Source organism: Podarcis gaigeae (assembly GCF_964106915.1).
Source record: "Podarcis gaigeae genome assembly, chromosome: 7".
In the NCBI taxonomy this organism is placed as follows: Eukaryota; Metazoa; Chordata; class Lepidosauria; order Squamata; family Lacertidae; genus Podarcis; species Podarcis gaigeae.
This window is the reverse complement of record NC_139683.1, coordinates 33,358,116-33,502,294: the sequence shown is the minus strand read 5'-3', so window position 1 is coordinate 33,502,294 and position 144,179 is coordinate 33,358,116. Positions and strand designations below refer to the sequence as shown.

Here is a 144,179-nt window from a genome sequence, read left to right as displayed (position 1 = left end):
CTCACTGATTATTTGTTTGCAACAAGGAAAACCTGCAACTCTGAAAATTCTGCATTTTATTCAACAGTTACCTAGAAAGTCTTTCCCTTTTTCTTTTCACAACAGCTGTAATGGTTTTGCTATCTTGGCTAACCGCAGAATCTGTATTCCGTAGCAGGCGAACGCTGCACAAAATTGCATGTGGCTGTGAGCAGCTCAGGAGCTTGCCAATCTGATGCCATCCCCATTTTTATTCTCCAATGGAAATTCCCTCCTCGCTGACTCCGTGCCAGAGTTTGGTTCCCCCTTTTTTCGAAAGAGCTCATATTTCTCCAGCTTCAGTTTCTAATTGGCACTCTTTGGTTTATCACAGGCCATCTGTGGAAGTAGCAGTTCATGCTGCAGAGTGGGGCAGGATAGGTTTTGGCATGCATCAAAGTTATCAGCAAGCCATAACAGAGAAACTGAAAGGAGGAAGGGAGGCAGCACAGTTTCTGGAAAAGGTAGCAGCAGCAGCCTGACTAAGTCAAAAGCTATTAGTTTAAACTTTTGCATCACAGCTGAGCTAAAATAATAAATGCTCCTCATTTGGATCTACTTTTTCCTAGCTGGGAGAAGCAGCTGAAAAGTGAAAGTGCCTAAAGTCAAACAGTGACACCCAGCAGAGTTAGTCTGCAGCACCCGATAGCACCTGTTTTACAGGGCCAAATTAAGATATTCAGGGGCCCTGAGCACAGAAAATACTATAGTGCCCCCCTATATATATATATATATATATATATATATATATATATATATAAAAACCCAAACCATAAAATAAAATTGTGTTTTTCAAAATGACACAAAACTTACATGTTTGCTTAGATGTACCGTATTTTTCGCCCTATAGGATGCACTTTTCCCCCTCCAAAAATGAAGGGGAAATGTGTGTGCATCCTATGGGGCGAATGCAGGCTTTCGCTGAAGCCTGGAGAGCGAGAGGCGTCGGTGCGCACCGACCCCTCTCGCTCTCCAGGCTTCAGGAAGCTATCCGCAAGCCTTGCAAGCCTGGCAGGAGTTCCCGCGGGCTCACAAGGCTTGCGGGCAGCAGCCTGCAGCCCAAAGCACGGGGCACCATCCGGAGGACGCCCAGTGCTTCGCGCAGGTGTCCGCAAGCCTTGCGCTCCTGGGGGGAGTTGCCGCTGGGCTCGCAAGGCTTGCGGATAGCAGCCTGTTCTGGGGGCTGGGGTGAAGAAATAATTTTTTTATTCATTCCCCCCCCCCAAAAAAAAAACAAGGTGCGCCCTATGGGCCAGTGCGCCCTATAGGGCGAAAAATACGGTACTTGCAGGTATGACAGGGCCTGATTTCCTTGCATTATTTTGATCTTCGTTAGTAGGACACCCCCTCATTTAGTGGGAATAATTAGTAAAAAGAGAGCAGGAAGAAATGGGGGAAGAGTGTGTAGTGCAAAAAGTCCTGATTTCCCCCATGATTACTACTAGGATGCTTTTTTTTGAAATATCGAATGTCATTTGCCTTCCAAAAAAATTTTTTTTCTGGTGCTGCTGCTTCGCTGCCCCTAAGTAAGTGCTTGACTCTCTTATGAATATGGTTATTGTAATATTGATTGATTGAATTTAATATGTGCATTGTGTTGCAATGTTTATGGAATTTTTATCATACATGCTGTACTTTAATGCATCTTGGCTCATTTTGTATATGATTTGCATTTTGACACATCTACATTTCTGAAATGAATCTTCCTTGGAGATATTACACTTTCACCCTACACTTCTTTCCAGTGCCTCAGAGTCACTTACTTGGGTTCCCTCCCTTCAGGGCAATGACCTGGCTGAGATCTGCCTAACTTTAACAGTGTATTAACACTATGTGCCATAAGCTCACTGTCTTAACCCGAGTCTGCCCATGTTGCAACAAGTCAAAGATAAGAGCACCGGCAGTTAGCTATTGTTATGATTTTGCATGTTGTCCTGCTTAAGATATTACCTCATGAAAGCAGTTTGCCATTGTGGTTTGGCTCCCTGGAGGCCACTAATTCACTTCACAACAAAGCATGTATTTCAGCAAGGCATGTCCTGAATTCCTACCATCTAGAGTTGCAGGTCCTCTTTACTCATGTCTGTTACAGAGCCCTTAACCACACTCAACTCTGTATGAATTATGAATCCATCAATTAGTCCCAAACCACTTAGTCACATTCTTGAGGTCCAGCTTTAAAGCTCATCTTTTTAGTGTGCCTGATCTTGGAATTCCTCTTATCTTTCTTCACCAGCAGCTTAATTCCTGTTGCAGCTGGCCTAGGCCTAGAATTCAATATGTATTTCATAGGCCTCATTAACAAGCTGGTGCAGACCTATGCCATCCTTGTGACTAACCCAGCAAATAACAAGAGAGAAACCCAGTGTGATGTAAGAACATCAACTAACAGGACTTTTTGGCAAGAGGTGGAGAGGGTGATAGGGTCAAAGCTCTCTCTTTTTTGTCCCATCTTAAGGCCCATCAAAGCCTCCACGTTCCTGCAAAGCATATCTCTGACATTGCTTGTTGACAAGTGGTCCATATTTGTCCTACTCTCTTCCTACTTCACGTAGGATACTGTGTTACCTAGGATGGTAAACCTCTGCTTGTGCCACAATGGTTAGGGTTTATGGTCGGATCAGGCTGCATATTGAACAAGAAAAGTCATGCAACTTCCATGCACTCAGAATGCTGTGATATATTTTTGGCAAGACCTCAGGTTGCTGTCAAGATCCCACGTTCAATCTCTGACATGCCAAAATATGGCTGGGAATTATTCCTCTCTAAAATCCCAAGAGCTGTTGCCAGTCAGTGCAGGCAATACTGAGGTATATAGTCTGGCTCTCTGTAAGGCACTTTCCTACTTTCCTAGGTTAGAGAGTGTTCTTTGGGCCAAAGCACATCAATCTCAGGATGCAGGGATGGGAAAGAACCTTAACCCCGAAAAGGATGAGCAGTACCAGGCTAGAAAGGCCACCATATATTTTCATGCTTCATTTTTTCCCTTAAGACAATTGTTATAATGTGTTTAACACATTATAACACATTAGAACAATGTGGTGTTCACTAGTAAAACATGCATAGGATTGCAGGGTTGAAATACCTCCATGTATTTAAGCCTTGGCTGTATTTCTCAGCATTGAAAGCACTAAAGCAGACATGGATTTACATGACTGCATCTGTGTAAATTGTGGCTCTGGATCTCATATGATCTTCCACCCACTGGAGAGGGAAACACAATCCATTCCGTTAGGCTCGTTAAAGGTGGCTGGATGCAGCAATTCAACAGTACTTGCTTGTGTAATGGTTACACGCAGGAAAAACGAGGTGTTAAGCTGGGAAAGCTAATGTGCCTTAGCCTTACCATCTGGAAATGGGTTGGAATGGACACTGTTTTTGATTCAAAGGGAAGGAAATGGTAGCCTATCGGAATGACGTTGCTCCACAATATCATTATCCCACCTACTCCCACCTCAGCTCAGGAGATGTCACAAATAAAATGCTGTAACCATCTTACACATGTACAGGCCGAATCCAAAAACCAGCACAAATGCAGCTTGAAAGTACATAGCTTCCAACCACTTCAAAAGGAGAAGTGGTGAAGGGAGGGTGGAGGTGGAGAAGGGGGGTGGTGGTCCAAGTTAGGGAATTGTTTGAGTTGCTTGATTTAATAGCTCTCAGTGATTGAGCTATAACAAAACCACTTTATCCCTGAGACAACTGAAATCATGAAGTAAACTCTGGAAACAAACCAAGGATTTTTGTGGGGAACTCATGTGGTCCCACAGAGCTCAAGGACTTGTAGGAAATGTCTTTGAAATCAAAGTTTATGAATCACTAGTGCCTATAAAAATTGCCTGCAGATGTTCTAAAGTGCCCCTCTGGTTATGGTTGCCAAAAAGGTAAACCAAGGGTGGAATACAGTAGATGTAAAATGAAGACCTGTAAGAGTGATCAGTTTCGTGAATGCAGTGCAGAAAAATGGCTTCATTACTTTCCCCTTTTGGGTTCTTGTTTTATATAATGAATATACAACAGTATATGCTCTGTTCAAATTACTGTGTGCTCTTCGGTGCAATAGGCAATGTAAGGGCCATGGTCTGGTCTAATCTACCAGAGGCTGTTCCACAGAAACTCCTCTGTTTATTCTTCTTCTTAATTTATTTATACCCTGCCCTTCTTCTTGACAGGGACTCTTGGCAGCTATTACTCTTTATCCCATAACTGGTGGCAGCACTTGGGAGACTAGAAGCTGTGATGGCTTCCCTTGCCAAGCCAGATCTTCAGTAATGTTGACCTCCAGATTTGAACTCCAGAACTCATGATCTTATTGTGCATAAGTTCAAATAATCATTTTGACGGCTGTTGATTCCCAGCTAGTGGAGTTTGTTTCAACAACTGTGAAACTGACTGCAATATCACTGTGACTGAATTGTCCTGCTTCTAACAATGCGAGTTGGAGTCATCAATTTACCTCTATTAATTTACACCTCAGGACTCACTATCCCTAGGTGCTCTGGAAACTCTCCCACAGCACCCACAAAACTCTGTGCTCCCTTTTATTCAATGCTGCTGTTTTGAGAAGTACAAAACAGACCACCTGTTTGTATCAAATCTTGGTATATTTACTTGCGGAAAGCCCTCCCTAGGATTTCTTGCAATTCCATGGGTATCAGTCAATGAAAAAATAGGACAGGAGGGAATAATGCAGGGTTAGCTACCCTGAACCACAAAGATGGGGCAAGCTATAAGTTGAAACTCCACACATTTTATTTATTTATTATACTAAAACTTCTTGCCTGCCTTATTTTTCGAAGAAACTCAAAGCGCCTAACTAATTAAATAACAATACATTTTTATCCTGCTCTTCAACTTCAAGGGTTCACAGAATGCCCCCCAAATCCTAAGGTTAAATAAATAATAAATCCATCAACATACTAAATAATTATAACATGCTAGATGCCTACAATACACAGAATAATCACAAAGCAGCAGAACAGTGAAGACAACTATTAAGACCAGAGACAGGTAAGGTTTAAAACCATTTGTTATATAGTATCTAAAAATGGAGGGCATTTTTAGACGTTTTAGTCTTCACCTGATACTGAAAGGACAGCTTTTTCAGCACCAGCCAAGGTGCCCTAGGATCCTTTGCAAGGAAAGATGGGAAAGAAATTTAATAAATGAATAGATAAATTCCAAAGGCAGGCCACCATCACTAAAAAAGCCCTGTATTGGCAGGGGAACCCATAGAATCAAACTCTCCAATATTTCTCCAATGAAAATAGGGACGTCCCATTCCATAATGATAATTTTACTATTTATACCCCACACATCATACTACTGGGTTGCCCCAGCCACTCTGGGCAGCTTCCAACACATATAAAAACATAATAAAACATTAAACATTTAAAAAAATCTCCCAAACAGGATTGCCTTATGACAGCTCAGGGGTCAGGTAACGCCATACCCTCCAACATTTCTCCAATGAAAATAGGGACATCCTAAGGAAAGGCGGGACATTCTGGGATCAAATCAGAAACCAAGATGGCTTCTCTAAATAAAGGATGACCCTGGAAAATAGGGACACGTTGAGGGTATGTAGAAGGATCTGTGAGAAAGATCTAAACACTCAAGTAGTTTCATGCAGGATCAAGCAACACTTGAAGTAAATGATCTTTGCCCACTAATAGCTTTAAATGTGAAAATCTGGGGAAATCTGAACTATGCTTGGAAGCAGATATACATATATACACAATGATATAGAAGGGGTTAAAATTAGAATGATCTAGTAGCTTTAAAGAGAAAGAAGAAGGAGCCTCTTGAGGAACCACTGTAAATGAAAATAATTTTGTTCACAGACGCCACATTTGAATGACAAGCTCTTTCACATTGGTATCACATCAGGAGTTCAGAGGACTTCACTGAATTTACTTGGGAAATAATTAACATAACAAAGAGGGTCTTAATTGTTTTCAGCGTATGGCAAGAAAAATACAGATGAGAGGCAAACTTGTCCTTTGTACTAACATTGGACAAATGGCTGCATACATCTGAAAGTAAGATCTGGCTGGGAAATAATTTACTGCGTTTAAGTGAGTGATGAAACAGCATGATGTAAAGTCTTAACCAAATTGATTAGGCATGTGCACATGACGCTCAAGATATGCAGTGAGGTGCTTAGGAATCTGGATCAGTTGGTGTATTAAAAAAACATGGTGCAAGTTACTAACCACTCCCTTGAGCATCCATATCAAAGGCAAGGCTTTAACTGTCATTTTCATGTAGGCAACTGGATGTTGTGCAGCCAAGCAAGACCAGGGTGGGGAAAAGAGCAGGGGAAGAGCAAATGCAATATATTCCGGGTTCCATTATTTTTAGGAGGTGCATGCGTGGCAATCATTTGTTATTTGTAAGAAGCGTTTTTATTTGAGGCAGTTGCAGTGTTGGGCAAACGCCATGCTTTGCGTGCACAAGTTCCCAGGTCCAAACCCCAGCACCTGCAGGTTGCATTGGGAATGTTCCTCATCCCTGGAGACCTTGGAGAGCTGCTGCCACCATTGTAGACAGTACTGAGTTAGATGGACCAATGGACTGGACACAGTGTAAGGCAGCTTCCTGTGTTCCTTGGAATGGGAGGCAGGGATAACACAGCTAATCTTGCACTGCTTTGTTTTCTGGTACAACGGTCCCATTTGACAAAACCTTTCCCATGGTTGCAGCCTATATTGCCCAACTACTGACTCTACCATCAGTCTGCAACTCTGCAACTATTGTATTTTTCGCTCTATAAGACACCAAGCCATAAGACACACCTAGTTTTTGGAGGAGGAAAACAAGAAAAAAATATTCTGAATCCCAGAAGCCAGAACAGCAAGAGGGATCACTGCACAGCGAAAGCAGTGATCCCTCTTGCTGTTCTGGCTTCTGGGATAGCTGCACAGCCTGCATTCGCTCCATAAGACGCACACACATTTCCCCTTACTTTTTAGGAGGGAAAAAGTGAGTCTTATAGAGTAAAAAATATGGTATCCCATTGACAATCATTTCATTCTTAGCTTAAACTTTAGAGGCTTCCCAAACTATCCTGGGAATTGTAATGTGGGCGAGGGGACTAAGAATTATCCGCAAAGATATTAATAACTCTTCTCAAGAACTGCAATCCCCAGGCGTGAGCAAATGGCTGCTAACAGGTATGATTCTGTAGTGAAGATACATCATGTAAATTGGTTCAGACTATATTTTTTAAACTGGGCGGCGGGGGGGTGAGGGGTAGGGAGAAGTGCCTAAATTCAATGGCAAAATCAGTTGTGAACAGCATATGCATTCTGTGTAGGTTTTCCTGCAATCAACATGGAGCTGGTAGTCAGGAAAGTGGTGTGCCCTGTTTCCTTCTCTGCTGCGATAGAACCCAACCATTTAAATGTGCCATTCACTATTGAAGGTCTTGCTTACAACTAATCCAGAATGCCACAGCTAGACTGGTGACTGGGAGTGGCCACCAAGACCATATAACACCAGTCCTGAAAGACCTTCATTGGCTCCCAGTACGTTTCCGAGCACAATTCAAAGTGTTGGTGCTGACCTTTAAAGCCCTAAATGGCCTCAGCCCTGTATACCTGAAGGAGTGTCTCCATCCCCATTGTTTTGCCTGGACACTGAGGTCCAGCTCTGAGGGCCTTCTGGCAGTTCCCTCATTGTGAGAAATGAGGTTACAGGGAACCAGGCAGAGGGCCTTCTTGGTGGTGGTGCCCGCCCTGTGGAACGCCCTCCCATCAGATGTCAAGGAAATAAACAACTACCTGACTTTTAGAAAACATCTGAAGGCAGCTCTGTTTAGGGAAGTTTTAAATGTTTTATGTATTTATCATGTTTTTAATATTCTGTTGGGAGCTGCCCAGAGTGACTGGGGAAACCCAGCCAGATGGGCGGGTTAATAATAATAATAATAATAATAATAATAATAATAATAATAATGTCATTTAAACAGGAGCACATTGGGTGCTTGACTTTAAAAAAGTAAAGTGTGAGTTCTTCAGCTGTGATAAGCAAATATCAGAAGAGCTCATGAGATGCCACTCTGTAGTTTGGGCCATTGTATTGCCAGAACCACCAGAGCTATTTCTTTGTAGGTGCTTCAGTGGTTCAAAGTCAGAACTTTTAAAAAGTCTCCTGGAAGTGCTTCTTCTAGAATTTGTTGCTAGATGGAGATATCAGACCTGTTTATGTTGTGATAAAGTTCTGTTGTGTTTCAGAGGCCTACCTTGTTGCTGTGTGCTCTCCTGTATCCTAGCATAACACATGCGTTATGGACTCACAATCTCTTACGACACAAACAGCTGCAACTTTGTGTTTTGATTTCAGGATCAGCAGGAGCTGGAAAAGTGGGAGGGGATGTGCACACAATGCTTTTCTAGCTTTTTACAAATGTAGGGGTGTATATTCTTCTGTGACCCAATCCATCAGACTAACCTTCATGTCATGTGCAGAATAGCATGAGGAAGGAAGTTGGATTCTTTCAGTTTAATGACTGCATTTAAGTACCCTCAACTATAATTCACATGGTGGGTGGATTCAGGGTTGTCAGTTTCCATGTTTGCAGCAGCTTGAAAAAGGTCACAGGATGCAGTGTGGACTGTTCCTCTTCCTTACATGAAAAATAGTATTGAATTGCATGAACAACTAAAAGGCTGGCTGTAGCGCAGTCATTTGTCTACTGATCTTTTCCAAGGTCCACTGAGTCTACATAGAGTGATTTCCCCAGAATAACTGGTCCCATGGGTGTGGGTGGCTGGCTGTGTACACACTCCACCCCCACCACAGCAATGTTTAATTTTATGCTCTATTTGGTGTGGGATACCACATGAAGCTCTAAGAATTCTAACAGGATAAACTGCATGAGTGTCTTTGCAGAATCAAGGACAAAATTGTTGGTGGCAGGAAAAATATATATATATGGAAAGGAGAATTCCCTGGATGCCAAGATCCAAGTTGGGGGTAAGTTGGTGAGAGACCCCTGACAAGAGATTTACGCAGCTAAGTAATGTGTGGAAATGCAGGCTGTTATACCTTTAAAATATACCGTTGTGATTTCCAAAATGGTCCCCTCTTCCCCCATCATAGAAAAAGACCACGTTTGCTAAGTTAAAAATGATTTACTTACAAAAATTTCCATGGTCTGGTTGATGTGCTTTTCCATTCATCAGTCAGAAAAGTCAGGCAGTAAAACTTGGCTTAGTTACAGTGATGAAAGTTTATAAATCATTAGTATAGAAACTCAAGGAAGGCTTGTTGGAGCCATGCGGTCTGAGCTTGGAGCAACCAGCTCAGACCTCACATGTTGAGCTTCTTGGGTACACTGAAGGAGAACAATAGGCTTAATTACCCTCCTTACCAAGGTGAGGTGGTGTGACCTAGCTAAGCAGTTCCCAAACACGTATACAAATCTTCTTCTTCCAAAGTGGTTCAAATGGTGTAGTTAGGAAAGGGCCATAGCTCAGTGATACAGTACATAAATTCCATGCAAAATATCCCAAGCTCAATCATGGTCATCTCTTGGGAGGGCTGAGAATAGTTTCAATCAAAAGCCTTTAAGAGCTGTTGCCAGTCAGTGTAGACTAGGCAATCCCATGCTAGATAGACCTGGCGCCTGACTCAGTATTAGGCAACTTTCTATGACTGTAACCGAATTCTCAGTACAGGGAATTCTTCTTTTGTGCGGGAGTTATGTTATGGACCCCTGCATGCATCAGCGGAGCCTGCTTAAAGTGTTCCGCACGGCTCCTGCCCTGCCCCCATTCTACCCTTCTATTGACATTTTTGGATCACTTCTGGGTTTGGTGCTGTGCGCACATGCACAATCACACATCATTTGGACATGTGTCAATCAGTTATTGCCTGTATGGAATAAAAGGCTCAATATCTCTTTAACATTTCGGCCTAATAATGAGGCTTTCCTGTCAATGTTATATGGTGTCTCCCTCCAAAGTAGACCCCAAAGCTTTGCTTGTGGGTGCTGCTGAGATCCATAACTGTGGGGCCACCCAGTGCCCAAGCTCATATCAAAGACATGCCTGTGTGACTCAGTGCAGCTGGCAGCAGACAGACGCAAACATTTCCCTTCTCTTAATTCCCCCATCGACTCCTGGGCGTCCATTTTGAAAGGTTTTTAATTTGAACACTCTCGATGGGTTTTCATTATAAACCCATGCACATAATACAGAGCCAACCTTAACCTGCCACCCCAAATCTATGTCAAATGTTTCACTTAATTTAAGTGCCACTCAGTCAGCATTTGTATGATAGGAACTCAAAAGAAATGGCTACAGACTAATTGATGAGTAATCCTCATTCTGGAGTGCATACAGAGCCTAGGAAATGAGGGCGGAAATAGCTTTTGCTCCTTCTAATCCACTCCTTGTCTTTTCTTAAGACAGCCTATGTTCTGTGCCTCAAAGTATTTTCTTGTTTGCACCTTTTCTTGTTTGCACCTTTTGTCAGATGAGTCCCATTTCCTAATTACCTTTTCATTTAAAAAATAAAAATAAATCTACTAATATCCCACCTTAACCTTTGACTCCTCATTTCCCCCTCATTCACTTCCCATTTCCCATCGGAATCAGATCTGAACCATAAGATTTGAATCTTATAGGTCAGAAGATTGATCTACAGAATGTGTTTTAATTTACTATGCCAAGATGGGCCACCTGGAAGGTAAACCTTGTGATATATTGGAAATGGGACCCCTCTGATAAAAGATGAAACTGCAAACAAGAAGATGGTTCAAGTCAGCGAGTAGAGATCTGGTTGGCAATTTAATTCATTGAAATGGTAAATGCTTGTCTGCACTCCTATGTGTTTAAATTAAAGTGGTTGGTGACTGAATTCTAGAGCATTCTCTAATAGTTCTCATGTGATTGGCTAACGTTGGTCACATGGGAGGTATCTAGTGAAAGAGACACTTTATTTTATGTGAGGCAAGATGACTGTGTTATGGAATCCACTGTGAGTACTGCTAAGTCCAATAGAGTGTTGGAGTGCTTCTTCTCTGCTTGAAAGAAAGAAAGCAAAACTTTTGGAGAAGGTAAAAGTAGAAATCTCTCATAGGAGCTGCAAGGCATGGCCTAACTGAGCTCCAGAAGGCTGAGTGCTGAGCTTGTGAAAGAGAGAAAAATACAGTTGTTTGGAAGTTAGAGGAAGAGGCTGTAGGCCCATGCTTGGAGAAGCATGTGACTGTAAATCACACCTCAACGTTCTTAAGATATTTACTTTGATGCATGGCCAAAAGTTTTGAAATGTAGAGGTGTAGTACACTTGACAAACATCAGTTAGTCTGCAAGGCCACTGGCCATGAGTCCTAGTGCCAGGTATCTTCTTGTTCAGATGCTAGCATACAGGACCCCCATGACATTTCTGGATAGCTGTTGGATGATTTTTGGATGGCAGCCAACATAATGTAGTGGTTTTGTATGACAACCAGTGCCAGATTTACGTATAAGCTAAACAAGCTATAGCTTAGGGCCCCACTCTCTTGAGGCCCCTCAAAAATTTTAAGGAAAAAAACCTTTGATAATATACATATTTTGTTATGTGCAAATGGCTTTAGATACCTATTAGGCCCATAAATTACCATATAGCATATATTCAACACAAAAAATAGTGATAATTTGTTGTTGACAAAGGACAGCTGGACATATAAAGGGCCCCATTACCTTCAGTAGCTTAGGGCTTCATCAAACCTAAATCCGGCCCTGATGACAACTCCATCGGTCCCGGCCAATGGTCAGGGATGATGGGAATTGAGGACCAACAACCTCTGGACAGCATCCCATTGGTTACCCCTAGTCTACTGTATCTTGGACCTTTTCAGAGCATTCAGTAAGGTGGGGATGGAGAGGTTAGAACTCTTATTGTTACAGCCTTCCAGAAACAGAAGAATATAGCCTCGGAATACAAAGTGTCCTTGTAAGTGACAAAGCACAGCTGCAGGCAACAGAGATGGCTGCTCAGTTTTAACCTAGCATGAGCACCACAGGAAGCAAGTTACCGCCTATTATGGATTATCGTATGAGCCAAACAAAAATCAATGTGACTATTTCTGTTGAGAATTACATACAGATTTTTATGCATTTTCAAAAATCGATACCTTATGGGTGTTTTTTACTTTCACTAGATGTATATTATCCGAAGACATTGACATAAAGTTTCTGCAGGCTTTCATTTTGAACCTTTCTATTATAGTCTCTTCTTAACAAAACGTCTCTTCATTAAGTGATTCCCAGAAGTACCCAAGCTGTGTGTAATGATCTGAAAAGCCTGCATTATACATTGACTTGGAGCTTCCATTATTAATAGGCCCTTCTCATGCCCTTCTTAGCTGATTGACATCTATTTGAGACAATTAGATGCCTATAAACTGCCTTAACTTGGCATTGTTATCTGAAGGTCTAGGAACATAATTATGGGGCTGCAAGTAACAACCCACTGGAGCATGTGAACGGAAGCCAGGGGAGCCCCATTAATGTCAATGGAACTGGGGCTGCAACCCTAGGCTCCATCTGCACCATACATTTAAATCACTGATACCACTTTAAACAGTCATGCTCCCTTCCACAAGAATCCTGGTTTTGGTAGTTTGCTAAGTATGATGAATTGTTAGGGGACTCCTTATTGGCCCCATACAAAACAGCTTGCACCTGAGCTTAGACTGCAAACCTATGCATAAATACTTGAGGGTTAAGTCTCAGTGAACTCATTGGGGCTTACTATTGAGTAGACATCTATAGGATTGTGCTGTTGATGCATTGGTCAGTCTAGCTCTGTTCTTCTACATAAAGACGCATGTGAAAGCTGCACATAAATATTTTATATTTGTAATGCTTGATGCAAAAAAGAAAAGGAAAACAGTGGATTGTAGTCCACAATATGTCACAAGTGAGCTGTGCTTGCATGTTATGTAATAATATTTTTTTTTAAGGGTGAGGAAGTTGAAGAGAAAGTTGCATTATTATCACAATTTTCTAACACTTATTCCTGAGAGCGCCTTGTTTTTGAAAGAGAAACGGCATTATTTGTAGAGAATCTCATTTCAAGGGACAAAAGGTTTGCTCTGCAATATTCTCACCTCTATTCTATGATATGGAACCAGGCTCCAACACACACACCTGTACAACTTTGTCACTACCGAAGTTGCCTTCACAATATATAGTATGTCAGTCAACACAGCTGAAATCTGAGATTGGATGGGAGAATGCATCTGTCCAAGATTGCGGTGACAAAAGCTCTCTGTTGAAGTCTTCCTTGCATTTCACTGTTTTCTATTCAAGGTGCTGCTTTGACCTTCCTGTTAAACCAGAGACAAGAGCCCTTAGTCCAGAGGTTCATGAGAGCAGCAGCACTTGTGGATAATCTCCCTCCCTTTTCCACCAATGAACATAAGATCAACGGGAGAAAGGGAAGGGAGCTTTCACCTCCCTTACCATGGTGGGATCTCCACAAGTGGAGCCTTTCATCACTGTATGAACAGAAATAGGTGGGATGCCGGCTGCATACAGCAGCTTCTTGCACTAGCAAAGGGAGCCATCCACATGCACACCTATGCTGAGTTAGGCTTTGTGTGTGAATTAATGGTGCTCATTTACTTTATAACTCAAAGTGGATGGGGACAGACCTTTCTTCAATGGGCCTTGCCTTTTGCACTCATTATGTGTTGTTGATGATGATGAAAGTAGGGATGGGAAAGAAATTAAGTTCAGTTTACATTTCAAGTCGAATGTGCTTAATTCACACTTTGCAAAACAATAGGTGAACTTAACTGCCACTATCTTTCCAAATTTGCACACCTCTGAATTTTGCATTGCATTTCGCCGGCCAGGTAATGTGTACAAAAAATGCCCATACTGGGGTAAAGTGTGCATAAAAATGCAAATGTGATTTGGGAAAAACATGCAAAAATTACATTATGTTAGGGGAAAGGACCTTTAAAACTCCCCACATCCCTAATATTCTTAAGAGGGTCTCATCTCCAGTCTGCAGAGAGTGGCTGGAAGTGGGGACGAAAAGGTCCTATATGACAAAATTGAATTTTAAAATGTGCATATTAGGAGAAATTTGCACTAAAATGCTGATGGATTTTGATATGAAACATGGAGAACTGTACTTAAGACTAGAAAACTGAGGAAGCAAGAGAAACTGAAACTGATAGATTTATCCATCTCAAGTCTGAAAATACTTCAGTGTTAGCACAACTGCTCTAATGAAAGTGATTCTGAATGGGGGCTTGCTAAAATGCTGGCAAGAGCACACGTTTCCCAATCATATAGCCATTTGAACTATTTGCACCCTCGGATTCAAGGTCAGTTGTTACAAGGCTTGGTTGGGCGGCTCAGTAGACACTGCTGTGTGTTTCACTTTCTGCTACACCTTCTGAGCCAAGAGAGATGACAAGAAAGGGCATTGCCTCTCTATAGCAAATGCTGCAGGGAACCTCAGTTTTAGTTCCAGCTAATTGTGAAAATGTAATAACTATAGGAGTGTTAAATAGTTCTAGACATCTATGCTAGGAAACAGTGCATATTATTTGCAGCATAAGCCTAAACCCCACTCTGGATATAGGAACAGCTATGATTCAGTATAATACTATACTGTGAAACTTATAGTACAGTCGTACCTTGGATCCTGAACGCCCTGGAACTCGGACATTTTGGCTCCTGAACTCCACAATCACAGAAGTGATTGTTCCGGTTTGTGAACATTCTTTTAGAACCCAAACATCCAACGGGGCTTCTGCAGCTTCTGATTGGCTGCAGGAGCTTCCTGCAGCCAGTCAGAAGCCACGATTTGGTTTTTGAACGTTTTGGAAGTCGAACGGACTTCCGGAACGGATTCTGTTCAACTTCCAAAGTACGTCTGTATTGTCTTGTAGTATCACCTAAATGCACAGGTCTTCCTTGCAGAGATTCTGCTTGGGTAACCCCCTCTCTCTGATGGAAAGAAGAGCACACATGGAAGCCAGTTGTTTGGTATACCTATATTGGACCACGACTCTCATCAGCCCAGGTGTGTAGCAGATAACTATTTCCAAATGCAGAATGCTGTTGCTGAGTCGGGGCACTTATGATGAATTAAGCTCCAGTGATATAGATAGGGAATGGCTACAATGAAATGGGATGTGGCTCATCATGCCAAAGAAGCAAATATTGTTGATAGTTGGTGAAGTGTGCTAATTTGTATTGAAAATGTTTTCACTATTCCCAATGCAATGGCTTGCAGAAATAATGTTATGCTTTGACAAAACAGCATTGAACCATAAATTTTAGCCATTCTAGCGAACACAGGTTTTTCATATGAGGCATGTCGGCTTATGTCCTAGTTTGTATGCAGACTGTAATGATTTGCATAGGAAAATATATATGGTGGCTCTGAAGTTAACCAATTACTTCAGCTCACCTCCCAAAGGGCACTGTAGAGTTGAAAAGGGTTCAGGAAAGGACAACCAAAGAGCAACTTTTTTAATGAGAAAAGGTTGCAGCATTTGGGATTTCCTCAACCTGGTGGTCCTTCACATCTTCTGGGCTACAGTTCATTAGCTCCAGCCATCTGAGCTGTAGTCCGAAACATACGGAGGGCCTCAGATTGGGAGGGGCCATCCCTCAGGCTCACCATCCAAAAAGACATGACACCCAAGGCAAAAGGAGTGGGAGGGAGGAGGGAAAGCAAGCTCAAGCACAAATTCTGAAAAGTTGTAGTTCTCAAAGGTAACAGGAGATTGTCAGTGGCAGTTCTGCCTGCCTTGCCCTTGATAACTCTGGATGCAGATCCGGGAAGCGAGCTGGCAATGACATACAGGCTAGGAGGACAAGGCAACCCTGCTCCACAGTTCTTCCCTTAGACAGCATAGCATGCATATTGAGACCATTTAAAACCAGAGGAACACACTGGTTTGAGAGTCTCTCTCACACATACGGCCACCAAGCACACACCACAAACTCTTATACTGGCTACAATAGAGAGCTGCTTTCAAGCCTAGTTTTAGCAGGGGGAGGAGGGACAGGAACCCACGGGCACCAGAAAAAGCCTTTGCGGGCACCACATTGGTAACTCCTGCCCTAAAGCAATATTAAAAAGAATAAAAATGTAACAAGTATACAAAATGGTGTGTTCATAGAAGGAGAAGGACTTGTCACTAGTGACCATGCCCAGAGCCTAGGACCTGCCGATCAGAAGGTCGGCGGTTTGAATCCCTGCAACAGAAAGCATGTCAAAGTGAAAGTAGATAAATAGGTACCGCTCTGGCGGGAAGGTAAATGGCATTTCTGTGCGCTGCTCTGGTTTGCCAGAAGCAGCTTAGTCATGCTGGCCACATGACCCGGAAGCTGTACGCCGGCTCCCTTGGCCAGTAAAGCGAGATGAGTACCGCAACCCCAGAGTCGTTTGTGACTGGACCTAACGCATTTGACTCCCAGTCAGGGCATATGTGCTAGCTGGCATTAGTGGGCAGCAGGGTAGACACACAGAAAATGGAATGGAAGTATAACTCTTTGAAACACAGCCCCTCCCTCTTGCCACCACAAAACTTGGCCTGTTGAATTTTTGCCTGCCTTGCAGCTATTAAAAGCACACCACCCCTGTTTTTTTATTTTAAGCAACCCTTTTGGAGGCTATAAAATAAAGGGAAATGAATGAACTAAAATAGGTGTGAGGTCAACCTCTTGGCTCCACGGCATAGCCTTGTAATGTGGGTTTTGTGCCAGGGATTGCTAGAGGGATGGGGGGGGGATGGAACGGAATCCTCCCCCTTCATTCTCAGCTATTTTGCAGCTGCCGCTGCTTCCTCAGAGCTGTCACAGCCCTGCTGCTCCTGCATATGTGCTCTGCAAGCCAGAACAACAGGTGAAGCCACATAGCTGAAGGATCGCCCGGCCCGTCGCACGCCACTGACAAAAATGGCCACACAGGCTGGGCTGCCTGATGGCAGCCTATCCCAACTACAGCTCCTCCTTGCACAGTGCACAGAATGGCTGGCACCAGAGTCCACCAACTGGTTCCTCTGTGGCCTAAACTGCCACGAAAACCTAAAGCAGGAGGGAAGCCTCGGTGAGAAGCAGCAGAGATTGGTCCAAGGGCAAACTATTTGCCTCAGAGCTACCATTCTCAGCCTGCAGGGCTTTTGGCTGAAGCCTTCCCCTCCTTGGACAGCTATACAAATAACCCTTCTATATACTACCCTAGCTCATTTTCCGCTTCCAGCTGGCCTACCCATCACCCCGCCTCCCCAACCAGCTGGCAAGCCATCTATTAATCCAGCTGCCAGGCCGCAGCCAGCAAGTCTCCTATAGAGCTCTCCATTCCGTGTTCTGAGGAAGGGGTTCTTCACCTGAGTGAGACATTGCATACCCTCCAACATTACTTTGACAAAAATCAGGACACACGTCTTTACTTGCGGCACTCTAGTGGGAGCCAGGAGAGGAGGAAGGGGGTGTGATGGAGGCAGGTTGCCCTGGGTGTCACCACTGAGGGGAGTGACAAAATGCCAGGTGGCACTCACCACAGGGCCTGCAGCGTGCCCGAGCTATGCGTCTCTCCTGGGAGTGACGTGGTGGCTTGGGAGCCCGCAGGCTCCCCACTGCCTCAAACGGTCTGCCCGCTGCCTCTCCCTCAGCTGTAGGGCAGCTGAGTGGGAGGAGGTAGGCAGACTCCTCAGAGGCCCCATGGAGCGTCCTGCCCTGGCTCACCCTGCCCCGCAGGTAGCTGGCCCCGCCCCCGGGCGCAGGGCACGTGCGCCGCCTCAGGTGCCCAATCGGCTTGCTCTACCACTGGTGGGAGCCAGCTGACTCACACGTCTTTTGGTGCTGCTGATTCATGGGACATCACGAATTTGATGATGGTGCTAGAGACGGGAAACGGGATCAAATCAGAAGCCGGGATAGCTTCTGTAATTCCAGGATGTCCCAGGAAAATCAGGACACTTGAAGGGTTTGGCATTATGGGCATAGTGGCCAATCGGAGTGACTGCATTCTTGCCACATAGACAGTTACTTCCATTGCCTCCCACTAGCCTGGATTGCCCAGGCTTGCATGCTCAGTTGTGACATAAAAGGGCTTAATGCAGGCCTAGCTGGTGTTGCCTCAGCAGCCCTAATGATGTGTCGTCCCCAAAGACCAGACTTTTCGTGATGAGGAAAGAGATGGGGAAATGCACTGGGAAGGGGTGGGGGTGGGGGGATAATGCTTGCTTTGATGCAACATCACTTGAACTCCCAGGAAACAATGCATTAAATAGCCAATGTTGTCTAATCTCTCTGTGAATAAATCAGGGTGAATGTTCAATAAACAGGTCATATGGAAGTACTCAGGGAGAAAGAGAAAGAGAAAGAGAAAGAGAAAGAGAAAGAGAAAGAGAAAGAGAAAGAGAAAGAGAAAGAGAGATTCTTCTTGACATTTGTCTGCTGTCTTCACAGAGCATATTTTAAGCTCCCTATTTCAGAGGTTGCTGATCCAAACTAGTTATTTATCAGAATTGGAGTTTTGCCCATTATTCCTCTTATTCTTTATTTTCTACAGCAGAGTTTCACAATCTAAAAAAAATCAGACTCGGTGTTATTGAATCCTGGCATGAAATTAGGCAAAATGAATTCATGCAGTTCAGTGAAAAGTGATATGCTGCAGTAGTGTATAAAATTACTAGTGATAATCATTTTCATATTATCTGTACTTTAGCTTTGCTGTGATACATTTGCTGTCTGTTCTGGCACGGATACAACAATGTTCTGTGGGCAAGCACATGCCTGACATTCCAGCATTTGTAATTATGGTTACATGCACATTCCATAGCGGGTAAGTGCCTGGATACATGGGACAAGTGCTGGTGCATTTCTATCATCTCTAGGTCCTGAGTACTCAAAACGGTTTGGATATTAATGAAACACTTGCAAGGCAGATAAAGAAAGGAAAACTCAGAACCAGCATTAAAAAATGATGTAGCAAACACATATCACTATATGCACAGTTTCTCATTCATGTGGGTCGGTGTGCATTATTTTATTTTTTTTTTTGCATTTCCTTCTTTACTCCCTGCCCTGTTTCTAAAAACATTTCTAACAAACAATCCCCAAGTCAAATGTTATGCTTGTAAATCCATTCTAAACAATTTACATCAGTTAGGTGTCCTCTACTCTCTGTCTTAACAGATTGTTCCTCCCTAACAGGAGTTCTTATGAGCAACTTCTTCAGCTTACATCTGAAAAGCATTTAAATCAATGGAAATGAAGTGTAGGTGAACATGTGTCCATTAGTAAAACAATTCACACTTTCTGGGTTGGATTCAACGAAACAGTTGTGCTAGTGGAAGGTGGTGTGATAAGTCTTGCTAGTGCAATGGGACTCTCTCCCTCTCTTCCCCTGAACCCCCCAATCAGCTTGGGGGTGTCAGGAGAACTCCCAGAACTGCCCCACTGGGTGCAGTGGGAGCAAGAGGGGAGATCATGCCATCAGGCAAGCAGGAAATGCTTACACTGATAGAGGACTCTGCAGAGCATCACTTTGGATTCCACCCTCCGATATCATGCTCTCATAGATAAAACTTTGCATGTTCTACATTCATAAACACACACATAAATTTAGTACACTTACCATTGGTTGATGAATGTTGAACATATAACAGAGACTGACATCACTCCATGCAGCTGGCTGAGGCTGTTCTAAATTACATATTGCTCCTTTTGTCCCTATAGGGTCTACCCTGGCAGAGGGCAGCAGTAGCATTTTTGCTAGCTGTGGATCCTACACATAGAAATGGTGCATGAGTGTGTTCCTACACACAGCGGTCTTTGTGGTTTTTCGCTGTTTGCGGCTTCAGCTTTTCATCCCTCCTGGCCATTTGACTGAAACAAAGCAGCTGTTTCATTTGCAAAACTTCACTTTCCTTCACCATTATACTGTTGTAAGAACTCCTACGGTAACCACCTGACATGCATAACTCCAGGAAGAACTTGCTCCTCTAGCTCTGGAATAATCAGGGGGCCATTCAGATTTCAATATGTATGAGATGGACAAAGGGATTTTGGGGGGTAGGAGAGGACGAGATTTAACAAGATAATATATTAAATATTTTCATAGGAGCATAAGCTGCTACCTTATCATGAATCACTTGGTATTGCCCACACTGTCTGGCAATGGAGTCTTTCCTAGCCCTATGTCAGGAGCAGGTGTCAGGAACAGGTCAACAATAACTCTCACGGCATCAATGAAGTTAACTCTTCATTCAAAGGAACTGAAACAGTGGAGGCCTAGTGAGCACAGCATCTCTTCCTGGTAGATCTTGCCCCAGTAAGGCAGTTGTGAGGAGTGAATGTCCCCACCTTCCCTAAGTCTCCTCTTTCCCTGAGTCCTTCCCAAGCAATCTGAGACTTCGTTGCCTTGTCTCTATTTTCTCCAACCACTTCATACCTCTTTTGGTTTTGGGAGACATGCTGGGGGGTGGGGGTGGAGACACAACTGTTCTCAGCAGCCTGCCCCATCTCTGCCTCCTGCCTCCCACACTTCAGCCTCCGCTTCTCCCTCTGATGTCTGCCCTAGACTCTTCCTGATCAGGAAAGCCTGTTATCTCTTCTGCTTCCATCACCTCCTTCTCCCAGTTTCTCCCTCTTCTCCCTCTAACCATTCATCATCGTCCCACCACCAATCACCTGGCTCTGGGCCTTCTTCCCCTGGGGGTCCCCAGCTGGTGTGTCCCACCATTCCTCTAGCTGGAGACACCAGGGAATGATTCTGGGATCTTCTGCAAGCAAGGCAGATGTTCTACTAACACCTTCTCTCAAGCTTAAATTATGAAGAGTGGATTTTGAGAAAGTTTGTTGTTGTTGTTGTTTGTTGTTGTTTTAGCTTTTTATGCCTCATAATAACTAGCACAGGACAAACAAGCAGTGGTAGGTTCCTTCACCCCTTTTTAAGAAAATGTATTTATATCCTGTATCACATACCATTCTGGCTCGGCTATGATTTATAGCAAATGCCATTAAGCACGTAAAACCTGTGAGCTGCTAACTTAAGTAGGCTTTTCCTGTAACGACTATTATTTGATTTTTTACATTTATATCTTACCTTTCTTCTACCATGGAACACATGGCAGCATTATGTGTGGTCCTCAGAGGGTCTTCCATCCAGACACTGACAAGATCCAGACTCACTTGGTTTCAGCAAGGTGGTTTGCCATCAACCTATTCCTTGGGAATAAATTATTAAATCTGAAACAAGGAGGTTTACAACTACTCAGGTTAAATAGAATGCATTTTTAACAGCAACAGCAACTAAAAGTAAAAAAAAATCAAAGCACAGAAAACAAAACAAAACTACAGGAAAACAAAGTATGTCTGGTCAAATATGCCCTATCGTTTAAAGAGCTGTTCTTAACTTGGTGCCTAAAAGTCAAAGCATTGGATTTTAGGAAGCCTCCAAAGGGAGGATATGAACTGGCACCACAACTGAATAGGCCCTGTTGTTTGTGTATACCCACCAAGCTTCATTAAATAGGAGCACATGGAGCAAAGTTTCAGTTGAACAGCGCACAAAAGGAGAACCTTGAATAAGTTTTGGAAACTTCAGTTGTTCTAAAATGCAACAGCCAAGTAACTAGCTAGGGTTCCATTTCCAACTCTCATAACCTCTGTTTTAAAACAGCTGCACTGATTGCCATTTTGTTTCTGGGTTCAATTCAAGGCGCTCACATGAGTGTTTATAGTCCGAAATGGCATAGGTTCCAAGTAAATGAAAGATGCCCTTCATCCCTATAGACCCTTGTGGGTGTTTTAATCTGGGTAGTTCCACCACCCTCAGAAGTTAATGGGATCACAGCCATTAGGTGTAATTCCCTCCCTATAGAGATCTGTTTGGCACCTTCATTGTGTAGCTTTCATCATATGCTGCAGACACACTTCTTTGACACCTGAAACATAGAATTTTAGGGCCCACTCTACTTTCCTGATTGCAAATTGTTTTCAAAGATTTTAATATTGAATTTTTACGTTGTTGTAGTCTGCCTGTATGGTGACCAGGGCTGGATTTAGGTTTGATGAGGCCCTAAGCTACTGAAGGTAATGGGGCCCTTTGTATGTCCAGCTGTCCTTTGTCAACAACAAATTGTCACTGTTTTTTGTGTAGAATATATGCTATATGGTAATTTATGGACCTAATAGGTATCTAAAGCCATTTGCACATGCAGAATGTAGGCACCCTATATATAGAAATGAGCAAGCCAGTGATATTTTAGGGAGCAGGCTAGCAGGCAGGGCCCATTACTTACATCACAGGAGCCTACACAACACGAAACACTGTTGCTGTATGTAGGTTTTAGTTTATTTGTTTTTTATCTTATATTTTGGAAATGTACATCCAGATTTTTTTCCTTTAATTTTTTTGGGGGCCCCCAAGAGAGTGGGGCCCTAAGCTATAGCTCGTTTAGCTTATACGTAAATCCACCACTGATGGTGACATATGGGCAAGAAATAAAAATAATAATGATGATGGTGATGACATGTATGTGTCTCTCTCTCTGTGTTCCTTTGGGACAATTAATATGGTCTGAAATATTAGGGGAAGGAGAAAGCTTCCCTGCCTTTCCTAAATGGCATATATTCATATTTATGTGAAAGGTTGCAAGGCTCAGTGTTAATACAATAATCTAAGATAGTATTTATTTAGCACTTTCTCGAAGTCCTTCACTTACATTATCTCTTAAACTGGAATACTCATTCTAAGCCAGCTTGGTCCCATGAATGATGTGGGCACACAGATCCTCCACTTATCTCAACTTTGCATTTGGGCTTGCTTTGCTTTCCCTTTTTTTCCTTCAGTCATCTGTAATCATTAGACCATAGGCACATTCATGTAATGCACCTGTTCTGCTATCTATTTTTGACACAGTGCCGTCTCTTGTATAGACTGAGCTGTGGATTAGCGGACAGTGAGGCAGTCATATGATTTTGAGGCTGAACTGAACAGCGATCTAGTGGGAGAAAGAATCAGGTGGCTCTTCAGAGAGTGTCACGAGGTGACAACAGAGGCCGGGGAGCTGCTAATTCAACGTTTGGGACTTTTTAGTTTGGAGGAAAGGCAAGTAAGAGTTGGCTTCATAGAAGTTTATAAAATTACTCATGGCATAGAGAAAGTGGCCAGAGAAAGGTCTTTCTTCCTCTCTTGAACTCGTGGACACCCAAGGAAGCTGAATGTTGTAAGTTTCAGGGCAGATAAAAGAAAGCACCAATTCACAAAGCACATGGAACTCATTCCCACACTCCCAACTTGGGTGGCTTTAAAAAGAGGGCGGGACAAATTCCTAGAGGATAAGGTTATCCGTATCTACTAGCTATGAAGGCTATGCTCTGTCTCCGCAGTCAGAAGGAATATCCTTCTGAATACCAGTTGCTGGAAACCACAGAAATGGAGAGTGCTGTTGTGCTCAGGTCCTCCTCATGAGTTTCCCATGGGTTTATGGGTAGTGTGGGAATGTTAAGGATAGTAGGAGAGGATATATTGATTAAATATTATCCTTCCTCACTCACGCTAGTGGCGCGTGGGTGGCACTGTGGGTTAAACCCAGAGCCTAGGACTTGCCGATCAGAGGGTTGGCGGTTCGAATCCCCGCGACAGAGTGAGCTCCCGTTGCTTGGTCCCTGCTCCTGCCAACCTAGCAGTTTGAAAGCATGTCAGAGTGCAAGTAGATAAATAAGTACCGCTCCGGCGGGAAGGTAAATGGCATTTCCGTGCGCTGTTCTGGTTCGCCAGAAGCGGCTTAGTCATGCTGGTCACATGACCCGGAAGCTGTATGCCAGCTCCCTCGGCCAATAAAGCGACATGAGCGCCGCAACCCCAGAGTCGGCCACGACTGGACCTAATGGTGAGGGGTCCCTTTACCTTTACCTATATATAGCAGAGCTAATTCCCCTTTACACAGCAAGAAGCTAGTTGCAGATTCAGTTGAATCTCTTTAGTTAAGTAATCCAATCTGGCATGCCCAGATTTAAGTATATTCCTGGTAAGACCCCTTCGATTCCCTCTTAAAAGAATTAAGACACAAGAGTCTTCCTTATAAAAAATGAAAAGTTTACTCACATTCAGTTCACAGTAACATCCCTGAAGGCAGGCTTTAGCTTATAGTTATAGATACAGTGTGGCTTACATCCTTGTAAGGATGGGTCCATGTGCTGCTGGCAGCCAGCCAGCATTGCAGTCCAAGAGAAGAAAAGGTATCAAAAGAGGAAGGTGGCTGCGTGACTGGACCTTTTGTGGGGTCTGCAAGGGTCACACCCACCTACCTGGTCACATGCAGGGGGAGGATGCTCCAGACCAGGTGCAACAGGAAGTTCAACTAGCTGGATCAACATCCCCCTGTCTGTGTCCACTCTAGGCAAACAGGAAGTGCTGTACTTGACTGTGAGAACAGGCCACTGAGAGAACAGGATGCTGGACTAGATAGACCATTGGCCTGATTCAGCAGGCTCTTTTTACATTATGTTCTTACTACCTTGGCACACAGCTGCTATATAACCAGCAGCACCCAGTACGGGGGAGGGGCAACAGTTTGCATATTTTAAAAAACTCAGTCAAGTTTGGTTCACATTTGCTTCACTTATGACTACTGGTGCAGAGAAATACTCAATGGCTGGGAAGTGGGAACACACTTGAGCTTAGAAAGAAGGAATTGTTAGGCTTCAAAACAAAAGGCATGATTGGTGGACTGAGGACTAAGGAGGCTTAAATCAATACTGCCTGTCTGTGGGGACAGAGCTAGAGCAGTGCTGTGGAGAATCTGGTTTCAGATAACCTGATATGGTCAAACCAAACAGCCGTTTAGCTTACCGTAGTGCATATTTTAGTGCACCAAAATTTGAAGTTGGGACTTCCATATTAAACCGAAGGCCTGCAGCCAAAGATTGAGCTCAAGTCAATATGTAAACTTCTTTTCCACCTCTGCTTCTTCTACCCCTCATAAGAGCATAAGAAGATCGCCTGTTGAAACAGGCAAAAAGCTTGTCTCCTGCAGCATTCTGGTCTCACAGTGGCCAACCAGAGGTCTTTTGGGAAGCCAGCAAGCAGGACCTAAGCAGAAGAGCACTCTCTCCACTTGCAATTCACATCATTGGGTATTCAGCCATTGTGACTAGTAGCCACTGGTAGCCTTATCCTTCATCAATTTATCTAATCCTCTTTTAAAGTCATCCAAGTTGGTGACCATGAACATCTCCTGTGGGAGAAAAATCCATAGTTTATTTATGCACTGTGGCTTTTCTCCATCCTGAGTTTTCTAACATTCAGCATTCATTGAATGGCCTCGGATTCTAGTGTTATGATAAAAAGAGAACACTTCTCTCTATCTGCTTTCTTCACACCATGCACACCTCTGCCATGTTCCCTCACCTTTTCTCTAAGCAAAAAATCTTCAACTGTTGTGAACTTTCCTCCTAGAGGAGATGCACCAACCTCTTGGTCATGGCGATTGCACTTTCCTACACTTTCCCCAGGCTCTTGCAGGAGAAACTTTCCCACAGACCACAGTGACTTACTGGGTATATAAGGTACCCCAATTCTGGTATAAAGTGACTATAATGGCATTATTCCACCACAAAAATGTAATGTCCTGTAAAGGATTTGGACTTCTCCGGTACTTGGAAAACACAGAAAGTCTGGGTTTTCTTTTGAAAAGACCAGTTTAGAAAAATATTCTCTCTCTAAAATCTCCCATAGTCTAAACAAATGATATTCACCAAAAAGTACCAACTCTGACAATGAGCGTATCTGATAGTATAAACAAAATGCAAACATCTGCCAGTCATTTGTAAAAATGGTTTTGATTTGACTATATCAAAATAAGAAGGCTTTATTTATGTTTTTATTTTCCAGCCCAACTCATGTGGTTTTTACATATGTAGCTTTAGAAATCAAGCACCATTAGTAAAATGCAAAAGGCATGTTGACAAGGTTGCTATAATGGAAGAATAGCAACAGAGCATGTGGATTTTTTAAAAAAGAAAACCAAATGCATTGTGTTATCATGATTCACGGTGAGAGCAAAATCTGGGCTCTTTGAAAGCCAATGGGGATTTTGCTCAGTAATATGGAATGAGGCATGGCACTAACTCTGAATGCATCTACTACTAGTCAACAATGCTTTTCCTATATGAGAAATAAATGTAATCCTAAAATGTTATGGCAACAATGAAACTCAATTTCATAGTGCGGTCATGCTTGGATTAGAGGAAACTCAGAGAGAAACTCGCCACAGAGACACAATTCCCAGCACCCTTAACAAACTACACTTCCCAGGGTTCTTTGGGGGAAGTCCTGTGCTTTAAATGTTTGTTGCACTTTAAATGTATTGTGTTGATCTGCTGTGTAATCCGCTATGTTGCAATTTCCCCCCATTAGTTCAAGCAACAGAAAGCAAGTCTGCTTCATTCTCTGCCGGACAGCCCTTCATGTATATTGTGAATGAGTCTGAGGTAGTTCTAATATTTATGGGGCAACCTTTTTAATGAAATTGTCAACAAACAAAACCCACTCTTGCTTCAGGCACCTCAGGGACTAGTTAATCCACAGTTGTGTTTGCCTGTAGTAAATCTTCACCTGCTTCAACACCTCAAAATGATTTGCTGTCTCTAGGTGTACTAACAACATTCTTTATGTGAGAACTTTATCGCTTAGGAGCTGAAAAGGGGCAGCTGGCTCAGCAGAGTGATCAATCGGTACTCCAAACTCTTGGTCAGAATTTAAATATGCAGAAAAACCAACTGCACTTCTCTTTTTGTCATTTGATATAAAGTAGATGGTTCTCTCCATGTTCCCTGATTACTTAGGAGATTTGTCTTATACCATCAGTTGCTTTGCAAATCCCCTTTTAATAATACAGCATGCTGAATTGGGACCATGTTGAGCACAGTGGAATGTTGAGAATGTTTTGTTTTGATTTAATCCAGCTATAAATCTGAAGGATGTGACTCTGCCCTGCATCCTGCTTTTGAAAGTGCCAACACCAAAGAAAATTAAAACGTGCTGAGCCAACTGAGATGTTAGCATTGGCAACTCGAGGTTCCAGGCCACCAGGCATGGCAAGATGCAAGTCCTGTGCAGATATTCAAATCATGTGCAGTGATCATCTACATATAGTTGTTTGGGCCACATGCCTCCCACATTCAGCCTTTGCTTTATCACAATCAATTCATGTACTGTATAACAAAACATCAGTTCAATTTCTCATGCCATGACTGTGAAAATGAATTAGAACCTGTTTGCAAATTGTATCTCAAAATGCAGTTACCCCAAGGTAGATTATTTTACAAAGTAGAAGCATAGAATCATTAAGTTGGAAGGGACCATGAGGATAATTTAGTCCACCCCCTGGAATCTTTCACCCAAAGTAGATTATGTTACTTCAGCTTTTTTTGACACTTTCCTTCACATATCTGTCATTCATTCTTCTGCTCACCTTACTTCTTCCCCATTCTTCTTCCTCTTATTGTTGAATATTCCAGGAGGTATAGTCCCACTAGTTACATTCCCACTACTTATGGATAGACAGGCTAGTTAATAGTAATAATAATAATAATAATAATAATAATAATAATAATAATAATAAATTTATTTATTTATACCCTGCCCATCTGGCTGGGTTTCCCCAGCCACTCTGGGTGGCTCCCAACAGAACACCAATAACATTAATAAAAAAGTATCAACATCAAACATTAAAAACTTCCCTAAACAGGGCTGCCTTCAGACGTCTTCTGAAAGTCAGATAGTTGTTTATTTCCTTGACATCTGACAATTCTCATCATACTGTGTGGATGAAGTGTTAGGCTGGCTTATTCAAACTTGAGGGAAAGCTGGGCTTACTCCATCCTAGAAATGTTTGATAGCATTTGCATAATATCATATATACTGTTGAATAAAACTGCTAAATAAGAAAACTGTCCATTAACTGCCCTACTAATATGTGTTAATTGCCCCACTTATGTGAGCAAACATATGATACCTAATCTATTGTCAATGACCACTTTAATGCTCCGTTAAATAACAAAATGTGCTTAAGGCATAAAAATGACAATCAGCATTGCAGAGTATCTGGGACTTGGCCCTTTCGCTTGACGAAACACAAGTTTTGCTACTAGAAAATTTGACTAAACGAGTCTATCAGTGGTGATGCAAAACACAGTCCCTTCTCCTGATACGTTGTTTGTTTTGAACAGCACCCATAAAATTGCTGTTCACAGGGTGGTGTGATGCCTTCTCTGTGATTTACTGTTCTTGAAACCAAGAGACTACCTTGTGATTTACACAAAGAATGGGGCATCTGACATTAGAGGGACTAATTGCTTTCATTTATCATGGTTCCCAGAACTCTTTCAGGAACATTGCCTCAAGTCGTGTACCTTCACAAACCAACAAAGCCCAGGCTAAAAGGATCAGCATGTGTTTGTGTGTGCTTTCGCACAGCACAGTAAACTTATAGTCTAACCAGAAGAGGAAAAAGCTCAAATGCAGGCCTAGGAGGTGCAAATCAGACCTGCAACAAATGCTGTTATGTAACATATTTGCCTATAACAGGAATGCTCCTGTTCACGGTTCCAGGCAGCCACCAACACCTATCATCTTCTAGTAAAAAGCCATTCAGTAAGCAAATCAGCTAGCTCTGGAAAGAGAAGATGAACATCATTTCACATTAGCAAGCAATCAGGTTATAAGTTTATTTTTTTGATACACAAATGTCCATTAAAATATTGTTGAAAGTAAGGGAAAGAGTGGAAGAGCTTGGAAAGAAGAAGAAGAGGAGTTTGGACTTGATATCCCACCATTCATTCCCCTTAAGGAGTCTCAAAGTGGCCAACAATCTCCTTTCCCTTCCTCCCCCACAACAAACACTCTGTGAGGTGAGGCTGAGAGACTTCAGAGAAGTGTGACTAGTCCAAAGTCACCCAGCAGCTGCATGTGGAGGAGCGGAGACGCGAACCCGGTTCCCCAGATTACGAGACTACCGCTCTTAACCACTACACCACACTGCCTCTCAAGGAGAGGAAGAGGAGGAAAGGGTCTTTGCCTACTGTGATGCTGATCATCCTCAGTGCTTTTCCCAAAGAATCATGGGAATTGTAGTTTGTGCTGGAAATTGTAGCTCTGTGAGGGGGTAAACTTCAGTTCCTAGTATTCTTTGGGGAAAGCCACATGCTTTAAATGTATGGTGTGGATGCGAACTTTATCTACACGGCATGAAAAGCTTCACCAATGCAATTTCCACCAGTCATGCTGATTTTTATTTTAGTTAATACTGTGGAGGGAGGAAAACAGCAATCACACACTCTGCAGTGCTTGATTTTCAGAGCAAAAGAATTTAAGATTGTCTGGAAGTTATACAATCTGACCTGACAGGCTTTGCTGTAACCCCAGATGGGATTTAATTACACATGTAAGAGGAAAGACGCCCTGGCGCATGCTCAGAGAGCCTCTCTGCTTTGCAGATTTCAGAGCTGAGCATTTGCGTGGAATGTGGGTTGACAGGAGTAAGCTCTGGTGGATCCTGGCTCCAATCAAGATCCACTATTCCACGCAGATGTGGGTGGTGACAAGAGGCCAAGCCTGTGCTGGGAAAAAACTGATTTAAATTATTAGGTTGCTTAATCCTTAAACAAATTTTGGCAATGAAGCAACAGAAGATTACCCCCTCCACCTCTGTACAAAGCCACTTAATCATGCTGGAAATTAAAAAGGAATAATGAGTCAGACTATTGGGCTGAGGTCAAGTTTCAAAAGAGCATTATGTGCTAGTAACAATTAATGTGCCACCTCCATTCACAAGAAACACAAAGCCCTGCTGGATCAGACCAAAGGCCCATCTAGCACAACCTCCTGTTCCCGCAGTGGCCTACCAGATGCCTGTGGGAAACCCACAAACCGGTTATATAATGCACTCCCCCCATTTGTGACTCCCAGGAACAGCTATTCAGAGACAGCCCTATCCTCAGTAAATCTGTCTAATCCTAAAGCTGTCACCACTAGAATAACTAGGGCCATTTTGTTTGCCTATTTATGCACATGGGGTTTGGAGATTTTCACAAAAGGGTAGAGATGAACAAGTCCCTTCACTGCAGGGATGGGGAACCCAGGAGGCCTCCAGAAGGTGTTGGATTCCACCTCCATTAGCCCCAGCCAGGACAGCCAATGCTCAGGGGTGACAGGAACTGTAGGCTGACAACATCTACAAGGTTCCAGGTTCCCCAACCCGGGTATGATCGCTTCCAGGCATAGTTATGAAAAAAACAGCCAGAACTATGGAAGAGATTCATCTCAAATTACCAGCTTAGGCTGTGCCACCTTCTTCCCATGCATGGTGTCACAACAAGTTAAATTCATTTCATCTGGTGTGGTAATGTCTTCGTTCATTCGATTCTGTGGTTTTATGTCAATAATGTTTTGTACACCAGTGGGTTACAATAGCGCAAGATACGCCCTGATCCTGTGTTCTCTGTCCAATATGCAGGGAAAGATGGAGCTCAAGTCCCTGAAATGTCATCTCCCTCCCCTTCTCTAGTTCTTTGTCTGCATCATTTATAAACAACTCACTGTTATTTAACTTTTGGCACAGATCTGTGTCACATAGCTCCTCCTATGTGTGAGTTCTGTTGCTTCTGGCACAAAAGAAGATAGTTGTACGCTTGCAGAAATACAGCCCCACCTAAAAACTGCTTTTCAGCTTGTCTTTTGAGGGAAAACTGTTAGCCAAGGAAAATGCAGGAGATATTTGCAGGTACCGAAGAAGGTACCTAGTCATTAGTTAATGATGTTCTCATTTGGGTTAAATAATAGAGGGACATAACTGGGACAGGGTCAGAGCGTCAGGTCTAAAAGTGAATGTGCACAAAGTAATTTCAAGGGGTGGGTGTTGGGAAGAGATGTACAGCTATATAAACTGAAGTATTTATTTAATTAATAGGACATGGCAGAGGTTTCCAGCCTGTGCAGACAAGCCTTTTGTAGTATTGGCATACAAATGGATAAACTTCTGTTGTACCATGAACCCTTTGGGCTCAGAAGATTATGAAGAACGATTCTATGTTTAAATCTGTTTAAACTTTTATTGGATATATTAAAAATTCATCTCCTGGACACTTACTAAACCTGTTGCTTCGGGCATTCAGCTGAAACTCGGCTATTATAGTACAGGCCTGGGGAGCGTCTTGTAAAAGTTTTAATTATCACATTAAATAAAACATCAGCTGTCTCTTTATGGGGTACATCAGTTCATGCAGCCTTTCTCTTGGGTTTTAATAGCTTCATAAAAGTAGCCATTAATAGAGCGCTAGATTCTTTGTATGATTGTTTAGAGTGGGTTGGAGATGCGCTGCTGCCTTTACTAAGTAGGGGGAAAAACTATGCTTGGTAGGGAGTATCTGAGCATCACCAGTTATTTAACTGTTCCTGCCTGAGTAGACAGAACTCACAGGGTGATGTTGCTGGTACAGGGTTTCTTTTTTTTTTTTCTCCAAAATTTTTATTAGGTTTTTTTTTTAATAAAAGAGATACAAAATTAAAAAACAGCATTGTTTGTGTCTTTACAAAATTTCATAACATCTTTGGACTTCCTCGCGTCCTCCGCTCGCACTTACATTGTTCATAAAATTTTTCAAGCAAATTACCATCTTATTTGTAATCTTATAACCAATCATTACAATATAGTCTAATAATGCTCATCTAATTTAGTGATGGCCAATTGTTTATAATCAAGCATCCTTCTTAGCATTCCATCAAATTACAATAGTTTTGTAAATAAATCTTAAATTTCTTCCAGTCTTCTTCAATCCTTTCTTCTCCCAGGTCTCGAATTCTGCCAGTCATTTCCGCCAGCTGCATATAGTCCATCAGCTGCATCTGCCATTCTTCCAGCGTGGGTAGATCTTGAGTTTTCCAGTTCTTTGTGATGAGTATCCTTGCTGCCGTTGTTGCATACATAAAGAAAGTTCTGTCCTTCTTTGACACCTTCTGGCCGACAATACCCAGAAGGAAGGCCTCTGGTTTCTTAGTGAAAGTATACTTAAATACCTTTTTCAGTTCATTATATATCATTTCCCAGAAGGCCTTCACTTTAGGGCAAGTCCACCAGAGGTGAAAGAATGTTCCTTCATTTTCTTTACATTTCCAACATTTATTGTCAGACGAGTGGTATATTTTGGCAAGCTTAACTGGGGTCATGTACCATCTGTATATCATTTTCATTATATTTTCTTTCAAAGCATTACATGCAGTAAAGTTTAGCCCAGTGGTCCACAACCTTTCCCATTCCTCAAACATAATGTTATGCCCAATGTCCTGTGCCCACTTTATCATAGCCGATTTAACCATTTCGTCTTGTGTGTTCCATTTCAACAGCAAGTTATACATTCTTGAAAGTACCTTAGTCTTAGGTTCTAACAGTTCAGTTTCCAGCTTCGATTTCTCCACCTGGAACCCTAGCTTTTTGTCATTTTTAAAAACTTCTTTAATCTGAGCGTAATGTAACCAGTCTCGCACTTTATCCTTCATTTTTTCCATACTCTGCAATTTCCAGTTATTTCCATCTTTTTCTAATATTTCCCAATATTTTGGCCAATTGGCTTCCATATTGGGTCTTTTTCGGGCCTTAGCTTCCAGAGGTGAAAGCCACCTTGGGGTTTTATTTTCCAATAAGTCTTTATATTTTGTCCAGACATTAAACACTGCTTTTCTGACAATATGGTTCTTAAAGGCCTTATTGATCTTAACTTTATCATACCATAAGTATGCATGCCAACCAAAATTATTATTAAACCCTTCCAGATCCAACACATCAGTGTCTTCGAGAAGTAGCCAGTCTTTTAGCCAGCAGAAAGCTGCGGCTTCATAATACAACCTTAAGTCTGGCAGGGCAAAGCCCCCTCTTTCCTTTGCGTCAGTCAATATCTTAAACTTAATTCTGGGCTTTTTGCCCTGCCAGACAAATTTAGAAATATCTCTCTGCCACTTCCGGAAGCATTCCGTCTTGTCTATAATCTGTAGTGTTTGAAACAAAAACAACATTTTTGGCAATACATTCATCTTAATAGCAGCAATTCGGCCTAACAAAGAAAGCTTCAATTTTGTCCAACTGTCCAAGTCTCTCTTAATTTCAGACCAGCATTTTTCATAATTTTCCTTAAATAGACTCAGATTTTTTGCTGTTATGTTCACCCCTAGGTACTTTACCTTTTTCACCAATGATAATTCTGTTTCTCTCTGAAACTGTTCTGATTCAATATCTGTCAAATTTTTCCCCAACACCTTAGTTTTCTGTTTGTTTAACTTAAATCCCGCCACCCGACCAAAATTGTCAATCAATTGTAAAACTCTTTTCGTACTAGATTCCGGCTCCTGCAGTGTCAAAACTAGGTCATCTGCAAAAGCTTTAAGTTTATATTGTTTCGCTCCGACCTGGATCCCTTGCACCAACCGGTCCCCTCTGATCAAGTTTAAGAGCACCTCCAGGACTGAGATAAATAACAAAGGGGAAATCGGGCAGCCTTGTCGTGTTCCTTTTTCAATTTTGAACTCTTCTGTTACCACATTATTAACAATCAATTTTGCTTTTTGTTCTGAATATATTGCGTCAATCCCATTTTCAAAACCCCTCCCCACTCCCATTTCTTTTAAATTTCCCTTCATAAATTTCCAAGAGATGTTGTCGAAGGCCTTCTCCGCATCTATAAAAATTAGCACTGCTTTAGTGTTTATGTCAGTTTGCAAAAGTTCCAAGACATCAATAATGTTCCTTGTGTTAGCAAACATATGTCTGCCTGGGAGAAAGCCTGCTTGGTCTTTATGAATTACTTGACTTAAAACTCTTTTAAGTCTGTTTGCCAAAACATCAGCAAATATTTTGTAATCCACATTTAAAAGGGAGATGGGGCGGTAGTTCTTGAGCTGTGTCTTTTCAGTTTCTGATTTTGGTATCAATGTGATGAACGCTTCTTTCCACGATTCTGGCGCCTTCTTTCCCTCCATAATTTCATTGCTGACCTCCAGCAGTGGTTGGATCAAATAATCACTTAATGTCTTATAGTACTTGGAGGTCAAGCCATCTGGCCCTGGAGATTTGCCCAATTTCAAGTTCTGAATGGCATGTTCAATCTCTTGTCGTGTTATTTTGCTGTTCAGGAGTAATCTATTTTCTTGTGACAATTTTTTCAATCCGTTTTTCCTCAAAAATTGTTCAATCTCAACTTCATTCTGCGGCCCTTGAGTATATAATTTTTTAAAATATTTTTGAAAACACTTTCTAATCTCCACGGGGTTCTGTATACTTCTTCCTTCAATTTCCAAATTTGTTACTATGTTCAATTTTTGTCTCTTCTTCAACTGCCAGGCCAGCAGTTTCCCACATTTATTTGCCGATTCAAACGTTTTTTGTTTCATTGATTTAATCTTCCATTCTATTTCCTGGTTTATCAGTTTTGAATATTGTGCCTGATGAAGTTTAATTTCTCTCAAAATCGGCTGTGACTTCGGATTGGCTCTTAGCTTCTTCTCTAGTTCTTTAATTTTCTCCAGAATCTTGTCTTTCTTTTCATTTTGTGTCCTTTTCCTTATGGCATTCTGTTGTATCAAGAACCCTCTCATCACAGCTTTGCTTGCGTCCCAAATTGTTCTTTTTTCCACCGCGGTGTTCAAGTTTATTTCAAAATAGTCCTTTATAACTTTTTGGGCCTTCTTAATGATCTCCTGATTTCTAAACAAATTGTCATTCATCTTCCATCTAAAGGAGCCGGTTGGTAATAATGTCATGTCCATTTTCAAGGCATTATGGTCGGAGCAGGTTTTTGGGCAGATTTCCACTTTCCTGACCTTAGGTGCCAGACCTCTAGTAATCCAAATTTGGTCGATTCTTGTCCAAGTCAGTTGAGCCTCAGAGAAAAATGTTCCTTCTTTTCCTAGGGGGTTCTTGATTCTCCATATGTCAATCCAGCCCATATTTTCTGTCATTTCAAAAAAGGTCTTTGGTAGTCTGCCATCTTTGGTAACTTTTTGACTTTGCGACTTATCCATGTTAGTTGATACAATCCCATTCATATCTCCCATCATTATGATGTTGTCATAGTCCAGATATTCCAGCATGCTTTCATGCAACTTCTTATAAAATTCCGATTTCCCATCATTTGGTGCATAGATTCCTAATATCAAAATTTTTTCTCCTTGATATTGTATTTCAATTGCCAAAATTCTGCCATATTCATCTTTAAATAAGAATTTAGGTGAAAGGCTCTCTTTTGCATATATCACCACTCCTCTCTTCTTCACTATGTCTGAAGATATAAATTCTTGGCCAAGTCTCTTATTTATCAGCACTTTTCTGTGGAGCCTAGTCACGTGGGTTTCTTGCAGGCAAATAATGTCCAATTGTTCCTTTTTTAATATGTGAAAAATTTTCCTCCTTTTCTCCGGAATGTTGCAGCCATTTATATTCCAACTCAGAAGTTGCAGAGACATCCTGGATAGATCTGGTTATTTTTCTGGGGGTGGTACCTTTTTCGCTGAATCTTCAGAATCCAAGGGTGCAGGTACCTCTGGTGTTTCGAGCTCCGATGGTAATCCAAGTTTTTTATGAAGGTCCTCTCCGTATTGGTTCAGAAATTTGTCTCTGTCTTCCAATGTTCTAATTTTGATCTTCCTCCCTCTGAAAGTAAAAGATAGTCCTTGTGGAAAATCCCACCTAAAGATGATGGCGTTGCTCCTCAAAAGTCTTGCTAATTCCAAATATTCCGATCTCAAATCCAAAAGCTGTTTGGGAACGTCCTTGTATAACTCAATCCTCTTATCTAAAATGTCCAGTGATTTTCCGTAGTGTAGGCCCAAAATCTTGTCCCTCTCCTCCTTTGATCTCAGTGATATCAAACAGTCTCTGGGCTTGTCTTTTTTTGTCAGTCTTCCAAGTCTGAAAGCTGATGTAATCTTAAAGCCCGTCTCTTCTAGGTTCCAGTGCTTGGAAAATATTTTGGTCAGAAACTCAGCCAGGTTGTCCTCTTCCACTTCGGGTATCGATCTAATCCTTAAGTTGGTCTCCCTACTTCTCAGTTCGATCATCGAGAGATAGGTCTGATGTTCACCAACTTGTTTGTTGAGTGGCCTCACCTCTTTTTCTAACTTTCCCAGCCTTTGGCTGGTGTCTTCAACCAATTTTCTGTTCTCCCCTGTAGCTCCCTTCAATTCTGCAATTGTTTCCACGTTCTGTGCCACTTGTCCAGCTAATTTATTTAAACATTCGGTGTTTTGGTCTATTTTAAAAGTTTGCTCATCAGCTTTTTTATCCAAGGATTCCACTTTCTTATCCAAAGATTCCAATTTTTCATATATTTTTTCTAAAATGGAGGCAGCTGTTCCTGAGGCCATATCTTCCAATTGTAGTTCCTCTGTTTCTCCTTCCCCTGCACGTGGCAGAGAAGCTGCTGCTTCCTCAGAGAGCACAGTGGGTACCGAAGATCTGCGTTGCTGCAAGGCTGAGGCTAAAGTTGTTTGTCTAGTTCGCGGTCTTTGTTCTTTTTCCTTTTCTTTTGGCTCCTTTTTCTTTGCGCCACTCATTCCAAATTTATCTAAGGCTCAAGGTCAAGCTGAGTTGTTCCCATGAGAAAAAGACAGCCCAGATGGTAACATTCAACCAGGAGACCGGGAAACAGAAAGTATGAGGATGTCACTGCTGTAAAGTCCAAAACCTCTAGGGGGAGCTTAAAAAGTCTTTCAGAAGGGAATCAATAAATACAGTTCACAGAGAAAACAAAACCCATGTCCAAAAGCCTTCAAATGCTAAATCTTCAGCAGAGTTGGTTTTACAAAAACACAATGTTTCAAGCCGTGCTTGCTGGTACCTCATAAGATGTCAAAGTAGCAAAGTCCAAGCCCCTCAGATTTTTTTCCAAATTTTGTTTCAAAGTATTTATGTCTGCAGGCTGACTGCTACTGTTGCCAGGCAGTCCCAGCACCTGGGTTTCCTTTTTTAAAATGTAGATTCCTCAGAGAAAGATCCTACAGTCCAAATCTTAGCATAAATCCAATGCTTAAAATCCTTTTCTGCATTAAAGTGATGCACTGAATGCTCAAATCCAAATTGTAAAAGAGTTCATTCACTGCCTCCACTCCTCCTGCTCTTTGCTTTGAAGTTTAGTGTGAGCGGAAGACGGACTTCCTTTTTTTACGTCCTCCGCTTTCAGCCAAATTCAAGGAGCTTTGATCTTTAAGCTTAATTAAAAGTCCTTATTACTCACGGGTTGCTGCTTTCCAAGGTGCCAATTCAAGGAAGAAAGGTCAGCGCTCACCGGCAACGGCTTTGCGGCTTCACTCCGCCGATTGCGGAACGACCCTCAGCGCCGCAGCCTCCTCCACGATCCAGAGCCCCTTACGGGGTTCCTTCTGCGTCTTGGGGGCTGCTTCTGGCGCCCGCCGGGTCCCAAGACCGCAGGCTTCTGCCGCCTGCGGTTTTCCGATGTGGGTCTCCGCTTCGCCGTAGCGGACGACCCGTTTTCGCGCGGAGCTCCCTTCCCGGTTAGGAAAGGGCAGCCATTACCCTTCGCGCCGCCTCCGGAAGTCCTATGTTGCTGGTACAGGGTTTCAGTGGCAAATTCCACCCCAACCTACACCTGTATGTCTACACTTTGTATACATATGAGTTTGTCAGTGTGGTAGAGAATGCTGTTTTCAGCTAATAGATAACATCAGGGGTGGGGAACCTGTGGCCCTGCAGTTGTTGCCAGACTACAATTCCCATCATCCCTGGCCATAAGCATTGTTAGTTGGGACTGATGAGAATCATAGTCCACTCTTAAGCTCAAACTGGAATGGGCCTGAGTCTATGAAACTCTGGAACAAAGGTCATCCTGTTTTCTTCTTAGGCAGGACACAGTTTCCCTACCAAAGTTACCAAACACTGTAATACAGATCACATTTATTTTACTTGAGATATGAAGACCCTAGAAAACTTGGTGCCCAGTGCGAGTGAGTTTATGGTTTCTGGGGAAGACATCTTTAAAGCAACAAAACATGCTAATATGTCACTACTCAGGTGTCATGTTCTTCACTTCCTTAGCTACAATACATTTGCAGAATCCCACTCATCCCTTCCAAGTTCATGTGTATAACATAATGCATGTATATGGCACTCAAAAGAAAGCAGTACTCCCTTTTTCTAACAGGTTTTTTTCTTAATTAGGCTATAACAGATAACAATTGCAGTAAGAGGAAAAAAGACCCATTGAAGCCAATGGTATTCGTTCTGAGTAAACCTCCATAGGATTTTGCTCATTAGAATGTTAATTACAACTAGGATGGAGGGAAATTGGTGGTTTGTTTTGCATTTTACTGCGAACCTGCCTAATTTGTACTTTAAAAAAATATGCATCTATCCTTTGAATTTTTCACTTCTCTGAATTTTGTAATGCAGGTTTCCAACCAAAATGTGTGTACAAAATGCTTATATTAGGGGAAAGTAGGGTTTAAATGCACACAATAGTGAAAAATTACCAACAATATCATGGAAATTTGCTTGCAAATATGTGTATATTGGGAGAAATATGCAATGAAATACTGACATATTTGTGAATTTCTGCAAATTGATGAAGAAATGTGGGAAATTGAACTTTAGATTGGAAAATGAGGCAGCAGCTACATTTCATCATGCTTCCAGACTGGAACACCTGAAGCAGCATTAGGTACTGAACATTAATTGTATTATATTTTAATTGCTGTGAGATGCTTTGGGTGGATGGATTCAGAGGTGAACAGAAAAGGGGGTACTCAGCTTCCCCTTGCCATTGAAGCTCTCTTTCATTTGGCAAACGCTCTGCTGGATCCAAGTCTCTTCCACTGTGCACACTGGGATCCAATCCTCAGTAACTCAATAACAGAAATATATATAAACCAGCTTATATAACAATGCCGAACCAGATAGCATATTTTCCGTATACCGTCATGTAAAATGCAAAACATCAACTAACACCAATATTTTCTGCTGCCCATGTCATAGAAGAGAGCTTTCCATTTATGCTCTCAATATGAGATTTCTCAACTTGCTGCAAAAACAAGAAGGGTCAGTGCTGAAGGAAAGAATTTGTTGAGGTGAGTGTGTGTACCTGCATTGCAAAAAGCTGGGGATGCTTTTTGCATCTTGGAGGGCCTCAAAAGAAGGTATATGTCAGTAATGTGGCACACAGAAACATGGTATTTGAGTGCAACCCTCCATAAATAAGCAATATATCTAGATATCAACCAATCTATATGATAGTATCAAATTATATATGTGTGTGGTGTGTGTTTACATATGTATATGCATACACACCTTTATTCTTGCCAACAAAGAGTAGAAACAAAGACTGTGATCTGGTTGTTGTATCAGAGCATGGTGTCCTTGTGTTAAAACATACCTTTACCTCTGCTACTGGCTTAGAAATGCCTAAGAAATATACATGTTTTTAAAGGGCACTGTGCCCTAGGGATTACCGCTAGTTTAGGTAACACATGAAAAGTATTTATGAGTCTTTTTTATGAGGTGGTCAAAGCAAAGACCATCTAGTATGTAACATAAGACTGGCTAAAGAAGAAAGGTTTTTCAAAACCACATTGGAGAGTTAAGCATGAATGGAATTTTATTTCAATCTCTATTTAAATTAATGATGTTTTCAGATGGGGACTTGAATGATAACACAGATCAAGGTAATCATTCCAAAGGCACAATGCACAGGTCTACTATTGAAACAGGAGTCCCTAAAACAGGAGAGAAATACATAATGTTTTTAAGTGCGCAAGGTAGTTTTTCAAAAGCGAGGGAGTAAAGTTTTTTAGCTACTCTATGTGTTCGAGCTTGACACAGAGACTTCAAGCTTTCCAACAAAGCTATAATTTTTCCAAGTAATTTATATACAGAAAAATTAAAAGTTTTATTGTTTGCTGTCTCAGCACCTCTCTAAAGTAGGGTGCCATTATTCCCATTTTACAGATGGTGACTGAATGATCGCAGTGGGTTGTCTCCAACATTAGTCAGAGTAGACCAATTGAAATTAAGGGATATGACTAACATAGGACCATTAATTTTAATGGGCCTCCTTTATTAGTTTGGATGCAACCCAGAAAGTCACCCAGGGCTACACAATAAGTCTGCAGAGAGATGAATTCATATAAATCAATCTGCTCTCTTCCAAATTACTCTTGCTTGAAAGGAATCAAGTATATAGTTAATGCTACTAAAACCTGGTTCCTGGGGAACATAAGGGTAGGGTGAAGCAACGGCAGAGGGAAAGAAAGAGGAAGGCAGTTATACACAGCAGTGACAGCTCTCCTAGAGCCTTTGATGGAAGAGCACAGTTTTTATCGGCACTTTTGGCAGGTGTGGCTACTTATCCTGTAGTTACTTCCTCTGGTCAGAGTCAGGTTGTGATGCCTAACCAAATGCTTCTCTGACATTCCTCACCAGTTCAAGATCCACTACAGGCACATGTACCAGGATGATAGTTGTTCAATATCCTTACTCAGTTGAGGGTCTTTGTACACTTTGCCTCACTGAAGAACTGTGTGTCGTATCTACAGGAGTCCTGGAGAAAGCAGGCTGTCATATAATGAGCATGTTTAACATAAAGGTCCATGTTTAAGCCTGAGTTCAAATATTTTCATTAGATGCTACAACATAATTAGACTAAACCATCAAATCAATTGTTGCTTTATTCGGTTTCAGATGTTTTGCAAACTGTTTTACTGGAGAATTGTGCTTCATTTTGTCTTCTCTCCTGTGCAACAGCACAAGTGCTTACCCGAACAAGAGGAATCTTGACTGTAAAATGTTTTCACACTGTAAAATTCACCTTTGGTGTTTCAAACACATACCTTCCTACATTTCTCAGATGAAAATAGGGACGTCCCATTCCATAATGAGAATTTTACTATTTATACCCCACATATCTCACTGTGTTGCCCCAGCCACTCTGGGCAGCTTCCAACATATATAAAAACATAATAAAACATTAAACATTAAACATTAAACAAAACTTCCCTATAGACACCTTGGGGATCAGATAACTCCATACCCACCAACATTTCTCTAATGAAAATAGGGACATGCTAAGAAAAAGCTGGACATTCTGGGATCAAATCAGAAACCAGGACAGCTTCTCTAAATCAGGGATGTCCCTGGAAAATAGGAATGCTTGGAGGGTCTGCAAACATAGCCTCTCATTTTAACCTCTTAAGTTCAAATGTTCCAGTGTCACAGTACTGGTATTTGATACAATAGGAATTTAATACTACAATCACACAATAATATATTTTGTTCCATTCTAGATGCAGTTGAGTGAAGTACCTGAAACGTATAGGAAAATATTTAACTCTGGATATTTTCCAAAGCTGCTTAAACACTCTTTCATCTGTCTCCGTATGGAGTCTAAGCTTTAAAACTTGTGTATCTGGCATGATTTTGAGCTCTAAAATTGTCTCTGGTCAGGCTTTTCTTTAACTATACGAGTAATGCTCAAAACATGCTGGCAAAAAAAGAGGCTATTCAACATGACACACAGCCTTAATTTTTAGACTGTGGCTTTCCTTTGCATGCTTGTGGTATTCTTTCTAAAGAGTACAAGGACATGGAATTTGTAAGCCTCCAGCTTCCTGGTGATAATCCTCCTGAGCACATGGTTTTTAAATCCAGATGACAAACTGATTAGTGATACCTTTATAGAAATGTAAGTTTTATTTGAAATAATGCCTTAACATTGTGTTAACAAGACTTCTTTTTTAAAAGCTTATAGTGTAGCCTAGTAGTCTACTGTGAATGACTGTGCTAGGATGAGACCCAAAAGCCAGGGCTTTTTCGGCTGTGGCTCCGATCTGGTGGAACACTCTGTCACAAGAGACTAGGGCCCTGCGGGACTTGACATCTTTCCGCAGGGCCTGCAAGACAGAGTTGTTCCACCAGGCCTTTGGCCAGGGCACAGCCTGACCCCCTCCTTCGGCAATCTTCGCGGAGCTCTGGCCCAATGGTAGCCATTGGTTTGATTTGAATTAATTTTATAATGAATGATTTTAGAGTGTTGTGTTGTGTTGTACTGTTGTACTGTTTTATTGTTGTTAGCCTGAGCCCGGCTTTGGCTGGGGAGGGCGGGATATAAATAAAATTATTATTATTATTATTATTATTATTATTATTATTATTATTATTATTATCAAAGCAGTGACACAAATATAGCACCATGAGTGGACCCAAAGCACTCTAGCCGTCCAATGCTGTGAGTCAGTGCTGCTTTGTAGCTATTGAAAACACACGAAAACATAATAGGCCATATATGTTGCCTTAGTCAGTGGTCCCATCTTATATAATACTCAGACTTACTGGTTCACCACGACTGAGAATTCATTACAAATAAGCTTCATGTAAAGTAAAGGTAAAGGGACCCCTGACCATTAGGTCCAGTTGTGACCGACTCTGGGGTTGCAGCGCTCATCTCACTTTATTGGTCGAGGGAGCCGGCATACAGCTTCCGGGTCATGTGGCCAGCATGACTAAGCCACTTCTGGCAAACCAGAGCAGCGCACAGAAATGCCGTTTACCTTCCTGCTGAAGCGGTGACTATTTATCTACTTGCACTTTGACGTGGTTTCAAACTGCTAGGTTGGCAGGAGCAGGGACCGAGCAACGGGAGCTCAGCCCGTCGCTGGGATTCGAACCGCCGACCTTCTGATCGGCAAGTCCTAGGCTCTGTGGTTTAACCCACAGCGCCACCCGTGTCCCTAAGCTTCATATAGCTGTTACATATAGTACTGGTATGTACATTCTTTATATCCTTGTATGTTACATTGGAATTTATGTAGCTATCATACAACAAAGTGTCTATGTTTATATGATTTAGAACTATGCACAGCTGATGAAACCCCTTTGGGCAAAGCAAGGGAATATCCCGGAATCCTTGTCTTGTCTGCCTGTGCCAGTATCCATCAGTGCCAGTTTCTTTTGTCTGCCAACCCAATCATCTTTATTGGACACTTAGAAGATTATTTCATGCCACTCTTCTAAGGAATAGGTCAGACAGAAAAATACAAGAGAGATGAAGAAATTAGAAAAGAATGTACTATGGCACTGACTATACAGTGGTATCCCGGGTTAAGAACTTAATTCGTTCTGGAGGTCTGTTCTTAACCTGAAACTATTCTTAACCTGAAGCACTGCTTTAGCTAATGGGGCCTCCTGCTGCTGCTGTGCCGCTGCTACATGATTTCTGTTCTCATCCTGAAGCAAAGTTCTTAACCCAAGGTAATATTTCTGGGTTAGCGGAGTCTGTAACCTGAAGCGTATGTAACCTGAAGCATATGTAACCCGAGGTACCACTGTGTAGGTATTTTGTACATACTGGACTTAGTGGTCAACCGAAAAGTTATATTTTTATTATATTATGTCACAAAGTTGCTTGTGACATTATGAGAAGTGGTATCTAATTTTTTAGAAGTAGTTCTAGTAAATAACTTTGTAATTGTTACTATACGGCCTATTACGTTTACGTGTGTTTTCGATTGGATTTGCGTAATATAGGCATTCTGGTGGGTTATGGCTTTGTAGCTATTGCCAACTGCAGCATAGCACCATGGTGCAATACTAAGTGAAAGGAAAACAGATATTGGGGACCTTAAGTGCTCCAGAGTGGAGGTGGCACATCTTGGCATTCATTGTAAAGGCATTTTGGTCAACATGGAAATAAAAACTATTATTATTATTAATATTATCACTTCTTTATCCCCCTTCCTCTAACCTTTGTTGAGTTGCATTCACTACTGGGTTTGCACCACATGTGCCTCTAACCTGTTTCATAGTTTGAACTCCTCAATGTACCAAGAACTTGCACCAGATTGGAGAGCGGGGGTAGATGAGCCCTCCTCATCTTGACATAACACAACAAGACTAAGGCATCAACAGGTGTGCCAGCCAAATCATTGGAAGCTCCCCAAGAGCAGTCAGGAATACCTCCTGAGCTGGACCATATTAATAGGTCCCCCATCCCACTGGCAGGGGGGAGAGAGGGATCAGCCACAGCCAATCCAAGCCTCACCAGGGAATTGTCCACGGCAATGGTATGATAACCATCTTCCCCAAAACTGGATGCTTCCCAACCCAATACGTTGTGAAGACCAGATCAATGACAGTGAAGTTCGTCCTCAATTCCAGGAGGTTGGTACCAGTGCGGGTTGATCCACTGCGGTTAATGGGGCACAGGCCTCATGCTGAAAACTTCAAGCAATTTAGTAATAATAGTAATAATAATTTTATTATTTATACCCCTCCCATCTGGTTGGGCTGTCAGATTTAAAAAATCCCCTCCTCAAAAAATTCCCTCCTCAAAATCTCAAAGCCACACACTCTTTCCTGTCCCCTACATATTTTATATTGGACCTCATGGAGGTATTTCTTCCATTTTCCTGTTCTCTACATCACTCAGCAACAAGGCCTCTCCCATGAGTTGCTAAGGAGAAAAACCATATGACTTATTGGACTGGTTGAAATTCAGCCCTACTAGAAAGGCTCCCTCTCCATCTGTTGTTAGGAGGCCTATCCCGTAGAGCCACTGTAGCATATATGGGAGGACTAATTGAAGAAGGTAGCCTTAGACTATGAGAATCCTATATGGCAATTTATTACCCTTTACTATTTTGGTCACAACCATTACCTATTACGCCTAAAGCAGAAGAGATGGAGTATATAAGCATATCTGTCTCCTGTTCAATTTCCAAAAACTGTCATAATTGACCAATCCCTGGTTGTATGCATAAACCATTAATCTGATGTATGCATGCTTCTTATGAGAATGTTTTATTTGCTTCTTTGAATTTCATGGTGCTGTGTACTGGGCTAAAATAAAATATTTATCTCATTTTGAGACACCTGAGCCAAATCACATCACATTTAATTTCCTGTTCTATACACACATACCTCTATCCTGGTCAAACTGCCCTGACATGAGCAAAGTATTTGCTCTGAATCAGTGTGACATTTATACTTAACGCTTGCAGCTAACAAAAATATACAGATGGATGGAATATGCAGATCATGCCTGGACTGGATGCTAAAAAGTTGGGACCAGAGCTATGCAGAGCTGGCAGGATTTGGAAGGTAACAAAGAAGTAGTAATGTGTATACAAGGGAAGGGTCAAGAAAACAATGAGGGGATATTCAAGCTCGATGGTGAGGGGCATTAGAAAAATAGGTTAAAGATCACGCCTTTGGATCTTAAGGGAACTTCTTACACCTAGGCACTTTGTGTAAGCACAGATACGCTTTGTGTGGGTATATCTCACAGTATAGGCATCAGCTAAAAAAAACCCCCTGCAAACGTCCTGTGAGGTCACTAGTCAATTTTTGCAAGGACAGGGAATGGAAAATTCTAGCATAAGAGGAGGAGGGTGATAAAAAGGGGTGTGTGTGAGAAGGTAAGCGAATGTGAACACCTGACACAATTAGGTCCAGTTGTGTCAACTGAAGCTGCAGCTTCAAAGAAGAACTCGCTGGACAACAGAAGCAGGATGATCTGCCTGTTCCACTGATGAAGTCTTGCCTTGGGCTGATGTCATGCTATCTCCTGTTGTGGTTGAAACCTTGTGGGCATTTGTTTTGAATTGGTGTATGTAGTCTTGTAGGCATTTGCATTGCTTTCTGATTTGTGGTCTGGGGTTCCGTTTCTGATTACTTGGTACGTATAACATCGGCTAAACTCTCAAACCAACCTGTCAGTGCTTACATTGTCATTTTGTTTCGTATATTCCCAATATGGATCCAGCAATGATCTTTATTCTTTTTAAACAAACAGAAGTGAAACTAGCTTTTTAAAATGAGCAAAAAACCGTGTGTGTGTGTGTGTGTGTGTGTGTGTGTGTGGCCTTTCAAAATGAACTACCACCAACCCTCCTCCCCACAATTTGGGTTATATACTCTGCTATCAGTACAGAAAGTTACTACCTGCTTTGAGCATCTACACTGACTGTTTCCAGCCTCAGTTCAAATGCCATCTTTTTCATTTAAAGTCCTAAATGACTTGGGTCCTGATTATCTCAGGGAACACCTTCTCTCATGAGTCCTGCCGCCCACCACTTAAGTTCTTTTGCTGAGGCCCTGATCAAATCTCCTACTTTAAGGAGACTAGTTTAGCCCTCAACAGGCCCTTTTCTATATGAATATTGTGCAACTCTGCCAAGATTGGGTTGGCCTTTGTAACTCCAAGGGAAGTTGAAATAAAACAATTTTGAAGCACACAATTCTTTTGGGGACTGAATTATGAGAACATATTTTTTCTTTGTTAATATTGTAACCTAAATTTCAGCCAGGGAACTCATGAGCAGCATATTTTTCCTTACAAGAAAAGCTTATGCCGATAGGGTGTAGCTTAACTTAAAAAATAAGTGGATGTTTGAACTTGAATTTTCTTTCCTACATCCAGGTGCAAATCTCTGGCAACTGTAAACAGTAGTCTGAGCAAATATGTATTAAGGGATGGGAGAAATCAAATACATCCAAGATAAAACTCTTTAATATGTCACAAATCAATTTTATTAATTTAAACACAAAATGAAGGAAGGAAAATTTCTGTACACAGTTGTGGACACAACACACTTTTTGTACAATAAGGCCCAGACAAACTTTTTTTTAGTCAGCATGTTGACTACAAAAAATTGAAACAAAGGGGGGAAAGTTCATCTCTATTTTGCTTAAAGCAAAAAAAGGGGGGAAACTAATTACAGCCCCTGTCATTAAAAGATTTGTGTATATGTGCTAAACTTTACAGACTGTGAGTAGTCCCTGAATTGGATTGCTCTTGGTACATAAAGTTATTGAAGGCTGGGGAGGCATATTTAAAATCAAACAATTTGAAACAATCCATAACACAATTATAAAGTGTAGCAGCAGTATGCATCTTCCACAAAAATAGGGTGTTTACCTCACAGTTACTATGTTTGCTTGTAGCTGGCTTAAAAGCTGGTTTATGTTGCAAAAAACAACAAGAACTTTAAGGAAGGACTAAAATAACTGCTGCTGAAGTCTAACAAAGACACCAATGAAAAAAAGTACCAAGGTTTAGACAAAAGAAAAGAAAAGAAAAGAAAAGAAAAGAAAAGAAAAGGGGGGAGCCATTTAACCACATGCAGCTGTATCAAAGGCTTTCCCTTAACCACATTTACAAGATTAGGTGCAGGTTGCAGGATCGGGTACTCCCTCTCCCAACCCTCTGATCTGCAAATCTCACATTGCCATCTTAATATAATCCTGTGCATGTACTCAGAAAAAAATCCCACTGGGTTGAATTGGGCTTACTCCCTGGTAAGGGTGTAGGATTGCAGCCCAGTAAACCCAAATGAGGAAACTGGTTACCCCTAACCATAATGACATTGATGCTAATGTATTCCTTTACCCCAGTTACCAGCAGGAGGGAGGAATTCTCTCTGGGGAGGGAAGAGGATGTTAACCATGGTTAAGAGAATCACACTGATAATATTTAAAGAAAGTGACTAGATTGTTCATGATCTTCATATGTTACAGAAGATGGGAACAGTTCAAATGTAATAGAAGCTAGTTACAAACAGTCTTAACAAAATTGGCAATGACTATTTTTACTATGCCCATTGCCGGCAATGGACCAATAGAAAAATCTGGTTCCTGGTTAAAATTAAGGATGCACCAGACATTTGCCAGTTTCTAATTTCATATTGTGGGCCTAAAGGTAAAAGAATTGTGTGCCAAAATTCTCACACTCAAAGTTTGAAGGTTTTACAAAATCAGTGTTTGCTTATTTTTGAGCTGCATAATAATTTCAATACTTACTGTAAGCCACATTTTTTTTGGGGGGGGGGAGGTACTCTCACAATAAAGGTAGGAGAGGCTGGGGGTATGAACTGTTTCAACAGCTAATGCAAACCAACACTCACAGCCATGCTTTGCCCCATCCACCTGATATTTTACTAGGTTATCACAGTGTTACATCAGTTTGCTTGACAGCTGCTCATTGCGAAACTAGAACTGTCATTACATTCTGCCCATTTTTCAACAGATCTGTGTGAGGTTTAAAGCATTTTAAATATTCAAGCAAAAAATTATTTTTTGAGAAGAAAGGGACTGAGACGGCAATAAGTTTCTTATGAGCCATAGTTAATTTAGTATGTACTCACTAGATCTCAGAAAGACCTCTCCCTTTGCACTTGAAAATAAAGTGGTTGCATTCAGTTTTAGTTTTTCAGTGCATGAACACTTTGTTCCGATTTTTCTATAAGTCAAGATATGTTACATGACATACTTTAAAAAAATCCAGTCCTCTACCTTTTTGGGGGGTGGGGAATCAACAGATAAATTATTTACTTCTCCCACATTCAGTGTTTAGCAGTAAAGCCAATTAAACGAAATAGATCACTGCAAGACTATACCATTTGTACTCAGGTATAATACCTGAGCGAAAAATGACATCAGTTGAAAGTACACATGTGTATTTAAATTGCTGCTTCTTTTGGCAAAACACACTGAAACAGAGCCAGATCAAGCCTTCATAAAACATAGGTATTTTGTCAAGAAAACTGGCAATTTAAACACGTAAACCATTCTAACCTGATGTGAGGCCCATATATTTTGCACTTATAGGCAAGTACAAAATGTAAACAAGAAGCCCATGATGGGCATGGTGCAAGTAGGGGAGGTATGTTTAGATATTATAGATTTGCCAATGAAAAAACCAGAAGAAAGAACAGAAAGAATAAAAAGTGATTCCTTATTGACACTTGACATCCATGCTTTTGGTCTTGACAAATTGATCTAAAAAAAAATATCAATTATCTACATATTTATACACAATACTTTCATAAGGCACAGCACAATAGTTTGTGCATACACTGCCTCATATTTCACCAAAAAGCCATTACTACCTTTCAATAGTATTTGCCTAAACAATATGTAAAACGTCATCCATTCATTACAAATTTACACCAAAACATTCTTCCTGTACACGATTGTCTCAGTGATGTACCTATTTGCTTAAATTAGACATACTTTAAACTACTTTGCAATGTGCTAAAATTCAAAATCAATTTGTTATCAGAAGGCAAACACTCATTACAGCCTTTCATTTATCATACATTTCCACATTTAGGTGATGGTGCCAAAACAGAGTCTGTTCATAAATAAGTAAAGATTTACAGAGTACCCTGGGTCTGAGAAACTAAAAGAGGGAGAGAGAAAGAGAGGGGTGGGGGTGGGGGAAAGTAAACCTTTTCAAGAAATGTATGCATGGGATTCTTAAAAAGAAAAGAAAAAGCTCAGTCTTTTGTTGTGCAATCAAGTTTGTTGTATTTAAGAAGGTGTATGTGCGCCACAATGAAGAATCTAGAAACCACAAAGCACTTCCCAGTCTCTTCACAGGTATGAACGTTTCAATGTGGTGCATGTGATAAGGACACACTGTTAAACATTCTCATCATGGCTTGTTTTCATTAGATTCACAGTACTAGAATCAACAGCTGTTTCTGAAGACGAGAGACATGCTCCTCCATTTACTGCTAGGGCAAAGGTTGAGACCAGTTGCAGCTGTACATCAACATGATGAAATCACAAATTTCTGTAGCCCAGCAATGACACAAGTTGCAGGCACACTGTCCATGGGCGCAAGGGAAGTTCTGGGGTTACAAAGTGCTACTATAAGTACTCCAGTTCCAAGGCATGATGAAGGGCCATAAGGTCAGAGTGACTTGTGATCCTCCAGAATGGCATGGCATGCTGTGAAAAATAAAAACACAATGTAAGGACGCAAAGCTATATGTTATTTTGCGAGTATAGCTGTGCTTGGCCCATTTTGTATTGGAAAGCAGGCAGATGAAAATGCGAGAATGGCTGCAAAAATGTATTGATTCAACATTAAAAATACTTCATAAGATTCAGAAGCAAAACATTAGGATGTTTATAGAGGCAGGACATATTGAAACAGACCATATAAAGCGAATGCAAAAAACCACAGTACTTAGCTGCCCTTTCTTTTTTTCTACACAGTGTTTACTACAAATGCAGACCCAAATTCTCTATTAAGAATTCTAGCTGTTGAGCTACAAGTGTACAGCTGGAGCCAGGTGCCCCCTGTGGCCCAAAGGTAAAAGCTGTAGTACAAGACAAGACATAGGGCCAAAGTCGGCAGCATCAGCACCTCCACACAGGTAGCCTCTTTCTGCCAATACCCAAGGAAAGAATGGGATGACTTAACAGTGTGGTGAGAAATGTACTTATGAGATCATATTGGGAAGAAGTGTGATAAAATATTCCTCGGTTTCAAAGACATACTAAGCTGCATTATAAAAAAAATTCCTTCCAGTAGCACCTTAAAGACCAACTAAGTCAGTTCTTGGTATGAGCTTTCGTGTGCATGCACACTTCTTCAGATACTTCAGTGTATCTGAAGAAGTGTGCATGCACACGAAAGCTCATACCAAGAACTGACTTAGTTGGTCTTTAAGGTGCTACTGGAAGGAATTTTTTTTGTTTTGACTATGGCAGACCAACACGGCTACCTATCTGTAACTAAGCTGCATTATGTATTCTTGCTCCATACTAATGTTCTCTGAGACTAATTTGATAGCTGGCAGTGGCTTTGTGGTCAGACATCCTAGTTTTTTCTCTGAAAGAATGCAACAAACATTGGGTAGATTAAATCAGGGCTGTTGATGGTTACTTGGCAAAGGAAACTAAGTTTACTGGGTTGTATCCAATGGTGTCCCTCCACGAATGGAAGATTTTTTAATTCAGTAGAATGAGGAGGAAGCTATTTTCACTGATTCACCCTCTCACTGCAGTCATTTGCATCACCTGCCAAATTGTCCATAAGGTCCTCCAAGGGAACCGATGGGGACCATGATGGGGCTACATGGGAGGAGGGAATGAATATGCAAAAGTCACCTTCCTTCCTTCCCTCCCTGTTCCACTCAGAAATTCTACACTGGATTAAAGAGGTTTTTGTCAACAGAGACACACAATCTAGTTTGTTTTGGTGCACCTACATATGATATGGTGTTTAAAGACCTACAGAAGGGGAGCTTCACAAAGCACAACATATTAATAGCCAACATAGCGCCGTCCAGAAGTTTTCAGACTCCAACTCCCATCATCCCTGACCATTGGCTTTGCTGGCTGGAGATGTTGGGATTTGGACCCCAGCAACTTCTGGTGGCTTCCATGTTGGCTACCCAACATAAAAAAGTAATAGCAGGAATCCAAACAGCACTGCAAAAGCATGAAGTGCTGCGACTCATGGGTGTGGTGCATTAGTAGCACAATGCCAGTTTTCATTTCAAATTGCACTCCTTTGCATCATGCTGGAATTCCATTTCAGAGGGTTCTCCTAACCACCAAGAACAGATTTTCAGAGGTTAAGATAGGTATGCAGTAGAAAGGTGGACTGGAAAGACCCCACTGTTCATATGGAAATCCATAAGCTGTCCTTGAAACCCAGGTTAAAGGCTGCATTCCTAACCATGTCTACTTGGAAGTAAGTCCTATGAAATTCAATAGTGCTTATCCCTGTTAAGTGTGGTTATGACTTCAGAGGTTTCCTAAGTATATAATTCTTCCTATTTCATAATTGATATTTCTTCAGCACAGCAATCCTTTAAAATCTGTACTAAAATACATAGCTGAACAGCCTCATTAAAGAAGCAAATCTGAACTGCTTTTTCTTAGAAGGAAAGAAAGAAAGCTAGTTTCTTAAACTGGAAACCTACGGAGATAGAGAAAATCTTTTCTTTGTCCACAAGACACATATTCCAAAATGATGCAGCATTTGGTGGCAACACATTTAATAGTGTATTGTTTGCTGCCAAAACATGCTTGTTTAAAACTTTCTGGCAGGTGAATTAAACAGGTTATTAAAGCAAAGAATCAAAATGTATCACTGTGTTGCCCAAATCATTTTCTGGCTAACCTTCTCCCAGTGATTCGTATTATACTAGCATTGTTCATGTTGACATTGTAACAAATTTCCCAAATGAAATATCTTAAAGATGAATGTTTACGTTTCATTCTACTAGTTAAATAAAAGGAAAATTTTGAATCTGGACTTACAAGTGCAAGACACCTGAATAAACCAAAGATATGAACAACTGGGGTGGGGTGGGGGAATTTGTGATACACAAATATAATTCACAAGGGGTGAAAATGTGATTGGGAAACCATACTACTCTAAAGCTATAAAAGCAGGACTTTTGATGTCAGTGAAATATTTTATACAAATAATAAGAAAAGATAGCCATAACCTTTCAGAGAGAAAATATTCAAGCTATCCCATGGGAAAATATTTGACATTTAAAATGTAAAGGAAGTGAAGTATGTTTTGGATTCTATTATTTTAGATGTGCACAGTTCATTTTAGAGTATGCAACAAATAGCTGAATCCTTTTTTTAAATCTTAAGCTGCTATGAGAGCCTGGCTTGCATGCCACATTGCAGCAAACCATGACTTAAGTGCAAATGCGTGTGCTCCTGGAGAGAAAGCTGTGGCAACTTTGCTTCTCCGTGGTCATTTTGCTGCTGTGTTGCACCAAGCAAAACCCTGGCTTGGCTTAGGGTGTCATTCACACCTAAGTTTATGGGTTAGCTTTCTCCAGACTAGCCACAATCTATAAACCAAGAATGAATCTTTATTACAGCATGTAGTTAGAGTTAAATCGCAAGCCTGTGTTTGGATGACACACTAAGCAAGGTTATGGGCATGGCTGAGCAGGGTTTAGCAGCAAAGCAATTGGGGAGGGGTGAAGCAGGCTTAATCTTATTGCATGTTCATGCTAAGGCATGGTTTGGCTTGTGAGCAAGACCAGAGAAAGAGGCAATCTATATGGCATAAATGGGGCAAACCCTGATTTTATCTACTAGCCATTCCTGCAGCTCTTGTATTAATAGTAGGAAGTCGGAATCTGTCTAAGAGAAATATGGAGATTTCTGGCAAAGAAAGGAATGGACTGGTTAGGGCTGTGTTTTTCTCCTCCCAACGCCTTTTTGCTGTCCTTTGGCTCACCCAGGGCTTGGGCTCAAGCTACTCCACTTAGGAACCTAGGTTGTGGTCAGAAAGGGAAAGATGAAGCAGCCCAGCATAAGCCCTGAGTGACAGCAGAAGGGGGGAAATTGCCCAAGTTAATCCACTTCATTCTCCAGCCATATTTGTCAGTACTCCAAGGCTGGCTCCTGTTTAAGAGTCTAAGGACAAAACAAGGCTTTGCTGGGTACATCTAGTCAACAACTGCAGCTAGCCAGATGCCTCTGGGAAGTTTGAAATCAGGGCATGAAGGTAACAGCTGTTGTAGTATCTTCTGTCCCACCTACCTGGCATTGAGAGACACAGCATGCTTGGACAGCATCCATTTAGCTATCATGTCAATCCACAGCTATGATTTTTGTCAAGCTGATTTAGAAGCTGCCTTATGGTCTAGCTACACATTGCACAGAAACACATGTAACAAAACTGTGATATCAAGAAGGGGTGATTTTTCAGCAGAGAAGCAGCAGTGGGGTGCATTTGAGTTTGGGTGCTTTACCCCTGTCTCTCATCTGCCACTTTGTTAATGCAACCTCTCTTGTAGAAAGCACAGTCTGTGCTGATTTCAAACCAGCGCATGTCAGTACCTTGTGTAGGAACATTAGCTGAATTCATTACAGTGTTGCTTTCAGAAAACAAATGTAAAATCAACATATTCTAGTGTGGAAAAAGCACAAAAGTGGTCTCAGCTGTGCCCCAACACATCTCTGTTTCAAGTCCTAAGCAAAAACTCGGAGCAAACCAACAGACAACAATGTAACAACAGCCACAGAACGTGGCATAAATTTACTGATTCACTGATTGTTAGTAGTTTACACCTCTTTTCTTACTGTTCTACGTAGAACAAAGCTCAATACTTTTTGCACACTTTGCAATTTGAAAAGTAAACATGCTCCAAGTTGTCCCATATCCCCCCTGTGGCAATTACTAATTTTATATTACTGCAAACTCATTAAAAGAACCTGAGCCAAATGTATTTGAATCTGTTTGCAAATGAAGAAGCTGAAGACTGCAGTTTGGGAATGGGTTAGGTTAATGACCAAATATTCCAGTAAACATCTATTGCTAGGTTCTATATGTAATTTTAATAGCATTTATGTGTAGGGATTTCCTAGCACAACAATCTCTCTCCTAGGAGGCAAATACAAAGACAGTGAACTCTATGCATCGTATCCCGAACTCCTCATAATCCCACCTGCATCAGCTGTTCTATGAACTAGTCCAGATACGTTTTCCCCATTTTATATTACTGCTTAGTCTGAATATTTTAATTGTCTTATAAAATGAGTCTGCAGGAAATAACAGCTTATGGAAAGGTGACAATGCCATGACTTATTCACTACAAGTGAAATATAAGAGTGTGTTGCATCCTGAGTGAAACATATTTCTTTTAATCAATCAAAAGGGATGCCTTAAAAATGGTGCATTTGAACGGATGCACATTCTCTTTTTCTGACAGGTTTGGTTTAAGATTGCAAAAAAAGGGCTCTCTGTTATGTACATCTAGTTTTTTCAACACACTACAACATGTATAATAATTTTTGTTATACATGGTAATATATGAAAAAAAATCAGTTCCTCAAAGAACTAATTTTATAGTTTTGCCCACCTAAAAGTTGCTTGGTCCAGCCCATATTTTACCAGCTTCCTTGCAAAAATACTTTGTCAAAAGCCTTACTGAAATCAAGACACACTACACTCACAGCATTCCCCCGATAGATGTACACATCCTTTACATATAATGCTCCTCCTCCACCCTTCCCATTTGTTCTATTCCTATGAACAGGTTATACCTCTCAATTTCTACATTCCAGTCATGAGCCTTATCCCACCCTGTTTCAGTAACAGATATTAGTAATGCCTATTATTTACCACCCTGCATTACCTCAAATTTGTATTGCTTGTTTCCCATGCTCTGTGCATTAGTACAGAGACAACTGAAACCACAAGTCATTCCCTCTAGCAGCTTCCTTCTTGTAGTTTTCTGCCTTTTAGCTTGTTTCTGTAGAACCACATCAGTTTCCAGTCAATCAATGCTGCTATTATCCCTAGTGCCAATTGTTCCCCTGTTGTCTGTAATATCTGTAAGTTTTTAGATGGTAAACTGTTTTCTGACACCATCATAATAAACTGCACAGACTGTCATCAGAAACAGATCTGGAATAGAATATTTGATTAGTTGGCCAGGCAGCAACTCACACAGGGAAAATGTGTTTTCTGGTGTTACACATTAAACTCTCTAAATAAATTTTTTTAAAAAAATGTACATACAATGGCATTTGTCAGTCTTATATACTGACAATTTTGAATGCTTGAGAATAACTGTGTGTCATACCATCACCACTTTTCCAGTTCACTTACTCCCTCACGAAGGAATACCTAAAGGTGCACTGAGTGTTTTCAGCATCAAATCTGAGCTGGCATTAGGCAATGGATGATGAGACATAGCCAGCGAAGGAATAGACATAGCCAGTGGAGGAGGAGCTGGCTTTTGGGAGATAGCTGCTTCGTTTACTTGACTGACAGGTGGTGGTTGGGATGGGAAACTGGTTTGACCACTTGAACCAAGTAACAACTGGGACTGTGTGAAATTAGTTTGCATAGTATGGAAAAGCAGCTCACTTCAAAAGTCAATTTCTCTTTTTTATTTTAGTTTCGGCTATTTAGCTATTCAGACTGAAAGCTCAGTCTACGTTAGAAAGGAAGCATGAAGTTCTTTGGTTATATAACTGCAGTAGTGTGCCATAGATGTGTTAAAAAGGGTGCAGCACTGGCTCCAGCTCGCCTCTCCCTGCAACTCTGTGCCAGCTTAGGTCAACAAAACAGAGAAAGTGCATTTGCTGTGGTGGGCAGAGAGCCAGCACAGTTTGTTCTCTCCCCAAAAGAACAGGAAAAATTGGAGGAAAATCTCCCTGCTGGCAGATATGGGACTAACAGAACCACAGGGTGTCCTTTATTATTCTGGGCTTGGGGCAAAGCCACAATTGAGACCTTTAAGTTAAAGGCATATAAATATAGCCACGGGGAGCTTGAAAAGTAGTATTTTTGAGGTGAGATAAGAATCTGAATGGATGTAGACACAGGAAGATGTTTTTATAGTTACTAAAATTCCTTGTTAATATAATCCCATTGAATTCACTGTTGCTTTGCCAGGAGAAAATCTAGATGCTTCCTTCTGTCCTAAACTGGAAATTCCTTCCGGCAACAAAGAACACATGAAAGGAATGCCTCCGGAGGATGTTTTGTACTATCTGTCCATTCCACAAATGTAAAAGTTTTGTGAAGGAAACTTACAGAAACTGCTTATTTAGATTAGGCACTGATATAAGTGCACAGATATTTTGGCAAAGGACTTTTTAATCACCAGCACATGGAATTCAGTACTATTCATAAAAAATAAGGGTGGGGGACCTCTGGATGCTACTGAACTACAACTTCCATTGTCCCTAACAATTGGCCGTGCTGGCTTGCACTGGAGTGAGTCAGAGTCTACCAACATTTGGAAAACCAAAGCTTCCCCACCCCTGATACAGGATATAAAAATGAATCAAAATGTAGATATTTCTCTTACTTTTAGATATTAGTTTAAAAATGTAATTCATTTAGGCAAGAAGGCTTAATAAATGTAAGTCATTTATATGGCCCAAATGCACATGGTGTTCAGATAACACTCCCCTCCTTTCCCTGAAATTTTCTTATCTGTTAATCTTCAGGATTTATTTGATCTTTCACACAATGTAAAAGGCACTACTGGAAATCCAGAGGAATCTAAGCACTCATTTCCATGTTAATTGCTTCCAGGAAAAAAACAGATTGCAATCCTGCTAACCCAGAAAATCATGAGAGTTTTGTACAGTAATTTCCCCATGATTTTCATGGATCACAGCACCACTGCTCATGTGATGAAATTTAGGGCGGTATTCCAGAATACAGTTCTTACCCAGTTTCCATGGGTGAACTGAAGCTCACATGCTAAAAAAGGGTGGCAAAATGTCTATAACATCAGCTGTTGCGTCACATCATGCCCATTGGTATGAATGAAATTTGGGGTGACATGGGGGCATATCAACCTAAAAACCACAGTTCTGTATAACACAGGAAAACTAATAAAATCCATGAGCATGAAATCCAGAGCTACAGCCACCCCAACAGATGACTGCCCAGTCTCTGCGTGATTACCTCCAGCAGCAAAGACTGTGTATTAATGAGATGCTTAGAACCTGCAATTCAAAGGAACATTGCTGTAAACCTTGACTTATTACCTTCTTTGATCCTTGTTCTTCTTCCACACCATCTCCTATAACAACATATACTACTTTTCTTCCAAATCTTTGAATTATGCGCTCAAAACAGCTTTCTTTTCCTAAAAACAAAAAAAGCATAAACCACCAGAGGTGGTGTAACCAAAACCATGTTGCATTTTACTTTAAGAAACCAATTAGTGAAGCTAAAAACATTTTATATTATACCAATAACCCTATCCTGGCATTAGCTTATTTTTTTGCATGAATGGTCACTGAAAATATCACAAGGCTCTGATGTAGCCTACACTTCAACTTATTTCCCTTCCCTGGCTTTTTACATTTCTGATATTTTAAGCCAATGCTGGTCAAATCCACCAATTCACCATGGATATTCACTAAGGTCCCTATTTCTCACGTTGCCAATTTCTTCCAGGGAAGGGACTCAGTGGCATGGCACTGTCAAAGTTACTGGTGTGCACCCATGTAAATATTCGGAATTATTGAATTAAAAAAACCCAGAGCTCATGGTTTTGAGCTTTTGTGTATGTATGTGAATATGAAATGGCTAGTATAGGTGCACCCAGGGGCAAAATGAAGCGAAATGAAACAGCAGAGCATGAGAATCTTATTCTGAGGGTCATGGGTTCGAGTCCCCCTTTGGGCAAAAAGATCCTTACATTGCAGGGTGTTGAACTAGATGACTCTCATGGTCCCTTCCAACTCTTCAATTCTATGACTCTATGAATGGAATAAGGAAGGGTAATTGCACACATAGCTTTGAAGATAATTAGTTGGACCCAGAGTGCTCCTTCATCAAACAGAAAGGCTCCTTCTATTCACAGAAAGGACTGAGATCTAGTGAAGGCTATCTCTGAAGGAAGGGATGTGAAGGCAGTTTTTGCCAATTCCCACTGGACCCTCTGTGCCACCTCTCATGCTGATCTAGAGGAACTCCCAACCTTACAAAACAGTTTTTCAGGAGACACATGACACTACAGGGGAAGGAGAACTTGGTGATAAATCACCTCACCCCCTTCCTTCAGCAGGAGCATCCTGTGAGCAGAACTCATTCATAGGAACTCTGGATCCAAGCTTATGTTTCTAGGTAGAGACTGAGCAGTGACTGGATATAAGTGCATCTCTATCAACCTAACTTTCTTCACAGGATTGTTGTAGAGAAAGTTCAGTGGCAGAACATCTGCTTTGCATGCAGAAGGTTCCAGGTTCAATCCCTGCCACCTCCAAGAAGGGCTCATAATGTCCCCTGTCTGAAACCCCTGCCAGTGCCTGCCAGTCAGTGTAGACAATACTGAGCTCTTAGAGAGACTAATAGACTCAGCATAAGGTGGCTTCCTGCGTTCCTAAAATCAGAACGGTGAAGAACTTTGTACACACAAAAAAAACACTATAAAAATGAATACTATTTTAAGGACATCGCCCAGAATGATGATATCTCTGTCTATACACAATGATTAGTATCGAAAGAACTACATGATATTTCAGAATTATGTTCCTTTAATAGTAGCTCCCAAAGCCACAGGGGAAAGTTCTATTTTTTAAAGGAGGATTCACAGGGCAGTTTCTGGTATGGCAAATCAGCTTTCAAAGGGGGGGGGGGGAATCAACAATCTCAGTGGGTGTAAACAAGTTCTTGGGCACTCCTAAGGTAGCTCTTTGGATACTGGCCTATATATAAAAATAGCTCATGAGAAGCAGTTCCGGAGTCTCCTTTTGACTTAGTATTTTAATGGAATAATGTACTGTACAGTTAAATAAACAAGTAGAATGTGGAATTGTTTATAAGGTTCTCCTTAAGCATTGAACTATGAGCAGAGATAGATTAGAAGCACACATCACAAAATGAGTGGCAGATGGATTAATAGGGCAGACTAAATGAGATTAACTTAATCAATGTTTCTTGTTATTAAGACTTAGTTTAATAATCAGAGCCCCAGGAAATTCTGAAAGATGCACAAGTCTGTTGCATGTGTAAACAAAGCACTTCTATCTCAATCATTGTGCCACCTCATTTGAAATTATAGCTTCAAGCAAATAGGCTTTGTTTGTTGTAAAAATAACTCACCTATTTTAGTTGCACTGTAAATATTTTCTATTGGAAATACTACACCTAAGCCATATAGCAAGACTTTTGCAAGAGCTGGAATAAGCTGAGTAGTCGTCACTAGAATATTCACACAATTTGTCCTAGAAGAAAGGGAAAGTATCTTTCATAAACCAAACAAAGACTGCCATTTTACAAGCATATTACTATCCTCGTTTAAAACCGGGAAAGGGAAAGGGAAAGGTAGGAGAGACAGACTGAACCATAGTTAGAAAACGTCCACAGGCAGAGGAACAGCATTTATATAGTACACCTGTTGTTGTTGAAGCTGTTGCTCTTCTGATGAAGCATGTCAGCGCTGGGACGCTGCACTGGCAGAGCAGCATAGACAGGTGCTGCTATATTAACAAGACTAAGGGCACTATCCTAGACTGAAAATCTGCTGGCTAAAGGATTCAGTGGAAGCCGTTCTATGCCAGCAGAAATCCAGACCCTCCTCCACCATATGTACCGCCTCTACCTGCAGGGCATTTCCACTGGCAAAGATATGCCAAGGAATGGTTTGTGAAATCACACTTATATAGAGTCAGAGGTGCAATTTGTTGTCTTCTTGCCTGGGGCAAGCAGTAATTGTTCCCAAGTTAGCAGCCAAATTACAAACTGCCCCTTTCAGCCCTATCTGCCTGCCTGCTCTCTCCCTTGCTGCAGACACTCCTGCTATGCCACGAGTGGGGAAACTTTGGCCTAAATGTTGCTGAACTATGTCTTTCATCAGCTTCAACCTACACGGCCAATAGGAGGGGTCAGCAACCTTTCTCAGCCGTGGGTCAGTCCACCATCCCTCAGAACATGTGGGGGGCCGGACTATATTTTGAAAAAAAATATGAATGAATTCCTATGCCCCACAAATAACCCAGAGATGCATTTTAAATAAAAGCACATATTCTATTCATGTAAAAACACCAGGCAGGCCCCACAAATAACCTAGAGATGAATCTTAAATAAAAGGGCACATTCTACTCATGTAAAAATACGCCGATTCCTGGACCGTCCGCATTGGGCCGCATCTGGCCCACGGGTCTTAGGTTGTCTACCCCTGGCCAATAGTCAAGAGTGATGGGAGTTGTAGTCCAAACACTTCCAGAAAGCCAAAGGTTCCCCATCCCTCTGCTGCACTACAATCACATCCCTATTTCAGAACAAATACTATGTTGTTGAAAGGCAAAAGTGAAACTCTTAATATGCACTTTTAGGGCAACATCACTATACAAATATAGAAACCCACCAGATCATTCCAATTTAATTTTCATATTCCAGGGAGCTACAATTGGGATTAAAAGATCAGCTTCCTGCTAATTACAAGCACAAGCTTTATAGGGGGGGGTGTATATTAGTGGTAAAGATACATGGTGTCATTAGCGGAAATGCCCTAATTTATATTTCATGTTACTATGTGTTGCTGCCCCAGCTTGAACCCACTTACCTAGAGTGAATTAGTGTGAGTGCTTTTAGTGCAAGTGTTAACCAAGAATCTGTAAGAGCTTCAATTTCTGCTCTAAGCTGCAACCATGCTTCTCTCTTTGCTGGACCCAGAAGACCTGCAGGGAGGAAAGGAGCAAGCACTGTAGTGTTTGCATTTCAGCTAAGATCACTTACCACATCTTACAGATCTATAAAGTGTGCAGCTCTAAGTAGCTGAGTAAACACAGCCATGTTGAAAAAGATTCAGAAAGCAATGAGACTATTAAGCAGCATGCAGTATGACGGGCACTTGCCTCCAACATTATTTTTGTAGGTGTTGTAGATTTCTTTTACTCGTCTGTATCGAAAGGCCAGTTTTCTCATCCAGTCCACTCCTCCACGCACACCCGTTGCTAAGCATAAATTAGCGCTGGTAGCTGCTGCAGGGAAGCCATCTGTTCCGAAGTTATAGGTGCTGATTTAGTTGCAAGAAATTAAAAAAAATAACAATAATCAGACTATTCCAGACCAAGAACAACTGAACATTAAATGGGCAATTTAGTTGAGTTGCAAAAAGATCCAAAGGAACAACTGTACAAAAATTATTATTATTTATTTCAGTATTTCATTTTTAGTCGCCTTCTTATATAAATCAGTATGGATTTACCTTAAGTCCTGGCCATTGTCATCTGATGAAACATCATCGATATGGACTTGGTCACATTCCTACAATGAAAGAAGGTTGCCACTATGTTTACTTTCATTTGACAATTACAATACAAAAAAATATTTGTGCCAGAGGATTTTTTAAAAAAACAACAAACCTGCAAAACCAACAAATTAATTTACTTTTTATGTTGCTGTATTGTAACAAGCATGCTCTATTTTTAGATGTTATTCTTCAGTGGAATTGGTGGAAAATATTTGCATATTTAAAAAGGAGTGTAGTTGAAACAATTACCATGTTTAGTTCTGTACATGTTCTTATAGCCTTTCAGGTACCTTCAGACTTCAATCTACTCAAAGCTGTTTTAGGCAATGTATGTGCATAACTAAAACCAGACATTTTGGTAAATGTAACATATTAGAAAAATTAAACCTGATGCTAACCACCAATGAAATTATGACCTCTGATTGCTGTTGAGCCACACACCAACACAGCCTGAGGCCAATGTTTCAGAATACTGCAGACCAAAAAAAAATCTGTTACTTGTTTTCCATTCACTTGAGAATTGTGAGCTTCTTTCTCCTGGCTACCCAATCTCTTCTTAAAACATGGAATTAGCAAATCCAGAGTGCTGCAGGAACACTTTTAAAATCTACAAAGTAACTCTTTCCTTCCTTGAAACCTCTGCACACAAATTAAGCCCCACACCTTTATATGTAGGTTTATCTGCCTGAAAATTGCCACATGAGTGCATTCCATTTGCTTCAACATTGGGCAGGAAAACATCAGTTGCTACGTAACATTTGGCACTTGATGAGTAAATAAAACACCTTCCAAAATAGCACTTTCATTTGAACCTAAGCTCTGTTTCTCTGATATTTAAACAATTGTCTGTGACCTCTCTTAAAGAAGTGAAGGCCAATAGCAAAGATGGTCCTTTTTAAAAAAGAACTAATACATTGGAGCCACGTATTTTTGTGTTGCTGGTTCCCTCTGAACAAATTTCTCTCTCTCTCTCTCTCTCTCTGGACTTGGGAGGGAGGGAGGGGAGATAGAAGTGGAAAGAAATTCAAAACAGCTGTTCCCTAACAGAATTAAAATCATGACCCTTAACCCCTGTTCTAAAACATCTATTTTCCAGCCAACCCTCTCCCAGCAAGCAGTGAGCTCCAAGGAGGAAAAGACTTTGACCTCATAACCTTCTTCTCCTCTCCTGAGGTCAACAACCTCAGATAAGAAAAAAAGGGGGGAAAGTCTATGTGGCCTCACATGATGGCTATGAGTCTGAGTCTTTTGAACACAGATTGCCTTTTGAGAATATAGCACAGAACAGTGGAACACAGCACTGACACCAATGTGTGTGTGTGTTAGGGGGAGCATGCAGAGAAGCTGGAAGCATTAAATATTACTGTTCAATACAAGTTTGCTGGAAGTTTAAAATGCATACTGCCAGCAGCACAGAGTTAGGTTTACACTGCAGTAAAATAAGGGTTGAAAAAAGATTAATTGAATGGCAAACATTTTTCATATATAAGTTGTTTTTACAACTCTCTGAATTTATCCTTACAGTAGTACCTCGGTTACATACGCTTCAGGTTACATACACTTTAGGTTACAGACTCTGCTAACCCAGAAATAGTGCTTCAGGTTAAGAACTTTGCTTCAGGATAAGAACAGAAATCGGACTCCGGCGGCATGGCAGCAGCAGGAGGCCCCATTAGCTAAAGTGGTGCTTCAGGTTAAGAACAGTTTCAGGTTAAGAACGGACCTCCGGAACGAATTAAGTACTTAACCCAAGGTACCACTGTATTAACATTAAAACTGTCTTACCAAATTTATTCTAAATATGAAAATCAGGAGCAATGCATAAAGGGAAGCACAGAAAATCCATTGCTAATGGCAAATTATAGAGATATATGCCATCAACACTGTGCTGAACCAAGATTTTATTTGAGGCATGCATTTGCAGCAGCAATAAAATTAATGTGCACCAGTCTGAGGAGAACCAATTAACATATCTTGAATAACTTTACCTGTGTGCACACCTACATATATATGCATGCACACACATACATGTATGGAGTTTGGTTACTCATTATTTTTACATACATGTTTGCAAGCAGAATAGTTCTTCACGGCATCAAAGCAAAATAACGGCAGGGAAACAGAAAGGACAATAATGCAATATGATTTATAAAAACTCTGGCTAAGCTGAAGGAAAGGCAAGAGTTAACAAGAGCAGAGCTGCTCCCATCTGTTTCACAGTTTTTAGCTGCCTGGTGAAAAGGAATAATGGTATACCTACAAAGGGGTTAAGAGAATCTGGAACATAAGCAAAATATCGGGTTAGAGCCAAAGCTGCTCCCCTTCACTTGGAACCCGCAGCTCTTCCAAGACCCAAAACTGGATGGAGCAGATTTTGGGGTGTGATGGGGTCTCCAGGGGGAGTCAGGATCTGAGTGTGACATGTTCTGTTAGTTGCCATTCTCTTCTCTACTCCACTAACCAACTGTCACATCTAGCTAAGAGGATTAAAAAATATATGACTACCTAGGGATAATAGGATTATTATTATTTCAATTTTACCTTAGAAGTCGAACGGAATGTGTTCTGGAAGTCTGTTACTTCCAAAATGTTCAAAAACCAAAGCACGACTTTGGAAGCTGTGGAAGCCCTGTCGGATGTTCGGGTTTCAAAGAACATTCGCAAATTGAAACACTGACTTCCGGGTACGTGGTGTTTGGGAGCCAAAAGGTCCAAGTACCAAGGCATTCAGAATCCAATTATTCACTATTACTATTACTATTATTCAAACTCTGAAGTGCAATCAGAATCCTTAAATTATATAGGCTTGCAATCTGAAACAAGGTAGTCATAATGATTCCCTTTTCAATCACTGGAATGAATTACTATTGGCTTGCTTATGACAGCCTATGAATTATTATTTTTTTTGCTGGGACTGATCTTCTAGGTCCTCTTGCAACACTATAGCCTCTGAATAATCGCATAAAGATAAAATGCATTTTCTAAAGTGTGGCAATAATCCACACAACTAGGCAGTAACATCTCCCAACATTTGCCACTTTGGGAAAGTGACACTTTTAAAAATTAAAAAATATATATTTGATACTTTTTCAGGCGTTGAGTAGGAAAAAGACAAGTGGGACAGATTAGAAGTGGAGTGTTCTGGATAGGAGAGAGAGAAGAATATTGAGGAACTGTAGGAAAAGCAATTCAGAACAAAAACAGTCAGAAAAGATGGAGAGAGGTAACACCAAGAAAGGAATGAAAGAGAAGTGGGGAAAATGAAAAGAGGCACCATGACCAGCTCAGTGGATGAAGGGGGAGAAAGGTAAACAAAAGATAAAAGGCTGACGGGTTCTATTTTAAATGGCCTGCAAAGATATAAAATCTAGAGGTAAATCCCAGGTTTTTGAAAGAGAAAAATTCTTTAACTGCTGGGAGAGATGGGGAAAAAAATTAAACAGCAAATTCAGCTGATAGAATCCAATTACCCTCTAATTCTTAATGAATCTATTGTGTCTATTCTCTAAACATCCTGTGTTTGTTTTTGCCTTTTGGGGATTTTTGATCTAAGAAGGAAGCATTCAAAGCATTGTTCAGTGTAGGTTAGGTATAATTAAGTGTCAACAGGTTTACAAGACTTAACTTCTGAAAGCTTTAATTTGCTGAATTGGGACAATTGGGATTTGAGTCAAATGAACTTCAGTGGAATGACTGACAGCCTGTCAATCTCTTCTCTTCATTGCTACACTTCTGAAAATTCTGATGTACTAACAACTTCAAAGGCTCACAGAAAATAAACAAGGAAGAACTGCAATGAGGTTTTAAGATATGTATCCTGCATAGATATATACAAATAATATATGTGCTTTATTTATAATTGTAACAGGTCATTGTAACAGGTTATTACATTGTAATAATGTAAAAAAAGCATTTAGTTTTAAATACAAACATTTAAATCTCTATGAAATTTCCACAAGAAATACAATTGTCTCTGATTTGTATGTACACCTTACATGTCTTCCAATCCATGCATTTTTTTGAAGATTCTTTATCTATGAACTGATTTTAAGTAGAATAGTTGAACAATGCTTACAGTAGTTTTTAATTTCTTATTAAGTATGCTGTTTTAAATGTACAGTTTATATTGAGTTCCCTTAGTAATGTTCTCTTTTGAAATGTTGAAGATTTTTTTGTTAACTTTGCTGCGTTAAACGTGCATTCTGTTGTTGACCCCCTTTGCAATGTTATATTTTGAAATTTTTAAGGTAATTAACAGGAAGCTAAAATAATATGTTGCTTTGAATGTATACTTTATATCTTACTTCCTTCTGTGGTATTTTATTCTGAATTGTTTTATTTGATGTTTTAATGTAAGTTGTAAATTACTTTGAGATTTTTTTTCTTAAAAATATAAAGTGGTATCGAAATAAAATCAATAGTAACAACAACAACAACAATATATACCACAAATGATTTAGCTTTTTAACTAAAACAAGAAACTAAGACAACAGAAATTGTATTTTAAATCCATCAATTGTATCTATTTATGGATGTTGCCTTGAAAACGTTTTAGTTGAAATGGTAAATTATGTTTTACACACATCTATCTATCTATCTATCTATCTATCTATCTATCTATCTATGGACTCAGACCAGGATCTTAGGATGTAATAATGAAAAGAACAGTTCCCTCCGGTAATATGCAAAATATCTTTCCTCCATCACAGACTAAGCACAAGCCCTACCACATTAATAAACCACTTTTTCACATGCTCACATGATTCACACAACTCATTGAATAACTTTTCATTGGACAGATCAGACAATTAAATTTCCCAACTCTTGCTTTCAACCAATTGAAATAAACACTTTCAGGCAGGTGGCAAGTTGGTAGCTGGACATGAGTCTGTACGCAAACATTAAACTGAGGCTATTTTTGCCTATAATTACATTATTTTGGTTCTTTTTGTCATTTTTCAAGGTGCACAAGTGACATGATAACATAAAATACATTTTATTATTCAGTATACTGCAGTAAAATCAAAGGGAAGAAACCTGTAACAATGGCTCTTAACTTTGCCAAAAGCATGTCAGCTGTAATGATGTAATGGCTCCACTTTTATACTTCAAAAATTAAAAAAGTAAAATCAAGTCATTCGTAGCCTCAATGAGCAGTGTGTGTAAAGGCTTTGGACAAGTTTGCACATAATGAAAAGGGACAATATGAATAACTTTATAAATATATCCTCTGAGAATGTGAAAGCATTACAGGCCAGAGTTCCAAACCTGCTGATTACAGCTAAAATACACTTCCATGTTTGCTTAATCTTCCTAATTTACCGTGAGAAAACTAACACCATGCTGTCAACTAATTGTTTCAGTGATTTGCTTTACAAAGTAAAATGAGCTGAGAGAAAAAAACAAAACAAAACTCCTTCAGAGCTAGCTCTTTTCCTTTTGCCTTTACATCAGGGTGTCCTTTGAGACTGGCTGGATGTTGGCCAACTCACAGGAAATGATCAGTGGATTCTCTGTTCCCCTTGTATCTGTCATTATGCAATTATCCCCACTGCTTCACTTTTTTCCCTACTGAACGAACAGTAGAGAAAATTGGTCCAAATATGTGTGAGAACAAGCCGTTGAAGGTTCAAACCTATATTTGTATGTGCGTGCATTTATTTTGTTGAAAAGAAAAATACAGCATGTTTGTTCCAAAAACATTCTTCCCTTTACTTGCCTCTTCATATGCTGCAATTCATTATACCAAAGAAAGCACAAACTTTAAGAAACTTGTGCACCTTGACATTCCTAACTGAAACAACACTTAAGCATGTGCTTAAACATTTATCCCTTCTCCTCCTCTTCCTCTCCGGCCCTCTCTGTTTTTTATTTCACTACTGTCAACCTTTAGATGGTGAACCCCTCAGGACTGGTATACAAATAAATAATCATAATCACAAAACGCAAACAACTTTATTTTGGAACTGTTTGAACTGTCTACATGTTTCAGTGTAGCATTTGTCTTTGATGAAGCACTTAATTTTAAAACCCATTCATGGAATATCCAAGTATCAAAGCCCTGCACCTGCAGGGAATTCCTACACAAAACTATGAAGGAAAGGATCCCATCTGCACTTGGAGAATTTCAAAGCATGTGAAGAATATTCCCTGCTTGCCTAAGGAAAACAAGGGACTTATTGCACATGTTTCAGAGCCCTATCAGAGTGGGGCTTTCACTATGATCCATGAATGAATGTGCACTTATTACCTGTGTAGTGCACCCAATCCTGATACCTTCATTGTGTTTGTGCTTCCAAGCATGGAGATGTGAGGGGGTTGTTCCTCCTCCATTTCTTGTATCTGGCAATATAATATCTTTTCCTTAGGGCATCCATTGCCATTTTGTTCAGTGCCTACTTATCATTGGCTCACAATCTCCTTCTCTTCTTCCTCCTCTCATGTAATGAGTGAAACCACCACCTCCATGCCCAAGGTAATTTGTTAATATATAGGTATTAATTTAGGGGACGCGGGTGGCGCTGTGGGTAAAAGCCTCAGCGCCTAGGGCTTGCCGATCGAAAGGTCGGCGGTTCGAATCCCCGCGGCGGGGTGCGCTCCCGTTGCTTGGTCCCAGCGCCTGCCAACCTAGCAGTTCGAAAGCACCCTAGGGTGCAAGTAGATAAATAGGGACCGCTTTCTAGCGGGAAGGTAAACGGCGTTTCCGTGTGCAGCTCTGGCTCACCAGAGCAGCAATGTCACGCTGGCCACGTGACCCGGAAGTGTCTTCGGACAGCGCTGGCCCCTGGCCTCTTGAGTGAGATGGGCGCACAACCCCAGAGTCTGGCAAGACTGGCCCGTACGGGCAGGGGTACCTTTACCTTTACCTTTAGATACTAATTTACATAAAGAAATGAATATCCTTGGAGGATGTGCCAATGAAGAGCCTTAAGGGTATTGCCTCCTTTCCCCATTCTGTCTGCCATAAAAAGTAACTGTTTGGAAAACCTGCTGGTTAATTTCCCTTCTGGTTCTGCACTTCCCTCCCCAGAGAAGCCAGTGCTGGAATGTTTATGACAACATTTTTAAATGCTGTAGACAGCAACATGGTTAGGACCTTGGAGAAACTCCCCATCAGTGCTCACTTGCCATCTGGCATGTGGGATAGGGCATTACATATAAAATGCAGTTGTTTTATGAGAGGGAACTATATTGAACTAATTACTAACCTGTCATGTGTCCATTAATTTCAGTTGGTCTACTTTGAGTACGAGTTAGTTGGAAATTGTAGAGTGCATTTAGTGGTGTTGGATGTAGTGCCGTAACAAAAGATGTTATTTATTAGGAAGGATGGAAGTAGTGAACCAACTGAGGACTTATTTATCAGGCAGTCGCTGCATTTTGTAAATGGTTATTTGATGGTGTATGTGTGATCACACCTGTTTTGTTATTGATAACTGGAATGTATAATTTTATTGAGTTTCACAGGTACTGTACTCCTCCTCAGGATTATTTTAATTTATAACCAGATAGCAAATTTCATTAATAAGCAAACCTTTTTTGACATCTGTTTAGCAAAACCAATTAGAAAAAAGTAAAATAAGGTAGCTAAAATTGACTTATTTTGCATTTAAATCTCTAGTTCTTATTAGTGCTTATGCAGCATCTATTTGCAGAAATGGGCCTTTTTATGTGCAAAAGCCATTCCAAAATAACTGGAAAATTATTTTTAATTGTACCTCCTTCGTCTCTATTCGGGACCACTGCTGACTTCCTGTTAGTTACTGACAATAGAAGCTTAAGTGCTTCTGCCTAACCCATCATCACAAAAATCCTGTTAACATACAACATAAATCCATGTGAAAAAGGAGAGACTACAGTTCGCAGGTTCTCAATACTAGCCCTCAATTGGCAGAACCTGTCATCCCTGTCTGGTCTGCACTTTGTGACCTGGACATTTCCTCAACTTTCCCACAATAATTATTCTGTGCAAAGGGTAGGAAGAAAGGTGCAGATTACCTGTGGGACAGGCACAAGATATAGAGAACAAAGAGAGCTCTTGAAATCCATTTCATTCCGTCTGACAATTTGTGGATTAACAGTCAAGGAATTAAAACTGACCTTGAAGAGTTTCAAAATACTTCCAGTTAAATTCAGTGTAATGAACCTACACAATTTACATTCATACTACAATGCCTGTTAATGAAAGGCTAAGACAAAAATTAAATTACATGGAAAGGCCTGACTTTTTATGTAGTAAAAGGCAGGATTTTCCTTTGCAAACTGAATATATGCAGAATTTAATTTAAATTTAGGTGAAGATGGGAGAGAGTGAACGAATAAAATTTAACATAAGCAACTGTAGAAAGCAGCTATTCTCCCTGTTTTTCTCTCACTCCTTCCACGAGAGGAAGCACTCCTTGCATAATAATGACCAAAAGATCTGCTACTTTTCATTGTCTGAACTAACAGTATTCTTCATTGGACAACAAACACCATATCAATGTTCCTTTTTCTGAACAAACTGGTATGGCCATGGGCATTTTCCTGACAGATTTACAGATTACACTGTACAAAAAAAATTCTTGTGCACTCTTTCACAGCAGAAAGAGCAATCAATAATTTCCCATTGGAAGAATTCAGCAGATTTATCAGTCAAAAAAAAGAGAAGATTATAGAGAATTGTTTTTCTCCCTCTTTCACGATACTAGAATCTGGGGATATCCAATGAAGCTGTATGTTAGAAGAATCAGGACAGCACCTAGATAAACTACAAAATTAGTCAAGGCCACCAACTTGGATGGCTTTAATAGAGGATCAGACAAATTTGTGCAGGTTATCAGTGACACAGTGGCTATGTTATACTGCTGGAGGCAGATTGCCTTTGAATGCCAGTTTCTGGGAACAGCATATGGGGAGAGCCTTGTTGTGCTCAGGTTATGCTTGTGGAGTCTTCTGGGCATCTGGTTAGCCATAAAGAACCAGGGACCAACTGGTTGTTCTTATCAAGGCTTGTTTTCAGGACAATTTATTAATGGACAAGCTCATCTACCTACCCCTCTAAAAACTGTCACATAAAAGTTGTTAGGGGTCCTGCAAAACTTGAAATATTATATTCAGTATGGAACCCATTTTATAGTATCATTTTGCTGAACTAGTAAGAGAAAGTAATTACAGCTTAAAGAATATATTTGAATATGCTTACATTGCGTAATGTTATGTTATATATGTGAAAAACTTCTGAGTTATACTGTAACCAATTAACCCAGAAGCCTGTCTCTGCTACTTTAATTTGGGCATAAGACAGTTGTGGATACCTTAGTAACAGTTGCAAAGGTAAAGGATATTTCAAGGTAACAGTCTGAAAACAGCTAGTGTGAGAAGCCACTTGTTCATAGATGGACCAGGTGGATGATAAAAAGCAACTGTATTGGCTGAAGGGGTCAGTAACTTTGATTGGTGCAAAAAGGTCTGTAAAGAATCAGTGATTGGTCACTAAAAGACCAATAGGTGAGAGCCCTGTCGAGGCAAGAATGTGATTGCTCAGAGGAGGTTCTGATGGGACGGGAGGGGGACCAGGAGAACAAAAGGCAATACACAGGCAGTTGTTGACTGGGAGAATATAGAACTTGGATTTGAGAAAAACCTAAGGCTGGCAATCTGAGACCAGAGCTGGTGGCTGGAGAGAGCAAGAACCTGTGGTGTGAAGTTGTGGTGAAGCTTCAGGTAGGCACCAGAGTCCATCACCAGATGGCTTCAAGCAGAGGTCTGACCAAAGGGTGAATTCAGCAAGCAGTCCATGAAGCATCTGGACTATCGTAGAAGTCAAAAGCAGCAGGAAGAACTATTGTACAGCATCTGTTCCTAGTTGTAAGCAGTTGACTAGAGTGAAAGTCAGAGAAATCTGGCCAGAGGGATAGGCTACTGAGAGCTTATTTGGCTTGAGAAGACTTTTAAATACCAGGCACTGTAACTAAATGTATTGAACCCTGATTAATTCAGAACTGTACACTTAAGCAATCTTATTCTGCCATCTGAAAAGCAACACATTATTTCTTTATGTAAATAATTCCTTTAACATACCTGTGTGTGTGTGTGTGTGTGTGTGTGTGTGTAAAAACTTGTCTTTAGGAACCAAACCACTGGGTTTCTCTTACAGGAGGGGTTGTTTAGTGGCAAAAGTTAAAGGTTTTATAGACGATGCAAAAACAACAAAGAGTCTTGCGACATCTTAAAGACTAACAAATGTATTATGGCATAAACTTTTGTGGAAGCTTATGCCATATTGAATGTCTTACTCTTTAAGGTGCTGCAAGACTGCTGTTTTTCTTTTTTTTTGGGGGGGGGGAAACACTGCTACTTCTCTGGAAATAGTTAATGCAGCATTCCTTAACAGTGACATCTATCTGAGATCTCCATTATACACTATGGTAAGAAGTTCCATAGATTCAGGTCTCAAAGGCATTTCAAAGGGAAAATAGGAAATCTATGATTTTCATCACATTTTGTGATTGTGCACTCTACATAATCTAATTAAATTGGCTGTATTTGTTTGTTTTATTAATTTTTTCCAGGCTATGTTTAGAAGTATTCACTTTACTGAAAAAATCCATATAAAAATAAGACAAAGGAAAGTATGATAAACCAAATATTTTAGGATTTCAATAAGTTTCTAACTCATTTTACATCTCACCTACTGATTATATTTATTAATTAAAAAATCTTAATACCACTTTTACGTTTAAAAATGCTCTAGGTAATTGACAATATAATAAAACAACTACAATAACAAGATTGTCTGATTTAAAAAAGAGAAAGGAAAACAGAAGTGATTAGATCAAGTCAAATGCCTGCCAAAAAAAGGGGAGAGGAACCAGTTTGCACAGAAGTGGAAGATGATCAAAGAGTGGGTGATATGGGTATTCCTTGGTAGGAAATGCCAGAATTTAGGACAAGTCACAGAAAGGCCCTCTTCAACATTCCAACGAAACACAGTTCAGATGCTGGTTGGAGGTGAAAGAAAACCTCTGCAGAAGGTCTTAATCTGAATGGGCAAGCAGTCTTGTATAGGGGAGGATGATCCTTCAGTTATCTCAGTTCCAAAGCTGTTGAAAGGTCACGCTCAGCCTTGTGGATTGGGCTTAAAAATGAATTAAAACCAAGTAAAGCTGTTGTAAAAAGGAAGTCGCATGTTCTTGATAACCAGTTCCAATCAGCAGGCTGGGTGCAGCACTGCATACCTAAAGAGGTTTCTAGACACCTTTCAAATGCAGTTCCATGTACAACACTTTGTGGTAGTCTAATTGTGATGTGAAGAAGTCGTCTGACACCATACCAGATTTGTTTCCTCTAGTGTGCATACTAACCTAAGCTCAACAAAGGTCATCTAGGTTCAGAGTTGGATCCAGAGGCACTACCAGACAGCAAGCATGTGCATTGAGAAGAAGTGTACTCATATCACTAGATCAGCTGTTCAATTAACCACCTTTGTCTTGTCTGCATTAAGCTTTAATTTATTTGCTCCCATCCCATCTATTATCAGCATCCAACACCAGTTCAGCACCTCTACATCTTCCCTGAAATGACAATAGAAAGGATAGCGTGGGATGCCACATTACAAATTCTTGGATTATTTCCTCCAGCAGTTTCATGTATATGTTAATCATCATAGAGAAACAAGATAAAACTCTCTGGGTGTCAATAGGTGACAACATGCTTATCTCACCTCATGACCTTCTGAAATTATCCTTCCAGGAATTATCAGAACCAGCACTAAAATATGTATGTATTAGAACAACAGATTTTGGTTAGTAACCCTTTTCTTAATTAAAAAAAACCCCAAGCGGTATTCAGCTAGCACATTCTGTCAAGGCCATACATAGCGTATGTCTTAATTGGTTTTAAATTCTTTTAGCCCATACTTATAGACTACAGCAAGTAAGCCTGATTGATAAGACATGGGATGAATTCTCTTTCTTGTCATTCTCTTTCTAGGTTTTCTGACTGAACAAAATAATCACTGAACTAAATGAAACTCACATAGAGGTTTTATTGTAGTACTCCTGAAACAGAAGAAGACTCTGGGGGCCCTGGATCTAAAGCTCATTCTGGAAGCCTGAATTATACCACTCCTCTTTATTGTTTTCAGACAACTTTGCAAATAACTCTCTCCCACTTAAATACCTAATAGCCCAACATTTCCCATTCTTTCATAACATATATAGAAATGGAAGGTTGCCCAGAGAGTCCAATATGGTCATATTAAATTTCAAAGAGTACACTTGTCAAAAATGAGAGGTAAAGTTAAAAAGGAGAGTGAGGGGAGACACATTTATTTAACAAACTTGGGGCATTATGTCAAACTGAATCTGAACTAAGAAATGGTATAAACCTTTATTTTTTCCTGCAGACTGAACCAGCTAGTTCCTCCAGGCCTGCCAGTTACTGAATCACAACTAAACCAGAATAGTGTTATTTACAGATGAAACTAGAATTGAACAACAACAACACAAAGTAATGATCCGACTCCCTGTTTAAAATTCAGCTAGAATGTATACCCCAGTTTAGAAAAGTGCAAATAAGTTTAAGATGATTTGTTTAACAAGCAAGGTTACAAGATAGAAACAGGATAATGTAGCAGGTAGACCTTTTGGCCCAATCCAGAACAGTTTTCAGTCTAAGCATGGAATGTTGCAGTAGATAGCCACACTCCAGGGTTTACTACTCTACTTCTCTAGTAGTAGGTCCCAACTACTCTGTAATGCAGAACACTTCAGCCTCCAGAACTTCTTCCTCTTACAGTCACTGCAAAACACACGTAATGACTGTTCCACCCCCTCACTTGCTTCCTTCCCACAAACACACACCTATCTCATGTTTGCTTTTAATCCTCTTGAATTCTTGCTGCTCCTCATTTAGCTTCCAATTCCAAGTATGAAGATTATAAAATTCAGCAGCTGTAGCTGCTGAACAGTTCATCTGCTTGAACTGTGCACTTTTCACTCTGTTTTTGTTTTAATAACAGCTCTTCCCTTTTGTTGGATTCTGGACACAGTTTTGTTTTCTCTCCACCCCCTGCTCAATGCACTTCAGGTAGTGATACTTGCAGTGCAATCCCAATCTCTTATCTGAGCTGCTACAAAGGACTAGGATTAAGGTAGGAGCAACCCTCTTTCAGGCTCCATTAGCCTCTGCCACTGCAAAAGTCCCCACTGCATCCATGGGATAAGGAAGCTACTGCCAATGGTTCTCCCACCAGTGACAGCCTGTGGAAAATCCACAAAACAGGACCTTTCAGAGCAGGATGATGGTACAGCAAAAGAGACAAAACTATCTCCTCCTTTCTTGGAATTTAGCGATTGCTCCACGGCTCTATGGCCAGGGTTTAATTTTTTTCTGTGGGCAAGAATGGGGAATAAAGTTTCCATGCTTCTTTCTGCAACCACAATGACTGAAAATACACTATCAAATGAACTCTGGTATTTTAGTCATTTAAGCTAATACAGTGGTACCTCGGGTTACATACGCTTCAGGTTACATACACTTAAGGTTACAGACTCCGCTAACCCAGAAATAGTACCTCGGGTTAAGAACTTTGCTTCAGGATGAGAACAGAAATAGTGCTCTGGCGGTGGGGCAGCAGCAGGAGGCCCCATTAGCTAAAGCGGTGCTTCAGGTTAAGAACAGTTTCAGATTATGAACAGACCTCCGGAACGAATTAAGTACTTAACCCGAGGTATCACTGTAAATCTCTTCATTGCTAGTACCATTTGGCAACTTGGGCTGCCTGTTTGCAGCAAAAAATAAAATAAAAACAAATCTCAAAAACAAGTTGTCAGGGGTTCAGAAGGAGAGACACAGGAGGGGGAGCAAATGGAGAGTGAGGAGGAGGAGTACGAGGGGGGCGCAGGCAGTGACAGTGGCCAGAGTTATTCCACAAGCCTCTCTAGCGAATCGGAGGACTCACAGAAGGGAGCGCCGGTGGCCAGAGCGAGGGGGGCTCCAGGGGGGAAGCCCCAGGAAGAAGGGGCCAGCGGGGAGTCCCTGAGCAGCAGTTGGAGATCAGGACCAGCATCTCCACCAGAGCGCAGTGGGGAGGGGGAGTCCCAGGAGTCGGGACCAGTGTACTCACCACCAGAGGGAGGAGAGGAGTCAGGTTTGGCAACGCCCACATCAGGAAGCGGGGAAACGGTCAGAAGGAAAGTCACCGGCTGGGCGCGCGCGCCAAGTTCAAATGTACAGGAGCGCGGCACAGCGGGGAGCCCGGGAAGGGAGCCAGGTCCTAAAGCCCGCCGGAGGGAGGGGCAAGACTCAGGAGGCTCAGCATCAGAGGAGTCCAGGAAGGAGGGAACCCCAGAGGGCAGAAGGACCCAGCGAAGGAAAGAACAGCGCAAGAGGTGGAGCCGGGCTAGAATCTTAAACTGGTGTGGGTGGAGCAGTGAGTCAGAGGGGACTTAGCCGGTCTAGCGTCGAGATGTGGGTCTGCGCGCCCAGAGCTTGGAAATGGAAACTAAACTTTAATAAAGACTTTTGTATATAACATCCACTGGGCGTTGGTCCTCTGTGAGCTGGGACCTAGCGGCAGTCCTGACAGTAAGTCCCCTCTCATTTTCCATCAATTTTACCACCTCGTGGAGTGTGGGAAAGCAGCGAGGGGTGAAGATTGGTGCTTTGCGAGCTCACGAAAACCAGGGAAATGACTACCGAAGAGAAGATAGCGAGTCTGCAAAACGCAGTGACGCAGCTGACTGCAGAAATTGCGGCGTCCAGAAAGAAGGAGCAGGAAGCAGCTGTTACCTGCCAGGATCTGCGAACCAGGTTAGAAGTGCTAACTACACAGAGGCTACCGGCCACCAGACCAGAAGGGATTGGGCTGGGGAACAGAGGAGGGAGCCTTGTGTCTCACTTCAATGGGGACCTGCAGGAGTATCCTAACTTCAGAGCAGATGTACTATATGCACTGCAGCTGCTTGACAAGGACTTTAAAAATGAGGAAGAAAGAGTGGGATTTATTGTTTTGCATTTACGGGGAGAGGCGAAAACGTGGCTGCGCAATCTCTGGAGAGATAAGGATCCAGCCCTCCAAAATGCGGGTGCCTTCCTTAAAGTGATGGATGCGTGATTTTTGTCTGAGATTGATGTGGATATCGCTAGGAAACAGATTCACGGACTAAGACAAGGTAGAGCCACTGTAAGGCAATATCACTCACGCTTTTTTGCATTGGTGAACGCACTGGGGTGAGAGAGAGATTCGCCTGCCGTCAGAGATCTGTTCTGGGAGGGGCTGAACGGAGCTGTGAAAGACGAAATTGCAAGGGGGGAGAGACCCCAAACCACCAAGGACATAGTGGAGAGGGCACTCACCATTGGGGTTAGGCTGGAAGGACGTTCTTGGGACAAAGAGGAAGGGCATTGGGGCCACACGCCAACGAAAGCACCACCCCCCTTTCCCAAGGAAGCGGCGCGCGCTCGATCCATGCCTCCGCTGGGAGGAGGAGAGGAGCCGATGGAGATAGGTGGTGCTAAGGCTCAGTCCACAGCCGGAGCCCTAACGCCGGGAGCAGTCAAAATGAAGCCTCCTAGAGGGACCAGGAAGTGCTACATCTGCGACAGTGCTCAGCACATGGCGAAAGAGTGTCCCCAGCGGTTTCACAAGCACACTGCAGCCGCAGCGACAGTAACAGAAGCAGTTCAGCAGAGTGAATCACAGCAGGAAAACTCCACTGTCTGGCTGGAAATGGAGTCACTGGGGGCCAGCCAGACAAGTCAGTGAAGCAATCCCCAGTAATGTTACAGCCCACAGACCCCCTCCCACCCAAACCAGTAGTGCAGCTCACCGCATCCCTTCAACTTCCCAATGGGCTCACTGTGGAGATCCCCATTACGATTGACTCTGGGAGCAATGCAGATTTTATAGGCATGGACTTCATCCAGCAACATGGCATAGCCCTTCTGCCAGCGACGGTACCTCTGAACGTCGTCACGGTGGACGGCAGGGAGCTACTGGGAGGGCAAGTGCTGCAGCAGACGCCGCCAATGGTGATGCGCATTGGTAATCACCACGAAGTCATCAGCTTCAACGTCACCCGCCTGTCAGACACGCCCATTGTGTTGGGCATGAGTTGGCTGGACAGGCACAGCCCGGCATTGGCATGGTACCAGCGTCAACTGACCTTCTGCTCCTCCTACTGCGCAGAACACTGCATCCTCGCTAACCAAGAAGATGAGGGGCACGAAGACGGACCACAGCTGCACTTAGGCATGTTGCAAGCGGTACCCAACAAGTACAAAGAGTTTTTGGAGGTCTTCTGCGAGAAGGAAGCGGACAAGCTGCCTCCCCACAGACCCTACGACTGCAAGATTGACCTCCTGCCGGGGGCGACGCTGCCGACTGGGAAACTGTATTCCATGTCTGAGGATGAACTGCAGGAATTCAGGGAGTTCATAGATCACAACTTGAAGCGGGGGTTTATCCGAGAATCCAAAGCAGTGGGGGGCAGTCCCGTGTTTTTTGTGAAGAAGCGGGACACGCCCCAAAAGAGGCTTGTAGTTGATTTTAGAATTTTGAATTCAAAAACCAAGCCCACAGCCTTCCCCATGCCCAAGATCGATGACCTGCTGGCGACGGTGCGGAAGGGGCGCATCTTTACCAAGTTGGATCTACGCGGAGCGTACAATCTCATACGCGTGAGGGAGGGTGACGAGTGGAAGACGGCCATGTTTACGCCGCTGGGCACCTATGAATATAGAGTTATGCCTTTTGGATTACAAAATGGCTCCCACTGTTTTCAAGCATTCATGCATCATGTCTTGGCAGGTCTTCTCTACAAGAAGTGCGTCTGCTTCCTGGACGACATCCTCATCTTCTCGGAGTCGCCGGAGGCTCACGAGAGAGATGTCAGGGAAGTACTGCAGCGGCTGCGGGAGCACCGGCTTTACGCCAAGCTGGAGAAGTGCCAGTTCGACAAGACGGAGGTGGACTTCCTGGGCTACAAACTGTCCGACAAGGGACTCGTCATGGACAGTACCAAGGTACGGGCAGTGCTGGACTGGAAGAGCCCACGCAATCGAAAGGAAGTCCAGAGGTTTGTCAGCTTTGCCAACTTTTATCGCAAGTTCATCAAAGGTTTCGCCATGCAGACAGCGGCCATCACTGACACCCTCAGTTCCAAGAAGAAGAAGTTCATCTGGACGGAGCAGGCAGAGCAGTCCTTTCAGAAGCTCAAGCACCTCTTTGCGTCCGAGGAACACCTGCTACACGTGAACCCCAGCAGGCCCATGAGAGTGGAGACGGACGCCTCAGACAGGGCCGTGGGGGCCATCCTGTTGCAGCAAGACCACCAGGGGGACTGGAGGCCGTGCGCTTTCTACTCCAGGAAACTCAGCAAGTCGGAGCAGAACTACACCATCTGGGACAGGGAGTTACTGGCCATACATGCAGCCTTCAAGGCGTGGCGGCATTTCCTCGTCGGAGCCAAACACACGGTGCAGGTCTGTACAGACCATAAGAACTTGGAGTACTGGCGCACGGCGAGGTTCCTGAACCAGAGACACATCCGCTGGGCGGAGTTCTTTGCAGATTTCGACTTCAGAATAGAATACATCCCTGGAAACAACAACATCATGGCGGACGCGCTGTCCAGGAAACCGCAGTATCTCGAAGAAGAGGCGCCGCCGGCGGCCAAGCATATTTTCGCACCAAAGGCGTGGGCATGCGCATCAGCCACAGTGGACCTGGACGCGGTGCGTCGCGTGCTGCAGACGGACTCCTTCGCGCGAGCCAAGATGGAGGAGGTGCATAGCGGCACGGCGAGGGACAGCGACTTCCAAATACGCGACGGCCTGCTCATCCGCAAAGGAGCCCTCTACGTGCCGGGAGACAACCTGTGCGCGAGGGTCCTGCAACAGCTGCACGACGCGCCCAGCGCGGGACACTTCGGCAAGGAGAAGACGGTGGACCTAGTGGCCAGAGACTTTTGGTGGCCCAAGATGAGGGGGGATGTCGCGGAATACGTCAGGAGGTGCGACACCTGCCAAAGGGCCAAACCAGTACACCAGCCGCCGGCGGGCCTCTTGGAACCGCTACAGACACCGTTCGAACCGTGGGAGAGGGTGGCCCTGGACTTTGTCACGGATCTGCCCAGCTCGAGAGGCAAGACGGCAGTACTCGTGGTAGTAGACTTGTTCACCAAGATGGCCCACTTCATTCCTTGCGCGAAGGTGGCCACAGCCGAGCAGACCGCCAAGCTGTTTATAGACCACGTGTTCAAGGTGCACGGCCTACCACGGTCCATCCTGTCCGACAGGGGGCGCCAGTTCATATCCAACTTCTGGCAAAAGCTGATGGGTTTCCTGAACGTCAAGGTCAGCCTGGCGTCGGCGCGACACCCGCAGACTAACGGACAGGCGGAGAGAGTCAACGCCATCATGCAGCAGTACCTGAGATGCTACGCGAACCAGCAGCCCTCGACCTGGGTGGACTACCTACCGCTAGCCGAGTTTGCCTACAACAACACGAAACACGTGTCCACGGGGGTGACACCGTTTTTCGCCAACAATGGGCGGCATCCCAGAACCTTCCCGGGTTTAGAGAAAGTGAGGGAGGGGGAGCCGCAGGGAGCAGAGGCCGTGGCAGCGGAGTTGCAGGAGATCCACGAGCAGCTCAGGAGGCAGTTAGAGATGGCGAAACAGGCTTACAAAGTGCAGGCAGACCGACACAGGAGGGTTGGGGAAGACATCCGGGTAGGAGACTGGGTCTGGTTAGCAGCCCAGGCAGTTCCGGCCAGATCGTTGGCCAAGAAGAAGCTCGGGCACAAGCAGCTAGGGCCTTACCAAGTAGAGGCGCAGATCAACCCAGTGGCCTTCCGGTTAACACTCCCGGAGGGGTCCAGAATGCACCCGGTCTTTCATAGATCAGTGCTCACACCCTACAAAGAGCCCCACAGGTTTCAGGCACCAGGGACAGCGCCAGACCCGCTCAGGGAAGCGCCCAAACAGGGGGGGGTCGCCGAGAAGGGGGCCACTCAACGAAGCCACAGAGATTTTAGACTCAAGGTGGGGGGAGGACGGGATTGAATATCTTCTCGCCACAGAGGACACCCCGGCCAGCGCCAACAGGTGGGTGCCGGATTACGCATTGGAGGAGCAGTTGCTCAAAGAAGAATTCCATACACTTTCCCCGCACAAGCCTATGTCGGCGGGCTTTTTCGATGATTGTCTGTTCACACCCACACTCTCGGCCAGCACTTTCCGGGGTTTCTCGTCAGCGGAGGATTCGGCTCCGGGAGGCAGCTCCCCAGAGGGCTCGCTCTCAGGTTTTGGCACGGGGGGATCTTATTGGTGGGAGGACCAACCCGAAGTGGGATGGCGCAGAGACGTGCCGGAGGGACCCTGCGAAGTGGCGTCACCTCAGGCGACAGGGGGAGAAGGGGTTGTGAGTGATTTGGGGGCGGCCTCAGATTTCGAACACACCGCCCAGGAGATGGAAGCGGAGGGAATCGCAGTCGACGAGCCCATGGAGGACTTTCCGGACTTATCACGATGGCTGCACGCCTCGGGGGACGAACTGTATCCTGAACTCACCCCGACAACTCTAGAGCACCCGGAACCCGCACCTGAAGAGGGGGAGGGGGGAAGGGGGGCTTCGAGGGGGGGATGGATGTCAGGGGTTCAGAAGGAGAGACACAGGAGGGGGAGCAAATGGAGAGTGAGGAGGAGGAGTACGAGGGGGGCGCAGGCAGTGACAGTGGCCAGAGTTATTCCACAAGCCTCTCTAGCGAATCGGAGGACTCACAGAAGGGAGCGCCGGTGGCCAGAGCGAGGGGGGCTCCAGGGGGGAAGCCCCAGGAGGAAGGGGCCAGCGGGGAGTCCCTGAGCAGCAGTTGGAGATCAGGACCAGCATCTCCACCAGAGCGCAGTGGGGAGGGGGAGTCCCAGGAGTCGGGACCAGTGTACTCACCACCAGAGGGAGGAGAGGAGTCAGGTTTGGCAACGCCCACATCAGGAAGCGGGGAAACGGTCAGAAGGAAAGTCACCGGCTGGGCGCGCGCGCCAAGTTCAAATGTACAGGAGCGCGGCACAGCGGGGAGCCCGGGAAGGGAGCCAGGTCCTAAAGCCCGCCGGAGGGAGGGGCAAGACTCAGGAGGCTCAGCGTCAGAGGAGTCCAGGAAGGAGGGAACCCCAGAGGGCAGAAGGACCCAGCGAAGGAAAGAACAGCGCAAGAGGTGGAGCCGGGCTAGAATCTTAAACTGGTGTGGGTGGAGCAGTGAGTCAGAGGGGACTTAGCCGGTCTAGCGTCGAGACGTGGGTCTGCGCGCCCAGAGCTTGGAAATGGAAACTAAACTTTAATAAAGACTTTTGTATATAACATCCACTGGGCGTTGGTCCCTGAACTGGGACCTAGCGGCAGTCCTGACACAAGTCATGCCAGATGAATCTCATTTTTTATTTTTTATTTTTTGATAGAGCTAGAAACTTGGTGGATGAGGGGAATGCTGTGGACATAGTGTATCTTGATTTCAGTAAGACCTTTGACAAAGTACTCTATGATATTCTTGCAGAGAAACTAGTAAAATGTGGGCTGGACGAGGTAATTGTTAGATGGATTTGTTGCTGGTTGACTGGTTGAACCCAAAGAGTGCTCACAATTGGTTCCTTATCATCCTAGAAAAAAGTGGCAAGTGGGGTGCCACAGGGTTCTGTTCTGGGCCTGCTGTTGTTCAATGTCTTTCTAAATGACTTGGATGAAAGAATTGAGGGGATGTTTGTGCAGTTTGCAGATGCCACAGGAGACAGAATTGGGATTAAAGATGACCCGAATACCTGGCTTGCCAGTAGTACACATGAAAAGGAGAAAGAAAGAAGCTAATGCTAGTCTAGGCTGCATCAACGGAAGTACAGCATACTGATCAAATGAAGTAAGAGTTATGCTCTGTTCTGCCTTGGCCAGACTATAGCTGGAGATTCCAACTAACAACCAGTAAGAACTTTCTATTGGTAAGAGTTGTTCGACTGTGGAACAGACTTCTTTAAAAGATGATGAACTCTCTTTCCCTGGAGATTTTTAAAACAGAGGTTGGATGGTCATTTGTCATGGATGCATTAGCAGGGATTTCTGCATTGCAGGTGTTTGGACTAGATGACTCTCGTTGTCCTTTCCAACTCTACAATTCTTTGATACATAGAAAAACAACAAGCACAGTCTCCATTGATTCTAGAATAAAATGTCATGTGTAGGAAGCCTTGAAATTTGTACTTTTTTTGTTCCTTTCAGTGTCTGTTTTCACATATTTTTAAAAAGTAACTGAGGTACAGAGCTAAAAAAAAATATTTATTTTCAAATTAAATGATCAAAGCATATCTGTAAATAAAAAGCCTAAATTTCTAGCATTTGTTATGTGGACATCATGTGGAACTCCAAGCAACTATTTTACACAGACCGACAAACTACCGGTACTTTGAAAATATTTTGTTAAAAAGCAGTATATCAATAACATAAAAAATAAATATCTAGTATGTATCCTACAGACTGAGCCTAGCTAAGTTGTTTCACAAGTTGTAATGATTTAAATAGGATTTACTTCCAATAAGTTTTGCTTGGAATAAGAAACTTATAGTGTCATATGCATGTTTTCTCTAAAGCAAGCTTGACTTTGTCTAATGGGGCTTACTTTCTAATAAGTGAATTTAGGATTGCAGCTTTTTTTCTTTTCTTTTTTGCTTTGTATATCTCTGCCACATCTAAATCACCTAGCTCAATTACCCCATCAAAAATGTGCACAGTATAGGTATGTTAGCAGGCATGAGTAAGTATAAATTCAGTGTGGATGTAGGTGTTTATGTGTGTAGAAATGAACAAAATACAGTTATATTGGTATGTCTATATCATTTATTTATTTATTTGATTAATTTCATAAAATTTGCAAAATGAAATAGTAAATTTTATTCCTTTATAGAAAAAAAACAAACTCCTCAAACTTATCTACTGGTTATAGCATTACCAAGAAAAAAATGTTTACAAAGTAGCAGTGTAAACCACTACTGAGCAATCAGATTTGTCAAATGGCTGAAGACCGCTGTTCTCTGAAAACTTAAATGTAAAGGTAAAGGGAACCCTGACCACTAGGTCCAGTCGTGGCTGACTCTGGGGTTGCGGCGCTCATCTCGCTTTATTGGCCAAGGGAGCCTGTGTACAGCTTCCGGGTCATGTAGCCAGCATGGCAAACTAGAGCAGCACATGGAAACGCCATTTACCTTCCCGCTGGAGCAGTACCTATTTATCTACTTGCACTTTGTGCTTTCGAACTGCTAGGTTGGCAGGAGCAGGGACAATGGAGCAATGGGAGCTCACCCAGTTGCAGGGATTCGAACCGCCGACCTTCTGATCGGCAAGTCCTAGGCTCTGTGGTTTAACCCACAGCGCCACTTGGAAGCAAATCCCACTGAAAACAATGGGACTTACTTTCAAGTACACTTGGTGTTAAATGACACCTTATCTGGTTAATTAGAAACTCAGCTAAACAGGAACATGGAATGGCACTGGTGTTTACAACCGAATGCCCAGCGTGTTGGGAAATGAGTATCATGGAAAATGTATAATATGGGTAGTAAGTTGTTTTGAGAGGTAGAGTCATATTATGCAAAAGGAAAACTATACACATGAGAAAGTATTTGAATTTGGTGGACGTGATCTGTGCTTCTCAGCAGCTGCATTAGAAAATGCCTCGCTGCTGCCAAGAGATTGTACAGATCTGTCTGCTCCATCATACTCCAAAATGCAAAGCTCAGTACTCAGTGTTATTTTTTCTGATGGCGGAAAGTCTAAGATATAACAAACACACCATATAGATGAAAAGAGTGAAAATTGTATTCTTATTAATGCACCATGACCACACTGTTTAGGATATTATTCCAGAAGTGTAGACATTCCGAGAGAGAAATTTAAGAAATTAAGAAAACATCTATTCATATAAATTCATTGTCACTAACTGAGAGTGTTGGTGTTTATGCCCAAGAGGTTTGCTTTTATCCTAAATGCTATCTCCACAAACCCCCAGGCCACATAACAAGCCATCTGTGAAGCTCCCTCAAGTTAAAAAGAGAGTTTACAACATACCAGGTGAGAGGGAAGGCAGGCAGGAAGGGTGGGTTGGGGAAAAACGAAAACATTGCAGGGTGGGAAGAATTAGTTGCAAGGAAGCATTTCAGGTCATGCCAGACCAGTGAGAAATGACCAGTGCAGGCAACAAATTTTCCTAGCTGAAGCCAACTTGTATGTATATGGATGCTGCTCTTACACAATACAGTTGACAAACCAAAAGGTCAGATATATTGTATTGCTAGCCCATACATAATTCAGTGCTTTCAGGCAGCCTAATAAGCTGATGCTGAAAACACCCCAGCAGCCAGGGTGTTTATTCATTGTTGCTCAGTGTCTACTTTGATCTATAAAGAAAGAAACTTATATGACCTTACAACTGGTCTGTCTCCAGAGTAGAACAGTGGGTGGCAGGGGGCAGGGAGGACACACAGTTAAATCCATCACTAAACTGAACTAAAGGAAGGTTCATCCAGTGGTGATTAAATCAAAAGTGACGCAAAGCTTTCCCTAGAACTCAATGCAGAGTGGAAACAAACCTGTTTAAGGGGTTTGAAAGGCTCAGATAACTTCCCTGCCATTGTTTTTCATTTTTTTTTCATGCCTCTACACTTCCTGGTTCTGCCCGAGACCAGATGTGCCAAAATACTCTAATAAAGAGTGTTGTCATAACCCAGCAAGAAGCCGGAAACACAGGTAATCTTGTAAGCAGAAAAAATGTTTTCATGTTCAAAACATCTGCACATACTTTTCATAAGGACCAAATACTTCTCAAACCCGGTCACATTGTATATTCAACTATTTATAATGATCACATGAGGTGTAACTATTAGTATTCCTTTTCTAGAAACTCCCCCCTCCTGAAACCTATTGTGAGGTTTTGCAGTGCAGTGCACATTAAAATTTTCCACATTTTCTGAAAGAATGTTGTTTTCTGTCCTTTCGAGAGTTAAAATAAAATGTATAGTTCAGATAATTACTGTGCAGTTGGTCTTTTTAAAGTTTCTATTCCAAAACTATTATCTAGAATATAAATGTCCACTCTACCACAATACTGCAAGGCCACAACTAACATAAAAGAATTACAGTATTAGTGGAATAATTTACTAAAGGCACAGCCACATATTATGAAAACAAGGGGTTGCCACTGAAAACAGCATCATCACCACCACTGCCATAATCATTCTTAATCACCACCATTGATTTCTTAATCAGCTTCTAAACTACCGTCTCAAGGTGATTTACATGTAAGAAATTAAAAACAGTTAAAAACACATAAAGAGCAAATGCATGTAAAACAAGACTAAAATCCTAACAAGTCGAAATTTGTGCTAAAGACCCATTTATCCAGCCAGAAAAGCCTGTCAGAACAGAAGTTCCCACTTGCAGATAATGGAAAGCTGTTTGTATATCAACAGGAATGCTATTCCACAGAATAAGGGAAGCCACACTAAAAATCCTGCTCTGCAAAGCATGGGTGATCCTTGGAACTTGCAGGAGAAACTTTCCTGCACTCCACATCAATATACTGGGTTCAACATCCTTTTTGAGGTGCAGCAATAGAACTGCACATAATATTTTTAGGAATGTACAATGTGATCACAAATTCACATGCTGAAATGGACTGACTGAAACTGCTTTTGAAATGTCATCATGTTTCAAAAGCAGTTTACAGTGTGAGTTGAGAAGATGCTGCTCAGGAAACTCAGCTCACAAGCCCTGTGTGGCATAAGAAGTAAATTCCAAAATTCTCCGTTAACGTTGCCAGCATTTTGTCATAACCACTAAACTTACAGTTAACTTCTATTGACATCAATTGTAGTTGCAAGAAGTTACAAGGCCCTACATATGTATACATGTAGATTTATGGTTGGGTAAAACAAAAGAAAACACTATAAACTATTGGATGTAGGCTTAGGATATGATACTATTTTTTATAGCTTGCATAAAATTAAATGCAACCAAAAATACATACATACATATACAGCCTTGGAAAGTAAGGACCCTTGTTATTTTCTTTTTTGGAAGAATAACAATCCAATACTGTACATGTCATTCAATACCAAAACAATAAATGTCTTTAACATTAAATTGCATTATTGAAAACACTTGCAAATGCATGAATTCTTGCATTTTAAATGTGAAGAAATAAATACTTCACTAAGGAATGAAAGAAAAAATAAAGCACATTTAAATAATTTTATTACATTCTTAAGTTGCCAATTCATCTGTGAGTAGTTTCTTTTCAGATGAAAAGAAATCAAAATATAGGACAGATGTTTGAGAAACCACATTTAAGGTTCCTCACACACTAGCATTTTTCAAATGATATTGGCTCATCTATTAAATAAGGTGTATTTTGCTTGATTTTTTAGAAAAGGAAACATCAGGAAATATTTAAAGGCCAATTGCTGCCAATTAACTTTGATCAGCAAAAGTTGTATTTGAATCTTTTGGATTCTTTTGCCTGTCTGGAATAACATACATTTATAAATTCTAACAAAACAACAATGTGATGATTAATGCCTGTTGGCAGCCCTGCCACAAGCTTGTTTAATGGTTGGATTTTAAATAAACAGCTGTCTTTATTATGATGGGAGCAAAATTTGACTGTTTTAATATATTCTTTTCTTTTTATGATAATAACAACAGAAATTGCCTTTCCCATTGTAAGCACAGACAAGCACTTTACTGGAAGTCTATGCAGAAAGTTCCAAAAAGATGGATACAAAAGTAACAGCATCGACGACTGAAATGGCTTCCCATTTTTCTTTTTCTTTTTCCAGTTCATGCAATAGTTCTACTGCTGAGATCCTTCTGATCACAGAGGTCCCTGCTGCTGTATTCAGCTAGTTCTCTGGTCACATTTCATTACTCACATGGAAAGGTCTACTGACAAGCTGAAAACAACCACCACAATCAACTACGAATGTCTATGAATTGGTCTTCCCACAAGACTTGCATGACTAATGAAAAGAAGTGGAACAAGCTCTATGTAGGCCTGGGCAATATATCAATATATCGCCCAGGACTGGTACATGGGGGCATACCACAATGGCAGCTTCATTCAGCGGTATATAACTGGTGAAACCGTCACTGTTCTTGAATTCCTCTGCCTCCAGTGCCCAGTGGGACAGAGGGAGAAACAAACTAGCTGGGAGATGGAGGCAGAGGGACTCAAGCGGCGGCAGTTTCACCAGCAATATATGGCAATGTTGAAGACCCAACATTGCTCAGCCCTAGTCCTATGCAGAAACACCGTTTTAATAAGCAGCTGAGTCTACCAATCATTCAACATTAATGATTTTCCTTGGGTTAAAAGACAGACTTCCTCCCAGTGGGTTGCAGTTGAGAAAGAGACATACACCTAGTGATCATTAAGAAGGCAGCAAGGTTTAATATTCAATTGTCTGCATAAACAATTATGTTCTGATGTTTGAACTTGCGTACATTGATCAAAATTATAATAACTGAATAAGATATAGCCATCAACACTCCAAACAACGTTTTCAGCTACTAAATGTGGAAGTGTAACATATTACAACTGATATTTTGTGTGAGCAAATATATTCATGCAGCCCTTGTGCAGCACATTTCCAGATTATCCAACATACTGTTTTCAAGATGTTGCAGGCCTACAGCTCCTATCATCACTGGCTACGCTGGTTCGAGCTGATGTGAATTGGAGTACCCCTGCCATATTCAAGCAAATAAGCATTTCTGAGAGGTCAAAACAACCCTCACTCCTATGTTGATGGCTGGTGTGTGTAGGGCTAGGATGGCACATAGGTGTCACCAAGGGTAGGGCTCTGCTGCATTGGGGAGGCTCCAGCTGCATCCAGGTGAGTGGAAAGCTACAGCCAATAATTCTACTGCCATCACTAGCAAGTGGAAAGCCCAGAAATTGGATTTTTCATGGGTAGCGAATCACCAGGTCAGGAGCAGACCTCAAACTGTCCAGATCCCCTGAAGGGTCTGATCTTTGGGCTTGTCAGCTACACCAGCTTGGAGTGAAAAGTGACAAGGAACCCTCATTGTGGATCCAGTGTTATTTTCCTCCCTTGCGCCAGCTATGATTTCCCTCTACAAGCCTATAAAAAGAAACTAATAGTAAATTTTGTCTTGATAGAACTATAATTACTTACTTCTAAATCATTAAAGAATAGATGTGTGTCTGCCAAGTTGAAAATCATCTCCTCCATCCTCAGTCCCAAGGAAACAGAAGTAGGGGGGTCCTCAAAGAAAAAAATAACAATTATAGTCGGTAATGTATAGAAAGGAAGCCTAGAATTCTACAGTTCTCTGCCACCCAAACCAGTCTGTTATGAGCCCAGATTTTGCATTTATTTATTTAGGTTATTTATACATTGAAGCCAGATGTGTTCAGAGGGAGGGAGGGGCTTCTTTGATCCAGCTTCCTACTCCCATTCCCCCTCCTCCTGTTCCTCCAGAGTCTGCCATCCTAGGTCTGAGCCCAAAGGTGCTCCAATGAAGTACTGTTGTTGCTGCAGTACTTAGGATGTGGGATATTGTGGACTAGAGCAGTTTGGGCTACATGGTGTGGAGGGGTATGAAGTGATTTGCTAAAAAGGTGGGCCAGGTAAGATCCTATGCATGAGGGGTTTTTTTTGGGGGGGGGGGTGGAGGTCACTGTAGTCTAATTGAATAGAAATACAAAGCTTCCTTATACATTGGCAAACCTTTGTTTCATAGGTCCTCAGGAGAGTTTCCCCAGCTCTGCTACATGAGCTCAATTCTGGAAAAATACTAGGAACTGAACCAGAACCTTCCACATATATTCTGAAATAGATCTATGGACTCCTCCCGAAATACTACACAATAGATTTAAGGACTCTAATAAAATACTAATCATTCAGCTATAGCCCACCCATATGGAGAAGAAATCTATAGGGGTTTTTTTTTATTCATGTACAACACACTTTAATTGCTCTACAGACATTACCATAACAAGTTACTTCTTACTGATCTAATAAAATCAGAATGTGCTCAGCATTGTGGTTTGCAAATACAATACAGATGTGTGTGTTTAATATACATTATTAATCTATGAACTGCAACAGGGCCCTAGTATATACATAGGGCATGCAATTTAACAAAATTATTTTTCAAGGTCATGAACATGAAAACATAATTTTGAAAGAATGGGTTATAAATTTAAAAAAAGCTAATAAATAAACTAGATTGGGATAGATATCTCCCACATTAATCAATCATTCGTCTGGCAATAACTTCCCAGAGTGTTTCAACATAAATGCTTTAAATTCATTTAAACAACAAAATACAACTATTTTGTACTTAATGTTCTGATGTGTTTAGGTAATTTTGCTACTCTGAATATATTAATAAAGAAAAATGAGGTTTGAAATCTCTAAACCTAACATGGCTGACCATCCAAGTGGGGGCAAAGAACAATGCTAAGAACAGGACAAAATTTATAAACATAATTTATTTATAATATATGTATGTGTATGTGTATGTATCTATATCTATTCTATATCTCAAAGGAAAGGGTAATAGATCAGAGCTAGAGCATATGCTTTGAATGAAAAAGCTTCAGGGTCTGAAAAGACTTGAGTATGAATTCCTGGAGACCTACTGCTAGCCAGTGTAGACAATGTGGAGGAAGATGGATCAATGAACCGACTCAGTATTAAGCATGTTTCTATATTATATAATATAAATTCCAGTCTGGTTTCTCGATCCAATTTTAACTACTATTTCCAGGACTACATTTCTTTGATTAGCTTATACCCTTTTCTCCTGCATCACAGAGCAGAATCCTATGATTATGAATAACCTCACTTTCCTACCTAGAGTCTCTGGAACAGCAATATTGCAAAATCCTTTTTTTTTTTTTTTACACTACCAAGAATCTATAGAAATAAATTTCTCACTGCTCTCCTAGATTCTCTCTGTTCCCAAACCAAACTGCAATCTACAGCAATCTACAGGATAAAGATTTTTTTAAAAAGAAAAAGTCTTGTGCTTGAAATCCCTGTGTACACTGAACACAAGTACAATGGTGTATAGCGTTGGTGTAATCAAATACTACAACCCAAGTCCTCTTTTGCTATTCAGAACCATTAATTTCCAAATAATTACTGGGAACTGAAAGTTAAGGAAAACTACCATCCATTGTAAGTTTATTAGGATTTGTAGTTCAATGTGAATGTCTAATAAGGTATAAAGGTGCAAATCTCAGGTGAATGTTCAGTTTAAAAGGGGAAATACCAGTGTGATAGACCACATATTCTTTTCTTGAACATGGAAGTCAGGGTACAAAAACTATCAGTATGTGATTTTAAAATGTTCACTCCCTTTGTTCTGTGTGTAAGAAGTAGTTGAAAAACAGGAAAGTTCACTTATTGTACGTGTCTTGGCTTATTTTCCAGTTAAGCTGGAAAGCCACAATTGAAGACTTCTGTGAAAGAGGGTTTTTGTTTTCCTTCCCCTCTTCACAGAACATTAAAGCACACATAAGGATCTCTTAGAATTAAATCAGGTAGGCTTCCCCGCCCCCTAGAGAAAATAACTTTTCTGATCAGGATTGCAAAAATTCAAATACCATTAAGGTGGTTCAGACATAATGTTAAACCATTATTTGGAGGTACATGAATGAGTTGTCAAGGAGCCTTGGGTTAGCACTCTTCCTCCTTTTCTACCCTTGCACATGGCAATTCCCTACCTCCTTTCATCTGAACTAGCTAACTATGGTTTTTGTTGTCCTGTAAATCAGGATTTAACACTAGGATCTGGCAGTGAAATGGGAAAAGTGGAGAGTGGACAAACCAAAATTGCTCATTCATATAGTATCAAATCATGGTTTGATGTTACACCTGAACCATTTAATGTTACAACTTTTCTTAGCGTCTTTCGTGTTATGCAGCAATTGATTTTTTAAAATAGTTTCAAATAATCATTCATGAAGCACTTGGCATTGACCACTTTGTGGTGCATGCCAGCTGTTAATGCTGCAAGAGGTGATTTGATTAGAGACACAAATCTGCAGAAGGCATCTCTCTTTGTAAACATTTGAAGAATATATCCAGCACTTTCACACTTTCTTTTTTAGCACAGCTGTTGGTCATTTTTTCGAATGAAATCTAAACATCTTTATTTAAGATAGTACTTATATTGCAGAGAATTTGCTTTTGCCCTGCGCTCAAATGACAGTATTTTGTTAATGAGAAAATGCACACACATCCCCTCCAGCCACATCTATTGCCATCATGATTGGTGTGAGAAATGTGAAATGTGAATCTTATGAGCACCCCATGGCTAGCATCCACAACATCAGTGTAATTTTTTTTGTTACGAAACACATCAGTTTGTCAGATATATTTGTTATAACGCTATCTCTTTTTTTAAAAGTGAGCTATTTTGATCCATCTTAAAAGGTCTAAAAATATAATGCATCAAACCTGGACTTCTTCACTTCCACCCACTACTATGGCAGAATTACTGAAGAAGAAAAAATGGTAATTTTGATCAGTGCCAAAATTACTATCTCTCCCCCCTTGACTTGTCACTGTAACTTTGTTGCTTTGCTTCTTTTCTTCCTCTCATTGAAACAGAGCTGTAACAGCAATAAAGGGACCCTTGACCATTAGGGTCCAGTCGTGACCGACTCTGGGGTTGCGGCGCTCATCTTGCTTTATTGGCCAACGGAGCCGGCGTACAGCTTCTGGGTCATGTGGCCAGCATGACTAAGCTGCTTCTGGCGAACCAGAGCAGTGCATGGAAATGCTGTTTACCTTCCCGCCGGAGCGGTACCTATTTATCTACTTGCACTTTGACGTGTTTTCGAACTGCTAGGTTGGCAGGAGCAGGGACCGAGCAACAGGAGCTCACCCCGTCGCAGGGATCGCAGGGATCGCAGGGATCGCACCTGATTTAAATGTGATGCTGGATATATAAATGCAAATCACTCATGCAAGGTTACATGTGGCCAGCCTCTTATTTAAATCAAATGCCACTTTGTACATGTGCAGTATTAATATACTTGCACAGCGTACACCTGGGGAGCCCTGTTCACTAATGCTGCATTCACTGGTGTCTGTAACCCTAGAATTACTTTTAAAATGTACACCCGATTTTGGGCAAACTGTACAATGCACATTCAGGACACTTCTGAGCAAAAAGTTGTTGTCCTGAATTGGCCAATTCCTTTTTGCTCTGAGCTGCATTCTAATGAGCACATGAGGTTTTGTTTGCTGTTGCTTCTTTCATTCGAGGATGAATCAAATTTCACTCTAACACACTAAAGTTGCTTATAGTATGAGAAACTCATGCAGCACAGCAATCTTAACCCTGGCCAGGGAGCAACAAGGTGGAGTAGAGGACTGACTGCCAAATCCCAAAACTTGCTGCATCGAACCAGCCAGGGCATTGAAGTGCCCCCCCGGCTCCTGCCCCCAGTTTTTCATTATATAACTGGAATAGCAGAGAAGATCTAGGATCAAGCGCTTTCGGGGATCCCAAGCTGCCAGCATCCCACCTTATTTTGGAGAGTTCCACTGACAGGAAAACCACCAAATATTGCAGCTACAGTAGAGCCTCTCCAACTGGTGGCAAATAGAGGCCACCAAAGAGAAGACTGCACAATATCCTAATCACCAGCACCCCAGACATCAACATCAAGGGAGAGCAGGATTGCACCGTCGGCAATACAATACTGTATACAAAAAACATACACCACCCTTTTGATGAGAAAGAAAAAAACTCCTCCAGCAAACACTGAAAAGCTTGATTGTGCTCTTAAACATTAATCTAGCCTTTGTAAAAACAGCACTTCATACTAAGAACAAGAGAAGCAGAGATTACATTGACTAATATTTTAAGGGTAGCGTGCAGTACTTTATCACATCATCATTCTGAAGCATGTCAGAGATATACACATGAGCCCATTTATTTAAAAGCAGGATAGCTTTGACATACACACATCAAAAGTTATTTATTCAATTCTCTATAGATTAAAGTGCTTGATCTATCTTAAAGTATTGGAGGCAATTTCAGTGCCTTTTTTCAATTAAAATATTTTTTTACACTGAGTCATACAGTGCAAGCACTCTTTTGTTTGGACATCTGCCACAGCAAACTCCTTTTCATAATCTTATACATAGTTCTTTGCTTTCACTCAACGTAAGTAATAGGGACAACACATTCATTTCTAAAAGCCTCAGCGCCTAGGGCTTGCCGATCGAAAGGTCGGCGGTTCGAATCCCCGCGGCGGGGTGCGCTCCCGTTGCTCGGTCCCAGCGCCTGCCAACCTAGCAGTTCGAAAGCACCCCCGGGTGCAAGTAGATAAATAGGGACCGCTTACTAGCGGGAAGGTAAACGGCGTTTCCGTGTGCAGCTCTGGCTCGCCAGAGCAGCGATGTCACGCTGGCCACGTGACCCGGAAGTGTCTCCGGACAGCGCTGGCCCCTGGCCTCTTAAGTGAGATGGGCGCACAACCCCAGAGTCTGTCAAGACTGGCCCGTACGGGCAGGGGTACCTTTACCTTTACCTTATAGAATATATATTATTAATTTAATTGGGGTGGGAAAGACTTCCTCACATCCCAAAGTCCAGTAGTGGAATTATGGGGCAGTAATGCTATTCAAGGGAAGAAGTTTTAGAATATTAGGAGAGGGTGATAGTTGGACCTAGCATTGTGGGAGCAGCTGCAGCACTACTCGTTCCGGTGCATTGGGATACTATGAAAAGTCCTAGACTGTGTGGGAGGAAGCCATGCTGCAGCTGTTCCCATACCAGTATCAATCCTTGGAGAACAGGAGAAGCACTATAGCTCAGTGCTAGAGGCTCTGTTTCCATGCAGAAGGTCTCAGGTTCAGTCCATGGCATCTCCATGTAGGAATGAGTCCTGCCTGAAACCCCAGAGAGCCACATCCAGTCAGTTTGGATGATACTGAGCTAGGCAGACCACTGGTTTGACTCAGTATAAGGCAGCTTCATAGGTTGAAAATTGGACTAATGTAATGGGAAGAGCCATAGAATATGATCTTCCTGCATTATATGAGACTTCTTATGTCATAGGGCCCTTGCAATCAGGTCATTTATGTGGTTAACCCACACTTTCTAGTGCAAATAGCCCATCATTTTTCCAACTGCAGAAAGGCCAATTAAAAAGGTGATGGGAAATTAAACTGGAAATTGCAGGATAGCAACCAAGTGCTGATGATGTCTTATAACCTCTGTGTGAACGTAATAGCATGAATGTTCAGCTGGGAAACTCCCAGTGACAGTAATAAGAATCTTAAGGGTAACTCTGCAAATTAAGGCCAAAAGCCTAACTAGCCCAGCATGGTGTTTCTGACAGTGACCAAACAGATACCTATGGGAAGCAATCAAGAAGGATATGAATGCAATAGCCATCTTCTGCGGTTGTTTCCCAGTGGCTGATACTAAAATCATGCAAATATTGGTTGGTTTGTTCGTTAATAGAATGTAATTATTTAATTCCTCACTTCTAATTTATAAACATGGTCAAATAACTCTGTAGGATAAAACCTTAACCACACTGGTTGGGAAATAAGTAGTGGGACTTACTCCTGAGGAAACAAGCATGGGATTACACTGATAATTAGATCAAAGCAATGTATGATCTGACAATCTTGTATACTACTAATTTTGTTTTTGTGCCACCAGCACTGAAAACCTGGATGGGTACCATTAGACAGTTCTCCTACTTTACTTTTTACTTCACTACCACACCATACTATAGATTCTTTCTGCACAAAGACATATAGACATTGACTGTCATGGTACTTACTCTCCCATATCTGTTAGCATAGGATCCTGTAAGCAAGGAATGGAAAATGATGATTGTCTCATCCAAATCCCAAATGAATACTCTCTGTAAAAAGATAACCAAATCAATGGGTCCCTCTGTAAAGTTGATAATTAAAATAGGAAAAAAGCTTTGATCAATGGATGTACACGTGAACAAACTATTCTGAATGTTGTACCATAACAAAGCTATCCTTTCTTACTATTTTAGAGAAACCCATACATTTCAGAACAACATCAATAAGTAATATAACATCTCCACATTAACGACATACTTTTCTGCTAAGAATTAACATTTGGAGGTGACTGGTTTTCTATTCCTGCATTAGATTTAGGTAGGTGCCCTTCCAGCAAGAAGCAGTAGAAGTGTTGCAGTAATGCCCTGGGTAGCTATTACCTCTCAGCAAGCAGAGGACACAATCTAGGGGCGAGTAATTTTGAAGGGGATGGAAACTCCCTTGTGAGAAAGGTCAAGATATAAGACTAAGTAGGAGTGGAATGGTTTATAGCTAGAGTTTATAATTTTGCTTTGCTTTTGAGGATTTTCATGTGCTGGAATTTGGTTTTATACATCTAATAGCCTAGTATGCTGTAACTCGCCCCAATGCTTCTGAAGAGTATGAGAGATAAATAAATAAAATAGCTACTTCATATACAATACCTCTAGGTCGGAGTCAGGCGGTGGTGAAGGATTATTATTCCTTCTGCCTCGACCACGTGATTTGCCATCTGAGCTGCGACGCAACCTTTCTGCATCAGAATCTTTGATGGGTGTTGCTGGGCTGTGGATTGTACTGTACTCTGCTTCAGAAGAAAAAAATTGCTTATATTTTAGTTTAGTTGTAGTTCTTTGATTTTGTTTCTCTTTAAGTATGATGCACTGAAATGGCCACACAAAGTTTTGGTGTACTTTTGTAATAGATTACCCTATGTATTTATGTTACTAGTGGTACACTAATTCCTGGAAGTCAGAATTCTTCCTAACCCAAATATATACAACAATGAAGTCAACTGAAAATTCTCCTTTCCAATACTTGGAGGGGTTATTTCTTAAAAAACAAAACATCCTCCAGCTTCCAAGAATTCATAGAACATAAGCCAACCAAAGTTAACCTAAAAGCTCACTGATTCCTGTAAACTTTGTTCTTTGTTCTCTCACATTCTTTGCTCTTGAAATCAGTTTAAAGATAGTTTAGAATTAGTTTAAAACTATGTCTTCTGTGGAGAACTTTCAGCTTAAATTTTGGAGTGTGGAGGAGGTAGGGCACCAACATCTCTGATAAATATTATGGGGCAAAGAGGGTCAAATGGGGTGGGATAAAACTCACTGCTGGAGCTTCTCCCATTGATTATCATCCAATGGCCACCATCCTCCCTAAGCCCTCTGGATTGATGCTTAGTGATGACTGGAACATTTGGGGATTATTATAGCTAAATATGGTCTTGCAACTTGCAGTCAAGCTTTTCAGTGCATTCCAACTCAGAAGTCCCACTGCGTTCAGTGGCGTCTACTCTAAGTAAATGTACGCAGGGTTGAAGCTGGACTAAGCAAGCCCAGTGAAGTTCTTACACATCCTTTTTTTGGCTGTGCCTGTTTCAGGCTGGTCCAATTAAGATGCCCTAAAACCAGAAGTTCTTTGGGGGATCTGCAGAGCTGTGGATACCCCTGAAATGTCCCATTTCAGAACTTCCCACCAGCTACCATGGATGGTAGTTTCAGACCCACCTGGGCAACACTTCGGGTTCTTGCTGCAGTGGAGCCACCACCACCAGCAGTGCCACCAGAGAAGTTATGGTGTGCCATGCTTACCCCACCTACCAGTCATGAACACATCATGATAGCAAATATTAGCTAAAGTTTGAGTAATGAGCTCAACATCTGAAAAGACTATAACACATCTTGTAATCTGTGTTTTTACTTTTTAATGCTGGTGTTTATAAATTATTTGAGGTGGTAACTATAGGAAAACCTGTATTTAAAAACTCACTGCTGTCCACTTTCCCCTTGCTGAGCCAGTCCTTTCTTAATAAGTGCCACCATACATTCAGAACTCTTTTAAAAATACATTTCAAGTACCAAATTGTGGTCTATAGGTACAATCAAATCTATGCATTTACCTGCTGTAGGATCTGCAACTGCTTGACTTGTGATGCCAGATGGTGGTTCTTGAAGCTGGTATGTCGCATTGGAAGAAGGGGTTGTCGGACTGGTGTTGCTACTTGCCATATAATGTGAAGGATATGGAGAACTGTTATAATACTGTGCGTATTGACCTTGACCAAAGCTGGGGTAAGAAGGATACTCCTACCAGAGTTGAGAAAAAAGAAAAATTAGAGATTTTCCCATCAACATGCTGCTTACTTTTTGGTGTGCGTTCTAAAGTGGAAGTGGAAACAGATGCCTCAATTTCTCTGCCATCTTGGATTTTGCAGAGTAGGAAATCACAAACATTATTTACCGGTATTTTGAATAAATAGGAAATTGAATTTTAGAAAAACTATATCAGAATTGGGTCTAAATATCATCGTGATAATTTTTTTTAAGGCAATAAAGAGGGGCTGTTACAAGTAACATAAAGGTAATACTCAAAACGCAGGTGGCGCTGTGGGTTAAAGCCTCAGCGCCTAGGACTTGCCGATTGAAAGGTCGGCGGTTCGAATCCCTGCGGCGGGGTGCGCTCCCGCTGCTCGGTCCCAGCGCCTGCCAACCTAGCTGTTCGAAAGCACCTCCGGGTGCAAGTAGATAAATAGGGACCGCTTACCAGCGGGAAGGTAAACGGCGTTTCCGTGTGCGGCTCTGGCGTGCCAGAGCAGCGATGTCACGCTGGCCACGTGACCCGGAAGTGTATCCGGACAGCGCTGGCCCCTGGCCTCTTAAGTGAGATGGGCGCACAACCCCAGAGTCTGTCAAGACTGGCCCGTACGGGCAGGGGTACCTTTACCTTTACCTTTAATACTCAAAATTCTAAAGAACTTCAAGGTTTTATGTAGAATTACAGATATGAGTTCTATTATCCTTCTCAAAACACACTTTTGGCACCCTGTCATTTAATAATTTTCATATAGTTACCTGTTGTGAACTGTTAAATCCCGTAGAATTTGTAAGTGAATTGTTTCCAGCATATATTCCAGATGATGTAGTGAAACTGCTTCCTGAAACAGAACAAAAAAAGGAAGAAAGTTTATATGAATAGTCAATACAATGTCTCTAAAAAGAACAACACAACAAATCAACAGTGACAAAACAGAATTTTTCATATGCTGGTACAATAAGTAATCTACTGTGTCATAGGCAAGACTATACTGTGAATGAATGTATGATAAATCATTACTTCCAGGGTTCTAGATTGAAAGCTAAAAAGTTATTCAAATGGAATGTATTAAGAGTAGAATCAGAAGTCAAAATCACTTTGCTCTTATGTTATACCTAACATAATAGAATGAAGCAAAGCTTGATCAGTAGAATCAATGGCACAGTTTTCACTATGTGTCACTTTCAGTGAAGTACCACTTCAAACTACAGGTGGAAGGTTCCTATGCTAAGAATGCTTCCTCATATAAAAGACTCCCTCCACTATTGAAAATAGTGAAAACTAACATGCTGATTTTCTATGAAGAGAAAAAGCAACAAGAGTGTCTGGTGGCACTTGAAAACTAACATTTATTATGGCATAAGCTTTCGTAGACTAGAGTCTACTTCACAAGAAGGCTAAGGTGTTACGGATACACATACACGTGTGTGTGTGAGAGAGAGAGATTCATTTCACATTGTGGTCTCTGTTTGAAGTTATTTTGTTCAAGGGAGGTGACCATCTATTTTTCCTGGCTTATCAATTTCCAGACTGTCTATTATCATGTTTTGTGACTGGCCCTTATTAATGACATAATTATCATCTCCTGTACATTCTATATTTCATTCCCCCCACCTGTTTACTACACCCCCTCCCAAACTATGTGTATCCGGATAACACGTCAAGCACTGATTAAGTAAACTCTAGTCCATGTCATAATAAATAGGTTAATATTATCTTATTTTACTGAAACAGACGAACACAGCTACTCCTTGGAAATATGTGGAGGAAGCTTTTTATTTGGATAAGCATTCAAATATGAGATCTCCCCCTACTGTCTTAAATAGTAATCCAGAGCAATATCTGCTTATGTAGTTATTCTGCTTATGTACCCTTGTAAGTTTCAAATCACTACAAAACTACATAGATATTATGGTCCTAAAAAAATTACTTGGAAACTCCACTGATTTATTTGTTTATAAATAAATATTATTAAAATATGTCTCAATGTCACATTGTTTTTTTTTGGGGGGGGATGACACATATCCTGGAAGATACTAGGAACTCCAAACTTCTATTGCTGTTAACAAGACTTATACTTTGTATTCCTTAAAAATGAAACTTTTTATTATTGCTATAATGTTTTCTTCCATGCTATAGAAACACAAAAGAAGTTTTCACCACAATCTATGAACCTTATGGGCTTCTCAATAATGGCACAGATAATTATAGTTCATTAAATGTTCTTTATACAGCCTTGGGCAGCAGTTTTCTCTTTCCTTGAGAAGTTATGGTTGCCCCTGACACTACGAGAATTATTATATGACATTTCAAGTAGAAAGGCCATAGCCTAAATGTGCCTGGACACTGCAATACTCTCTCAACCTTAGCTGTCCAAAATGGACAGATGGGCACTCTTGTTTTAATGCCTTTATCTACAAAGCTGAATTTCTAAAAGGGCAGCAACCTCCTTTTAGGCCCAAAAGCAAATGTGAACATATGGACACTTAATAGTGAAAGTGTATGGAGGAGGGGAGAGGGAATGGGGAATACAAAAAGCTGCAATTTCCAGGAGCACTGAAGTAGCAAAGCACCCTCATAATCTACCTTTTTCATTTATAATGATTACAGAATAGCTAAGAACTAAGGTACCAAAAGGAGAACCAATGAGAGGAACAATGGTCCAAAGATATCTGAGAGAATGACGTTAGGATATGCTTGCAACTGTATCTAAGACACACACAAGCTGGAGAGTGGTAGAGGGATCCTTCAGATTCTAGCCACTTCCTAGGACAGAGATATCTTTTGGTAGGACTTTTTTGTAGCCGGCACCATTGCCATTATAATAGAACAGGGGAGGCGTTTATGGTGAGTTTTGGCACCTCTTTTTCTAGAAAAATAGCACTGCCTTTTGACTCTTCCATAGGATTGTAATTAAAATGATTTTGTAAAAAGTGACCCTCACTTTTAAAAGTCTTAAAAGGAAATCTAAACTACACAGTATATTAGAAATGTTCCTTCTTTAATTTTGTAAACACCATATAATGGGATCCATATTTCTGGAGGTGCCTTAGATGAAGTATGAGATTTACCACATAAATAACTTACATGGTAATCCTTTAGATAAACTAGTCTACATTAAATAGTGTTCTCTATAAATGCCTTAGAGAAAACAAAAAAAAGTTATTTATACTCATGCTCATGAGCCATCCAGTTATACAAACACTTACTATGGATACCTCAAGACATCAGGTTGGATCCTGACAACCATAAGCAGAAACAAACTTGCAGAAGGGGACTTTACAAACTTCCTCCCAGTGGCCCCCTCCACCCTGCCCGAAAAAGCTGGTCCTTGTGGTTGGGGACCCTCCAGAACAGAACAGGATGAGCAAATGAAAATTAACAGAAAGAGAGAATTAATGAATAGTGGGCTCACAGAAGGTGTCAATTCACCCCTTCCACAGCAGTCCTCTCATGTTCAATCTCACCCTGTTCTGAATGATCCTGCAACCCTCAGGACAGATTGCTTTTGAGCGGGCAGTGCAGAAGACTGCAGTGGGGAAAATCCCCTTCTGTGAGCTTTCTTCTGCTTGCAGTTCTCAGGATCCAACCCACTGCCTTTGGAGAAATCAGGACTAGTTGTATATGAAAAAACAGACACATATTAACATTTTAGTAGAACAAAGAGATATTTCAGTAGCAGGAAGAAGGGGTTTCAACTCCCAATTTTTCAAATACTTGCTTTTAGTAAAAGCATTCACCTTTATGTTAATACAGAAAATAAAAATAAATATCAGTGCCTAAGCATTCAGGACATTATTTCGGGACAGTGATTAAAATAATTGTCGAATGTTGCTCAGCAAAGATTCTTGTTGGCTACTGTTTCTTCTGGAACTGTGAAGAGGTCTAATAGATATACATATCCCTACTCCGAAGTAAACATGAGTGGGATCATGCTGACCAAGTAACCACTTTATGCAACATTTCTTAAGAATAAACATTTTATTGTTTGCGATTAATTAGATATGTACATAGAAGTACTCCTACATCGAATCTATTAATGTATAAATTTCACAGAAATGCAAGAAAAATATCTAACATCTAAAATAACACTTAAGCAGCAATCCTGTGTCTACTTACTTGGGGGTAAGCCCAACTGAACTTATTGGGACTTATGGCTAAGTAAACATGCTTAGGATTGTAAACTTGCCTTTCTTGCATATTGGCAGAAAGTTCACAAGAGCCAATGAAAACTGTTATTGCACCTAGGCCAGCATATTACAACAAACATCTCTTTCATCTTATGCCATTACTGACTCCTATGGAGAGCAAGTAGGGTCTCACAGACCATAACAAATGTGAAACAGGTTTCTGAAAACTGCTACGTAGACCACCCAAGGACATCAGCTTAGGAGTACTTAAAACATTCTTTAAAGTTTGCCACATTTTAATAAGGTATGTCATGCCACAAAAGTGCAGTGCTATTGTATCAGATGATATACAGATCAACAAAAAAGAGTGAGTGCCAACATCTAACCCAATGAACTATAAAAGTACACAAAAATCATTTTTGCACCTTTACAAATTAAAAGTACATTTTATAAATAAGTAATCATGCTGAAACAATTGGCTCATGAGTAATGCTAGGACCATAAAACTGTGTATGTAAGACTTTCAGAACACTTTTGACAAAATACCCCACCAAAGACTCCTGAGTAAGCTTAGCAGTCATGGGATAAGAACAGAAGTCTTTTTGTTTGTTAAAAACAGCAACTGGTTAAAAACAGGAAGCAGAGAGTAAGAATAAATGGGAAGTTCTTTCAGTGTTTTTGTTGGCATCCGTCTGTCTTGAGATAAAATGGAGGGCACCTCTGGGGGTGAAGTCAAACTGCTGTGTTATAAGCACCAAAGTGACCTCCCCAGGATGCAAACCCGAGTAGTGTGTATGGATATCCTGACAAAACCTCTCTCTCGGCTTTGCTGATGAGGTCCAAAGGAAAGCAGAGCAATACATTTGGCACGAGCGTGGCTGCAGAAGCTGCCAGAAAGAGGTGTACAAGGCACCATCCAACTGTCTCAGGGACTCCTGTTAGGGTTTACTCCTTGGCCTTTTCTTCTCCCGAAGGTATCCCGCAAGGCAGTGGAGGCTTTGGTACAGAGTTCTCCTCCTAGATGGGCTACGTTCCCAGGTTGGTGAGCCCCATCTGCCCCTCACTTCCCTCTACAGCACATGCAGAAACCACCTTCATAACTTTTAGACTCACTATTGGTCTTTTCTGCTCAACCCATTGGAGCCACATGCAGGGGAAGTCCCTAACTTACTGAGGGTTTGACACCCATTAATTTTTTTAGGACAACAAAACTGTAACATTAAAAAACAAAATACAAACAGAATATACATTACAGGGTCCAGAGCTAGCTTTCCATACTTAAGACCAAGGCTGCATGCCAGCAACAGGCGGAGCTAAAACCAAGGATGGGCAAATCCGGAGCAAAAGTGTTTTGCATTAACTTATCCACAATAAAGAAAGCTATTTCAGTTTTCACCATCACAACCTCAGATTAGAATTATTAATCCTATGCAGAAGTGAGACCCACTGTACCATTTCAGATTGTACGAATCAGTATTCATGGATAAGAAAGAAGCAAATGCCATTTTCAAACTATTTTACTACAGCTACCAACATATGCAACTTCCCTATAGTCCTCAACTTATACTAATTAGGAGAAGATAAGGCACATCTTTGAACCCTTTGAACCTCTGTGAAAATCGCTTTTTGGTGATTTGTAAAAACTCAGAAAGATGCAAAAGTGCTTGTGCATTTAGAATATGAAAAATGTAGGATGCCGGAATCACGGTCCTGACTCTGCTGCCTTTGCTCTCAGCAATGTTGCTGCTAACCATATCTGAATTGTTATATGATAAGGCCACTATTCCAAAAGAAGAAGAAGACGAAATTAAGCAATATTTAAAAATGAGGCTGAAGCAGCTGCCAGATCCTACAAAAGAAGATGTGACTCAGACATAATTCCATTTTTAATAATAATAATAACCAGTTGAAAGAAATCTTATTCTTTCTGTTGAAAACTTGGTGGTAATGTGTCTTAATCCAGACCTTATGTCAGATCATCACCTCTGCCATTCTAAGTTTGCTGTCAGTTCTAAAGGTAAATGTTTCCTTTGCTTACTGGCTAAGGACTAGATCAATACATCCTAAGAGCTATTCTGCATCAACGAAGTCTGATACAGTTAAGACATTAAGGCTTCTCTGCTTCATAACATCTGTTCTAAGGTTTCCAAGGGATTCAACATGCATAGCTCCCACTGACCCAGTCTAAAATTAGATATCATGTTTCTGGTTAGTTTTGAATCCCTTTCCCTATTCCTAAGGAGAACTGGATTCCATAAGTACTGTCAGGGGTTCAGAAGGAGAGACACAGGAGGGGGAGCAAATGGAGAGTGAGGAGGAGGAGTACGAGGGGGGCGCAGGCAGTGACAGTGGCCAGAGTTATTCCACAAGCCTCTCTAGCGAATCGGAGGACTCACAGAAGGGAGCGCCGGTGGCCAGAGCAAGGGAGATTCCAAGGGAGAAACCTCAAGAGGGAGGGGCCAGCGGGGAGTCCCTGAGCAGCAGCTGGAGATCAGGACCAGCGTCTCCACCAGAGCGCAGTGGGGAGGGGGAGTCCCAGGAGTCGGGACCAGTGTCCTTACCACCAGAGGGAGGAGAGGAGTCAGGTTTGGCAACATCAGGAAGCGGGGAAACGGTCAGAAGGAAAGTCACCGGCTGGGCGCGCGCGCCAAGTTCAAATGTACAGGAGCGCGGCACAGCGGGGAGCCCGGGAAGGGAGCCAGGTCCTAAAGCCTGCCGGAGGGAGGGGCAAGACTCAGGAGGCTCTGCGTCAGAGGAGTCCAGGAAGGAGGGAACCCCAGAGGGCAGAAGGACCCAACGCAGGAAAGAGCAGCGCAAGAGGTGGAGCCGGGCTAGAATCTTAAACTGGTGTGGGTGGAGCAGTGAGTCAGAGGGGACTTAGCCGGTTTAGCGTTAAGACGTGGGTCTGCGCGCCCAGAGCTTGGAAATGGAAACTAAACTTCAATAAAGACTTTTGTATATAATATCCACTGGGCGTTGGTCCTCTGTGAGCTGGGACCTAGCGGCAGTCCTGACAAGTACCAACACAAAGAAATATACAATATATTAGGCATGTATAATATCAAGTAAACATTTAAATTACTTTGGGGGAGAAACCACAACTGATAGCATCTAATACTTATAGAACTTCCAAATTATACTGCCAACATTACCTAAATAATTCTGACAAGTTAACTTGTAGGGAATGTCATCTTAAATTTACAGACAAAGAAAACACACCTAAGGGATGAAATTATTCTTGACACAATTTTTCACACTGCTCTGTTTTCTATCACAGCAGAGAACTATGCTGCAAGAAATGGAATTTTACAATAAAGGTCATTGTAATGTTGGAATCACATAATATAATAGCCATGTTTAAAATGCTTATGTTGATGAGACCTTTAAAACTTAGGTTTTAATTAAAAACGCTAATTTATCATCAACATTGCAAATTTGCATTTAAAATCTATCTAGTTTTGCACATAATATACACTGCTATCATCTTCATTTGGCTACCTGCATTTTCAATTATTATTATTTTTTAAAAAACCACAAAACCAAAACGACATGTGAAAAGCAAACGAATTCTAATTACTTTATACAGACCTTGCATCTGGTAACTGTATGGAGCCTGTCCTGGCTGGGGAGTGCTAAAACTTGCACCATAGCTCAGAAAGCCTGTCTGTCCAGGTGACTGTGTTTGTGATAATCCGCCTTCTGTCTTGATGCCTGCCCACAATGCACCTAAATCAGTTAGTGATAGCAAAGCTAGTTGTTCATATTTTAACAGAGGGCATTAAATAAAATCACACAAGTATTCATGTAAGTATGCAAAAGGACACCAACCCATAATCTAGTTAAGATGCACTATCTGAACTGACGCAATCTTTCTAATTTAAATTCTTGTTTAATTTAAATCTCGCATGAGCATACTGTAGATTCACCTATTTAGCAATCGTTACATTATCAGTTTAGAAATGGTGGGCAGTATGAAGGAAAAGTGACAGTTTTAGCTTAAAATTGTGAAATTATAGATGTTTAAATCACATTTGATACTATTATACATTTTTTGTTTTCTGCTCATTCAGAAAGACATTAGAAAACTTGTTTTATTAATATAAGTATTTCTTTCTTCTATAGCTTTTCACATGCAAGAGCTTAATAATTAAAGAGGGTCAGAATATCAATAGGGAATTTCATATTTACAAAGTCCAGCATGTGAGTTAAAACTTTCTTAGCTACCAAAGTTGACAAGTTTTACAGTGCAATCCTGTACATGAATTCAAGGTAACTGGGCAACCGCATATACAGGATTTCCACCACCTGGGTCCCAGCGCTTTAGTTGGTTTAGTTACCAGGGGCCAACATTAACACATACAGTAAGCACCTTTTACAACTCAATAGTTTAAAGATTTTTCCTAGACATTTTCAAACAGGGGTGAGAGTGGGAAAATTATCTCTTTTTAAATTATTGCTTGGGCCTATAGGCACATATCCATTATTAACTACAAAAGGGATACAGCCTTTTTGCCATGTAAACAATACAGATCCCACACCTTTGAGATGTCTCTTCAGACTGGAGTAACATATAGTCTTTTTTATTTCTTTTCTTATTGAATTTCATCAAAATTCAAACATCTACAACCCTGAAAATGATTTCATTAAATAAATGCAATCCAGAAAATTAAAATGTATTTAGCCTGATAAACAGATAGAGACAAAAATAACATTTTGTAGCCCGCCATATGCATTGGCACCTCACTGTCTGGTTTGCATCCACACCATAATAGGCCATTATTTTATGTTGTGTTGGAAAAGGGTATTGCCTGCAGCCCAGTTGTACAGGTAAGCTTTACCTGCTGCAGAGAATCAGTGACATTCGGCAATGCAACTGAAGCTCAGCCCCGGGTTTCTGAAGTGAGGCAAGACGCATGCAGGTGGTGACAGGAAGACCAACAAATCCGTTGGAGCTAATCTGGTGATTTGGCATACAAAATAAAATCACCATGTGGATTATGCACTTGCAATTTTAGATATGACAAAGCTGCATGTAGACCATGTATTGGTGTGTAAGCTGCTTCTCCTTTATAAAAACCCTCAATTATTTTTCCACTGCAAATCATCCACTCTCAAGGGTGCATTGAAAAGGAGAAGCAAGTGTCATGATAACATTGCAAGCAGCTGGGGAGTAAAATTTCATTCCCCACGTGGCAGCTATATTGTGAAAAAGCAATCCTAACTCTTTAAAACCTCTTCTCTGAATTAAGAAGGAAAACTCATGAATGGTATGATGGTAGTGATGGGAATTATGCTGATGCATGAATATATGTATGTTAATATGTGTATTTAACCTAATTCAAATAAATAATAAACTTCCAACAGCATGTCTGATAAAGAAGCAGTAACTGAAAACCATCCTGCAATGGGGAAAATCTGCATTTTAAAGTCTTTTTAACAGTTTTGCTGCAGCATTAGAGCCAAGAAAGTCTTAGCAACCAGCTGTCGGTGGCAATCATCTCCACCAGCCAAGCTCACTGTTACAAACATTATTTCTCCATTCTCTCATTGTACAATATAATAAAAAGCCTTTGCCAGAGTGTTCCATAAAATGTTTAGTTACTACGGAGTAAATTAATCAGTGTTCAATTATAAATTCAGTTCTGATTTGTTATTACAGCTATCTTTGTGATCTATCACACCATATTGAATGGTTATCAAGTATATATAAATATATCAAAAGGAGTTTTTAAAATTTTGCTGTTCAGAAAAAGGGGAGAAAGAAACACAAAAACAGACCAACTGGCAATATTACAAAAAAAAGGATATAAACCCTAAAACAAGAATGTAAACTATTAACATAACAAAGTAGCAACAAATAACCAAACTGCATTGTGATCAATTTAAATATTCTAACAGTTTAAGAATAAATTTCAATTATTAAAAAAAAATGCATTTTAAAAAAATCAGTTCTAACACTACAGAAATAAACCCCGCAGCCAAAGTTTTAATTTTTACTTTCATTTAAAAATAAACCTGAAAGTATCATCCTGATAGTCGCTTTACTAAGATGAAGTTTAAAACAGGTCACAATATTATAGTTGCTAGATTTAAGCAAATACAAAAGAAATGAATTTGTAAAAGCCAGTTAAAGAAAACATAACCCATTATTTCCCGAGCTTCAGTCAATTTAATTTGTTGGTTAAGACGGAAATCCTGGTCACACTTTATTAAAGAATAAACCCCAGTGGACTTATTTTCTATTATATAGGGAGATAGTATAGTTCAGAAGTCCTCAATGGTGAGCTCAACAGTGGGGATCACCAAAACCTTTAGGGCAACGTGCTTCCAGTTGAGATGAGCCAATACCCTTCTCAGTCAACATCTAGGGAGAGAAAGTGTAAAGCCTGTTATGAGGCAGTACTTTGGGATATATTATTATGTAGTTCTTTGGTTCCTGTTTCAATTGTTGAGTACTTCTTGGTTTCTTAACTGTTGTTTTAAATAAAATTGTGGGTTGCTTTTATTGGGTATGTTTAATAGCTGCCTTGGAAATCTAGGAGGAGGAGGAGGAGGAGGAGGAGGAGGAGGAGGAGGAGGAGGAGGAGGAGGAGTATACTGCCCATCTGTAGATCCCACAAAATATATGATAAAATATATAATAAAACCAGAACAAAAACAAACCAATACCACCCCGCATCCCACCACACATTTAAAAGGGCACCTGATGTTAATGGGACTTAAGTTTGGTTGAATTATTCTTTCTATATTTCATAAGAAATACTTTAATAATTAAAATGCAGCAAGGACATCTACAAGCACCACACATGCTAGGAGTGTCTTTAACATTCTTAATGCTTCATAAAGAAAATGTGCACTGATCTTTCTGTTTTTTATACAAACCATAGATATAGCTTGGTTCTTGTCATAGGGCATTCAAGTACCTAATATAGCAACATATACCCACAGACTAGGAACAAAATGACCCTCCTTGCTCTGTTACTCCATTGGAGGCATCTGACAACAGAGGGGGAGGGCGAAATTTTCAGGAGTATCCTGAAAATCCCTTCTACTGGGTTTGCATATCCTCCAGAACAGATTTTTGTGGGACACTGGGGACTGCCGATGGAACAAGGAATTTTTAAAAAATAACCTTCCCTCTTCTACTAGCAGATACTTCCCTCTGGATCAAAAACTCTTGTGTTTCTGCAAGGACATTAGTTGGAAATAGCCCATAGCAAGAAAGTGGGAGACATGGGGATGTGAAAGTTAAGATGCTGCTAAATACTGAGAAGTGCGATTCCAAAATCATGGAACAATGCTCTACTTCTTTTCAGACCTCAGTGGTTTTGCAACATACTTACGCTTAAGCTACTAAAATGCAGTATTCTGTCACTAATTAACGCTGCACTCATCAGCAACGCGACTTCACAGCCCAATACACAACTGTTTGTCACCATCTCCCCAAAAACTTAACTCACCGTATGATGGGATTCCATAGGGCTGACCAGGCTGTGGGTACGTTGAATAACCTGTGGCTTGTTGCATCCCTGTGGTAAACTGCGTCTGCCCATATGCAGCCATCGTTTGTGAAGGAGTAGGAAGAATATGCGGGTATGGTCTGCTGTTCGTTGCAAAATGACAGAAAACAGGAAAGCCTTTGTATTAGATAGAAACATGCAAACGTTTTGGTTAAGCTGCATGACAGAATGTAAATTCCTTGGCCACTGTGCAAAACAAATTAATTAATTAAACAATTTTCTACATCTAAAGATACATTTGTAGTTATTCTAAAGTACAACCTCTCTCAAGGGTAAACTGATTTCAATTATGATTTAGCAGATGGATTCAATTATAATTATAAATGAGGTTTAACTCCACTTTTTTTCTTTTTCTTTTTTTTAAACGTAACAGACATCTTACTTGGAAGGGTATATCTGTGGTGGGGGAAACTGGTGAGTTTGTCTTGGGCTGAAGCCACTGCTTCCAATTGCTGTACGGAGGAGAAAAGAAAGCACATGGAAGTGTAAACACACACATCTAACCTAAATATTATTTCTGTTAAAGGAACTTTAGAAATTTAATGAAGTTTAATAAAATTAAAACAGTGCCAAGTAATACTTTACTACATCCAGGCTAGCACAACAATTCTCAACATCTTTATTGCAAATTGGGCTTTTGCAATTGCTCTTAAGGGACCGTTTTAAAAATATGTCACACTTTAAGGCCTTTTTAACACACCCTGTCATATTTCTAGCCATTTAATTAACTCTCCACTTTTCTCACAATTTTGCACTTGAATTAAATGAATTACTCCATGCATGGTTCTTAAATTTAAATGCTGTAAAATGTCAGCATTTTTATACAAGGGTGACATTTTAGTGAGTCAGATATTCTTCAAACCCACAATCATACTTCCATTTTTTCCTTCCCAAGAACTATAGCCACTACTGAAAACAGCTATTTAGCACATGGTAGTGAGGAATGAAACAAATGCCAATAAGAGAGCAATTCCTCTTCAGCGTTTTATTATTTATTCCTTCCAATGACTGTGTGTGACTTAGGAAGCTGCTTTACACAGAGTCAGACCACTAGTCCATCCAACTTAGTATTATCTGCACTGACTAGCCGTAGCTTTACAGAAAAGGGACTTCTCCATTCAGCCTAGATATGCCACCAACTGGACTCAAAATTTTTTTATTGCAAAGCATGTTTTCAAGCACAGTGATGGCCGAAAACATTCTTGCTGCTATGGAACCAAAAAGGAAGCATTTCTTGTTGGATTTTATCAGCTAGAATCTTAAAAATAATAATTACAAACTCAGTATTGGTACACTGTCAAACTGACATATCAAACTTGAAACCTTGTATAATATTTTGTGACGTTTTGGTTGGCCTTTAAAAAGTATTGCAGGCAAATGTAGTGGGCAGCATCCAGCTAAGTGTTCCTCAGAACAGACTCACTAAAATTAAGGGCCTAATCTACTCGTGTCCATTAATTTAATAGATCTACTCTGAGTAGGACTAACATAGAATACAACCCATTTTTTTCAGCAGTAAAACTGCTGAAGCACCTTCACTGTTCAAATGTACATTCATTTTTCTTTGTCTAGATTAGGGGCGGTGGGAGGATCTTTAAGTTTGCAGCAGTAGCTGGCTATGAACAGTGCAGATTGGCTGTTACCTCCTGCTGCAAAAACCGGGACAGCTTTGCACTTAAAAAAATAGGTTCTCACCACAGCTGATAAACTTTTGTCTTCACACAAACCTAGATTTTTTGAGGCAAAGCTATCTGCTTTACACATGCCAAATAAAATGTGTGCTTGGACTACACTGAGACTAAAGGGTGCCCAGTAAATGTCACCAGTAACAGCTCTGTATTTCAGCTAAGAAGAAAATATTGCTAGACCAAACTGAGGCTGCTAGACTCACCTGGAACTGGAGCCCCATTGGACTCAGCAGAACTTACTTCTGAGTAGACATGTATAGAATTTCACTATTAATTTCAAAATAGACTTGGCAGCTAATAAGTGGCAACCGCTGCCAATAAGGGGAATATACACATGAAAATCCACAGAATGTATGGTTGTCTTTACTCAGAAACAGTTTCCTAATTAAATATCTGAAACATATATGGGTATCATATTTACACATGGCAAATGCTTCCTTACCTGATCCTGAAAAACTGTCTAAAGACCCGTCTGCTGTTGTAGTGGCAATCTCACTGCTGCTCATTGGCTCTGTTTTAACTAAAATATAAATAAAGTGTGTTTTATGTTCACTATGACTGCAATCCAGACAAATTTCCCTGACAGTCAATAAAACTGAACTCAGTGGGGCTTACTTCTGAGTAGACATGCACAGAATTTCATACTTGTGCACAAACACTCATGCATACATGCAACACACTCGTACACTAATTGCTTATGTTCATATATACTAATGCAGCACTAATTCTAAGAAACACAAAGCTTATTTTGTACATTTATTTTTTATAAACATATTATACACAAAAATATGCACATCTGTCCGAAATGAGTAAAAACCATTACAACAGAATTGTTTATTGCCTTTCTAGCAAGTCTCTGAGGTGATCTACATAACTGCCAAAAAGTTACTGTCAGGTCAGTACAATATTAGGCTGCAATCCTACAGCATTTACTTGGGAGCAAGTCCAATTGAACTTGGGTAGACGGAAACAGAATTCTGCTGTTACTAAACCAATTATATAAGTTAGTGTACAAGCAGTGACCATTTTGCACAGGGGTTCTGTTCCTGGTGTAGGCGGAGCATGCATAACCCCAATTCACCCCCATTCTGCCCTGCCCCCGATTCTGTCCTCTTCTGGTACCAAAAGGACCAGAATGTAGGTAGTGCAAAATGGTCACCGCCTGTACTTTATTCTAACTTTTTACACCTAATCTTTATAACTTTCAGGACATTTCATGATACAGTAACAAACACACAGACACTGCAGTACTCTTAGTTATTTTACATTCTGCTAAACTATACATTTACAGGTATCTTTAATATTCCAAGTTTTGTGCATTTCAAAGGAAGCTGCCTTGCACTGAGCAAGACTATTGTACACATTATCAGGAGCTCTCCTAGTTTCAGACAGGAGTTTTCCCCAGTCCTACCTGGAGATCACAGGTATTAAATCTGTATCATTTTACCTGCAAAACATGTGATCTACCGCAGTGCCCCTTTCAACTGTAGTCTACCTTATGTTTCTTAACTAGGATAGTGGCGGATGCATAGTTGGTCTTGCAACAGAAGTGGAAGATTGGGTTTAATTAGCTGAGTTTAATTAATTAGTTTCAGGGATTTCCCCCCCCCCCAAACTCTCTGGAGCAAATCTGGGAAGGGTGTGGGGCATGAGCTATGCCCTATAACTAGAGAGGATTCCCAGAATTTGATTAGCATAAGCTGAGTGTGGGTTAGTACGGCTCATGAGTAAACTAAAGCCCTTATAACAAAGTAAAACATGAATTTATTTATGGAATCAGGCATTTGATAAATTAGAATGATCATTATTAATACTGATTTATTAATAATCTTCTAGACATTATAAAACCATTTACACCTGAGATAATTAAAAACACAAAAACAGCAAATGCATTTAAAACAAGACTAAAATACAACGAAACAGACACTTGTAGTAAAATTTATCCAGCTGTGAAAGCCTATGGGAACAAACATGTCTTCAATTGTTTTGGAAAGTGCAGATAGTGGGTGGTGCCTGTCATATTTTGTAAGGAATGCTATTCCACAGAACAGGGGGAGTGACACTGAAAGCCTTGCTTTCAGTTACTGTGGAACAGGTTTCTCAGATCTTCGGAACTTGCAGGAGGAAATCTCCCACAGACTACAGCGACATACAGGGTTTATAAGCAATAAGGAAGTTTCTCAAGTAACCTGGGTCCTGAGCTGTATTGAGCCTTATGTTAGCAATCAACACCTTGAAGTTGGCCGAGTAGTAGATCGGCTGCCAGTGCAAATCCTGCAAGCAGCTTCCAGACTAACCCCAAGGGTTGCACCAGCAGAGCGCATTGCAGTAATCAAACTATATGGTTCCCAATGCATGCACAACCGTGGTCAAGCCAATCTTGATCCAAGAATGTCCATAGTTGTCTTACCAATTAAAGTTGGTAAAAGGCATTCCTAGCCATTGAGGACACCTGGACCCCCAGTAACAGAGCTGGATCCAGGAACATCCCCAAACTATATAGGCGCCTCCTTCTTCAGTGAGAGCACAACCTCATCTAGGACAGGTAACGTATCAATTTCTCTGACCTGGGAGTCACTCACCCACCAAGGCTCCATCTTCCCAGGATTCATGACAGTCCAGGAGGAACAGCAACAACATCACACTCCTCCTGTCCCTCTCCTGAGAGAGGTCATCCAGTAGGGTGACCAAGGAATGCCCAGTTCTGAACCTGGGTCTGAAAACAGATTGTAATGGGTCAACCCTCTCAAGTTTCTTGTTCAAACAGGGTATTAACAACTGGGTAGTAGTTGTAAAACACCACTGGGTGGTTCCCCCCCCCCCCATGAATGGCCACACAATCACCTCCACAGTGGCTAGCACCACCCTATCATGAAGCTGCATACATCACACACTGAACCCACCCAACCATGTTTCCCTACTAGCTTCAATCAGGCTGCAAAAACTGAAACTGCTCCCACTAAACATGGCTTGATGGAGTATTGGCATCTCACATGCTATGGAGACAAATGGCATTGTCCTCAGGCAGGTCACAAAGGGTCTCTGAGGTACCCTGGACTCCATCCACCAATATGGGTGTCAATAGCCTATGAACCACATATTCACTACTTCCGCTTGCTGACTTTTAGAGAACCCAGTGGAATCAATGATGTAGGTCTTCTTCATTGTTTTCACCCCCATGCAGTAAGCACAATAGGGTGCTCTCACATGTTTGGTCATCTTTGCAGTGGGACTTCCACCACCTGCACTCTAGCCATCGCCTGGTCTTTTTCATCACATGCAGCTCCCCAGTATACCAGGGAGCTGAATATGCTCCACAGTGTTGGAGAGAATGCTCAAGATCTATCATATCTACAACCTTCTGCATCTTGTCAATCCAGGTCTTCTGCAGGATGGCCAGTTCTATTCACCAGAAAATTTCACTGGAATCCTTTGTGGTCCGCAAGTCTCCGGGGACAGACCATAATAATGGGTCCCACACCCCTACAGGGGCAGTTGGTACTATTAGCCCAAACTGCACCAGGTTGGAAGGACGAGCAGTTCAAAAAGCAACCATGACAAAGTTCATACCTAGCCAGGTATTATAGCGGGCAGACTATTTTATTTCATTTGGTTACAAATAGTACAAAAATCCCAAAGCCAACTTGAAAACACTTTTAATTATCACTATACCACACTAGCACCTCTCCTCAACCAATATCCAAAGAGGTTTTCCTAGTTTAAAGCTTCCCTTGTGGGTAAAAGTTTGTGTTTCTATTGGCTGAGTGTGTTATGCAATGCTACTGAGAACTGAGAAAACCAGGCCAATGAGGATAATAATTTAAACCTTCAACTTTATGCCACACATTATATGATCCCAGCACTTTAAACCTGAAGCACCTGTGATACATTAACCCAGGGGTCAGCAACCCGCGGCTACGGAGCCGCATGTGGCTCTTTTACACCTTTGCCGCGGCTCCGGGGCGGATACTAGCGAGGGGAAGAGGCACATTGTGCGCCCCGACACTCCCCACTGTGGCGGGCGCTGTACTGGTTGTGACGTCGCATGGGGGCAGTGCGTGCGTTAGTCACGCACCGTCCCAATGTCACCTTCCTGCCCACTGTCAGATCGGAGGGCAGCGGCGCACATGTTTGCGGCTCCCAGTTTTTTTTCCTTCGGAAACGGGTCCAGGTGGCTCTTTTTGTCTTAAAGGGTGCAGACCCCTGCATTAACCCATTCACATCACCTGTTAACTGGATATTTCTGACACAGTGGAGTGGGAAAGGTGTGAGACTTCAAATCATGCATTCTCAGTGTTTCCCAAACTTGGGTCTCCAGCTGTTTTGGGACTTCAATTCCCATCATCCTTGATCCCTGGTCCTGATAGCTAGGTATGATAGGAGTTGTAGTCCAAAAACAGATGGAGACCCACGTTTGGGAAACACTGCACGACTACTGGGAATGACACTAGATGTTTGCACACTAGAGTCTGCAAAGATGAAACTGGGTATTCATACAGTCAGTTCGTCCTAATTTTTTCATAAGGCCTAATGCACAAAAGACCACCAAGGCCATCAGGAAGAAAATAACACTCAGCAGGCATACACAGCAGCTATGCTGTAAGGGCTTCGCCTTCTCAGATTGCTCCATACCCACACATTATATTAAAATATTGCCAAAGTGCAGATAAGCAATTCTGCATTGTAATCTATTGCAGGACAGGTGTAAGAGTTTTGGAGGATCCCCAAAATCTGGCAGTAAAATACACTCCAGAAGGAGCTCCAAGCTTAAAAACAAATAGATATTTTAAGTGTGGAAAAGAAGAGTTTTGACATACACCCTCTTTTCTGAAACAAATGCCTCAGAATGCAGTGAATGTGCTTAAAACCACTTCTACCACATTTTAGAAACCACACTATCCAAGTAAGCTGAAACTCTACTCAAGCAATGCTGGAATTCGGTACAGCCTTGAATACATTTTTCCTGTATTGCCAATTGTTTCTTCTTCCAAAACCATATTTATATTCTGATACTTCTCTGAAGAATTTTCCCCTGCTCTTGGCCCTATGAGTTCCATCCCGTCCTTCCTACAGCAGTTAGTATATCACTCATATTTTGTGTGCTGTTGACACACTACTATAGGTCAAAGCTTTGGGAAGAAATAGGTCATGGGCTTTTGGAAGAAAAGTACAAATTCAAACTTCAAAATGCATTAGCCATTTAGCCAATCTTTACAATAAACCCCAAAATTGATTACTGAAAGACTACTACGGCAAAATTGACCTAATTTTAAATGATAGGTAAATAACATTTAACATATGTTTCTTTTCTAGGTAACATACAGAAGAATTATTTCTCCTATTATATTCCTATAATCTTAATCACCCATTAGATTCACTCATAAAATGCAGAACTATTACAGCTTCTGATAACAAAGTGTGCCCTCTATTTTCCACTGGAATACAATTTGCAGAACCGCAGGAAAAGCATGCCCATGATGAGACTGAGATGTGCAGATGTCTTTAGAGTTCCAATGCTCAGGTAAATTACTATACTGAGCACCTCATTATTTATTTATTTATTTATTTTTATTTAGCTATACTGCTTAATCACAGTTGTCACAAAGGTTGAAAATTCCCTAGCCTGATCCATGGAAAATGCAGGTAGAAGAGAAATCAGGCGGGATGAGGAAGTTCCTCCTCTAAATTTATGGAGCATGAAAAGAAGCCTAGCAGGTGGAGATAATCTATTTTACTTTTCACTGGAGTCCCTGGAGCACGTATGAGTGTAGGTGTACCCATTTAAAGCATATTCTGCCTGCCTGGCACTCAACTCCTAATTCCTGAAAGAAGGCAAAGCTGGGATTCGTTGTTATGCTACAGCTACCATCATCCTTGACCATTAACTTTGCTGGGTGGGCTTACGGAAGTGGAATTCATCTTGCGAAAGGTCAGAGATTCTACATCCCTGACATGAAGAATTACAGGATACTATTACTTAAGTAATACTGTTATCTAAGAGAATAATTCCCCATAATCTTTAAGTGAACATTACTTTCTTAATAATAATTAAATATTCATACTACAGAAGGCTGGAAAATACAAAGTTAAAGTCACATTACATTTGGTTCTTCAGTAGGGATGGCACTGAAATGCTCAATACAGTGGTACCTTGGGTTAAGTACTTAATTCGTTCCGGAGGTCCGTTGTTAACCTGAAACTGTTCTTAACCTGAAGCGCCATTTTAGCTAATGGGGCCTCCTGCTGCCACCGTGCCGCTGGAGCTCGATTTCTGTTCTTATCCTGAAGCAAAGTTCTTAACCTGAAGCACTATTTCTGGGTTAGCGGAGTGTGTAACCTGAAGCGTATGTAACCTGAAGCATATGAAACCCGAGGTACCACTGTACCTGGTTTCATAAACTGACTTGTCCAGATTGTAATGCTTGACTGTGTTACAAATTGTATATCATATCCCTGAAAAGTTAACTTAGAATGTTAAACTATATTGTTAGCCATTGACATCTGATGAATCTCACAGGTTGCTGTGAAACACATGGTCATATTAACCCTTTGATGCACATCTTCTCTAGCAATTCAACCAATTATCCTGATTGTTTAATGGAAATATTTTATGCTTGTTTGTTGTGCCCCATCCAGATTCAAAACGCTTTTTGCTCTCAAATGTGTTCATTTCCAGGAGGATCTCTCTGCCATGGATGGTGCTGTGGAGTTGAGTCACGCCAGGTTTAACCAAACTATAGTTCTCAGTGGTTGATACAATATTGCACATGTATGCAGTGTCCTAGTGTTCATGCCCATTAGCATGAAAAAGGAGTTCTCCAGCCACCGTATGCTCTGAAGTTATGCATTTAGGAACACTGAAGACAACAAGGTGCTTCAGTTTCCAAAGAATGACATGCAAGTTCTGCTACATACAATGACACTTCAAGGAAAACACATTGGACCACCCCAAATCATTTGCCCATGTATGTGAACAGAAAATAGTAGATTTAGCTGAAAGGCATGACATGGAGCATATCAGCATTGATTGTTGCAGTGTACCTATTTGAGCAAGCAGACTTGTTTTAAATGGAAAATAGCTTGCCAATTCGTTTTAGTGATCTAGCTGCAGTAAAAACCTTCAAAGCAGCTCAAGCTGTGCACATGCTTTCTCTCCATTCATGAATATGGCCCATGTGCATACATCCATAATTAGGTTTTCAGAAATAACATCTGAACTTGGTTCTTAGCAGATAATAGGACCAAATTAGATGACTAATGGCTATACACATCATTAGCACACCCCCTTAAGGGGGAAAAAAACCTTAAACAGTAGTGTGTATATTATTTTCATCACAGCAGCTGTGCATGGGGAGATAAGGGTTAACCTTTTCTTCCTGCTGTGAAACCAATGACAATTTCCCCTTGACAATGGGAACTTTCCTTCCTAAGAGCAGCTTAGATAGCATTTTTGGCCAAATTGCACTCCACCACACACTGTGGTCCCAATGAAAACTGGGCCCACATGTACCTATTAACTTAAACACACAAGCACACACATAATTGCTAATGACACATCTAGTACCATGTCTCATTTGGCCCTCGGTTATCCAAAAGCACTACCAATTAAAATAGATTCTCATGGTTCATGTTCACAAAGAAGCCTGATTATACTTCCTTTTGAAAGAAGGGTAGAGGCTAGTAAGTGGAGCTGGGGCAGTGGGGAAGAGAGAACTGGAAATATGGGAATATAGGAGGATAAATACACACTTCCTTCTTCCTGCTGTGTACCATTGCATCTGAGGAAAGTGAGCAGAAAAGAAGACCAAGGCTATGGTGCACCAGCCATGAGAAAGGGTTGCAAGTGTGTCAAATTCTAGATATCTCTTCCTATCCACCTTCCATGAGAAAAACAACCACCCAGGGCACCTCCAGATGTCCTTTTTATCACACATCATGATAAGCCATGCTCATGATGCTATTGGGGCAGTTACGCCCAAGCCTGATTTCAGTACTAACTTCCTACTGGAATCCTTTAACTTTATGTACCACAAATGTTTTTCGTTATTTCTGTCCCACTTTTTTGTGCTATAGCCACTCCGAACAGCAATAATATGATAGCATTGTGAAAGCACCTCAAAAGAAACTAAAGTGGAATAAATTCACCACTATTATTGTGCCAAGAACACATTGAAGAATGCTGTACACCCACAATAAAACAGGAACACCCATGAGATAGCCATTTCAAATGATATTGAGACCAATACCTTCAGTTGACTTATACAGTATATAAGTTGCTGCTTTTTACAAAGTCAGGCCATTGACTTTGTATGGTCTACAATGACTGGCATAACCTCTCTGGGGGCTTTGACGAAAGTCTTTTCCAGCCCTATCTGGAGATGCTAGTCCTACCACGGTTCTGCATACAAAGTCTGTGCTGTATCACACAATTATATTTCCATCCCCCCAACTCTCTAAAAAATAAACCTTCCCCACCAGCTCAGCAGATAGGTCCCCTTGTAAGAATAGTTTCATTATTTCTATTCTATCAATTTTTCTATTTTGTATATCTACAAAGTGTAAATAAACATGATGCAAATGTTCATGGAGAAAGGAGAAAGAGAACATCTGAAAAGGCATGCTATTTGGCAGAAATAATATTTCCTCCCATCATTTCAGAGAGCATTGTACAAAATTAGTTATAATATGTACTTGTGAAATGTGTATTGCAGTATTGTTGTATGGTCCTTAATAGCCTACACTATTTTTTTGCTGTTCAATGATAAATTAAATTATATGCAATTTCTTTTCACCAGACAATCACTGATAAGTGGGGTTGAAGAGAAGGAAAGAATGAATTTGTGGGATCAGAGGACGGGAGGGAGAAAGAATCCATGAGAGAGAGGAGAGTTTCAGGGGGGGAGACCAGCTTATTTCTGAAATCAGTTTAGATCAGGCATAAGCTATTTCCTGATTTTTCACCTATTTTTGAGCCAACCTGACATGATCTGGTGGTGGTGGAAGAAGTCATTCATCTCTATTCAGATACAGCCTTTACCCAAGTACCGGTAAATGCTGTAATTTGCTTGCAGACATCCAGGTAACAAGCAACGAACAACAAAAATAATAATGTGTTCTTGCTCAGTATCCTTGTATTTTACTGCAAATGGAAGTGTCATGACTAGCAGTTTTAGATGTTCCGAGTAAAATGGGAGAAATGGGAGTGCCTGATCATCTCATCTGTCTCCTGAGAAATCTCTATGTGGGACAAGAAGCTACAGATAGAACTGGATAAAGAACAACTGTTTGGTTCAAAATTGGGAAAGGAGTACGACAAGGCTGTATATTGTTTCCCTGGTTATTTAACTTATATGCAGAATTCATCATCCGAAAGGCTGGAATGGATGGATCCCAAGCCGGAATTAAAACTGCAGGAAGAAATATCAACAACCTCAGACATGCAGATGACACAACTTTGATGGCAGAAAGTGAGGAGGAATTAAAGAACCTTTTAATGAGGGTGAAAGAGGAGAGTGCAAAATATGGCCTGAAAGCTCAACATCAAAAAAACTAAGATTATGGTCACTTCCTGGCAAATAGAAGGGGAAGAAATGGAGGCAGTGAAAGATTTTACTTTCTTCGGCTCCATGATCACCACAGATGGTAACAGCAGTCACGAAATTAAAAGATGCCTGTTTCTTGGGAGAAAAGCAATGACAAACCTAGACAGCATCTTAAAAAGCAGAGACATCACCTTGCCGACAAAGGTCCGTAAAGTCAAACCTATGGTTTTCCCAGTAGTGATGTATGGAAGTGAGAGCTGGACTATAAAGAAGGCTGATTGCCGAAGAATTGATGCTTTTGAATTATGGTGCTGGAGGAGACTCTTGAGAGTCCCATGGACTGCAAGAAAATTAAATTATTATTATTTGTTTGCTGCTATATTGTTTTTAATATTTGGTTGGAAGCCGCCCAGAGTGGCTGGGGAACCCAGTCAAATGGGTGGGGTATAAATAATTGTTGTTGTTGTTGTTGTTGTTGTTGTTATCCATTCTGAAGGAAATCAGCCCTGAGTGCTCACTGGAAGGACAGATCCTGAAGCTTAGGCTCCAATACTTTGGCTACCTCATGAGAAGAGAAGACTCCCTGGAAAAGACCCTGATGTTGGGAAAGATTGAGGGCACAAGGAGAAGGGGACGACAAAGGACAAGATGGTTGGACTGTGTTCTGGAAGCTACCAACATGAGTTTGACCAAACCGCGGGAGGCAGTGGAAGACAGGTGTGCCTGGCGTGCTCTGGGCCATGGGGTCACGAAGAGTCGGACATGACTAAACGACTAAACAACAACAACAACAACTACAACAACGGTAATAAGATAAAACACACAGTAACCCATAGGCTGCAAGCAGCTCTTGGCTGTTCTCTGTACAGCCTGCCAAGTTCCCAGGAAGCCCCATTAACTCCCTCCAGCTCATCAAGCAGCAACTGGATGGCAAAGAAAAACAATCACTCTCCATACTGCTAATAAGCATTAGGATGGTGATTTAAGCTGCTTGATTGTAATAAAACCTCGAAGCAGTTTACAAAACAAAACATTTAAAATATCAACAAAAAGACAGTTAAAAACAGGTATTAAAAAATTCAAACACTGATTATAATCAACAATCAGCTAAAAACAGATTAAAACATAAGTACCTTCTGCGTGTCTAGATTAGCTTGCCTAAACAAAAAGGTTTTAAGCAGGCACCTGCCATATGTCTACAGGCGGGGAGTTCCTCTATACAGGCAGGGAACCACACTAAAATATTGATTTCTTACAACTGAAGAACAAGCATTATATGGCACCTGTAACAGTACTAGTCCCACAGACTGGAGTGGGTGAGTGGGAATATATAAAGGAGATCCCAGTGATCAAAAGATTACTGTCCCCATGCTACTAATGCAAAATTGCAGGATAGTGTACCTCCCTCCAGAAATCCCTATTCATGCCACTGTTTTCATTTTGCTTTTGCCATTGCAGACAGTGATCTTGGCTGCATCAGGATCATTAGAAGGCCTTAAAGCCTCCACTCCCCAGTGATCCAACTAAATATGCCAACTAAATATGTTTTGTTTCATCAGCCATTTACTATAAGCTCTTGTTCAGAAAATACATGATTAACTTACTGAACAACTTGATTTAAGTAAATTATTAAATAATTTATTTTGTTTATTTAAATATGTCATTCTATACCTGCTTACCTGGGAGTAATCCCTGTTGGATTCAATAGGACTTACTTCTGAGTGGCATGTATAGGATTTCATAGTAAGCCCTCTTGTTTTAAATCAGTGCAACTTGAAGGCTAGTGAGTACTGATGAGATGTTCCTAATTCTAGCTCTCAGTTGGAAATAATTTAAGATAAAGCAAGACCCCTGCCTTCACTATACATAACAGCTCCACATGGATTGCTGGTGAAAATGCTTAGGTGTCTGATGGAGGCTGCATGCATCATCCATTAGTATGACATGACAAGGTTACTCAAAATAAATGAGTTAAGGTTTCTAAATGCATATCAACCCAAACACTTGTTATGTAGTACTATGCCTAACCACAACAGGACCACTCAGCATGAAAGGCTTGTGGATTACAAACATAGCCTATGATGATCCCATTCTTCCTACAGCTTTATACAGGCACAAGTGGTTTTTTTGCTGCTTCAGAATACATTGCTGCATTACTCCCTTATTATTCTCATTACAGTAATGCTGAACTAACAGTGGCTGACGCAGCAGTAAATTGGCTGCATGTACAACCACACAAATCTGAGGAGACCCACAGACCACTGAAGTACTACAATATCTGACAGCACAAATGCATTGTAGTCGTATGTACAATGAACAGTTTATGCAGATAGATCTTTGCATTTATGGAGATTACTACTAAAAGAAATACAATTGCAGACCTAAATCTCATATTTATTGTCTTTATTCAATTTTCCAAATAGATTTACTATTGATGATATTTACTGAAAATAAACTTCAGGAACAGCTATGTTAGTTGGCTGTATCAAAAATAGCAAGAAATTTTGTGGTACTATTAAGCGTAATGAATTCAGATACATTGAAAAGGATTCTGACCTGCAAACATTTAGCCACAATAAAATTGTTGGGCTGGTATCCAACATTAGTCATACTCAGTGGGCCAGTTATTGATTTACTGAGTCTACACTGGACACCACCCTTAGTCTTTTGCTGTTGTTTACCAAAAATAAATACATTAATTGTTAAATTTGTTTAACTTATTGAAGTTTAAGCAAAAATATATTGAAAAACTGGAAGACGTTTTTGTCACCCATCACAATTAAGCATCTTCCTTTTGCATGCCCTGTTGCATTCTCCCTGTTGCATGCAGTGACAGTACGTCAGAGCAGGCTCAGCCTCCGAACAACACAAAGTATCCCTAAATTTAATCTGAAATTTCTTCCTGTCCACGAATACCCCATAATTTCCCATTCCTTCTTATACTGCAAGGTTTGATAATGGATAACTTCGTGCTAGCATGTATTAAAATAATAATACTGAGCCAGAATGTGTGTATATGTGATATTCAGTGAACATATTATTTTTCTTGGATATTCATAGCACTCTTAATTTATTTATTAGAATTTTCAATTACTTCATTCAAATGCCCCATGTTAGATAACACTTTAAAAATCCACATAAAACCATTGCAATAAGCATATATTAAAGTATGTGGGTGGAATTCAACAGAGCAATGAAGAAATTGTTCTGTCATTTCTGCTTGCTTGATGAAATGACTTCCCCTCTGTCCCTTGTACCTTGGTCGAGGTGGGGAAGTCTTCTGACCTCTCAGAGTGGATTTTTTTCGGGGGGTGAGAATCGTAGGGGGGAAGGACAGAAAGCCCCTTTACACTAGCAGGGGTCCTCAAGCTGGCTTCTACTAGTGGAACAGGGTAGCTGAATCCAGCCTTATATTTTATTATTATTCTATTTTCAATATTTATAGCCCATTCAGATGTGAGAATGGACCAAGTTATAGGGACAGACAGGACCTTTAGTAGGCGCTGCTTTTCTTCCTCTCTAGGACCTGGCAAAGACCCTTATTGATCAACACTGAATTTGTGAGGTGACAGCACCTTCCTCACCATCCCATTGTGATTTGAAAATGAGGGTTCTGATATTTGAACATACAGCATCTCCTGTTAAATTGCTGCACATGTTACTAGGAGAGGAGCAAGAGAAACAAAATCTCGTTCTAGCCGTTCCATAATGACAGTGCTGTGATTGCATGCAAAGGTGTCTGTATGCTCATCTGCGTAAAATATTATTTATGTAGAGTGTGGGCTCCAAAAGAAGAGTAAGTTTTGAAGTCAGAGCCCAAGCTGAAAATGCTTGAGTAACTTTGCCATAAAGGTTTGTATGCTCGTTGTTTATATCTGCACATACTCTGAGAATGCAGAAATTAATTCCACAAATTAAGAATTTAAGGGTTCTTAAATTATTTGTCTAACCAATTTTCAAGGGGTGTGGTATCAAGAACTTTGGTATCAATGAACAGTGGCAACACATATAACTTTTCCTTGATCCATGCTGAGAAAAAAATGTATCTCTTCCTAACATGCCTTAAGTTTTAAAGGAGGTAACAATTCTGATCCCCCCATTTATATCTCTGTATCTTTTCCAGATATTATATAGCAACAGGTATTCTTTTTTATGAATTCCTGTATAAAATGACATGACAGTGTAAAAATACAATAAAATAGATGCACCTTCACAAGTAATGCTTTCAAAGAACAATATATTACTATATGATTTAACTGTGGACAGTTTGTGCAAACACTGCACTGAAATGCTCTTTCAATTAGAAAAAGGGGGAAAGAAAGATGTATCATACACATGTTTAATAAGCTGTTTTATTGTTTTTAAAACAATATTACAAAAAGCCTAATTCCTGCAATAAAAACAAATGCTATCCTTCTTTCCTTAAGATACACAGTAGAATCTAACACCTTGCACCTTCAGTCCAATAAATGAAACATAAAACTTGAGATATGTCTTGCCTATAAAATGACTCATTCAGAAAATGCAAACCATATTCCTTTCAGATCTAAAGAACAACTTTCCCACATGTATTGCCAGAGTTTGTTGCAAAAATGGCTTTTAGGTCAGCTGTCCCAATGTGGGATGTGAAAAGATATAAAGATCAAATACTTGTTGTCTCCTCTTCCAAGCACATATGGCCTCAGAGGCCACCCCAAAAAGTCCCTGACTTCCATAAAAAGTGTTTTGGGTATCATAAACTGATTCAATAGGCAGGTAAACTCAGAAGCTGCAACTTAGAATGCATAGAAACTGCCCCCATAGGTCTTGGATTTCACCCACTGCATTTATTGCCAGGGTGTTAGTATTCTACCACCTAAACTACATTAATTCTTATAAAGCACCCACAGCCACTCCCCAAAAGATCTGTTGGCATCAGAATAATATATTGTGTGTGTTAGGTTCTAAAGTTCAGTGGGTTATCAAGTCCAAGCTGCCTACCCTACAGCAGGATCCCTTTCACAAAATGGATTCATCTTGCGAGCTGTACCTATTGCTCAAGGGGATATTGGGCTAAGGAGTACAGTGTAACTTTCCTGTGAAAGGTATCTATGCCCAATACAACATTGAGCAATATTTCTCACAATAACACGACATAAGCAGGCATATAATAAAAGAAGTAATTGCAACGAAGCAGTACACACGTAAATATAAATCACATACTTAACACATTCCATAACAGCACATACAACAGCCACATATAGTTATCCATTTTCTATTAAAACAAGCCAAACAGAACTTTTAATATCAGCTAGTCTACCACAGTATTAAAACCAACTGACAACTTTAGCACAGTATATATATATATATGCTAATAAAGAGATATATATTCTATAGCAGGTATAGCAGACCAGGTGCACTGCAGACATTATGGACTACAACACCCATCATTCAGTGAGGTTGTTCTTCCTAATTGTGTTTCATAGAATTATAGAATCACAGAGTTGGAAGGGACCACGAAGGCCGTCTAGCGCAACCCCCTGCAATGACGGAATCTCAGCTAAAGCATCCATAACAGATGGCCATCCAACCTCTACTTAAACATCACATTTGCTTAAGTCACATTTCAAATTTCAAGTCACACTTGCACATTGCTGTACACACCAGAGAGGAGGCAGGGATATTTTCAACCAATGTGCATTACCTGTTTTGTTTCCATGCATCTCCACCCTCCTAACTCCTATTCATGAAACTCTCGTCTATGCATATGCAACTCCTGTCTCAAATATACACACCTCAGCTTAACTGCGAAGTGAATGTAGCATACATTTTTTTGATCAGATAGAAGCTGGTAAGGGCTGATGGGCATTGTAGTCCAACATGTATTGAGTGTACTGTTTGCTAGCCGTCGTCTAGAAAGCAATTGAGGAAATGGTTCTCTTTTCTTATTCTGAGAATCATGGCTACTTACATCCTAAAAAGGCACTTCATGCCATTAGCAGTTTGATTTAAACTCAAATTTGCTTATTCCCTTCAGTATTCACATCTTGCACTAGGTAGTTCTATATTGATAGACTGTTGCCAGAATGCCCACTATCTGGTTGAACAATCAAGGCTTTTTGTGCCAATCATGACATCCCATCTTGTATTGGTAAATTCTGTTCACATTCATTATCCACAAAAGTTATTTCTTGGGAAGCACTTATGCAGTTCCACCAACTACCAATTATTATTCCCCCCATATCAGGTATAAGCTACTGTTTTCCAACTTGGCTCAGAGCAAGGCTTGAGAGAGATGAAAACAAAAATTTCGTATATTCCTAACATAAATTTATGGCCCATTAGATGCGGCATACAACTATTTCTATAACTGATTTATTGCAAGAATGGCTAAGTCTCTGTTAAACAACTAAATGAATAAACTTCAGTTGCAACTATACTTAATGCTGAAGTAAATACTTTCATATCCTGATGCCCTTCTGCAGAAATATGTTGAGGATCATGTTAAGAAAGTAACATTTTCCACATACTGCAACAAGGAGTTTCTATAATTTAGTTCATTACTGAACTAATGCTGCAGGAATCAGCACTAAACTTTGATTATACCAGACCACTGGCACCCATCTACATCCCAATTTCTTGCCGTAAAAGGTTAACCACTAAGTGTGAAGTGAAAAATATTAGCTACTAACAGATAGATATCTATCAACCACATCCTCCTGCAGCACATTTGAAAGGAATTAAAGAATATGGGGTTTGGACAGAGCTGTTTTATTTAGTACATTAAAAAAAAAATCAGTGAAAGCAGCTTGACCTGCCTATAATGACATAAAACTTAACTTTACTTCAGAATTAATTTAAAACACATACTGTAACAGGATTAAGATTGCCATAGGAGTAACATCAGAGTTCACATTAGAAACTGATCCATTCTACCATCAGACGTTGACCACCTGACTATTCAGTGACATCTTTCTATCTCACATGCAGCAAACAAGCAGATTACACATTATGTACATTAATTTCAAGAGAAGCACGTGGAAACCAAACACTAACAGCATCTCCATCAATCCTATGATTTTTCAAAATACTTTTATTTAAAGTAAGATTTCCTTTTAATAGTTTATACTCTCTTGCCTGCCTCCAAGTTACTATTACTATCCAACTGTCTGCCCTAGACCATTATTATCCTCTACCCCCAACAGATAAACAAAAGGAAAACAAATAGGGACAAGGGTAATTAATACATCCCAACACACAAAACATCAAATTCATTTTAAGGAGATAAAACAGCTCTCGTGTATTCCTTAGTTACTATATAAGTAATTGTGAAGCAAAGTCCTATCCCGCCTCACAGCAACCGATTTAGAAATTGGCTTTTGTGCTAACATTTTGCTTGAAAACTATATTTATACCCTAACCCCATGCATGCCAAATTGGAAGCTGTAGTGTTCAAGAGAGTTTACCTATGGAAATCATATAAAGGGTTATGACTTTGCTTATTTATCATTGAGGGCAAACCACAGCATTTCCAGTTTTGATTAGATACAATCAGTCAGAACCTTTTAATATTTTGCAAACCTTAAAACGCATGCTAATAACTGTGCATTCACCGTTACTACACAAACCTGCAGTGGTCTGTGTATTAGTATTTAACAACCAGTCTGCAGTGCTGAGCAGAGTCATGTCACCTAAAGGAAAATTGCAAAGAAAATGAAAAAGCTAGTACCTTTTCCACACATGTCCCAAAAGAATATGTACAAAAATGTACAGAAGTTTTCCATTTCTTTTTAAAATTGTTAACTCATTAATTAAAGGGCAGTGCTTCAGGCTGTGTTCCTGCAGTCTACAATCTCTAAAATATAACCTTGATTCAACATCCAGACTAATTTTTGTACCCCTTTTTATTTTTCCTCATTTCCTCATGCACCCACTATCCCTTGCTCTGGGGGATACCTTGCCTGATAAAGACTTGGGGAAATCACAATTTCATAACATATTGGTTGGTCCTATTAAAGGAGTTATTTTTCTCCTTACCAGTGCACCATTTTCCTCTTTACTTGGAGCCATCACATTAAAACTTAACTTCGATGTAAGTGTGTTTATCAACAGGAAAAGTTTTCTGGATTTTGTTAAGATAAAACAGTATGCTTACATTCCAATTTTAAAATCAGAAGTCAGTGGTGTATGTGCACACAAAAAAAGATAAACAGCACAGCCCTCTGCATGTCTGGAATCAAGTCTCTGTGTTTAAAGATCTTTATTCACAGGTAAGTATGCTATGACTACATCCTCAATCAGATGTCTTTATCCAAAAGGCAGTGGTCAGTCATTAATATTGACTAAGGTTGCAATCCTAAAGATACAAATTTGCATTATTTTAATTTAGAGAAAGGGGACAAAAATGGTCTATCTGACAAAATACAATGCAGCTCCATTAGATTTAGAGGGAATGGAGGCTAAACGTATAATCTGATAACCCAAATAGTCTTCAGTTAGAACTCAGACCAAAAAAATGTTTTGGGTAAAGGGCATGGGAATGGTAGATAAATGAATAACTCATTTGACAGATGTTTCTCATCACTGTCATTGCTATAGTCAAACTTCAGTAAGTGCCCATGAATAACCCTTGGAATGTTATCTAGTTATACAGTATTTCATATCTAATAGAAAGGTAAGGCCTAGCTATCTGAGGTGGTAAACTAGTGTGTAAAGGCTCTACCAGTTCAGTTTCCAGATGGGAGCTCCTCCATCCAAAATAATAGTGAAATCCACCAGATAGAAAGCTAGCTGACAGGAAGCTGAAGGATACTTTCCCTGACATGCTGTTTTGTCTATGTGCATAAGACAGTTGTTGTATGAAGGATTATTCTGTCATGAAAGCCCCCACCTTTAGTCCGAAGTGGCATAGTCCAGACACACATTTACCATCTCAGTGAAAACTGAGGTCTAAAGTAAACCCATCATATGACAAAAAACCCCACCAACAACTCACCTTCTGTGCCATTGGGTGTCATGGAATTATTATTTATGTGAGAATTATCAAGTTTTGGACCATTGGGAGATTCACTACTACCACTTAGTCGACTATGAGGGCTGGCTAGATCCTGCATTTCCATAGACCTAAAAAAAAAAGTGAGTAGAAAAATTGACTACTGCTTTCAGATCTGACTGTGGAAGTACAACCCATGTCCTACCATTGATTTTACTATTTCATATACATTATTACTTCCTTAGTTTGCCTTACATTTTTGAGTCGTTTCATACACTCATTTCATAATGGCTCTGTATAATACACAATCCTTAACAGATTTAAAATACATTTATACCTGCTTGTCTACACATTTTTATAAAGCACAAAATTAGAGACAAAAATTAAAATGCATTGAAAAGCACATCCCAAGTGCAATACAGTCACACTGTTCGCTTGCATATAATTTACCACCCAATTACGATTTAATGGGCCTCCAAACCAAATAAAACACTTGAAGCAATAGTTGAACCTACGCTCAACTGACAAGGAATGAGATATTCCTGATGTATGTGTTTACTCTGGCAAACTACTTAATTGTTCTTCTGTTTCCGTTGAAACAAATGCAGCATTAAAACATTATTATGTCTGCTCTCTTGTTTGCTTTGTGGATTACATAAAGCGTGCCCAATTGAAAAGGGATAAGGCCAATATACAGTGAATCCATACAGGCATTAGTATGCCTTAGCACTTTGCAGTACTTGAACTGTCACTTAAAGTGAAACAAGAACAGAATCAGTGCAAATTGTCAATATTTTATAGAATATATTGCCTCACTTGTATCTTAACTGTGCTTACGATTCCTGATCATAATAGCTTTTATAATACTCAACTTCCATTAGATTTATACTGAATAGAAGATCTGCATAATATAGTTAAGGGGCAATGTTCAAATCATGTACTCTAGAATAAGGGCCCTTCGGCATGAAGAAAGTTTTGGAATACTTGATTCATTTCTATGTAATGAAGTATCAGTTTGCATTAAGCCCAAAGTTTACAATATGCTAACATATTTTGCTTTCGTAATATTTTTGGATTAAATATTATCAGGAAAAGTTTGCACAGTATACTTGAAGCTGTGCACCTCCTTAAGAGTAAACCCCACTCAACTCAGTGGAATTTACTGCCAAGGAAGCGTGCACAGAATTCCATTGCACATTTTCTAACATAAATATGTATTTTACTTTCCACAGTTATATTGCTTTCACACTACAAATTTTCTCACTAATAATGCTCCATTTAAAAATTACCAGTTGGAGTCCTTTTAAATGCTAGACTACTGGTGTTACTTTCATGAGCAAATCCAAACAATTTTAAAATACACAGAAGTGTATACATGAATTATAAAACATTTTAGTGCTGAGTAGAACCTTTATTTAAAAGTACATATTTCAATTACTTCCCAAAGCAGTGAAACAATATTCTCCAGTTTAAAATGAACAACAATCAAATATCATTCATATGTCTTTCACATGGAGTAAAATAACTTCATTCTAAGTACTTTTTCCCCCTACAGAAAGGCCACTTTGATCTTATCCTTACCTGCAAATGGATGAAACAGCAACATCTGAACTGGTTTGGGATTTTTGCACCTGCAAACCAGGGACACAAATAGAAGCCTCTGTTATTCTACGTTCATGTCAGGTCTTAATCTAACTAAACAAAGAAATCTTCCTGGGGATGGTAATGCTGTCTTTTAACCAAAAGAGAAGGAGGGGGTTACTGCTGCAGTGAAAGACATATTGTCTTTAAATTGAAGCCTCAACTGTTGTTTCCTCCAGCAGGTCTATCCCACCCCCCTTGCCCATGTCATGGGGAAGGCAGCCAAATGACGGGATAGTGATTCATCACTGGCCTATGACAGCTGCACACTGAATTTCCCCTCCCCCAATCAACATGCAAAGCAGTCTTGCTAAGGTAGTTTAGGAAGAGGTGCCTGGGTAAGGTAGCTATTAACAGAGAAAATATATCTAGCAAAGGGAAGAAGCTCCCTAATGCTCTCCCCCAGCATCCTCTGAAGATCTTTCAGTTTTTGTTATCACTGGCTGAAACACATCACCCTCCCACTCCTTTAACTCTTGACAGTCTCTTATCCTTATCATGTTAGTTTTCATCCCTCCCTCCTCCTTCCACTCCGTCATTTAAGTTTGCAAGTCCAGTTTCCAGCCAACTTTGAAGACTGCAAACCAACCCTGAAGGATTTAAAGTCAAATGCAATGCTATGCTCCTATAATTTGACTGAAAGTTCCTGAATGTTTATGTTTATCTAGGCCAGAAATTCCCCTTCCTCTTATCTGCACCTCTCCCCACAATCAAGTTAAACTAAAAAGGAAGAGCATACACTTCAGAATGAATGAATACGAGCAGTACGCAAAAATATATTTCTAAAATGAACTCCGTGGTCATGAATTGCTCTTTTGCATTCTCTGTGAATGTACACTCTTTGGACTAGGGTGGGCGAGAGATTCAATAATGTTTGAAATCTAGACCCTCACTGGTTTAGTGCAGTGCTGTTGCATGTTATTAAAAAATGTGTAAGGTTGTGTTTAAATGAATAGCCTTTGATACCAGTTTCCACACACACACACAAACACACACACATACACACACATACACACACACGCCAAAAAAGCCACTAACAACTGCCAGCAGGTGATAAAGCCCAGGTGAAGACTGGCTGCTGGCTTGAAAGCACAAACAAAACTTCCCCAGCAAGGACATACATTGTCTAAATGTCTGAATTCAGAATTCCACCCAACCTGAACTGACATCTCTTACATGATCACAGAACAAAGACAAGCAAGATGAGGCATTTTAAGTGCCATAAAAGTCATCCAGGAAAATCTCACTTGTGTGCCTCTAGTTTTTGTTATTTTTAATCACAGACAGAATTACTACTTTAGCAGGAGTACACCACTCGTATAAGCAGCCAGACAACATATAATGTTACACACAATAGCAGAAAGCATGTACTAACACAGATAGGAAAATTGTAACTCTCCCCCCACCAAAGGTATTTAAAATGCTGCATAGTGTGCTTTTTAATAGACCATAGCAAACCAAATCAAACTGGAGTATGAAATGTGTATTTGCAACAGCTAAGACATTTTTTAAAAAGGAAAATACAAAGGACTCAAGTGTAAGATGGAAACTTTTTACTCTTAACCCTAGACACTGCGGTAGAATGGCTTTAGGATATGTTCTCTCCTTGTACTTCTGTACACCTTTAATAAATTATAGGAGGGAACGATGCATACTTAACAGTTATCTCTTATTAACAATATGGAGGGCCATTTAAATATAATAATTTTAATTGAACTTCTAGTGATATGTATTAATGTTTTGTATATTATTTTGCTGATGTTATAGAATATAATTGGTCAATTACAGACAATGAACAAAAATTGTTCTGAAAATAGATAATGAAATATTCTATTACCTCTGTTATTAAATAACTACTAGTGTGTATATATCTCATATGCTGCAGATATTAGCATATCTTTTTAAGATTCTATAAGCTATGAGAGTTCATATCCAAGACCTTCATTTTCATTCGTCATACTTCAGTTACAGTCCTTTTCCTATTAAGGATTATTTAAACCATGTGTTGTGTGTTATGGTATTTAAAAATGATTCTTTAATCAAAATAACTTTAAAACTACTAATCCTTACTTAGATTGGTCAAGTGAATCCACATAGTGGTACAGGAAAAATAAATCTACTCTCAAGAATGCAAATGCAGACAACAATTAGACACAGATGTTGGTGAAATTAGTTACAATTTACAAAATGCTACACTTTACATGCTTTCAGTTTTTTATGCAGGATGCGAAATTACAGTGCAGTGAGTAACTGCACTTAGGATGCCCAGTTTTTGGAAAGCAACATACGGTATGTATGAATAGCGTTTCACCGTTACTGCTACAATAATATGTCTGCATCTACTGTCATCTAATACAGCCTTAACCAACAAAGTATATGGTCTTCTATGGCTCATTAATTATTACACAAGTAGGAAGATTACAGCAATAATTAAAATTTACTCAAGAAAGAATACTTTAAAAATGGGAAGGAGAATTGCTACAATGAGCAAATGCCATGCACAGGGAAATCAGGCCAACAATATTTTAAATAAAACTTACTGCTCCTTATGAATAATCACATGATTACTACTTAGGAGGTGGCTTTAAAAGGCTAAAAGATGTTTGACTAACATTGCCTCTTAGTATTTCTAAAATGAAAAAGAAAGGATTGTGATAGCAAAGCTACTAGCATCTTAAATAACACCAAAATGACATTTAAGTATCTTAAAGCAGTAACGTCTAATTCTGATTAGTTAATGAGATCTTTTAATTTTGGGTTTTTTCTAATTAAATTTATAATTCTTCACAGATGTAGGTTTTGTTGATGTTCAATTTGTCGCTCTCATTTTGTTAAACCTCACATAGTACTCCACCAATCCACTGAATAGCCACATTAAATCTGTTAATACCATGCTCTTCAACCCCAGAAATTATTTCCAGAAGGCAAACTTGCTTTGAGAGATCATCAAACAAGACTTAAGGTACACATTTTATCACATTTTCCCTACCACAGAGCTCAAGATGCAGAAGAAAATTCATGACTTTTGCACTGTTTATTATACTTTGGTAAATTACAAATCAAAAGCATCTGACAGAAAATCATGTATGAAGCCAAAAAGTTAATAATGTTCTGTGAAAAGTAAACTGTAAATGGGAAGGGATTCTAAATCTCAGCACCATAGAACAAATAAAATGTAGGTACTTGTCTAAATTATTGGTTTTCCAGACTTTTTTTCACTTGCTAGAAGCAATTCTTATAAAATGACTATAATTTAGAACATTTCTTCCAGCTGAAAGAAAAAAATCAAAGTAAAAAATGCTATGCTTATTCAAACAAATATAGCTCACATGTGAGTTAGTAACTTACTTTCAACCACAGTTGTGATCTAAACCAGAAATCGTAAAGACAATGGGAACTTTCTAATCATATTTTTTTATATCTGAAACTGCATTTTTTTCCGCAAAGTTAACATCTTTAACATAAAACATTGATAGAAATGGAAATTTAAAAAATGAAGAAAACCACAATTCTTAACTTCAGTATTTTACAAAACCCTGCCAATCTTCAATAAGGGCTACCTCCAAATGCTAAAGTATTTAAATGCACTTTTTTAAACCATGTGCTTTAAAACTGTAACCATATTATTAAAACTAGATTAAATTAGTGCATCAATCCCCCAAACAGAATATTATAATGATAATCTCCCTAAATACATCTGAAATTTTGACATATCACTGAAATTTAAAAACAGAAGACATATGTCATTGTGACAATGCTTCTGAAACAACATAAATGTAACTTTGAAGTTGCAATCTTAAAGTCTCTTATTTTGTACACAATGGTACTTACTTCCAAGTAAACATGCCCAGCACTACATCATATGTTGCACTTTGTGTAACAACTTTTTAGTTACTATTAAACATTCAACAAAACCCCACTCATTTGTTCCCTCTCATTTGGATCTGTGTTAACCCCTGCTGCGACCACCACAACTGAAACAATGGCTTGTTTTTTTAAAAAAGAAATCTGTCACTGTGCTGGGTTTTCAGCTTCCTAAAGCTAAAGATAGGTCATTAAGCAACAAAGCTGAACCTCAGGTAATGCCAAAATTCCATTAATATGTATTTTATACACACGCAGCATCATGCATTTATGAAATCCATAATTCTCTTGAGGCTAGTAGAAAGAAACCTCCAAGAAACCTTAAAATGCAGATTCCAGAAAGTATGCATGAAGGGGAGGGGGAAGAGAGACAAAAAACAAAACAAAACAGTCACACACACACACACACACACACACCCCATTCTGATGATCTAAAAAAATTATCCTAAAGCTGACCATCTGGACTTTCCTTTCATTAAAAGATAAACTTACATTTATTATCGGCTTTAAAAGTGACTTCTGCACTCCCGCTCCCCATTAAAGTGCACCTAAAATTTGGGCTCGAGGGTAATTTTATATAATTTGATGGCTGGTTGTTGTTTTTTTGGATTTTTTTTAAGAATATTTTGACGTTCATAAAACAGCTTCAAGAAAAACATTCTTATAAATTTCGTAAGGAGATTCATAAACATGATGTAAAGTATGCCTGGGCTTTAAAGAGGTCGTTTCCTAATTCGAAGTGTTGAGTTTCCAGCAGTACCTAACGTCATATATAATATTGTCAGGGAGCTGTTTATTTTGCCATTTTGATAAAGCCCTCCTTTAAGGTTCAGCAGAGCTTTGCCAGCATTTAAACATATTAAGCAGGATTTCCTGCTTCGGCAAGAGCTGTCAGTCTCTGCCATATGTGCCCCTTTCTCTTTTCTTCTGAATTCTTGTGCCTTTTAGCCAGGTCTATAAAAATTCATAGAATATATGAATATATATATAATCACTCAGCATTGTGTTCTTTATTTTCAGTGACCCTCGAACACTTTAGAAAACCCAAACACAAGGCACAAAACGCAAGTTGAACACAAATAAAGAGCTGAGAGCCATGTAGCATCTGATTTGTGGGGAGGCTACGAAGCGAACCGGGAAACACAATTAACTGCAAAAAGTGACGTATATTAGATATTAATTGGAGGTGGGAGTTGCGGGGGGGGGGGAGAGATAGACAGAGAGAGAGAGAGACAGACAGACAGACAAAAAGAAAAACGTGCAGGAGATCCAGGCGTGGAAGATTACTGAGATTCTTGGAAAAGTACAAACTTGTTTTGCAAACAGGCCACGGACGAAGGTGCTTTTCGTCTGAAAGCAAAAACAAAAACAAAAAAGTGTCCTCTCTCCCTGTTTTGCAAGATGGGGCAGCTGTTGTCAAATCCATGCACTTTTTGAAACAGCCGGGTTCGTACTTACAGTGAACGGCTTTGCTGCATCCACCAAGTATTATGGGCTGCCTTCGCGCTGGCGCTTAACTTAAAGCCCAACCAACCGTTGCTCACATAGTTTTGTTTTGGTTGTTGTTGTTTTTTTTAAATTCCTAGGTGAAAAGCTCTCTCTCTCTATAGCCTAGTTTGGGCTTAAAAAAAAAAAGTTTTTACTTTTTATTTTATTTTTTAAGTTCCCCCTCGACCAGAAGCGCAGCTCAATCTGGAGGGAAAAAAATCCGAGTTGAGAGCAGAGGGTGGCTGAGGAGCGAGCGAGAGGCTGACTGGACTGACTGACTTCTGTTGCTGTTCTTGCTGCTGCTGCCGCCGCCGCCGCCGCAAGCTGTGCCTGCCAAGCGAGTGTGTGTGTGTGAGAGAGAGAGAGAGAGAGAGAGAGAGGTGGGGTGGCTGTGGGGAGCGGAGCTGAGGGAGGGCGCTGTGTCTTCGGCGAAGAAATTGAAAACAGCCACCGAGGGCTTTCCCAGGAAGGCTTAAAGTCGGAAGTGGCACCGAGGGGCCCGTCTCCGGCAGCGGCAGCACCCAGCTCTGAGGAGGACGCCGCCGCCGCTCCGAAATTCCCGCTCAAACGCCGCTTCGGGAAGAAGCCGCGGCGCGCGCGCTCTCTCTCTCCCGCTCGGCTCCTCAGCGAAGGCGGCCGAAGATATTATCTGTGGGGAGGCTGAGCAGACAAAGGAGCGGCAGCAGCCCAATCTTCATCTCTTCCCCCTCTCCATATAGGTGGTTTTATATTTTATTTTTTTGCCCAGTCTTGTAGGTCTGCCTCGAGGCTTCTCTCTCTCTCTCTCTCTCTCTTTCTCTTTCCTTCTCCCCCTTTTGTTTATTTGTAATGCAAACCACAGCTATTCTCTTGTCCTTAAAAAATAAATAAATGCTAACACAATCGAACCGAGAGAGCCCTGGGCTGGCTTGCCTCAGAGGCAAACCTTTGCTGGCGAGCAGTTTGGGTATGCAAATGAAGGATCCCGCGGTATGCGAATAAACAGCTGTGGGGGAAGAATGCGGCCCGAGCGCGCCCTGTCAAGAAGCGCGCGAGATTGCTCTCACTCACTCATTCTCTCTCTCTCTCTGCTGCTGCTTCTGAGGCACCATCACCACCAAACCATTTATAGCTTCGGAGAAGAGGCACGGGAAAGCCAGTTCTCCACCTTCCGAGCAAGAGAGAGCATAATTAGCTTTCCTCAGCCGAGAGCCTTGGGGGATATTGGGGGGGGGGGGGCGGCGGATTTAAGCCCCTCTGAACGGGGCAGTTTCTTTTAAGTGAGGCTTCTTACGAGAAGCCCGAAGCGGACGACAAAACGCGGGATCCAGCCGGGAGAAGCTCCATAAGGAAGGGGACGATCGAGTCCACTCTTTACAAAAATAATAATAATAATAATATCACGCAACATTCACGTCTGAACTTGACTTGGGCGCGCGTAGCAGATTCGTCCTCTGCTGCGTAAGGAAAGGGGCAAAAATATCCACATAAAAAGTCAGTTCAGAAATATTTAACCTACACTAAACCCTGCCCTGTGCCAACATCAAGCAATCTGACACGATAACCACAAACCTTTCAACAGTTCATAATGTGCAGATACAAATGATGGTGGGCAAAATGAATCATTTAAACACACTTCGACTTGGATTTCATTTTTAGAGCAATTGCACCTCATCCTTATTCATACTTGGTGGTGCACAGTGTCTTTTTACATTAATTGTGTTTTTATCTGTTCTTTGTAAACATAAAAACTCAAGCTAGGAAAGAATCTAGTGGGAATATTTTTGGTAACTGATCGTCTTTTTAAAAGAATGATATTTTAATACAATTACCATTCTTCAAAAAATCGAACTACACATCACCAGAGAAGCACTGCCCCCCACCCACAATAACAGAGTTATCCTGAGCTATTTAAACCAATCTCACCATAAGATATACATTTATAAATAAGCACAGCCTCCTCCACAATACAAATAATTTTCTCACAAGATAAACACTGTGAATTGTACACATAACTTACTTATACAAGTTCAAATGCCCTAGCTGGTTTCCGATTCACATTCATAATTTTGTTTCAGACTCTGTTATCATATATTGAGTATAGCCTTACCTTCCATTAACAAACTTTGTGATTGAAAACAACTCTCATAAATAGAAAATACCTTCTGGCTGCAATGTCCAGCTGATACACATTCTGAAGAATATCAATAAAACTTTCCACCAAGCAAAAAAGTTGTGCCTAACAGTCTTAAGCTGATACACCAAGGGTCTCTATTTGCTTAGCGCTGGCAAAAAAATAAAAAATCATGGGATAGACACCTACCATATATGGAAGGTTAAGGTCAAAATCCACATATTTCTATTGGATCTGTTAATGGAGCCAGTATAAACAGAGATGCTTGCCTTCTTTATATCGCTTAAACGTCATACTCAAAGTGTTCTTTATAATGGTTCATTAAACTGCACTAGAAATAAATTTATTTGCAATATTTTAATTTTATTAGGCAAGATTTTACAAAAATGAAATCCTTATACTTACTATGACACAAGGAATAGCCATTGCTTTGGGCTTTATTTTCATTCTAAGCAATCTGTTAAAAGAATATGTTATTGATGTTTATCAGCATAAATTTGTTTCTCCAGCACACTGTTAAAATGAAAACATTAGAAAAGTTGGTACACATTGTATGTAGATAACTATTAAACCTTGCTTTCTTCCCCAGAAACACACAACTGCTGGAAATAATTTTGCAAATATGCAAAGAATAAAAAAGTGAGGCAATGTACCAAGCCTGATATATTTCTACTATACAAATACAATACTAACCCAGTCTCTTCCCCCCCCCCGCCCCCGCCAAAGATACAGTTTTATTAACTACATTAAGGCTGCAAGCCTACATACACTAACATGGGAGTAAGTTTTACTGAACTCAGTGGGGCTTACTTCTGAGTAGTCATGTATCAAATTGCTCTTTCATAGGTTTTACAATAGATACTAAAGCAATTGCTTTCCATGCTTAAATTTTGTGTTGAAATCATTTGAAGGTTACACGATGAATTCAGTCTGAATGTATCCAATGTCAAAATCATTTATACTCAAATATGTATTTACAGTGGTTGACAGACAAGTAGCTAATTATATGTACAAGATAGATATATTCAAGTCTGGAAAGACTAATCTACCTTGGATTTGCAAGATATTCATTGGTGAACATTTTAATAATCCTTTAGTAAAGCATTCATTCATACTTCATACAGCGAGTAGAGATATAAAGGATCATAGCTTTGTAGGTCTGTGTTAAACTCCTGATCTGACTATTTGTATATAATTATTTGACAAAATGCCAGTAGAATCTGAAAAAATACCTGTTTCAGCATAAGCATTCCTTTTTAAATGTACTTTACAAACCACAGATTTGCTATTGGAGGCCAATTTTTCAGCAAGGGTAAAATAAGCTCTGTTTGATTTCACTATGAGCCTTATTTATATTATGTGAAGCGCCCTTCTTGACTTTATATGAGCAGATTCCTGGGTTCTGCATAGGGAAGTGTGTTGATTTTCATACATTGTTTCTGCTCTTAATGTCACCAAGGTCCAATCAACCCTCTGCAATTCACAGTTCTTGCATGCAACTTATCTGGCACTAAATTATATTAATATCAGTAGGACTTAATCCAACACATGCATTTAAGATCAAGGTGTTGGACAATGATCCTGAAACTTTATAGCCTGTGATCCCAAGCAAGGACATGCTCTTCTACTAATATCAATGGAAATTATTTCTTTATATGCCTTTTAAGCTTGAGAAGTCTGAAAAAAGCATTCTAAAATCCCACTGATATGCTTATTATTTATTTGTCTAATAAATTTTCAGACATGTTACTGGAGAAGACTCCTCCTGAGGAGACATAGCTAGGGTTTTGTTTTGTTTTGTTAAAAAAATACAAAATACAATAAAGCAATAAAAAAGTCAAATGGTGTCAATTTTTTTAAACCACCCTCCAATCCAGAAATTTTCAAAGCCATTCACAATAACTCATAAGACATAGTAAAATAACATTAATCAATAAATATAGAAGAGAAAAGTTTTTTTAAAAAATTCAAATCACATGCCAACTGCTGGTTTGAACTAGAAGTTTTCACCTGACTCTTAAAAATCTACAGGGAAGAACTCTAGCAGGCTCCTCTAGGAAAGGAAAGCATAGAGCAGGCCCCACAACCAAGAAGGCCCTGTTGTATGTCCTTCCCAACAGACACAGAAGTTGGTCCTCTCCTGCAAATCTCAGCAAACGAATTTCGAAAGCCGAAGAGTTTGATATTTAGCAGCATTTTGCATCACTTGCAAAAGGTGAAACGAAGGCAATACATTTGCTTAAGGCATCTTCAAATTATATCCTGCCATCTCTGAAATCCTTAAAGAGCAATTTACTTCATAAATAGTCCTTGTTTAACAGAATCTGGTAACTATGTACTGGAATGCAAATCTTGCAGTATGCAAATGTTACAAATTAGTTCCCTCTCACTCATCTTAAGGAGCTGATTTAAACACCTTCAAAAGATTGCACATTCCCAGTGTGATATTCTATTTTTTTTATTATTATCTTTGAACAGAAGCCCTCAAAGCTGTATCAAAAAACTGCTTTTCCAACTCTACTGTGCATAATGGATCTTGACTCTCCTAGTCAGAAATACATGTCAGAATGTGTGTGTGTGAATCATACTCAGAGTAGACCCACTGAAATTAATAGACATGAGTAATCTCATTCTGAATATGAATAATGTTGGCTACAACTATGATTCTATGAACCCATAGTTTTGATGTTTGAATCTTTACTCTCTGTTCCTAAATTACGTATCTTGATCCACCAAGGCAGATCATGTGTATAGAACCATAATTGCACATATGCCAATGCAGTTAACAAAAGGAAGCAAAAGCAATAGCTCTGCATCAGATTTTGGATGCACCTTGATTGGTCAAGAAAGTGGTTCTCATCTTCATTTGCAACTTCTCACCCTATCCTAATCAGTGTAATACAGGAGACTGTGTGCTTCACCAAAAACATTGGTTTTTGGTGTTAGAAGCCAAGGAAGAAATTCTTTATATCATGGTTAGTGAACCTGTGGACTGTAACTCCTATCAGCTTCAGCCAGCATGGCAAATGGTCAAGGATGCTGGCAGCTTTAATCCAACAACACCTAGAGAGCCACAGATGCCCAGTCCTAGCTTTATATTAATTAATTAATTTAGAATTCTTGACAACCTACTTTTTAGTCAAAAGACTTTCAGAGTGGGTTGCATCCATTAAAACCTCTAAAAATGAGGCTTTGTGTCAGATGAATCTTCTTGGGAAACAATTCTATAACCTGGGCATCACAAAATACAAGTTTCACCACCCATATTTCCTTTAATGATAATGAGACCTGAAGAAGAGCCTCCAAGGAAAATTATAATAGGAAAGTTCATGTGGGGAAAGATGGCCTTTCATGTAGTTTAGGCAGCAGTTTGTGGCTTTCCTTGGGTCTTTCTCTGGGAATCTTAAAATACACCAACACTCCATGTAGTAGATCTATTGTTTCCTTCTTTTTAGATCTGTCTACCTGGCTCTATGCTTGTAATAATAGCAAGATCTCTGGCAACTGACAGCTCTTTACTTACACTTGAGGAGAAGGGGGACAAGGAACTCTAGTTATTGGAAAAGGCTCACTGGGATTTAGTGATAAAATGTGCAAGCCACTGTCTGCAGTAGAGTTTTGAGGTTGAGAAGGCATGGCTATCTCATTGTATGTTCACTATAATGTGACCCGATATCAAAACAATGCTCTTGGAGTCTGTAGGTATTGTCTGTGTCACGCCATTGTAATTCCATCAAGTAAAACATCTTTTATTAGCTTTAAAAGCACTAGTTCTCTCAAACACAATGTTTGTGTCACCGTAGAAGTCACTTAATAATGAACAATAAAATCCAGTTCAGAGCACACAGATTCAGTTAAGTAACTTTATTCTTTTGCATAGTTCCACTAGGGTCTAAAGCTCCTGAACCAAGCATTGTACACTACTTAAATGACTGTAAGACCAAGATGAAAACAGATCAGGAACATTATAGGCTCCATACAAAACATTGTTGATAATGATTTATATTAACATTTTAATGCATTCTCAATATGAGAGGGGGAAAACATAATATAATAATCATTTGCTACATGAGTTGACGGTAATTTGGTTATTCATTTTAATAAAGCACTCAACACAGATAATAAGCACACTTTGTGACTAGATCATAATTATTATGGGTATATGCTTCCAAATACATTTAATTGTGTGAAAAACAACAGATTGAATTATACTTCCTAGAATAATCAGATCTATTCCAATACTTTATTGGCTCCTTGGCCTTCACCAAAACTATAAAAACAGAAGTTTTGCATGCATGTGGTTATGAAATGTTAGCTAGCCTTTTAAAAATTACTTTGAAATCAACAATAAAAAAGATTATTTTTCTTTGTAAAATTGAATAAAAATTAGCAATGTGTGTAGTGCAGCCAAGGCTAAGTACTTTTAAGGCTGCAATCCTATATGCACTTATCTGGAAGTAAGTCCCATTTAACTTAATGAGGCTTCTGAGTAAACATGCACAAGATTATACTGTAATACAGAGTTTTCTGGAATTCAGTCATTAATTTCAGAGAGTGTTAAGCAAATGCTTAACTGTCATTAAAGTCAATTGTATTTTTAAGTGTCTAACATGGACTGAATTGTACTTGGTGGCCTAAAGTGTTTTCTTTTTTCACCAAGGAAAGAGTTAGGCAGCTATTTCAGACAAGTACATTGTCGCCCATGCCATACATTTCATTAATTATTATTTCCAAGAGTGTTGCTTACAATACTCTTCCCTGGAGGCAATTCAAGGCTGTGCAACCAATTTGTCCAAATACAAACTGAACCAGCCAATTTGTATAGATTTGTGCCAAATTTGGATCAGATTGACACAGCTACAAAGCACCACAGAGTGGGTTGCATGTGCCCGAATAAATTTGTAACAATTTGTGCCAGTCTGAAACTAAATATTAGTATCTCTAAAGCTAGACAGTCTCCACTGCTGTAATTATTAAGCACGCCATATAAGAAGAATGCTGGGTGGGGAGAGGAAGGGTTCCAATCCAGGGCTAGAATCTCACCAAATACTCTCCAATCACAGTGCTTGGACAGAGGGATGGTGGTGTCAAAATGCAGCAAGCTCACCTCTCTTTTAATAAGTTCTGTCTCTTAGGTGTCAATCAGCCAAAGGCCTGGTTAAAGAGGGACATTTTCTCCTGGCACCTAAAAGGGAAAGCATTGCACAAATGGGGAGCCACTGCAGAAAAGGCCCATTCTCTTGTTTCCACCCTCCCGTTTATTAGTACTTTTGTGTGTGTAAGTCTTGTGAGTACATTGTACACCAGGGGCCAGCAAACTTTTTCAGTAGGGGGCTGGTCCACTGTCCCTCAGAACTTGTGGGGGGTGGACTATATTTTGGAAGAAAAAAAAATGAATGAATTCCTATGCCCAACAAAAAACCCAGAGATGCATTTTAAATAAAAGGACACATTCTACTCATGTAAA

General features: G+C 40.7%; 1 protein-coding gene and 1 long non-coding RNA gene across 22 annotated transcripts; one reads left to right on the top strand and one right to left on the bottom strand.

Moving 5' to 3' along the window:
* Window positions 1-46,556: 46,556 nt before the first annotated feature.
* EYA1 (EYA transcriptional coactivator and phosphatase 1) lies at window positions 46,557-138,877 on the bottom strand. Of its 21 annotated transcripts, XM_083748791.1 has the most exons (20): window positions 136,570-136,895; window positions 136,423-136,461; window positions 131,188-131,237; window positions 129,610-129,737; window positions 128,243-128,305; window positions 111,536-111,613; window positions 109,788-109,857; window positions 109,346-109,488; window positions 105,474-105,611; window positions 98,514-98,596; window positions 97,562-97,748; window positions 96,105-96,247; window positions 95,427-95,510; window positions 88,777-88,866; window positions 61,513-61,571; window positions 61,160-61,320; window positions 60,868-60,982; window positions 59,406-59,527; window positions 57,341-57,441; window positions 46,557-49,783 (listed from the first exon to the last, which is right to left on the bottom strand). In XM_083748791.1, the coding sequence occupies exons 4-20, from the start codon at window positions 129,731-129,733 to the stop codon at window positions 49,703-49,705; spliced, it is 1,842 nt and encodes a 613-aa protein (XP_083604917.1). In that variant the 5' UTR covers window positions 129,734-129,737; window positions 131,188-131,237; window positions 136,423-136,461; window positions 136,570-136,895; the 3' UTR covers window positions 46,557-49,702. The 21 variants fall into 21 exon arrangements, with proteins under 21 accessions (XP_083604917.1, XP_083604899.1, XP_083604909.1 ...); XM_083748773.1 differs by lacking the exons at window positions 136,423-136,461; window positions 136,570-136,895 and adding an exon at window positions 138,689-138,707; XM_083748783.1 differs by lacking the exons at window positions 136,423-136,461; window positions 136,570-136,895 and adding an exon at window positions 137,873-138,247 and having other exon boundaries at window positions 96,105-96,244.
* On the top strand, window positions 137,180-140,531 carry LOC310849056. Its single transcript, XR_014566759.1, has 3 exons — window positions 137,180-137,318; window positions 139,302-139,356; window positions 140,454-140,531. It is a non-coding gene; the product is annotated as an uncharacterized lncRNA (long non-coding RNA).
* Window positions 140,532-144,179: the final 3,648 nt, after the last annotated feature.

Coding starts and splice junctions, on each gene's coding strand:
- EYA1 (XM_083748772.1), bottom strand. CDS start 137,989: ATGTTGCGTGATATTATTATTATTATTATTTTTGTAAAGAGTGGACTC. Junction 96,248..97,561: donor AGTTGCAGATCCTACAGCAG/GTAAATGCATAG, acceptor TTTCTTCTGAAG/CAGAGTACAGTACAATCCAC. Junction 59,528..60,867: donor CTCACACTAATTCACTCTAG/GTAAGTGGGTTC, acceptor CCTTTCTTCTAG/GACAAATTGTGTGAATATTC.